Below are 144179 nucleotides of genomic sequence, written 5' to 3'. Positions count from 1 at the left end.
AGCCTGTCTCGGCTGCTTCTCCCCATCCCTGCCCTCTCAGGACTACAATATCTTCACTCTGGGCCTCAACAGAATGGAAGTGGAGAAAACAAGCAGGAGGGGCAGGGAGGTCCTATGACTTTGGGAGGATAAAACTACAAAGCCCTGTGAGTGACCTGGATCTTAAGGCCATCTTAAGGCATTTAACTCAGTTTTATCATCAATAAAACAGGGCCACAAATGCCCATCCCATAGAATATGGTGTTTCCTTTCTTTCATCCCACCCCAGGCAGTGTCTGGTATAGAGAAATAATTAGTTAAACATTTACTGAATAAATTTCACATTTTTCCCTGAGCCAGCTCTCAAGTCTACAGGTAAAACCTCGACATATTGTCCCCTAAAATATCTTGCACTAAAGCTGAAAGATGAATCTAGAGTCCATCAGTTGGAATGTTTCCTAGGTGTCTGGCTCCTGTCTCACCCTTTTGTCTTTTGTAGTTCTGGAACCTCCCAGCAGAACCCTGCTTTTCCAGAAAGACCCACAGGCAAACATGAGGACAGCGCTGCCCAGAGGAGAGAACTCGTCTCCCTCCTCTCCTCTCCTTCTACCTGGGACCCCACAGTCCCCGTGGTTACACAGTTGGGCAGGCATTTCCCATCTACAGTGAATATGCCACATCTCAGAACTCACAACCACATGATAAACCTGAGATCTCCAGAGCCAGCTATTATCTAAGGGGAGAAAACATGAGGGAGAAACCCCAGCCTCTCACAGTTCCCACCCAAAATCTCAGGAATCAAATACTATTGCCCATTTCCATTTGATTATAATTGATTTGAAGTCACCATTTAGCAGAGACAACAGAACACCATACACAAACCTTGAATTGTCTTGAGCCCTTCATCTGAATCAGAAATGAATTTTACTTCACCCTCCCACTGTAGTCTGCAGGGAGAAGCCAGGGCTCCATGTCAAGGGAGTGCAGGGAAGGCAGGGCAATTCACCATAAATCCCTGCAGTGGAACAATGGCGTGCAGGGCATGATTCGATAACATAATTGCAGGACAAGAGAACTCTGGTTCTCTGGCTGGACACACCATGAAGCTTTCCACCTTCCTCTGGTGATATGGTTGCTAACAATGGAAAAGCAATAGTTCCAGTAATTTCCTTTAATTTTAACTCACCTGCTTTCCTGGTCACTTAAACCATAGAGAATTCTTTCCTTTGTGTAGAAAACAATTGCCCCTTCAGCCCTTTAAAGATTTCCCTCACTCTGTGTTTCCACTACACTCCAGAACCCATATGGAGCACTGCCCAATAAAAATATAATGCTAGCTGACATGTAATTTTAAATTGTCTAGATACTGCACAAAAAAAAGTGAAAAGAATCAAGTGAACCTATTTTAATAATAGACTTTAGTTAACCCAATATATCCAAAATGGCATCAGTTCAACTTGTAATCAATATTTTTAAGATATTGAGGTATTTTATATTCTTTTTTTTTTTCCGTCTGTCTTCAGAATGCAGAGAGACTTAGAGCGCATCTCAAACCAGGCTACAGTTCAAGTGCTCAGTAGCCACGCAGATGGTGGACTGGACAGTGCAGACTAACATCTAGCACACCGCACTATGGTTATGTGTTTATGTGTTCATTTTCCCTTTAGAGTGTCAGACCTTAAGAACAGGATCATTAATGGTGACCAGATCATAGCAGCCATGTAATAACTCCTGAAGAATGATTGACTGGATTAATAAATCAATGTCACTACTGACTACTGGTAAAAATGGCTATGTTGAAGGAGAGGAAGCTAAGAGGATGTGTTTGGAGTTAGGTATTATGAGGTAGAAGCTGCTATGAGGCACTTGGATTATGATGCTCAGAAAGAAGCCATAAATAGAGAGTGGAGCTCAGGGAAAGGGTAAGAAGAAAAACAAAGGTTACAGAGGCATAGTATGCAAAGGTCTTCCTTCCACAGGAAGCAGAAACACACTCAACCATTTTAAATGAAAATGCTATGGACTGTTTCTAAGGAAAAATCACAACAGGCATTATAAGAAAAGAATTGTAGCATGCCTATGCACTGACTAGATGGGGAGCAGGTCTCAGACAAGATGAGCATGTGGATGGGATGCACATGCAAGGTCCTTCTATGCAGCAGGATTCTCCCCTCTGCTGACTCCTCTGTCTTCTCATCCCTCTCCTCCAAGTGATCAACACTCATATGGAAACAGAAGTCTCTGGCAACCTCCCTCATATTACAACAGTGCTTCTCAAACTTTAATGTGCATATATGTCACCTGGGAATCTTGTTAAAAATGTGGATTCCGGATATTGGCTTAAAGATGGTGATGTGAGAAGTAAGACAGAAACCACGTCCCAAAACCACATGTAATATGAAAATATAGCAAATACAATGAATCCTGAAAGAACAGCTAGAAAGAAGACTGTGACAGACTGCCTACATCTGCAGAAAAGAGAAGACCTCACAGAAAGGGATAAGTAGCAAAGTCATAATCTGATGGGACCCAACCCCTCCCCCCACCCCAGCTCAACAGTGGGAAGAAGAGAAATGGGAAGGTGGGGATAGAAGCCTAGAACTCCTGAACATCCAGTCCTGGAAATCTGCTCCAGGAACATGAACCCACATTACATAGTGCTCTGGAGATAAGTGGGGCTGGGAAGCAAAGAAGGTGAACACTCCAAAAGATGACATTCCAGCTACTTGTGGAGAACAGGTACCAATAACCGGTCACTCCAGGACAAAAGAAATGCAGGTACTTTGAAAGACATCCCAACAGCGAGAGAGCTGCTAAATGGGCAAGGATTACATAGAGCTTGCAGCTCAGGAGAAAGGACAGGTGGACAAAAATCTCAGCACATTCAGCCCAACAGGTTGGGAACTCTCAGGAGCTTCAGGCATTCCATCCCCCTGGCTGGAGATGCACGCTCAGGCTCCCCACTGCAGTAGGCAGCCTGCTGCTCCTTCCACTCAACCAGCACTGGTTCGCAAACCTGCTACACCTGCCATTACACCAGGTCAGCCAGAGGGCAGCTTTGACTATGGCAGCTACAAGGGTGTAACACAGAGGTTCCTCCCTGTGCACTTGGCCCACAGGCCCTGGGAATGGAGGCAGGCACTGCAGATAGGAAGCAGGAAAGAGCTCTTTCTTCCTGACAGGCACTAACACCACTCACCTGCAACCACCACCATCGCTCCAGAGCTGGGCAGCTCTAGAGAGTAGAGGTTCTTGGAACTAGAGGATGCCGCCTACACAAAGTTATTATTCCAGAGTAATCAATACAAATATGAAATGGTAAAAGAACCTAGTACAAACCAAAATCCCACAAATATCAGAAAGAGGGCTAAGTGAAACTGAAATCACCAATCTTCCTGATAAAGATTTCAAAATAAAAGTCATAAACATGCTCATGGAGCTACAGAAAAAGATTCAAGAACTCAGAGAAGACTTCAAGAAAGAGATAGAAACTGAAAAATACAGTATCTGAAATAAAACATACAATTGAGGATTTAAAATCACATTAGATGAGGTAGAGGAGACAGTAAATGAAATAGAAATCAGAGAACAGGAACACAAAGAAGCATGTATTCATTTTAGGAGACTTCAACATATCACTCACTCCAAAGGACAGATCAACCAGACAGAAAATAAGTAAGGAGACAGAGGCACTGGACAACACATTAAAACAGATGGACCTAACAGACATCTACAGAACTCTACACCCAAAAGCAGCAGGATACACACTCTTCTCAAGTGTACATGGAACATTTTCAGAAATATATCATATACTAGGCCACAAAAGGAACTTTAGTAAATTCAGAAAGATTGAAATATACCAACCAGCTTCTCAGACACAAAGGTATGAAGCTATAAATAAATTACACAAAGGAAAAAAAAAAGCCCACAAACACATGGAGGCTTAACAACATGCTCCTAAATATCTATGGATCAATAACCAAGTAAAAAGAGAGGTCAAGCAATACATGGAGACAAATGAAAACAACAACATCACACCGCAAAATCTGTGGGACACAGTAGAGGCTGTGCTAAGAGGGAAGTATATTGCAATATAGGCATACCTCAAGAAAGAAGAAAAATCCCATATGAACAGTCTAAACTCACAATGAAACTAGGAAAAAGAACAAATGAGGCCCAAAGTCAGTAGAAGGAAGGACATAATAAAGATGAGAGCAGAAATAAATAAAAATGAGAAGAATAAAAAAATAGAAAGAATCAATAAAACCAGGAGCTGGTTATTTGAAGAAATAAACAAAATAGATAAACCCCTAGCCAGACTTATCAAGAAAAAAGAGAATCTACACACATAAACAGGATCAGACATGAGAAAGGAAAAATCATTATGGACACCACAGAAATACAAAGAATTATTAGAAAATACTATGAAAAAGTGTATGCTAAAAAACTGGATAACCTAGAAGAAATGGACAACTTTCTAGAAAAATACAACCTTCCAAGGCTGACCCAGGAAGAAACAGAAAATCTGAACAGAACAATTACTAGCAATGAAATTGAATAGGTAATCAAAAAACTACCTAAGAACAAAATCCTTGTACCAGATGGCTTCACCACAGAATTTTATCAAACATTGAATTAAGACCTAAAACTCATCCTCCTTAAGGTTTTCCAAGTTTTCTAAAAAGTAGAAGAGGAAAGAATACTTCCAAACTTATTCTATGAGGCCAGCATCACTCTACTACTAAAGCCAGGCAAAGACACCACAAAAAAAGAAAATTATAGACCAATATCCCTGATGAACATAGATGCAAAAATACTCAACAAAATATTAGCAAACTGAATTCAAAATACATCAAAAATATCATCTATCATGATCAAGTGGGATTTATTGCAGGGATGCAAGGATGGTACAAAATTCAAAAATCCATCAACATCATCCACCACATCAACAAAAAGAAGGAAAAAAAACACATGATCATCTCCATAGATGCTGAAAAAGTGTTTGACAAAATTCAACATCCATTCATGATAAAACCTCTCAACAAAAGGTTATAGAAGGCAATTACATCAACATAATCAAGGCCATATATGACAAACCCACAGCCAACATCACACTTAACAGTGAAAAGCTGAAAGGTTTTCCTTTAAAGATCAGAAACAAGACAAGGATGCCCACTCTCCCCACTTTTATTTAACATAGTACTGGCAGTCCTAGCCAAGGCAATCAGACAACACAAAGAAATAAAAGGCATCCAGATTGGAAAGGATGAAGTTAAGCTGTCACTTTTTGCAGGTGACATGATATTGTACATAAGAAACTGTAAAGAATCCACCCCAAAACTACTAGAACTAATAACTGATTTCAACAAAGTTGCAGGATATAAAATTAATACAGAAAAACCTGTTGCATTCCTATATACTAACATGAACTAGCAGAAAGAGAAATCAGGAAAACAATTCCATTTACAATTGCATCAGAAAGAATAAAATACCTAGGAATAAACCTAACCAAGGAGGTGAAAGATTTATACCCTGAAAATTGCAAGACACTCATGCATGAAATTTAAGAAGACACCAATAAATGGCAATACATTCCATGCTCATGAATAGGAAGAATATTGTGAAAATTAATCTACAGATTCAGTGCAATCACTATCAAAATACCAACAGCATTATTCAATGAACTAGAAAAAATTTTTCTAAAATTCACATGGAACCACAAAAGACCCCACATAGACAAAACAATCTTGAGAAGGAAGAATAAAGCTGGGGGATTACACTCCCTGACTTCAAGCTCTACTACAAAGCCACAGTAATCAAGACAATTTGGTACTGGCACAAGAACAGACCCATAGATCAATGGACCAGAATAGAGAGCCCAGATATAAACCCAACCATATATGGTCAATAATATATGATAAAGCAGCCATGGACATACAATGGGGAAATGACAGCATCTTCAACAACTGGTGTTGGCAAAACTGGACAGGTACATGTATGAGAATGATACTGGATTATTGTCTAACTCCATATACAAAAGTAAACTTAAAATGAATCAAAGACCCTGAATGTAAGTCATGAAACCATAAAACTCTTAGAAGAAACCATAAGCAAAAGTCTCTTGAATATAAACATGAGCAACTGTTTTCTGAACACATCTCCTCGGGCAAGGGTAACAAAAGCAAAAATGAACAAATGGGACTACACCAAACTAAAAAGCTTCTGTACAGCATAGAACACCATCAGTAGAAAAAAAGGCATCCTACAGTACAGGAGAATATATTCATAAACAACATATCCAACAAGGGGTTAACATTCAAAAATATAAAGAACTCACATGCCTCAACACCGAAAAAGCAAAATAACCTGATTAAAAAATAGGCAGAGGATATGAACAGATGATTCTCCAAAGAAGAAATTCAGATGGCCAATAGGCACATGAAAATATGCTCCACATCACTAATTATGAGGGAAATGCAAATTAAAACACAATGAGATAACACCTTACACCAGTTAGGATGGCCAATATCCAAAAGACAGGGAACAGGTGAGTATGCAGAGAGAGGGGAAGCCTCCTACATTGTTAGTGGGAATGTAAATTAGTTCAATCATTGTGGAGAGCAATATGGAGGTTCCTCAAAAAACTAAAAATAGAAATACCATTTGACCCAGGAATTCCACTCCTAGGAATTTACCCAAAGAAAACAAGATCCCAGATTCAGAAAGACATATGCACCCCTATGTTTATTGCAGCAACTTTTACAATAGCCAAGATATCAAAGCAACCAAAGTGTCCATCAGTAGATGAATGGCTAAAGAAGATGTGGTACATATACACAATGGAATATTGTTCAGCCATAAAAAGAAAAGAAATCCTACCATTTGCAACAACATGGATGGAGCTAGAGGGTACTATGCTCAGTGAAATAAGCCAGGTGGAGAAAGACAAGTACCAAATGATTTCCCACATTTGTGTACTATAACAACAAAGCAAAACTGAAGAAACAAAACAGCAGCAGACTCACGGAACCCCTAGAAGGAACTAGCAGTTATGAAAGGGGAAGGGTGAGGGAGGGTGGGAGAAGGGGATTGAGGGGTATTATGATGGGTGCACATGGTATGGGTGGGGGGAGTCACAGGGAAGACAGTGTAGCACAGAGGACAAGTAGTGACTCTGTGGCAATGAGCAGTGACTGTAGTGGGGTATGGGGGGACTCAATAATGGGTGAATGTAGTGACCGCAATGTTGCTCATGTGAAACTTTCAGAAGATTGTGTATCGATGATACCCTAATAAAAATAAAATGTGGATTCTGGCCCACTAGGTCTTGAGTGAGGCATGAGGGTCTATATTTCTAACATGTTCCAGATGATGCTAAATGCTGCTGGCCCATGGACCACTCTTTGAGTTGCAAGGCATTAAGGGTTAGAGATGTATGTAAAGCTTTACCAAGTTTGGGGTTTTGATTCCTACAGAGAATTCCATAAAGAAACTTTGGCCTACAGGAATACAAGAAATGATGGGATTTCAGGGATCAGATGAAAGGAAAAAACCTCCCCTGAATCTTGCAAACAGCCCTATTTACAGGTAAGGCCATCTAATTAGTAGATGGTAGTTGTAATATAGGATAAATTATGATATTATTGAGGTTGAATTAGAAACCCATCTCTTATTAGTGATGTGATTTTATGATTTTCATGTCACTTCTTTGAACCTGCATTTCTTTACCAGTAAAATAGTTACAATATCACATAGATAGCTCATTGGGGTTCTTTGAATTCAAGTGAAATAGCATATGTAACATTACCTAGTATAGTGGCTGACATATGCTAAAGGCTCAGCAATTGCTTATTAAATCTCAGCTAAAATATTTTCCAGTTTTCGCTGTGAGGACAGCACTGGAATAAACCTGGTGTGATGAGAAAAGAATTTTTTACATGAGATATGTCTGCTTTTAGGTTAAGCTTTAGTGGTTAAGATATTTATCTTGAACTAAATGCATCCCCTGTATAAAAGCAGTGCAAATATGTTCCAAGCAAGTGCCTTACGGGAAAGGGCAAAATTTTATCTTTACCTATTTTTATATTTCTTTACAGTTGCCATGAGAGCATTTTAATAACCTCCACGGAGTTGAAAGTGATGCAGGTAATTGCCATAAGTAATTTAAGGACCATTAAAGCTAACAAACCTCTCCTGTGAACTACCTTGTTAAGCAGTGATCAGCAGAAAACATGTAAAAATCATGTGCAGTGTAAATTCAAGCTCTTTTTGCAGTTTAGCTGAAGTGAAAATGTAATTACATTACACATAAGAGGGGTACAGATATTAAAACTCTTCCTGTTCCTGCCTTGGGCTTGGACTGGCTCCAGCTGAAGATTCTCTGATATTATAATGAGATCCTCTTTCTTCCTGCAGAAGAGGTGGCCTCATCTCTGTGGTCATTTTGCATTATCTGAACTAGCAGCTAATTTTCCATGCATGCTTCAGATTATAAATCTGAGCATTTCTTAGTGCACAGTCTCCAGGGACCTGGTCTGGATAAAATGAAGGTTCCTATGGCCAGGATTCTCACCTGGCCCTGGTTGGCTAGCTCACTACATATGTGTGGGCAATGCATTGTTATTGACTCTATATAAAGAGCCCTTCCCAGTCCTCTGGGCATCACAGTGGCATGGCTGCAAGGTTGCAGGAGAGCAAAGGAGAGGCTGGAGTGGTGGCAGCACGAAGGATGTCTGTACGGGCAGAGAGGCCCAGAGGCAGAGACTGGCTTGCTGCATGCAGACTCGCTCTGAGTGAACAGGATTCTAGCGACTGACCTGCCACCGTGGGAATAAAGTTGGATATAACCCTTTCACCCCAGAACGTTCTACTGCCATTTCTTTGGTCACATTGAATCCATAGTGAACTTGTCTGGGGCTGAAACCCATTGGCAAGACACCTGGGTTCTAGCTCTGGATCAAACAGTCACTAACTGTGTGTGACCTTGGGCAATTCCTTTCACATCTTCAGGTATGAACTACTGCACTATAAAACAAAGAGATCTTATTGTGTATCCTCAAAGGTATCTTCCAGGTCTATAATTCTTTGATCCTAAACAATTTCTATACACAGAAACCCCTTTTTTGACTATTTTAACTGTCAAAAATTAACCATGAACCAAAAGTAGGGCCAAAAAGAAAAAAGAAAGAGAGGGAGGAGAGAAGGAAGGAAGGAAGAAAAGATCCATGAAAAGCATAAGTTAATGTTATGAAGTCCATATATTTTCTGCCTCCCCAAACCTGGCAGCCCATCCTCAGAATCACTGTATGTTTCTTCCACATGCTGGCCTAGTAACCTGACTGCCATGTTTGGTAGGCCCACAACACAACAGAAGGGGCAAATTAGAAGAAACAGGCAAGAACACTGAAGATGGTAAGAAGTAAAAGCCCCAAAACAGAAAACTTCAAGTAGGCAGGACTTAACCTGGGTCACTGTTACATACCCAGTGTTAGGCACTGTCTTGCCAATGGGTCTCAGCCCTGGGCAAGTTCGCTATGGATTCAATGTGACCAAAGAAAATTGACAGCTAAATGTTCTTGGGGTGAAAGGGTTATACCCAACTTTATTTCCAGGTGGCAGGTCATCACTAAAATTCTGTTCACTCAGAGCAAGTCTGTATGCAGCAAGCCGGTCTCTGCCTCTGGGCCCATCTGCCCACACAGCTGTCCTCCAGGCCCCTCTCTCAGCACAGCCATCCTCTGGGCCCCTCTGTCTGCATAGCCATCCTGCACAGCTGTCCCACATAGCCGTCGTCTGGGCCTCTGTCCTTAGTGCTGCCACCACTCCAGCCTCTGCTCTCCTGCAGCCTTGCAGCCCTGCCACTGTGTCATGCCCAGAGCACTGGGAAGGGCTCTTTATATAGAGTGAACAGCCATGTATTGCCCACAGGTGTGCAATGATCTAGTCAACAAGGGCCAGGTGAGAATCCTGGCCACAGGAACTGTCATTTTATCCACAGGCACATACTATATGCACAATAAATGTTGAATGAATGAGTGGATGGATGGATGAATCAATGGATGGATGGATGAATGAATGAATGAATGGAAGCAACACTGACACAAAGCAGACACAGTGTTTTCAAGGACAGTGTCAGAGAACACTTAGTAGAGGTACAAATGACCACCCACACTTTTCAAGGGCCTCATAGAGGTTTTCACACACTGCAGCTGATACCCATGTGGGTGGCTGAGAGAGCAAGGGAATTTTAAACTCTGCTCAGTAGGCTCTCATTAACGGCAAATGATTGCTTCTTGTTATACATGATAGGTTGAACACAGATGTTTATCTCTGCCCCCTCCCACTACCCTACTTAAAATAACAGTAAAGTGATGTGTGTGGGTATATGATCTCCATAAAGAAAAAGAGAAAAGATTCACAGAAGACAAGAGATGTCAGTCAACATCTGCAGGTTAGAGGGCATCAAGTGAAATAAATGATCAGAGCTGATGACGTGTAACAGCAAGGGCCTGTTTATGAAAGGTAGCCAATGAACAGCCAGCCGGGTCAGACCTCAGGTCCCTGGACAGACTCAGGAGTTAGAGGCACATAAGGAGCTGGACTACAAACAGGATTCACTGAAAGTCTTTTAAGAGAGTGATTACATTCTCAGGTTCTTTCTCCCACCTTGACAGGAAACTAGATGTTTTGTCCACAGAGAAAAAGACCCAGAGAATCACAGCAGAAAAAGATCACAGCAGATTGGAGGGAGAGGCACACATCTAACACAAAGACATAGATGAAAGTCTCCATGCAGAACTGTGAGACAAATGTCACTGGGAGTCAGCCTCCAATAAGAAAAACCAAGACCAAAACAAACTAACAAAAGGAACACAGAGGAACTCAAGAGAGCAAAGGGAGAAGGAAGCTGGGAACATTTGTAACTGACATCCTTAGAGAAATAGGAGAAATTACTCATCCATGGCAAAAGAACAGAATGCCGTATTCTTCAAGGGACAGAAAACAAATCAGAATTCTTAAATTTGAAAATTTTAAGAAATGATAGTTGAGCTAAACGATTCAACAGAAAAAAATATCAATAGAAAGCTTGGAATGTAAGGTCAAGAGAATTATTCAGAAAACAGAAAAAAAAAAAAAGATAATAAGGGATAAGAGGAAATGTGAGTCTCAGTCAGTCCAGGATGCCTAAGCCCTGTGTAATGGGGTTCTGAAAAACAAAACAGAGTAAAATAAAGAGAAAATTATCAACGTACTGATTTACAAAGTATTCTCATAACTGAGAGACGTAAGTGTTCAGATTAAAAGAGCCATTTGAATGGCTAGCATAATTAATAATGAAATCCACACATCAAGTTCACTGCTGTGAAATTTCAAGCATTGGGGATAAAGAGAAGATACTAAAGTCTGCAAGTAATAAATAACTAATTAGTTTACATAAAAAGATTAGAAATACAAATGTCACCTGACATCTCAGCAACATGGTCAAAGCTAGAAGTCAATGGAGCAACACCTTCAAATTTCTAATATTTGCCTCCCAGAATTCTACATTCAGTCAAGTTATCAGTTAAGTGTGAGGACATAATATTGCATATTAACACTTTGTTCTCAAAAAATATTTTTCTTGCATGCTTTCTCAAGAAGCTACTGAAGGATGTGCTTTCCTGAAACCAGGGTATATGCTAAGGATCAGAAAGAGGGATGTAGGAAATAAAAGGTATCTCTTGGCAAGAAGCACAGAGAAGAGCCAGATGCACATGTGTACAGCACTCTAGGGTACAGCTTAGCCAGACTGGAGCAAGAAGATACAGGATGCCCCAAGGAATATCTCCAAGAACAAAGAAAAGCTGATGCTTCTGGCTGGATGGAAAATAATAGTCATTGGGGTTGGAAAGTTTGCAAATAATTAGTGATGGGAACATAGACAACAAATAAGCAGGTGGGGGAAATGAGGGAATTACTAACTCCAGGGAGCAACATATTTTGAACAAGAAAAGGAATATAACCACAAAATACTAGACAAATAATTAGGCAAACATTTTACCTTGTTTGCACTAAAAATTTTGACCTCGTTATATTTGGCAAACAGGAGGGAAAGCAAGGATCTTGGATCACACAGGATGTGAAGTTGTCATTTTATACAGAAAGCCAATAAAATTTGGTAAATCAAGAACTAGCACACAACTCTTAAGAGTTTAAGGAAGAATGAAGGAGAGGACTGCTGGGTTTGTTGTGTTTTTTTGTTTTTTTCCTTTAACAGCCTTCTAATCATTTGATTTGGGTAAAAGTGTTAAGTATCCTCAAAAATGAAATCAGCTTGTCATATACAGCATGACCCAAGCCAGTGATTATGCTTGAAGCTGTCACCTGAAGTGCAGAGCATACTACGGTCAAGGTAGAATGGCCATAGCATGAGGGCTAAGGAAGCCCAAGGTGATCTGAGCCATCATCCAAGTCCAAGGGTCATGTCCAAAGGGGTGGGATCTGTGCCGTGCCTCTTGACAGCATGTAAGGGCAGAAGCCCTTAATTAAGAGGCTCAAAATACGAAGAATATTGAAGCAGTGCTATGTTTTAGGGAAAATGGCCATGGAAAGTACAGGCTAGGCCTCCAGTTCTGCTGGACAATTTCCAGCCTAGCACTTTAGGCTCCTCAGTCTGTAATGGATAACTGAGCAGCAGGTGCTCACACAGAAACTCAGTAACTTCTACCCAGGGACGTGATGGTGTGAGACTGGGTAGTGACAGCTTAGTGATCATGAAGGTACTCAGGCATTTACATCCACCCACATTTCAATAAGCAATTAGAGCCCCAAACACAGAAGCCAGTTTCCTCAGAGGCAGACACTACCATGCACACCCAGGCCCGTGGCTCTTTGGCCCCAAGCCTGGGCAGGATCAGCTCTGTGGGTGGCGGGTGACATTGGGGACAGAGAAATGGGGCTGGCACAGGAAGTGACCTACAGAACAAAATATCATAACACAAACCAGAAAGATTCCCTTCAAAATGGTTTAAGTTTTATGTTAGGCTTTGCTGCTTAAAGCTCCCATTATGTGAAATCCTCACTTATGTAGAACAGCTCATTCCCCAGTAATATGAGATTAATGAGGCATCACCATACAGAAAAACTACTGAAGTGGCTCAGATCAATGGTCTGTACTGTCCAGTCTTCTGCCTTTAAAAGGCATAAAAGAATAGGAAATTTGGAGACGAAAGCCTCTGGATTTAGGGCCTGGTTTCACCACTTTGAATAATGTGACTGTGGACAAGCTCCCAGCCTCAACTTACTCATCTGTCAAAAGTTATAATAACACCTTCTTCTTGGTGATGTGAAAATTTAGTGAGTTGCTATCCTTAAAAGTACCTTTCAGACTGTAATGCAGTCTAAGTATGTTCATTAATTTAGATGAATAATATGTGAACACTTAATAGCTGTTGTCTATCATGGTTTTCTTCTATATTCTGAAGACTGCTAACTTCTTTTAAGAAATCTGATTAATAAGGTTTCTATAAATATATTTCAAAAATTCCTGAATCTGTCTAGAATTTGGGATCTCTGATTTTCTGATGAAATATTGGTAAAATCAACTTCAAAATACTGATAGGTAAGCTCACAGAGTCTTTGGTTTTAAGCCTAGGAAATCACATACCCTAACACCTTCCCACACCTTCTCACCTAGTACCTGAGTCCCTCCGGACTCACCCCTCTGCTCAGTTGTGCTCTAAGGGAAGATCTCCTGGACTAGGGTATTGTAGGTGAGTCAGAAGCTTAATGGGACCTGGAAGGAAGAACTGGTCTATGCTAAATGATTAGGCTTTAATAGGCACTCGGTGAAAGATTCTTTGGAAGGCTGGGTGAAGTCAAGGCCTTCCCACATATCTCCAGGAGGTGGTCTTCCTCAAAGAGCGAAGCCAGTGGGCTTGACAGCTGGCAGAGCAGGCTCTGCCATTCGGGGCTCACCACAGGAGAAGGCATCTGGAGGGACAGCATAAAAAGGAGTGAACACTGAGCAAAAATTTGGCCAACAGTCCAATTCAAATTTTCATTTTTTTCCACCTCTGGTAGGAGACCATGGTTGAGTGGAAATGGCACCAGGAGGGAAGTCAGATGACGAGCTAGTGAATCCGGCATGGCTACCAGCCATGAGACTTGGCACAAGCTACTTTACCTCCATGGGCTTCATTTGTACAAATCAGGGCTCTGTAGTAGATCATGGGTTTTCAATATGCTTTGTGAATCCTGGGCTCTCCAGTTACACATTGCATCATATCCAGGGGGTGACAGAGAGGATGGTAAGGGCATAGAAGCAAAGGCACACCTTTGTCTCTCCCCTAGATCCCAGGTAATAAGAACAGCTCTAGCACCATCTCTTTTATCCACTGTATATCAAGGTTTCTGGAGGTAATGCTCCCTGAGAAAGCATCTGAGAGACAGTAGACCGTATGTCCCTAATGTCCCTTCCAATCCTATAATTCTCTGATAAACTAACACCCTACGGCACTGGACACATGAAATAGATCACACTATAAGGTGAGTTCTGTCTTGGGGGTATAAACTTGAGAGATGTGTCCAAAGCAGCACACCCAGGGTAGCAATCCCGGCTGCAACCAGTACCATACATCTCCAAGAAAATAAATCCGTACTCAATAAGCATTTATTTGTTACATAAACTATCACAATGTGCTCGCAAGAGCAGGAAGAGACACAGACCACCCGTGTAAGCAAGACCGAAACACACAGAACGATTACAGCTCATGCGGCCTCCCCCTACCCCACCCAACAAAACAGGACAAAATTAAGTGAAACACTTAAAGGTGCAAATTCTGAATGTGTCTGTGTGCAGCAATAGGGACAAGCACAGGAAGAGGGGGGTCCACGAGGTACAAAAAGGCATCATGAAGGAGGAAAGAGTTTTGAGCTAAGCCTTCAAGACAACTGAAGTCCAAGAACCAAACAATAAAATGCCTTTAAAGGTTTCAAAGGGCATAAGTGTTGGTTTAGAAATGAAGTCAATGTTAACTGATTTGCTGACCACACTTACATGTAGCAGAACAGAGTTTCCTTCCCCCTTATCTCCCTACTTCCTTTAAACTTTATTTCAGAAAGGTTTGAGAAGGGATCCAGAGTACAGAGACGTAAGCTTTGTGACCCTAATAATTCAATACTTCATGAAAAGTATGCTATAAAAGATATAAATATTTGCCAGAAAAAGGTGTGTCTCACTTATTTCTGTATACCATGGAATTTAAAGGGCCTGATTTGCAGGCAAATGGCACTACAGTTTCATACAGAACCTTCCCCTGGCCCTAAAACCATATATAAGTCTTAACCTTACTCACAAAAAAATATAAATAGGTCAGGGCTTACACTACTGAGGAGGTGGGATGGAAACACACAGAAAAGTTACAGCACGATGTGAAAAGAGCTGAAGAGCTGAAACTCCAGCTCTACTGGGCTTGGGAATGATAGTGGTTCCCTAGGATGCTAGGACACCAAAGCCAGGCTCCTGGAGTAAAGCTGGCACTGGGGCTGGCATCGCCTCCTGCCACCCAGAGGGGAGGCAGGAGGAGGAGGCAGAGGCAGCTGCCTTGGCCTCAGGAGTCAGATCTGTGACGTCCCTCAAGCAGGAGGGCTCTATGGCGTCAGTATGCTCTAGTTTTGAGCTGCGTGCCTTTGAGAAGAGTGGAGGGAAGTGTAAGGATGAATACAGTAAGAACAAGAAGAGATGCACAAACACCCCGCCTCTCAGCTCAGAAACTCAAATTTCAAAGCAGATAAGGAAAACTAATGTCAGAAAAGATAGCTACGTCTAAAAGTCAAGAGATAACAAGGGTTGGTGAGGATGTGAAGAAAAGGGGACACTTGCGCACTGCTGGTAGGGGTGTAAACTGATGCAGCCACTGTGGAAACCAGTATAGAGTTTCCTCAAAGATTTAAAAATAGAACTACCATATGATCCAGCAATCTCACTTCTGGGTACATATTCAAAGGCAAAGAAAATACCATCTGTAAAAGATCCATACACTCCCATTCACTTTGCAACATGGTTCGTAATAGACAAGATATGGGGACACCTTAAATGTCCACTGATGAATGAATGGGTGATATATACATCCAATGGAATATTGTTCATCCCTAGGAAAGAAGGAAATCCTGCATTTTGAGACAACATGGATGAACCTTGAAGGCACCGTGTTAAGTGAAATAGAGAAAAACAAACACTGTATGGTATCATTTATATGTGGCACCTACAACACCAAACTCACAGAAACAGAAATCAGAATGGTGGTTCTCAGGGGCTAGGAGTTGGGGATAGGGGGAGACATAGGTCAAGAGATACAAATTTCCAGTGATTAGATGAGTAAGTTCTAGGGATCTAATGTACAGCATGTTATTATAGTTACCATAATAATACCATAACATATACTTAAAAGTCGCTGTGAGAGTAGATCTGAAATGTTCTCACCACCAAAAAGAAATGGTAATACATGAGTGAGGCATTAGTTAATGCTGTCATGGTGATCACTTCAACATATTGTGTGCCTTAAACTTATACAATGTTTATTTCTCAATAAAACTGGAGAAACAGCCAATAAATTGAATGGGGAAGTTCTCTTTTGTAGGATTCTAAATAATAGTGCATTCTTCTATAAAAGAAGACTTTAAAATAGTACAATTTAAATCCTAAATGAGATAAAGAAATGAATAATATCCAGATGCCAAGAAAAACAAATTATGCTGCAAAAACAACCGATTATGAACCAAGAACCAATAAAGACTTTTAAAAGAACAAATTACAAATACTGAAAATTGAACTGGAATCATGGAAGTAAAATAATCTCAGTAGGAAAGCGTAATTCAGGAAATGAGAAGGAAATATTAAGAAACTGATTCAGAACACTGCAATGTAGGAAACAGATTATTAAAATATGAATTAGAAGTTGATATATAGAACAGAACAATGAGCCACCCACATATTCTAAAAGGTGTTGCAGAAGCAGAGAATAGAAGGAATTGGCGAAGAGGCAAGACTGAAAGAATTAATGATGGCTTCTACTTAAAGAAGCCCCTCTGCTCCTCTCAAAACTCTACTGAAAGGACCATGAGTGAGTTTTTAAAAGCATAACCCGATGGAATAATGGGACAAGCAACTGTATACATATAATACACAAGCATGTACATACATACATATAAAAGCTGAGAAGCAAATAGATATGTGGAAACTGATTTTAGCAAACCCAAGAATGCTGACACCTGGGGAAAGTAAGAGGCAAACTCAATAAGGCTAAAGAACTCCGAAAGGTTTAGGAATTGGTAATGCTGGGCAGCTCTGAAAGGGGAGGTAAAGGTGGTGCTGAGAGCAGTAAGTCTTGCTGAGTGTCCAGGGAATACGTAGTCCACAGCCCAGCCGAAAGGAGGCTAGAGACCAGTGCTCTGAGGGGGCCGGCCTTCCAGACCAGGTGTTCCCCCATTTCCTTAGAGCCACCCAGTGGAGGGAAGGGTCAGCAAAGGAGAGGCCCAACCTAAGTCACACACCAATTATGCCCTTTATATACTGGGGTGCCATGGAAGATATTGCTTGAAGAAAGATATTTGTATGGGGGAAAAAACTTTCCCTAAATCCTCATCTTACACCATCACAGATTGAGGGTATTGGCCTGACATTTGGCTAAAACATCTCACTGGGTAATTAGGAAAATATGTAAGGGTACTAGGCTTAATTTAAAACATCAGAAAAAAAAGGTAAAGTAGAAGCATGAGTCTCGGAATGGCAACAGAAGCCTGAAGATGAGAATTCCCCTTTTTATTTTAGAATCAAAAACAAGAGTTAATTTTGGAGACAAGCCTATCCGGAGCTATTCTTATAGCATCTGCTGCACTAGCTCACTCTATCACCTAATGATCCTGTTCTGGGTGCTTTGGGGACAGAAAGGGAAGTTGGAAAATTCCTAGAAGGAAAGAGAGGATTTCAAGTTTAATTGTAAGCCTAACATGGGTTTCTTGCATATTTTCACATGATTAACTGCATGGACTCAGATCAGCCAGAGTTTGAACCTCAGTGCTGCCATTTACTAGCCACGTAACACTGGGCAATGTATTAACCTCCCAGGACCTTGGTTTTCTTAACTACAAAAAATTGGGAATATCAATACCTATATCAAAGTGTTGAAGTTAGGATTTAATAAGTAATGAGTAATAAAAGGGTTTATTATAGTGTCTGGAATGTAGTAAAAACTGGTTATCTCTATTATTGCTCAAAGGGCCACAAACTTTAGAAGGAAAACAAGCTATCAGGCTAAAGAGCATCAATGGGTAGTGTTCATAAAGGAATGGCAAGGAAAGAGTTGGATATTTAAGATAGACAGACACACCTTGTTTTATTGCACTTCACAGATAATTGCTATAAATTATAGCAAATATATAAAACAGAAAATGCTATTTTACAGATTCAAGGTTTGGGGCAACCCTGTGTCAAGCAAGCCTGTGGGCACCATCTTTCCCCATGGCATTTGCTCACTTCATGTCTCTGTGTCACATTTTGGTAATTCTCATAATTTTTTTAACTTGTTCACTATTAATATATTTTTATGGTACTCTGTGACCAGTGATCTTTGATCTTACTATTGTAATTGTTTTGGGGTGCCAGGAACCATGCCCACAATAAATGGCAAACCTAATCAATAAATGCTGCATGTGTTCGGACAGCTCCACTGACCGGATGTTCCCGTCTCCCTCCCTATCCTCAGGCCTCCCTAGTCCCTGAGACACAATGCTGAAATTACACCAATTAACAATCCTACCATGGCCTGTGAGCGCTCAAGTGAAAGGAAGCTCCCTTTCAGTCTCTCCCTTTCAGTCAAAAGCTAGAAATGTCTGAGCTTCATGCATTGACAGTGGACATGGTTACAAAGAGTTCTGATGGAGACATATGAGATTCATGTTGTCTTCATGCCTGCTAACATAACATCCATTCTTCAGGCATGGATCAAGGAGTAATTTCAACTTTTAGAATTTATTACTAATGTAATCTTAACACATTTTGTAAGGCTATTGCCACCATAGATAATGACTCCTCTAGTGGATGTGGGCACAGTAAATTGAAAACCCTCTGGAAAGGATTCACTTTTATAGATGCCATTAAAAACATTTATGATTCATGGGAAGAGGTCAAAAAACCAATCCTAACAGGAGTTTGAAGGAGCTGATTCCAACCCTCATTGGTGACTTTGAGGGTTTTAAGACTTTAGTGGAGAAAGTAACTGCAAATGCAGTGGAAATAGAGAGAGAACTAGAATTAGAAGTGGAGCCTGAAGATATGACTGAATTTCTGCAGTCTCATTACAAAACTTGAAGAGCTTCTTATATATGAGCAAAGAAAGTGGTTTCTTGAGATGGAATCTCCTCCTGGTAAAGATACTGTGAAGACTGTTAAAAAGATAACAATGGATTTAGAATATTATATAAATGTAGTTGATAAAGCAGCAGCGGGGTTTGAAAGGATGGACTCCAATTTTGAAAGAAGTTCTACTGTGGGTAAAATGTTGTCAAACAGCATTGCCTGCTACAGAGAAATCATTCGTGGAAGGATGAGTCAATTGATGTAGCAAAACTTAGCTGTTGTCTTATTTTAAGAAATTGCCCCAGCCACCCCAACCTTCAGCAACTGCACCCTGATCAGTCAGCAGCCAGCACCATGCAGGCAGGACCCTCCACCAGCAAAAACATTATGACTCACTGAAAGCTCGGATGTTTACCATTTTTTAGCAATAAAGTATTTTTTTAATTAAGTTATATACATTTTTAGACATAATGCTATTGCACACTCAACAAACTATAGGATAGTGTAAACATAACTTTTATATGCACTGAGAAGCCAAAAAACTCATTTGAATCACTTTATTGCCAAATTTGCTTCAGTGTGGTCATCTGGAACCCAACTCACAATGTCTCTAAGATACGCATGTAGTTGATTCTTATCTGCACTTTAAATGAAAATTGTCCTGATATCTTCTGTTTTGTCTTAAGAAAATCTATGAACCTATATCTTATGGGTTAATCAATCTAGTCCACACTAGATATTTGATTTTTGTCTGAACCCAAGTCTGCGAGGATGGCTCCTTTCATGTGAGCAGACAGCTGGAGGTGGCAGATCAATGCTCTGGAGAGCGTTGAACCCCACTTTTTTCTGCTGGGATCAGCTCTTGACAGGATCGGTGTAGCCCCCTCACGAATCAATAAAAGTGGTGTTGAACTGCTCCATAGACTCAGAGTCCAGTTTGAAGGCTTAATTTGCCTTGCCCCTGGTTTTATCACAAAGCCCCCAGGAATCTAAATGTCACCACTCCTGCCCTTGTTTTCCTTCCCAAGGGGCCCACAATATTCTTTCCCTCCCTGGTATTAAGTAAACACTTCCCTTGAATATTGAAGCCAGACCTAACATTAACTGGTGAGTATATGAAGGCTAGCGTAAAAATGATGAGGTGCTCCCATATCCTTAAGAACCAGAACCAATAAAAAGTGGTTCTCAAAGTGTGGTCCCCAGAACAGCAGCCTCAGTACCACCCAGGAACCTGTTAGACATGCAAATCCTTGGGCCCCACCCAAGACCTACTGAATCAGAATTGCGGGGGATGGAGTCCAGCAACCTGTGGTTAGTAAGCCCTCTAGGTGTTTTTAATGCACACTTACATTTGAGAGCCTCTTAAGTAGAACAAAGGTTTTAAATGACAACTGAAAGGACTTAGATTAGGCCAAGGGGAAGCTTTTTATAGAAGTACTAATAGCATTTGACAATAAGAAAGGCTGAATCATGAAGATATAACAAAACAAGAGCTACCACTGTTTGAAAAGCAGTTTCCAGTGCCCAACCTCCCCACTCAGCTATAAGCTCCAAGAGGTTAGGAACATAACTTGTATATGCACTCTTCTTAAGGAGAGATATAACTGCCAGCATAGGCTTTGCTTACCACAGTAACAAAACAACCCTAAATTGAAGTGGCTTTATACAGCAAAGGCTTATTTCTTGTTAACATTACACATCCATCAAGGATTTCTCAGGCTCTACCCCCACGTTATTCTTACTTTAGAATGACAGAGAAGTCACCACTGGGACGCTGATGGTTGGGGTGGCAGAGGGAAAGGGACCACAGCTTCTGAAGATTCTGCTGAACAATGACACTTATCCCTTCTTCTCCCATTTCCTTGGCCATATGGCCAACCTGAGTTCAGTGGCGCACGGTAGTACAGCCCTCCCATCTACCTTGGAGGAGTAAACTAAATATTTATAAACAGCTAATAACTACACAAGGAATACCAGTCCTTCTGAGGTAGTTATCCTCTTTTTTCTGATAAGAAACACAGACATAGAGAGGTTACGCCATTTGCCCGAAGTCCCTCAACAGGTTAAGTGTCAGAACTGGATTTCTATTTGTCTGATCCCAAAGTTCATGCTGAGAAACACTGTGCCACACTGTCAGGAATGGAGACAATGAGAAGGAGTTTTGCAAGAGATGAATTCAGTTTTAAGTGGTTGGGAGACATCTGAAGTAGAAATCTACCACAACTCAGAGTGTGGAACAAGAGGAGAGAAGAGACAACTAATGCATGTTGATCGGGAACTTAAAATGGAGAATAAAGACTCAGGGAAATGTTCAGGTGATTTTTCCCTAAAGACAGAAGAGAAAGTGGGAAAAACTCCCCAGGATACCCACAGGTTGGGGAAGAAAGAAAAGCTAATAAGAAAGTAATTACAAAAGAAAGAAGAAAACCAACAAGGAAAGGCCTTCAGACAAAGCACAAGGTCAATACTATCTGTCACAACAAGAGGTAAGAAGCGAGTAATAAAAGTATTTTTTAAAGTCCATCAAATTTGAATATGAAGAAATCTGGGGTGTCCTCCAAGGAGCAGACTTAAGAAAGCAGTGAAATTGGAGACCCCAAATTTCTAGGGCCAGAAAGAAAAAGGTAACTGTGGGTGTGAGCCAACAAAAATTGAAGTTTTTAATAACATAATAATAGAAAAAATATACAGGTGGATTGAATGTTAGGCCTGAGGTTTCATATTTCACAAAGGGAAATGTACAAAAGTCTGAGTCCAAGAGGAGAGGAGAGACGGAGAGAGTGAGGCAGAGGCACACAGACAGACCAGGACGTAGCAGAGATGGAATGCAGGCTGCAAGGACGCCTCAATAGCCAGCAAGTCTTTGCTTCCTCTGAGACAGGGGAAGTGTAAAAAGATACAGGGAGGGAAATTGCTGATAGCTGATAAAGTCAAGGGCTCTGAGAGTGCGCAACTGATGACTATATGTGCCACAAGCCAACCCCAAATCACAGAAGAGACCTTCTTGCCTCTGACTGCTCTCTCTGCCTGGTCTGCACCTGGGCAAGTACCGCCAGGGGCTTCCCTCTGTGTGCCATTTTTCTTTTTGTTTCCCCAGTTGGAAGATTATAGCCAGTTGGGAAATTGATCACTCCTGTGACAGACACAGTAATTGGTCACCCAATAATCATTTTTCTTTTCTTCCTTATTAAATGGCCCAAGTGTTTTCAGAGCAACAATAACCCACATAAATTCTTGCTTTCCAAACTCCCTTGCATTTCTAGCCAGAGACATGAGTGGCAGCAGATTTGTCCCTAGCTGACAAATGGGGATGTTCCCTGGGAACTCATGTTGGGGGTAACTTTAGGGCATTGCAGTGTATGACCTCCATATACAAAGAGCCATAACCAGTAGAGGCAGGGATGGAGGGATGGGGAGGGAGAATCAGAGAATCCTGACCAAGTTGCCCTAGACTTTCACTCTTCCAGGGACAGCTGCGGTCACCCTTCCCCCTTTTTCTTCCCTGATCCTGGGGTACTATTTTGTAATCAGTAGGGAAAGGCCAAGAAAAACAAACATCACCTCCTCTAACCTAGTTATTTATGACCAAGACCAGCGAATCACAAGGTTTTCCGGGGATGGAGATGTTGGGCTGCTCTCAGAGAAGATCCTTTGCTCTGGGAACATCTCAAAAGCTAATGGATGGTTCTTCAACACCTTGCTTTTTGGTTCTATGCTATTGTCATCTCTGCTATGTTCAGAGACTCTTTGATATCTGAGAAAATTTTGTACATAAAGAGAAATATTCATTACTATGACATAAGGCCTAATTTGTTCATTGTGTAACATCATTAAAAAATTAACATTTTTCAAGAACTAAATAATCACTATTCTAAGTTTTCACATAGTACTTTCATGACCAATATCTGGACTTGGAATCAAACAAATTAGATTCCCCCAAGCTTATTAAATGGTTATGAACATACTAAATAAAATGTTCTAAACTGTTTTAATTAGAACTATGATTCTCATATTCCATATTTTTCTGAAAAATCAAGCAAAACACAAAAAATAAAACAATCCTTTAAATATTTTTTATAATGCTTTCACTTTAAGCTGGTAACAAAGGTGCTCAGACCAAGATGAACTTTAATTTTATCATACATTCTTATTCTTCTTCCTCTCTATGATTTTTGTTTTTATGTCTTACCAAGGTTTCCCGGGGCTGAAGTAGCTGTACCAGTCACAAGTCACAGAAGAAAAAGAATTCTATCTCAGACCAGCTGAAATTGCAGGTTTTGGAAATTTGTACTGGGTACCTTTTGATTGACCAAGCCTCTGGATCACGTAGACCACTGTGATTTAAACCCAACCCTTGGGGCATTAGGTGGACCGCCCTTGTATAATCTACTTGTTGCATCATAAGATTTTCAAGTCTCTTCCTTTCAGGTTAGTTTTAAACTTTTGAAACATGTTGCTCTCCCAGAAATGAAGTATTATTTAATCTTTGGATGGCTAACATTTCATAACATGTAGGTATTAAATGTTTCTGGGTATTAATTGGAAACATTTAATCAGTAAGAATTAAATATATTCTGTCATTTTTACCTTATTTTATTACAGCTACCTTTTGTATATCTTTGTTACCTTTTCATTTTGAGTATGGTAAGGACCCCATAGCCTTAACCATCATAATTTTCATTCTTTAGATGATGTTCAAATTGTCTCAACTCAGCAAGTCTGAGGCCTTTTCGGTTGGTCCCCGTAGTCTTTTAGCACATCCTTGAATATATTTGCTGGCTGTCAAGCTCTGAGAAGTAATCTCTAACACACATAGTCACAATCATAATGTAACTGGAGAAGAAACAATCTCTGAGTGGGTTTTTGCTTTCTGATCAGTGACATCCCCAACCTCACTTCATTCCTCCTGCCTTTTGAACAGAGATTGTTGAGATACCCAAGAGCCGAACTGCTCCTGGCTTCTTGGCATTATCCAATTCAGAGATGGTCCCAGCTTCCCCAGTCTCTCCATAAAATCATTCGGCATAAGCACAAATCTTATAATAAGCCCCTCCCAACTCCCTTTTACCTTCAGTGGCATTCAGTAAAATGCCACCTAAGGTCTGGCATTACATTAGACATGACAGAACATGACATTAGAACTTACCTAGGCACTTAATAAAAATATAGATATGGAGCCCTAAACCAGACTAATTGAAATCCAACTATTTAAGGCTAGGGTCCAGGCATTTTTTTTAACTCTCCAGATGATTACTAAATATAGTCAGAATTGATAATCACTGACTCTAGGGGAAAATCCCATCAAAGTAAGAGGCCAGGGGTGGCGACAGATGTGCCCAAGAAGACCTTGTGCCATTGCCTAAATCTACAGAGTCTTGGACTCTAAAACCTCAACTCAGAAAGAACATGGGCAAACCAAGTCCACCTCAGGTCAAATATCTCACAGTGCACAAATGGACCCGCACCTGAATTTTATGCCCAGAACTCGGTCCACTTTACGTGGACAGACAGAGCTGCCTGAGGCTGACGCAAACTCAGCCAGTCTGCCTTGCCCTAGATGTAATTACAAGTTCAGTGGGAAGGCTAATTTAGAACTTGGGTTGGGGGGACTAGTATTTTTTTCAACTTTATTGAGATGTAATCGACACACAGCACTGCCTAAGTTTAAGGTGTACAGCATGACCTGACATACATATATTGTGAAATGATTACCACAATAACTTTAGTTAACATCCATCACCTCACATAGTTACCAAAAAAAAAAAATTTTTTTCCCTGGTGATGAGAACTATAGCCATCATGTTGTATATCTCCAGTACATATTGATCTTATAGCTGGAAGTTTGTACCTTTTGGCCACCTTGTTAGAAGAGACTTATATGTTGATACTGAACTTAACTACCCTTCTTATCTAAAGTGTGAGTCAGGTTGATAGAGAGAGTCTGGCCACAAACTGTTGCCTGGAGGGGTCCACAGACAAATATAGATAGATGCAGGAGGCTCCCCATCGAAAGCCCCCAGTAGAGATTTCAAACTGTCTCTATGACATTGCTTGGTGCCAGGCATTCAGTGATGAATCATCTGGGTTTCTGCCCCTAGCTGGGGCAGCCACACAGGCCTCAGACATGACTGTAAAAGAAAATGGAGCTTGGCTTTGCGTTTGGCTTAGCCTTGCCAGAGACACATTATAGTGTTAAATATAAGCATCTGCAACGATTCCTAATGAAACCTGATGGAATTCAGAGAATTCCATATGTCTTGCCAATGGGTTTCAGCCCTGGGCAAGTTCACTATGGATTCAATGCGACCAAAGATATTGACAGCAAAACATTCTTGGGGTGAAAGGGTTATACCCAACTTTATTTCCAGGTGGCAGGTCAGTCACTAAAATCCTGTTCACTCATAGCAAGTCTGCGTGCTGCAAGCCAGTCTCTGCCTCTGGGCCCCTCTGTACACACAGCCATCCTCTGGGCCTCTCTGCACAGTTGTCCTGCACAGCCGTCCTCTGGGCCTCTGTCCTCAGTGCTACCACCACTCCAGCCTCTTCTCTGCTCTCCTGCAGCCTTGCAAGCCATGCCACTATGTTGTGCCCAGAGCACTAGGCAGAGCTCTTTATATAGAGTCGGCAGCCATGTATTACCCACAGGTGTGCAGTGAGCTGTCAACCAGGGCCAGGTGAGAATCCTGGCCACAGGAACTCTCATTTTATCCATACCATATAACACACAAAACATACTAGCTATGGCATACAAAGAGAATCCTGGCCACAGGAACTCTCATTTTATCCATACCATATAACACACAAAACATACTAGCTATGGCATACAAAGAGAAAAAATGCCATTGCAGTAAGTTTGAGGGGTCCTCCAGTTATCTGTGGATCAGTCCAGAGGGGGCTCACCGAAGGAAGGAGCTCCAGCTGACAGTTGCCAAGTGTAGGAGACTCCCAAGAGAGAGGGATTTATTTTAGGATTATGAGGTCCTTTACTGCAGGTGAGGAGACAGTGAAATATGACCATTGATGTGACCTAATTTTATACTCAAAATTAGTAAAGTCTGGTAAGCTTGGGTTTCGCATATTGAGGCAATAACTGAATCAAAGCTCCAAGCAAGAGCTCCTGTCCCCAGGTGTGATATTCTCGGTCCTGAGCCTTGTTCTCACTCCACCTGCAGAAGGTGCTGCTCTGATTTCACCCTCAGACAAGAATTAGTGATTTTCTCTCTGGGTTCTAAAAACCAAATAAAATGGCCCAGGTTAAAGCAGCTTGAAAGCCACAGAAACACTTCACACCAGAAAATTCCCCAGAATAAATTTCTTATTCACCATCAGAGATTCACCCTGAGGTGGGGGCGAAATATGGGCAAAAACACTGTGGAAGCACATATGTCTCTCCATACATTAAAGTAGGAATGGTAAAGGTATACCTATCTATCTCTACAGATACAGATAAACATACACATTACAGTTTATTTGCTAATATTATTCCAGGAAATATTTTTATATTTTACTTAAATAATTAAGTTTTATTAGTTTTCCAATTAAATTTTTAAATAAAATGAATTTTAAAAGATAGGGTTTTTATTAACTTGAATTTCCATTTACGATTTATTGTAATGAATTTACAGATGTCTTAATTTTTCTGTAGGGAATATAAGATGGATGATACAATGAATCAGACAACAATACCTCCATGACTATAATGACACCACGCTACCTATAATGTAGCACAATAGTGCAAACCCTGCCTAACCAGAATCCTAGTAGCTCAATGTATAGCTGAATGTTCAGTCTGTGTGGAACTCTTTTTCTGTGTAGTTCTCTGTAATGCCAAGTGTGCTGCTCTACTATTTCATTACAAGTGACTTTCAAAACCCACCTGGAAGACTTTCCATTTGGTTTGGGTGCTGTAATTTGATTTTGAGCTTGAAAGGAGTTGTGAATATTTTATTTAAAATTGACTTCTTGAAGGATTTTGTCACCCTAAAATCCTGTTAACAGAAACTAAAATAAACTACATTTGACTTTTTTTAATTACACTGTCCCGTTGAATTTTACAACTTAGTAGTGAAAAAAGAGAGAGTGTGTGTATTTCCACCTACACATGATGGAAATAATTGTGGGTTGCTGACTAGTATTTTGTAAAACAAAGATAAATCCTCATGTGTCATATGTTTTAAATCAGTTCATCGTGTATTATCTTCTGCAAACAGGCATTTTAAATCATAGGTCAATCAGTCAGAAAAATGTAAGTGAGCGTAAGAAATTATTTCCCAATATTTAAATTATATGAAACAAATAAATTATTAAAATTTGCACACTGTTCAAATTATGTAAAAGAGATCTGCTTCCTATCTTTATCTTTACCTAACCCAAAATAATCATGTGATGTCCATGAAGTCTGGGTCGTATTGGTTCTAATCACCTGTGTGAACTCAGTGTTTAACTGGTTCCCATCACCTATGTGGACTCAGTGTTTAACATAGTAAGTGTTGAATAAATGTTTTTTCGATTTCATGGATTAACCATTTTGAATGGTGAATTTATTTTTAAAGCCACAAGTATGTTGTTCTGTGTTTTCAAGTTTTTCTAGCTTTGAAAGACCAAAATAACTTTTATATGCATTTATGAATTTAAGCTAAGTTAAAATGCAAATAAAGACAAAGTTTTAAACTAACCTGAGATGTTTCCTATCAATTGCATAGTGACATCAGTACTTGCTGCACTATCTGCACACTGAGCTTGTAGTATCTGCATAGTCCAAGTACAACCTAATACTTTGTTGTGATTTTTCAAGAATATGACTTTTTATTTGAACATTTTTCCAATAACTAATTTTCTCTACTACAAATTGTATCCAGTCAGAAATAACTTTTGCTCCCAAAAGAAAACAGCTTTATATGGTAAAACAAATCTAAAATTACATCAATATTGATCAGACCTTTGTATTATTTTTATTAGAATCAGTGATGAAAATGTACTTCTATTAAATATTTCATAGTAAATCATATTGATTGATTACTTTTCCACCCATGGCATATGAAATTGCTAATGATGACTATTTTTTAGTTTGTCAGACAACATGAAATCATTTGCCATCGTTGACTGGAAATTAGTACAGGAAAAATCCTATGCATGTGATGGGCGCAGGGAGCTTTGCAAACCAACCCTCGGCACCACTCCTTTGACCTGCTTTACAGAGCTTTTCATACATCAGAAAATCCACCCCAAGGGAAAACTTTAAACCGGGGAGTGTGGGAACCCTTCCAGCCAGAAAAGCCAGTTTCTTCTGTATCCCTCAGCCTATTCAAAAGGTTTTTCGAACATCAAATCCAAAACTAAGCTTTGACTGGCCCGCACATCTGCTCCTTGCCTGCTGGGAAATGACACGGACATTGCCAAGGTGCGCAGGCTGATCTGGGGGTAACCCTTGAGTCCTCTCTTCCCAGACACCCGCGTCTCTTCTAACCACAAGTCTCACCTGCTCTACCCCCTAACCAGACCCACAATTACCCAAGTGCTGTCTCCCCAACAGCCCAAGTCCGCTCTCTCACTTCTCACCTGCCTGATTGAAATAGCCTCTTGACTCCAATTCATGTTAATAACTAAGATTCAATCTTTTATCCAGTTTAAAACTTCTCTCTCCCCAGTGTTGGCCGGATTCCATGTCGGTAAGAGAGGAGACTTCCCCACAGAGGCCCCCATTGCTTCTGAACTGTTTGTCTAGTCCTTATCCCACACTCTCTGTCTGCCCCCTGTCACCTCCACACAGTCTGTGTGTTCCATGGGTCACCCCCCACTTTCTGCGTTCCGTCACCCCCCCCAAAGTCTGTGTGTTCCCTCTGTCACCCACCCCACTCTCTGTGTTCCGTCTGTGACCCAGCACACTCTCTGTGTTCCCACTGTCCCCCCCACCCTCTCTGTGTTCCCGCAGTCACCCCCACACTCTCTGTGTTCCCTCTGTCAGTGCAAAACTCTCTGTTCCCTCTGTAACCCCCACACTCTCTTTGTTTCCTGTCACCCCCACACTGTGTTCCCTCTGTCACCCCCACACACACTCTCTGTGTAACCTGTGTCACCCCCACACTCTCTGTGTTCCCTCTGTCACCCCCACACTCTCTGTCTTCCCTGTCACACCCACACACACTCTGTGTTCCCGGTCAATCCCACACACACTCTCTGTGTTCCCTCTGTCAACCCCACACCATCTGTGTTCCCTCTGTCACTCCTGCACTCTCTGTGTTCCCTCTCTCACCCCCACACACTCTGTGTTCCCTCTGTCACCCCCACACACACTCTCTGTGTAACCTGTGTCACCCCCACACTCTCTGTGTTCCCTCTGTCACCCCCACACTCTCTGTCTTCCCTGTCACACCCACACACACTCTGTGTTCCCGGTCAATCCCACACACACTCTGTGTGTTCCCTCTGTCAACCCCACACCATCTGTGTTCCCTCTGTCACTCCTGCACTCTCTGTGTTCCCTCTCTCACCCCCACACACTCTGTGTTCCCTCTGTCACCCCCACACACACTCTCTGTGTTCCCCCTGTCAGTCCCACACCCTCTGTGTTCCCTCTGTCCCTCCTACACTCTCTGTGATCCCTCTGTCACCCCCACTCCCTGTATTCCCTGCCACCCCCACACACACTCTCTGCGTTCCCTATGTCACCACCACATTCTGTGTTACCTGTTTCACCCACAAACTCTGTGTACTCTCTATCACCCCCACACTGTGTTCACTCTGTCACCACCAGCCCACTCTCTGTGTTCTCTCTATCACGCCCACACTCTCTGTTTCCTCTGTCACCCCCATGCTGTCTGTGTTCCCTCTGTCACCCCCACACACACTCTCTGTGTTCCCCCTGTCAGTCCCACACCCTCTGTGTTCCCTCTGTCCCTCCTACACTCTCTGTCTTCCCTCTGTCACCCTCACACTCTCTGTGATCCCTCTGTCACCCCCACTCCCTGTATTCCCTGCCACCCCCACACACACTCTCTGCGTTCCCTATGTCACCACCACATTGTGTTACCTGTTTCACCCACAAACTCTGTGTACTCTCTATCACCCCCACACTGTGTTCACTCTGTCACCACCAGCCCACTCTCTGTGTTCTCTCCATCACGCCCACACTCTCTGTTTCCTCTGTCACCCCCATGCTGTCTGTGTTCCCTCTGTCACCCCCACACACACTCTCTGTGTACCCTGTGTCACCCCCACACCCTCGGAGTTCCTTCTGTCACTCCCACACACACTCTCTGTGTTCCCTCTGTCACCCCCACACTCTTTGTCTTCCCTCTGTCACCACCACACACACTCTCTGTGTTCCTTTTGTCACCGCAACACTCTCTGTGTTCCCTCTGTCACCCCCACACTCTCTGTGTTCCCTCTGTCATTCCCACTGTCCCTGTCTCCCCTCTGTCACCCCACACACACACTCTGTGTTCCCTCTGTCTCCCCCACACTCAGTCTTCCCTCCGTCAATCCCACACTCTATGTGTTCCTTCTGTCACCCCTCACCCTCAGTGTTCCCTCTGTCACTCCCACTCTGTCTCCCTTGTCACCCCCACACACAATCTGTTTTCCCTCTGTCAACCCCACACACTCTGTGTTCCCTCAGTCACACCCACACTCTCTGTGTTCCCTCTGTCACACACACACTCTCTGTGTTCCCTGTCACACACACACACACTCTCTGTGCAACCTCTGTCACCCCCACATTCTGTGTTCCATGTATCACTCACAAACTCTGTGTTTCCTCTGTCACTCCCACTGTCCCTGTCTTCCCTCTGTCTCCCCCCACACACACTCTGTGTTCCCTCTGTCATCCCCACAGTCTCTGTGTTTCCTGTGTCACCCCCACACTATGGGTGTTCCCTGTGTCATCAACCCACTCTCTGTGTTCTCTGTCAACCCCCACTCTCTGTGTTCCCTATGTCACCCCCACACTCTCTGTGTTCCCTCTGTCACCACAACACACACTCTGTGTTCCCTCTGTTACCCCCACACCCTCTGTGATTCCTGTCAGCCCCACACTCTGTGATCCCTCTGTCACCCTCACACTCTCTGTTCTCTGTCACCCCACACTCGTTGTGTTCCCACTGTCAACCCCACCCTCTCTGTGTTCCCTCTGTCACTCCCACTGTCCCTGTCTTCCCTCTGTCACCCCCCACACACACTCTGAGTTCCCTCTGTCAGCCCCACACTCTCTGTGTTTCCTGTGTCACCCCCACACTATGGGTGTTCCCTGTGTCATGCAACCCACTCTGTGTTCTCTGTCAACCCCCACTGTCTGTGTTCACTATGTCACCCCCACACTCTCGTCTTCCCTCTGTCACTCCCACACTCTCTGTCTTCCCTCTGTCCCCCCAACACACACTCTTTGTTCCCTCTGTCACCCTCACAGCCGCTGTGATTCCTGTGCCACCCCCACACTCTGTGATCCCTCTGTCACCCTCACACTCTGTTCTCTCTGTCACCCCACATTCATTGTGTTCCCTCTGTCAACCCCACCCTGTGTTCCCTCTGTCACCCCCAAACCCTCTGTGTTCCCTAATGTCTCTCCCACACTGTCTTCCTCTGTCACCCCATCACACACTCTCTGTATTCCCTCTTTCACACCAACACAGTCTGTGCTCCCTCTTTCACCACAACACACTACGTGTTCCCTGTCACCCTCATACACACTGTGTTCCCACTTTCATGCCCACACCCTGAGTTCCCTCTGTCACCACAACACTCCCTGTGTTCACTCTGTCACCACCACACCCTGTGTACCCTCTGTCACTCCCACATACTCTGACTTCCCTCTATCACCCCCACATACAGATTCTGTGTTTCCTCTGTCAACCCACACTCTCTGTGTTCCCTGTCACCCCAACACCCTGTATTCCCTCTGTCTCCCCAACACTCTCTTTGTTTCCTGTCACCCCCACACTGTCAGTGTTCCCTCTTTCAGCCGCACACACACTCTGTGTTACCTCTGTCACCCCCACACTGTCTGTGTTCATTTTGTCATGCCCACACACACTCTCTGTGTTACCTGTGTCACCCCCATACTCTGTGTTCTCTCTGTCACCCCCACACTCTCTGTCTTCCTTCTATCACTCCCCACTCTCTGTGTTCCCCCTGTCATTCTCCCATCCTGTGATCCCTCTATCACCGCAGCACTCTCTGTTCCCTCTGTCACTCCTACTCTGTCTTCTCTCTGTCACCCCCACACAAACTCTGTGTTCCCTCTGTCACCCCCACACCCTCTGTGATTCCTGTGTCAGCCCCACACTCTGTGATCCCTCTGTCACCCTCACACTCTCTCTGTTCTCTCTGTCACCCCACACTCGTTGTGTTCCCACTGTCAACCCCACCCTCTCTGTGTTGCCTCTGTCACCCCCTCACCCTCTGTGTTCCCTAATGTCTCTCCCACACTGTCTTCCTCGGTCACCCCCACACACATTCTGTGTTCCCTCTGTCACCGCCACACTCTCTGGATCCTATGTCACCCCACACTCTGTGTTCTCTCTTTGAAACCCACACTCTCTGTGTTCCTTCTGTCACCCCTACACCCTCCATGTTCCCTCTGTCACTCCCACTCTGTCACCCCTCTGTCACCCCCACACACAATCTCTGTGTTCCCTTTTACACCCCCACACCATCTGTTTTCCCTCTGTTGCCCCCACAAACTCTGTGCTCTCTCTCAACCACACTCTCTGTGTTCCCTCTGTCACCCCCACACTCTCTGTCTTCCCTCTGTCATCCCCACACACACACTCCGTGTTCCCTCTGACACACGTGCACACACTCTCTGTGTTCCCTCTGTCACCCCCACACTCTCCATTTTCCCTCAGACACCCCCACAATACCCCCACAATTCCCACAATCTCTGTCTTCCCTCTGTCATCCCCACACTCTCTGTGGTTCCTGTGTCACCCCCACACTCTCTGTGTTCCTTCTGACACCCCCACACTCTCTGTGTTCCCTCTGTTTCCCGCACACTCTGTGTTCCATCTGTCACCCCCACACACTCTGTGTTCCATCTGTCACCCCCACACTCTCTGTGTTCCCTCTGTCACCCCCACACTCTGTGTTCCATCTGTCACCCCCACACACTCTGTGTTCCCTCTGACACCCCCACACTCTCTGTGGTTCCTGTGTCAGCCCCACACTCTGTGTTCTCTCAGTCACCCCACACTCTCTGTGTTCCTTCTGACACCCCCACACCCTCTGTGTTCCCTCTGTCACCCCCACACCCTCTGTGTTCCCTGTGTCAACACCACACTCTCTGTGTTCCCTGTGTAACCCCCACATGCTGTGTTCTCTCTGTCACCCCCACACACTGTGTTCCCTCTGTTTATGCAGCACTATCTCTGTTCCCTCTGTGACCCGCACACCCTGTGTTCACTCTTTCATCCCCACACACACTCTCGGTGTTCCCTCTGACAACCCCACACTCTCTGTCTTCCCTCTGCATTCCCTACACGCACTCTCTATTTACCGTCTTTCACCCCCACACCCTCTGTATTTCCTCTGTCTCCACTACTCTCTCTCTTGTCCCTGTCACCCCCAATCTCTCAGTGTTCCCTCTGTGACACCCACACTGTCTCCCCTCTGCAACCCCCACGCGCACTCTCTGTGTTCTCTCTCTCACCCCTACACTCTCTGTGCCCTCTCTGACCCCCACACCCTGTGTTCCCTCTGTCAGTCCCATACTCTCTGTCTTCCGTCTGTCACCCCAACACACACTCTGTGTTCCCTCTATCATCCCCACACTCTGTGTGGTTCCTTAGTCACCCCCACACTCAGTGTTCTCTCTGTCAACCCTGCACTCTCTTTCTTTTTTCACCCCTACACTCTTTGTGTTCCCTCTGTCACCCCCACATTCTCTGTGTTCCCTCTGTGACCCCCACACTCTCTGTCTTCCCTCTGTCACCCCTACACTCTCTGTGGTTCCTGTATAACCCCCACACTCTGTGTTCCCTCTGTCACCCCCCCACACACACTCTCTGTGTTCTATGTGTCCACCCCACCCTCTCTGTGTTCCCTGTATCACCCCAAACACTCTGTTCTGTCACCCCTGCACAGTGTGTTACCTCTGTCACCGCAGCACTCTCAGTGTACCCTATGTCACCTCACATTCTCTGTGTTCCCTCTGTGACCCCCACACTCTATTCCCTCTGTCACCATGACACACTCTGTTTTTCCTCTGTCACCCCCACACTGTGTTCCCTCTGTCACCCCCACACTCTCTGTCTTCCCTCTGTCACCCCCCCACACACACACTCTGTGTTCCCTCTATCAACCCCACACTCTCTGTGGTTCCTGTATCACCCCCACAATCTGTGTTCTGTCACCCCACACACTCCGTGTTCCCTCTGACACACCCACACCCTGTGTTCCCTCTGTCACCCCCACACACTGTGTTCCCTCTGTCACACCAACACCCTCTGTCTTCCCTCTGCAACCTCCACACGCACTCTGTCTCTTCCCTCATTCACCCCCACACCCTCTGTATTTCCTCTGTCAGCACAACACTCTCTCTTTTCTCTCTGTCACTCCCTATCTCTCTGTATTCCCTCTTTCACTCCCACAATCTCTGTGTTCCCTGTGTCACCCCCACAGCCTCTGTGTTCCCTCGGTCACCGTAACACTCTCTGTGTTCCCTCTGTCGCCCCCACACCCTGTGTTCCTTCTGTCACTCCCATATTCTCTGTCTTCCCTCTGTCACCCCACATACACACTGTGTCCCCTCTGTTAACCCCACACTCTTGTGTTCCCTCTGTCACAGCACCACGCACTCTGTGTTCCCTCTGTCACCCGCACACTGTCTTTCCTGTGTCATCCCCACACTGTGTGTTTCCTCAGTCACCCACACACTCTCTGTGTTCCCTCTGTCACCCCTACACCTTCTGTGTTCCTTCTGTCACTGCCACACTCTCTGTCTTCCAACTGTCATGAAACACACACTCTGTGTTCCCTCTATCACTCCCACACTCTCTGTGGTTCCTGTGTCACCCCCACACTCTGTGTTCTCTCTATCACCCCCACACTCTGTGTTCTCTCTGTAAGCCCCATGTTCTCTGTGTTCCCTCTGTGACCCCCATACTCTCTGTCTTCTGTCACCCCGACACTGTGTTCTCTCTGTCATCCCACACTCTCTCCCCACTGTCACCCCCACACACACACTCTCTGTGTTCCCTCTATCACCCCCACACCCTCTCTTTTCCCTCTATTGCCCCACACACTCTGTGTTCCCTGTCACCCACACACACTCTCTGTGTTCCCTCTCTCATGCCCACACCCTCTGTGTTCCGACTGTCACTCCCACACTCTCTGTCTTCCCTCTGTTACCCCCACATTCTCTGTGTTCCCTCTGTCACCCTCACACACTCTCTGTTTCCTCTGTCACTGCCACACTCTGTGTTCCCTCTGTCAACCACACACTCTGTGTTCTGTCACCCCCACACTCTCTGTGTTCCCTCTGTCACCCCCACACCCTCTGTGTTCCCTCGGTTACCGTAACACTCTCTGTGTTCCCTCTGTCACACCGACACTCTGTATTCCCTGTCACCCCCACACTCTCTGTGTTCCCTCTGCCATCCCCACACCCTCTGTTCTCTCTGTCACTCCCACACTCTCTGTCTTCTCTCTGTCACCCACACATACACTCTGTGTTTCCTCTGTCAACCCCACACTGTGTCTTCCCTCTGTGACCCCCACACTGTGTGTTCCCTCTGTCATCCCCACACTGTGTGTTCTCTCTGTGTTCCCTCTGTCACCCCCACACTCTCTGTTTTCCTTCAGTCACACCCACACTCTCTGTGTACACTCTGACAAACCCACACTCTCTGTCTTCTCTCTGCAACCCACACATGCACTCTCTCTGTTCCCTCGTTCACCCCCACACCCTCTGTGTTTCCTCTATCACCACAACACTCTCTCTTTTCCGTCTGTCTCTCCCAATCTCTCTGTGTTCCCTCTTTCACTCCCGCACTCTGTGTTCCCTGTGTGACCTCCACACCCTCTGTGTTCCCTAGGTCACTGTAACACTCTCTGTGTTCCCCCTGTCACACCCACAGTCTCTGTGTTCCCTCTCTCACCCCCCACACTCATTGTGTTCCCTCTGTCACCCCCACACTCTGTTTTCCCTCTGTCACTCCCACACTCTCTGTGTTCCCTCTCTCACCCACACACACGGTGTTCCCTCTCTCACTCCCACACTCTGTCTTCCCTGTGTCACCTCCACATACACTGTGTTCCCTCTGTCAACCCCACACTCTGTCTTTCATTTGTCACCCCCACACCCTGTGTTAACTCTGTCAAACCCACAGTCTCTGTGTTCCCTCTGTCACCCAAACAAGCTCTGTCTTCCCTCTGTCATCCACACGCACACTCTGAGTTCCCTCTATCAACACCACACTCTCTGTGGTTACTGTATCACCCCACACTCTGTGTTCTCTCTGTCACCCCCACACTCTCTGTGTTACCTCTGTCACCCTGACACTCTCTGTGTTCCCTCCATCACCCCCAAACTCTCTGTGTTCTCTGTGTCACCCAAACAATCTCTGTCTTCCCTCTGTCACACCCACACACACTCTGAGTTCCCTCTATCAACACCACACTCTCTGTGGTTACTGTATCACCCCACACTCTGTGCTCTCTCTGTCACCCCCACACTCTCTGTGTTCCCCCTGTCAACCCCAAACCCTGTGTTCCCTCTGTCACTGCAACACACTCTGTGTTCCCTCTGTCATCCCCACATTCTCTGGGTTCCCTCTGTCAGCCCCACAACCTGTGTTACCTCTGCCACCATAACACTCTCTGAGTTCCATCTGTCACCCCCACATGCACTCTCTCTGTTCCCTCTGACACTCCCGTAGTCTCTGCATTCTCTCAGTCTCCCCCACACTCTCTGTGTTCCCTCTGCAACCCCCACACGCACACTCTGTGTTCCCTCAATCACCCCCACACCCTCTGTGTTTCCTCTGTCACAACAGTCTGTCTATTCCCTCTGTTACTCCCAATCTCTCTGTGTTCCCTCTTTCTCTCCCACACTCTTTGTGTTCCCTCTGTCACCCCCACAACCTTTGTGTTCCCTCGGTCAGCCAGCGTAAGACTCTCTGTGTTCCCTCTCTCACCCCCACACACTGTGTTCCCTCTCTCACTCCCACACTCTCTGTCTTCCCTCTGTCACCCCCGCATACACACTGTGTTCCCTCTGTTAACCCCACACTCTGTCTTTCCTCTGTGACCTCCACACCATGTATTAACTCTGTCAAACCCACAGTCTCTGTGTTCTCTCTTTTACCCCCACACTCTGTGTTCCCTCTGTCACCACAACACTCTCTGTGTTCCCTTTCTCACTCCACACTGTATTCCCTCTGTCAGCCCCACACAAACTGTGTTCCCTCTGTCACCCCAACACTCTCTGTTCCCTCTGTCACCCCCCACTCTGTCTTCCCTCTGTCACCCCCACACCCTCTGTTCCCTCTGTCACCGCAACACTCTCTGTGTTCCCTCTCTAACCCCCACACTCTCTGTGTTCCCTCTGTCACCGCCAAACCCTGTGTTCCCTGTATCACCGCAACACTCTCTGTGTTCCCTCTGTGAGCCCCACACCTTGTGTTCCCTCTATCACTTACACACTCTCAATCCTCCATCTGTCACCTCCAGGCACATTCTGTGTTCCCTCTATCAACCCCACACTCTCTGTGGTTCCTGTGTCACCCCCACATTCTGTGTTCTCTCTGTCATCCCCACACTTTCTCTGTCTTCCCTCTGTCACCCCCCACTCTCTGTCTTCCCTCTGTCACACCAACACTCTCTGGCTTACCTCTGTCAAACCCACACACTCTGTGTTCTCTGTCACCTTCAAACACACTCGCGGTGTTCCCTCTGTCACCTGCACACTCTCTCTGATCCCTGTCACTCCCGAACTGTCTGTTCTCTATGTCACCCCCACACTCTCTATGTTTCCTCTGTTTCCTTCATAATCTCTGTGTTACCTCTGTCACCCCCACACATACTCTGTGTTCCCTGTGTCACTCTCACACTCCCTGTGTTCCCTCTCTCAAACTCACACACTGTGTTCCCTCTCTCACTCCCACACTCTCTGTCTTCCCTCTGTCACCCCCACATACACACTGTGTTCCCTCTGTCAACCCCACACTCTGTCTTACCTCTGTGACCCCCACACCCTGTGTTAACTCTGTCAAACCCACTGTCTCGGTGTTCCCTCTGTCATCAACACATTCTCTGTGTTCCCTCTGTGTTCCCCACACTCTCTGTCTTCCCTCTGTCACCCCCACACTCTCTGTCTTCCCTCTGTCACCCCCACAATCTCTGTCTTAACTCTGTCACCCCCACATTCTCTGTATTCCCTCTGTCACCCCCACATTCTCTGTATTCCCTCTGTCAGTCCAACACTCTCTGTGTTCCCTCTGTCACCCCCATATTCTGTGTTCCTTTTGTCACCCCCACACATTGTTTGTTCTCTGTCACCCCCACACACACTCTCTGTGTTCCTCCTTTCACACCCACACTGTGTTCCTCAGTCCCCAAAACACTCTCTGTGTACCCTCTATCACACGCAAGCTCTCTGTATTCCAACTCTCAACCCCACACTCTGTGTTCCCTCTGTCACCGCAACACTCTCTGTGTTCCCTCACCCCCACACACTGTTTTCGCTCAGTCACTCCCACACTTCCAGTCTTCCCTCTGTCACCCCCACATACACACCGTGTTCCCTCTGTCAACCTCACACTTTGTCTTCCCTCTATGATCCCCACAGCCTATGTTCCCTATGTCACCCCCACACTCTCTCTGATCCCTGTGTCACCCCCGCACTCTGTGCTCTGTCACCCCCACACTCTCTCTGTTTCCTCTGTTTCTCCCATACTCTGTGTTCCCTGTCACCCGCACACACACTCTCTGTGTTCCCTGTGTCACCCCCACACTTGGTGTTCTCTCTGTCACCCAAACACACTGTGTTCATTCTGTCACTGCAGCACTCTCTCTGTTCCCTCTGTGACCACCACACCCCGTGTTCCCTCTGTCACTCCGACACTCTTTGTGTAGCCTCAGTCAGCCCCACACTCTCTTTGTTCCCTCTGTCACCACCAGAGTCTCTGTGCTCCCTCTGTCCCCCCCACAATTTCTGTCTTCCCTCTGTCACCCCCACACACACTCTCTGTGTTCTCTCTGTGACACCCACATTCTCAGTGTTCCCTCTGTCTACCCCACACGCTCTGTGTTCTCTGTCACCCCCCACTCACTCTCTGTGTTCACTCTGTCACCCCCGCACTCTGTGTTCCCTGTGTCACCCCTGCACTCTGTGTTCTCTCTGTCACCCCCCCACTCACTCTCTGTGTTCACTCTGTCATCCCCACACTCTCTGTGTTCCCTCTGTCACTCCCAGCTGTTTTCCCTCTGTCACCCCACACCCTGTCTTCCCTCTGTCACCACAACACTCTCTGTGTTACCTCTGTCACCCCCACACTCTCTCTGTTACCTCTGTCACCCCCACACACTCTGTGTTCCCTTTCACCCACAGAAACACGCTCTGTGTTCTTTCTGACAACCCCATACCCTGTGTTCACTCTGTCACCCCCATACTCTCTCTATTCCCTCTGTCACTCCCACACTCTCTGTCTTCCCTCTGTCACCCCTACACTCTGTGTTCCTATGTCAACCCCACACACTCTGCATTCCCTCTGTCACCCCCACTCTCTGTGTTCCCTGTCACCCATCCAATCCCTCTGTTCCCTTTGTCACTTCCACACTCTCTCTGTTCCCTCTGTCAGTCCAATACTCTCTGTCTTCCACCTGTCACCCCCACACACACACTCTGTGTTCCCTCTATCATCCCCACAGTCTGTGTGGTTCCTGTGTCACCCCCACACTCTGTGTTCTCTCTCTCACCCCCACACTCTCTGCATTCGTTCTGTCACTGCGACATTCTCTGTGTTCCCTCTGTGACCCCACACTCTCTGTCTTTCTTCTGTCACGCCAACACTGTGTTTCCTCTGTCACAACCACACTGTGTTCCCTCTGTCACCGAAACAATCTCTGTCTTCCCTCTGTCACCCACACACACACTCTGAGTTCCCTCTATCAACACCACACTCTCTGTGGTTACTGTATCACCCCCACACTCTGTGTTCTGTCACCCCCACACTCTCTCTGTTCCCTGTCACCCATACAATCCCTGTGTTCCCTTTGTCACTCCCACACTCTCTCTGTTCCCTCTGTCTGTCCAATACTCTCTGCCTTCCACCTTTCACACACACACACACACACTCTGTGTTCCCTCTGTCACCCCCACACTCTGTGTGGTTCCTGTGTCACCCCCACACTCTGTGTTCTCTCTGTCACCCCCAAACTCTTTGTGTTACTTCTCTCACCCCCACACTCTCTGTGTTCTCTCTGTCATCCTCACACTCTCTGTCTTCCCTTTGTCACCCCCACTCTCTCTGTCTTCCGTCAGTCACCCCTACACTCTGTGTTCCCTCTGTCACCACCAGAATCTCTGTGTTCCCTCTGTCACCCCCAGAATTTCTGTCTTCCCTCTGTCACCCCCACACACACTCTCTGTGTTTCCTCTGTCTCCCCCACACACTCTGTGTTCTCTGTCACCCCCCCACACACACACTGTGTTCCCTAAGTCACCCCCGCACTGTTTTCCCTGTGACACCCCTGCAATCTGTGTTTTCTCTGTCACCCCCACACTCTCTGTGATCCGACACCCCCATCCCACTCTCTGTGTTCTGTTTATCACCCACACACTCTCTATGTTTCCTCTATCACGCCCACACCCTCTGTGTTCCCTCGGTCACTGCGACTCCCTCTGTGACCCCCACACTCTCTCTATTCCCTCTGTCTCCCCGACACTCTCTCTCTGTTTCCTCTGTCACCCCCACACTCTGTGTTCCTTCTGTCACCCAAACAATCTCTGTGTTGACTCTGTCATCCCCACACTCTCTGTCTCCCGTCTGCCACCCCCACACACACTCTGTGTTCCCTCTTTCAACCCCACACTCTCTGTGGTTCCTGTATTACCCCCACACTCTGTGTTCTGTCACCCCCACACTCCCTGTGTTCCCTCTGTCACCCCCAAACACACTCTCTATGTTCCCTCTGACATCCCCACATTCTCTGTTCCCTCTGCCACACCCACACTCTGTTCCCTCTGCAATCCCCACACCCACTCTCTGTGTTCCCCCTTTCACGCCCACACTGTGTTTCCTCTGTCACCGCAACACTCTCTGTTTTCCCTCTGTCACTCCCACAGTCTCTGTATTCCCTGTGTCACTTCCACACTCTCTGTGTTCCCTCTGTCACCTCCATACCCTGTGTCTTCCCTGTCACCCCCCCACACACTCTGTGTTCCCTATCACCCCCACACTCTCTGTCTTCCCTCTGTCACCCCCACACACACTCTGTCTTCCCTCTCTCATCCCCACACTCTGTTCCCTCTGTCACCCCAACACCCTCTATGTTCCCTCTGTCACCTCCACACACAGTCTCTGTCTTCCCTCCGTCACCCCCACATCTCTGTGTTCCCTCTGTCATGTCCACACACTCTGTGTTCCCTCTGTCACCCCCAAACTCAGTGTTCCCTCTGTCACCCCACACTGTGTTCTGTCACCCCCACACTCTCTGTGTTACCTCTGTCAACCCCACACCCTCTGTGTTCCCTCTGTCTCTGCAACACGGTGTTCCCTCTGTCAGTCCCACACTCCCTGTGTTCCCTTGTCACCCCCACATTCTCTGTCTTCCCTCTGTCACCCCCACAGATGCTCTCTGTGTTCCCTCTTTCACTCCCACTCTCCGTGTTCCCTCTGTCACCCCCACACTCTGTGTTCCCTCTGTCACCCCACACACTCCCTGTTTTCCCTCTGTGACCCCCACACTCTCTGTGTTCCCTCTGTCACTTCCACACCCTCTGTGTTCCCTGTCACCGCAACGCTCTCTGTGTTCCCTCTGTTGCCCCCACACCCTCTCTGTGTTCCGTCTGTCACCCCCACACTCTCTGTGTGCCTCTGTCACCCACACACACTCCCTGTGTTTCCTGTCACTGCTACACACACTCTCTGTCTTGCCTCTGTCACCCCCTCACATTCTCTCTGTGTTCCCTTTCATCCCCCACACTGTGTTCTTCCCTCTGTCACCCCCAACACCCCTCTCAGTTAGAATGGCAGTACCCAAAGGAGCCCCTAAGGGACTCCTCAAAGACCAAAGCGATTTGATCACAGTGATATTCAATTTCTAGATAGATGCACAGGAACAGCTGCCTTGTTTTTCACTGGTCCCACCAGTCCCTGCCTCTTATAAAATCCTGGCCATGGCGATAGATGAGCCAAAGAAAGACACCTTATGTGTACAGCCACACTGGCTGGCTGGTTCGCAAAAGCACACCCTGTACCTCCCTGGTCTTCGTTATCCTGAGAATGCGTCATGCTCCTCCTCCTCCTGTATTCCCACCAAGCAAAAGAGGCAGCAGAGCATGTTTTGGCGTCCCAAGGTCAGAAATTCTGGCTTGGCCCACTGGGGGGATCTCTTTGGTAACAAAACCTGCTCAAGTAGATCTCTCTGGGGCACTGGTCAGGCCAGGAGGGGAGGAGCCCCAGATAGTTGCTAAGTTAGTTGCTATACAGTAAAAGCTTGCTGCACGTAGACCCCAATGGTGGGGACTTTGTCCGGTTGGCAGCTCCTGGACTCCCTGTCTGTACGTTCACCCAATAAACCTGCATCACCATCACTGTCTCTGGGTCATTTCTTTGGTCTCCCAGGACCATCCTGTGTCCCTGGCTTAGAATCAGCCAGGGTGCAGTGACACATGATGTCAGACAGAAGAGAAGATATTAATATATAATATGGTTTCAAGTAGTGACCATTTCTCAAAATAAAATAAAACAGAATGAGATAAAGAGTTAGTTGGGTGGGAAGGAAGGCAGTTGGATCAAACCAAAAAAGTACAAGTTAGAAAGAAAGAAAGAGCCCAAGACCATGTGATTTCAGCTGAGAATGACACGTGCCATCAGAAGTCTGATATAGGAGTAGAGAGGTAGGAGGGGAAGGTAGAACAGGTGGCTAATCTTGCAGAGAAGGAAATCTGGGAAGATTGACAAGATTTGCTTCTACCCTGTATTTGGACAGGAGAAATTAGAAACCAGATTGCTGGAGCTAAAAAGAAATGTTAATTGAGTCTGGTTATAGACTATGTTTTTAGTAGGATTTGACAGGAAAAGGAATAAGCACAAATACGAGGATGAAAGAGACAACAGTTCAAGCCCTTTTCCTATTTTTAATGGATGCCTACACATTTCTGAATGGGTAAGAAACTAAACCTAAAATTGTAGGAACCTGGGGATAAGAATGCAGGGAATTCAGGGCAGTGAGGGTGTTAATAAGATGCAGAGGGAAGGGCCCCAGAGCCTGGCGAAAAGAAACCTGTAAGTGAAGAAGAGAGAAATTACTCTCTCTGACATCAAAGGCAGTGTGAGAAAGTGGATTTGAGGTGAGTATTCTGTGGAGGGAGAAAATGATAAATGGTTTGCATCTTGGGCAGAGCAGGAATATTTTAAGATTAACAATGTCCCCAGGCCTCAGTTTCTTCCTCTCTCCAGTGGATTCTAAGCAGTAACTACCACACAGGGGAGCTGTGATAATTAAATGGGTTTCTGTGTGTAAAGAGGCTAAGAACTATAAATGATGTAGAGCAACCCTTCAGTACATATTAGATGTTATTACTCAATTTTGTAATCTTCCACCACTGCAAAATAATTCTTTTTGCCATAATAATTAATAGTTAGATAAAACCATACCATCACAGATTATTTCAGTGAAAATTATCCCACTGGTTTTTCTCTACCAAGTTAGATACCAAGCACCATTGTCTTCATATGTACAGACAGGGAAACTAAACCTCCAATGTGGCTTGTCCAATTTCACATGGCTCATCAATAGCAGAATCGTGGCCCAAACCCAAGTGTTTTGAATTCAAAGTCTATTATCCTGGCACTAAACTCCCTTTCTAAATAAAGGAGAACTTCTGAACAGATCTTCAAAATTCCCCAAAAAGCCTTGGCTGATTGTGGCCACCACCAAATCAAAGATTTAAAAACAACTTAACTGCAGTGACTCGGCCATTCTGTCTACTCTGGCCCCCTGCTGAAAGATGGATGCAAAGTGATGGTCTTCCATCCGATCACAAAATAGTAGTCAAAAACTCGACTTATGGTGCCCACTTTCAAGGCATGAACAAGGGGGGGATGTGATGCCAGCTCCATATTCTCTTTTCAACAGTAAGACAGAAGTTTTCCAAAAGTTCATAGCATCTTTCTTTACATCGGAACTCAGCCACATGACCTAGTCTAGAGCTGAAGTCAGCTGGGACTATGCAACAGGCTAACCAGGGCTGGACACACTGTTATCCCCAATAAAATCAGGGCCACAAGGGCAAGCGAGAATGGATATTGGGCAAGTAACTAACAGGGCCATCGCAAATACTGTGGGATTCCCCAGGGTGGCAGAAAGAGGAGAGCCAGGTTCAACAGTAGCAGCCTGCAAGGAAACAAAATATGAGGGTAATACAGTCTGAGAGCCAGGTCCCACTCCCCTTTTCCAGACCCCAAGGATGAAATTATCCTAAGACCTTAGAGAGGTGGCAGGATTTCCCGCATTAATAACAGATATCTTGCTAACACAGACACAGTGCTATAGTTAATTTTATTTGTAAAATAGAGTGACATGGGCTTTTTTTCTTGCACTGAAAGTGTGCAGAGCAATCTACCAACTGTTTGTCTTTTGAGTTCTCTCTGCTCTGCATCTTTTCAGAAACACTGGCATTTTTAAAGAGGTTTCAGTAGAACCCAGAGCGGTGAATCACGTGGAATTTTCAAGCCTTTTGGCAATACCATCCAGAGAGAAATTTTGAGTACAGATGGTCACTGAGAGCAAAGATAACAGAGAATTGAGCATCACTTAAAAATGTGACCCTTGGGCTATGTACGCAACCCTTTTTATGTCAACATCTGTGTGATTCTGGGATGCCACCTCAACTGCACATTGGGATGGGATTAAAAGGTTGCCTCCATCCGTCTGGTCTGCTCTTGCCTTCCAGACACTAGGGTGGGATGTTATAAGAGGCGCCTCATGCCAGTACCTTGTATTCCTACCTGGGACATGGAGATTGGTTCCTTCCATACAAGTCTCCCACCAGATCTGCCCTTTGTCCCTGCCCCCACTCACCACTGCCTGTCCCCAAACTAGATTACAAGTAGATAATATGGTAGAGACAATCTTTTACTTAAAATTGCTTAGCTCTTAACATCTCATAAAGGGAAGCATCCCAATTATTCAAAACAGATAGATACTTCCACATCTTCCAGAAACTAGGTAATTAAAAATATATATACAAACACGAAGACATGTAATATTTAGGTAAGCCTTTAGAGAATAATCACTATTGATCAAATAAAAAACAGACCCTTACTTATCAAATAATTTCAGAGTCCACTCTGCCTGGACCAGGTCCGTAAGTGCCAGGCCCGCTGCTTCCTCCTCGACCCACAGCCATCTCGTTCTTCAAGCCCCAGGCCAGTCCTTCCTTCCCACCCCACTATCTCCCATATCTCCCAGCTCACAGTTAAGCAAACACGGAGCAAGCACCCTGTCCTTGTCCTGGGATACTGGGCTCTGTGAACAGCCGTTTTTATTTATTCTGTGTACACACTACCTACTGTCACTCCAGTACTTTAAAATGTTCGCCCAAGTTGCCACCATCACTGTGGAGAATTAAGGGGAGAGTATTTGCCGACCTTTTGAAAAAACAATCGAGACAAAGCAAAAGACCTGGGAAAGGAGCCAGTCCAGAGACCATGAGACGCTGTGGGCAGTGAGTGAGGAGGGCCTTCGGGGGAGCAGAAAGGGGTGCTGCCAAGCTGGATAGTTCCCCAAAGAAGCATGCCATCACCAATATGTAAAGCCGACTAAGCTGGTCTTAGAGATTCCCCAAATTGCCCAGAGGAGAATATCGTGTAAAAAGTCTGGACTTCCTATAGTTAAGAAAGGACAAGGACATCCATCCATTGGACTTTTTTATGAGAAGCGAACATAGAAATCATGTTACTAAATTGCAGAGGAAAGGCATTTCTGTATTCTCAAAAATGACCTTTAACCACCACGTAGAAAAGAAACAGAGATAAAAACTCTTCAATGGCCTAGGTGATAACTCTAATCATTGACTGCTCTGTAATGAAAACAGCCAAATGACACCGCTGACCTAGAGGAGAAAAGTCAACCCTAAGTGACTCTAGGATGGAGGGAGGAGGAAACTAATGAGACACAGGTAATATGACCCCAAGGGACCCCAGAACCACTTAGGAATTGGAGAAAACAATCCAAAGCAGAAGGTGCAAATAAGTCAGGAGCTAAAAACACGTAGAATGAAATTTTTTGTAAGGTTGCCTATATGCAATTGCCTGTTGTTATGGATTGAACTACATTCCCCAAAATTCCTATCTTGAAGCCCTAAACCCCAGTATGTCAGAATGTGACCTTATTTGGAAATAAGGTCATTGCAGATGTAATTAGTAAAGATGAGGTCAAGGGTGGGCTCGAATGCAATATGACTGGATAGGATTTTGTCAGAATAGAAGAGGAAAATCTGACACAAAGACGTACACAGAGAGAGCACCACGTGAAGATGAAGGCACAGATTCAGGTGGTGCCTCTAAGAGCCAGGGACACCGAGGATTGCCAGCAGATCACCAGTAGCTGGGAGAGAGGCACAGAACACATTCACTCACCTCAGAAGCAACGAACACCGCTGACACCTTCATTTCGGACTTCTGGCCTCCAGGACTGTGAGACAATACATTCCTGTTGTTTAGGCCACCCAAATTTGTGGTACCTGGTAATGACCAATACATCTAATATTTGATATTTTTCAACCCACAAAAAAGGAGCAATTTCTTTTGATTTAACCTAAATAACAAGAGGTAGTTACATTACTGGGTTCTCCCTCTCCCCAACCTCAGCAGAGCCAGATTTTAGTCTCTGGACAAAGAGACGAGGTATTTCCAATCTCTTATATGTGGAGCAGATCAAAGATTAACGACTGCTCTCTTAGCAGACAGGAATCCATTTAATGACCAGGTGAATCTCGATAATGGCTGCGTGGCAGATTGAAGCTGGAGGGGGTGGAGGCCAAGTGAGGCTTCTGAGAAGATCGGTGTGGGGTCAGTTATACTAGCCCAGGACATTCAGTGACTGCAGGTGGGAGGATGCCTGAGGATGTCAGAGTCTCGGGGTCACAGTTCTGAACCTCCCTTCTCACAGTCCCACATGCTTAGACTGCACTGGGGTGGCTCTAATGCATTCTATGAAATAACAAGCCACAGACTGAGAAAATACTTTCAAATCACTTATATAATAAAGGACTTGTACCTAAGAATATATCAAGAACCCTCAAAACACAATAATAAGAAAACAACTCAGCTTTTTAAAAGATTGGCAAAAGATCTGAACAGCCATCTAGACACAAAAGATTTATGAAATGCAAATCAACATTTAAAAAGATGTTCAGCACCATTAGTCATCAGGGAAATACAAACCAAAACCATAATATCATTACACACTCATTAGAACGGCTAAAATTTTAAAAACTGATCATACCTGTTCATACTGTTGGAGAGGATGTAAAACAACTAGAACTCTCATACAGTGCTGTCAGGAATGTAAAATGGTACAACCATGTTGCAAAACATAACATTCAGCTGCTTGTTAAAAAAACTAAATGGGCATATACCACATAATCTAGCCATTCCACTTCTAGATATTTACTTCAGACAAATTAAAGCATATGTCCGTACAAAGACTTGTTCATGAATGTTAATTGCAGCTCTATTTAAAATAGTGAAAACTTGGAAGTAGCCCAAATGTTCAAAAACATTTGAATAGGAAAACAGTTGATTATATATCTATTCAATGGAATATTACTTAGCAATGAAAATAAATGATATGTGCAACAAGATGGATGAATCTCAAAATAATTAAACAGAGTGAAAGAAGTCAGTCATAAAGGGAATATACAGTATGAATCAACTGGTGTAAGACTCTAGAAAATGCAAACTAACCTATAGTAACAGGAAGTTGATCAACAGTTGCCTAAATGTTTGGGGAGTGGTGACAGAAAGAGATTACAAAGGAACATGAGGAAACTTTTAAGGGGGTGATGGAAATGCTCATTATCTAAATTGTGGTGATGTTTCATGGGTATATATTATACCCCTAAAGTTATCAAATGTTATACTTTAAATATGTACAATTTATTGTCTATATTATGCCATAATAAAGCTATTAAAAAAAACTAAGAAAAATAAGATTCTATTTAACGGAGACTTTCATGTTTTCTCTTTGTTTCTTTTAAAAAATATTTTAGAGTGGTTTAAAACAAAGGACACAAATAAAAATTTATTACCGCAAAGTCATAATAAGGATACACTGTTATCAACACCAGAAGTTACATTATCACAAGTAAGCATTGTATTTGGTTTTGAGATTCTCTGTGGTTGAGGAAAGGAGGGCAGGAAATGTAATGGGTTGCACAGTTATCCCATAAAAGGAAGCATACCAATTACTCAAGACAGATTCACTCTTGAATTCCGAAAGGAATTTATCACTCGGAGCCTTATGAGAGCCCTTGAATGATTTAATGAATAATTCCTTTAATAGCTCTGTTCCTTAGTAACAGCCAAAATCTTCTTATATAGATACTTCCTCAATTCAGACAAAGACCATATTATTTAAGCTCTTCAGGGAAGCTCAACTAGTGTGGTCAGACAGCTAGCATTCTGATTTTCTATAAACAGCAATACAGTTATATCCTTGCATCCTTCCTTACACAGATAAACTCTGCCCCAAGTCCCTAGGCCTCACCTGCTGGTAGATATGCACCTGGAGTCCAAGCGAACTGTACCTTACTACTTGACAATGTAATGATCTCTGCACTCTGACAGATCTGCTGTCCTCGTAACATTTCTGCCAGATGCAGCCCTGCTCCTGCAGAACCCCCAAGGCAGACCTCATCTGGTACCACTCCACTGTGGCCAGGCACAGTTGTACAGGATTCTGCCATCTGCCCTAGAGGCAGACCTACATTGCTGCCCTCCAGACTTTGGGAGGCCTGATTTGCTGCACAGCCTGTGACAAAGAGGAGCCCACCTCCCATTATGTCACTATGTCATGACCTGGTACCACTTCTGCAGGGACCCAGCACTTTGCAGAGCTTTCACTGAAGCATTTGCTGTTTCTGCTCACAGTTCTCTCTCCCCCAGGTCTGAGATTTGCAATCATGACACTAGACAGGGAACAACACAGTGAAGTGAATATACCCAAAGCAGGGCACCCAGCCTTCCTACATAGGTGTGCCCAGCCCCTACGCCCCTCAGGAGGAGTTCTCTCCTAAGAGGCCACTACTCAGCCCACCTCCCAGTGAACTTTGGCTGGGTCATCCCACTCACTCTCCATCAGTAGCTGGCTGTCTCCAAATCCATGTAGTTGACCCAATGAGCAACGGTGATTCTCAAGGTTTCCTGCATGTTAGAACCATCTGGCATCATTGGAAAATCACGATGTCCAGGAACACCCAGACCAAAAGAGCTTAGCCAGATCCCAGGCATCAGTAATGTTTAACCACCTCCAAGTGATTCCAGTACACAGCCTGGTCTGAGGACCTGCAATCTAGACAGAAGCTGAAGCCTCTGCTACAAATGCATCAACAATTCTCATCTCCCAAAACAAATGGAAATGAGAGTTAACTGACTTTGGATGGTCATCTATCTCCTCATCCTCACTTTTGTGCCTTTTACCATAAATTCACAATCTAGAAGTAAGGAGGCTGAGGAATATTTAGTAGAAAGAGGAATGCAAATTAAAAATTTTAAACCCGAGACTGCGAAAAATCTCAAGACAATCAGAAAAACAAATTTTATGCTCAAGTAAAACACATACCAGGAATCACCTACTCCCACCTTTGCTTCTGCTGTTTGTTTTGTGCTGAAATGATAAGTTTTGTAAAGAAAGCGTATTTCAGAGTCAGCCTTCCCAGGAAACCTTCTACACTTTCTATTTAAATGACGGCACTTAGAATGATGGATGAATTTCAAAGAGGCAACGTCCAAGCTCATTTCAGGTTTACTAGGGCATTATTATTCATGAAGCCCTTTCTGAGCTCTACTTGAGGATATCTATAAGCTCTTTCCAAAGACCAGGGACCCCTACTGTAATAAACAAGTCATTTACATGGGGGAAATGAAACACCTGCCATGTCTGCCAAATGAAGGCAGACATGCCTGAGCAGAGAAGGATTGATGAGGCGAGATTACAGAATGCTGAAAGCTGGGTTAAAATACATCAGATTTGCCAAGTGATGGAGAATATACCAACAACCATCAGGAATGGATGTCAGTTCCTAGAGCATGTGGAATTGACTTTTTAAAAAAAAGGCAATATACATATGAAAGCTCTAAAACCTAAGACTGGGCCAAATTATGGCCCCAGGATTTCAGACACCTGCCACATCTTGGTGAAGGATACCTGCATTTCTTATTGCCTCCTTCTCCAGCAATCAGAACAACACAAGTGTCTGTCCTGTTTAAAATAGGCAGATATCCTGTACTCCGCAGTCATGGGCAGCCAGCTGTCCCCTCAGCATCCAGGAGAACAGCTCTGGCATCATACATGGCAGTGGGCACCTGCAGGTGGCAGCAAAGGGCATTCAGCAAGGGGTGTGACTTGTTCCACCTGCCTGTTCTGTGTCCCTCTCATAGGGGACCATCCTGGATCACAAAACCTTTGGCTTCAAGTTCATTGATCTCATTTAAAAATTACTTACGGAGCACTCCTTCTGTGCCAGATGCTATTTCAAGCACTTATCAATACAAACTCTTTCATTGTTCACAACGGCCCTCCTCACATAAGATAGGTGCTACCTCAATCTCAATACTACACGTGAGAAATCAGCCACAGAGAGGCTGTGTAACATGTTCAAGGTCACACAAGGAGTAAATGGTGGAGGCAGGATGTGAGCACAGGTCGATTTCTGCTTCCAGAGCTCTCCTCCTCGCGACTGTCCTAACCCACCTCTCTGCCGACTGTGTGACCTAATCGTGTCTTGCTCTAACACTGTTGCATGACTACTTAAAAACAGGTTTGTGCTGCTTATGTGTCTTTAAGATCATCGTGATGGGGAAAATACAGGAGGGATGTATTTTTTCCTTGTAGACCTTTCGCCACAAGTTTAAAGCAGTGGTTCTCAGAATTTGGCATAGATCAGAATCCCCTGGAGAGCTTGCCAAAACAGAGAGGGCCACACCCCTGGAGTCTCTGAGTCAGTAGGTCTGAGCAGGGCCCAAGAATGTACATCTCTAACCAGTTCCTGGGGGACACTGGCGTTGACGCTCTGGAGAGCACACATCGAGAACCACCAGTCTAAAGTACTAATTTTAATTGTTGAGAGACAGGTTAATAAACTTTTGGCTATGAAGGGATTTCATCCTAAGTCTTCTTATGTCATTGAGAAGGACAGTATCTTCTGATGAGAAGATGAAAAACCACAGTAGTCCAAAAACTGTGCACAGATTGAGAATGAAGATGTGTTATTTCTTTAGCTTTTCTGTCCTAAGAAGGAAAAAATCAATTAAAATTAGTGAGTGAACCAGAAGGAAGTTTCAAGGACCCCCTGAGACTGGCAGACTGAGCATCTCCAGGAGCCTGAGTCGCTGGAGAAAGGCAGAACTGACTGGGGCACCTGGTGGCCGTGTGGCTGGTGTTGGCTCCCCTGAAGGGGAAATGAACTTGTCCCTTGGCATTTGAACCATTTTACATATGTCACCTTGTTCAAGTAACTAGTACATTATTGCAACTAACTGCCACACACTTCTTTTTTTTTTTTTTTTTATTTTTTTTTTTATTTTTTTTTGAGAGGGCATCTCTCATATTTATTGATCAAATGGTTGTTAACAACAATAAAATTCAGTATAGGGGGGTCAATGCTCAATGTACAATCATTAATCCATCTCAACCCTAATTCTCGTCAGTCTCCAATCTTCTGAAGCATAACGAACAAGTTCTTACATGGTGAACGAATTCTTACAGAGTGAATAAATTCTTACATGGTGAACAGTACAAGGGCATTCATCACAGAAACTTTCGGTTTTGATCATGCAATATGACCTATAAACCATCAGGTCAAATATGAATATTCATTTGATTTTTGTACTTGATTTATATGTTGATCCCACATTTCTCCTATTATTATTATTATTTTTATTTTTAATAAAATGCTGAAGTGGTAGGTAGATGCAAGATAAAGGTAGAAAACATAGTTTAGTGCTGTAAGAAGGCAAATGTAGATGATCAGATGATCAGGTGTGTGCCTATGGACTAAGTATTAATCCAGGCTAGACAAGGGCAGCAAGACATCCACGGATGCAGAAGATTTCTCTCAAAGCAGGGGGGGTGAGGTTCTGAGCCTCACCTCTGTTGATCCCCAAATTCTCACCTGATGGCCCCCCTGCGACTGTGCCTGTCTTAGGTTGTTCCTCCCTTGAGGAATCTTACCCGTCTCTGGCTAACCAGTCATCTTCCGGGGCCATACAGGGAAATGTAAAGTTGGTAAGTGAGAGAGAAGCCATATTGTTTGCAAAGGTTAGCTTTTTACTTCTTTGCAGATTTATGCCCTGTGGCTTCTATGCCCACCACTTGTCTCGAGGTATCTTTACCACCTGGAGGAATTATGATACTCGGTAAATTCGATATGAGGCACGAATTCTATTTAAGGTTTGTAATTAGGAAGGAAGAAGAAAAGCTATAGATGTAGCATATGAAGGAAACTTGGGAGGATTGATTATTTCTTTGACATATCTTCTTGTATAGTACCTTAAGTATGTATAGGTTTTAAACTACTAACTAATTTGCACACACATATTAACATAATAGGAATACGGTGACATAAACAAAGCAAATCTATAATTACCAGCCATCTCCAGTGAAGCCAAGAAAACCATTTAGGCACCCTAGGCATTTGTGAAAATTTATCTATGATATGATGGATATTTTCCAACTGTACTTGAACCATCAGACAAATTAAAGCAGCCCATTTCTGGGATCTGTTCACATCCCATATGTTCTTTTAACCATAGATAGTCTATAGTCATGAGATTTTGGGGTGCTACAACTTGCACCCCTCCCAACTCCTGGTTGAGTTCCAACAGTACAGATCCAGTCAAATTCGTTGTCTCACTGTATGCACATGCCAGCCTAGACATCTCCCTCCTCCTTCTTATGGCAAGTCCAGGAGACGGTGGGCTGGATGCAGCCACAACCACAGCATCGTCCGGATCCCTGTGGAGGCTTTTTGATGATCATCCCCCGGCACGAGTCCTCCAGAGAGTGCTGATGCCGGAAGCTCCTCCTCATATCGTATCTTAGTTCATTTTCTGGGTATCCAAGCTAGGCCTTGATCTTCTGCGTAGAAACAAACAGACCCTTTGCCCACACTTTGACATGCCCTCTATACCACTGTGCCACACACTTCTTTTAACAAAAATATATATTGTATAGGTAAAATATTAATGATCAGAATGTGCTACATTTAGTCTCTCGTCATTCAAATAATATTGTCTGGGATTTTGTTCTACATATAACATTGTGCTAAGGACCTAACTAGCCCCAACCAAGTGCAAAACATGGCCTCTGCCCACACAGAACTCCCAGTGCAGCTGGGAAGGCAAGTCGTTCTCACAGAAACAGAAAAAAAGCACACAAATATCAGAAGTGAGAGTGATCTTATCTGTGATTGATAAAACAAGTCCTTTTTCTTTATAGTCACATACATTATGATTTTATTTATTCAGCAAATATGAATTGGGCCAAATACTGTGCTAGACTCTGAGAAATGGAAATAAAGACATGCTGTTTGCCATTAAGAAGCTCACAGTCCAGAAAAGAAAGCCATGTAAACATGCATTTACCAAAGAAATGTGATCAGAACCATAACAAGTAACAGAGACAGCCACTGATGCTAGCAAAGCAGAGAAGATGCAGCTAACCTTCCTGGGCTCAGAGGGTCCTGAAAAGTTTCATAGAGAAGGTGATTGTGACCTGACGCATGAAGAGAGAGTGGGAAATTGTCACGTGTACAAGCTGTACACAGGAGAGGACTCGGCATACCATAGAGGAGTGGCATGTGTGGACAGATGTGCAGAGGACACACAAGGAGGATGGCTTCCAGATCACGTGGCCAGAGCAGGTGGCCAGACAAGGGAGTGGCAGGAGGGGCAGTTCTGTGAGCATGGTAGCCCTTGCACAGATGGGAAAGAAATTAGGATTTTATCCAAAACAAAACAGAAGCCACTGAAAGTTACTAGCAAATGCCATCTTGCAGAGAGCACTCTAAGAGAGAGTAGGCAGTGGAGCTGAAGAAGGAGAGAGGACACTGAAATACCTGATGAACAAGATGACGAGGGCTGGACCCAGAGACCGGGAGAGGGAGGAAGAGGGCAGAGGGGGAAGGAGGCAGATTACAGAGCTAACTAAGAACATGGACTCATTGGCACATGAGGCCTTTTAAATGTACCTCGTGAGGAAGAAGGAGAAAAGGGCAGGATTGCAACATTGAGAGAAAAACTTTGATACAAGTAAAGGAAAAAAATAATTGAATAAGGAGAAAATGCAATCTAAAAGAAAACAGAAAAGAGGAAAAAAGTGTGACAAAAAATAAAAACTAAGATTAGCAAAATGAATCCAAATATATCAATAATTATAATAAATATAACTGGACTAAATTCTGAAATGAAAAGATTAAAAACTTTCAGAATGGGTTTTAAAAATCCAGTTAAAAAGAAACACCTAAATGCATGAGAACTCAGAAAAGTTGAAAGTGCAGAAAGAGGAAAAACGATAGTGGGGAAAATCAAAACCAAAAACAGTGAATATACACTATTAATATCAGACAAAACAAACATTAAGGCAAATGCACTGTGAGAGATTCAAAAGGTCATTAAAGATTTCACTCATCAAAATGATACATAATTTTAAATAACTTCTCATCTCTGAGAACAGCCTCAAAATTTGTAAAGCAATACTTAAACACAAGGAAAAGATAACAAATCCTCTAGTGAAGTATCAATTTTAACATTCCTCTCTCAGTAGTTGAAAAATTAAAGCAAACCAAAAAATCAGTAAGAATATAAAAATGTGTAAGGCAGCAAAATGGTATGACTAGAACACGGTGTCCAACAATTGTTGCAAAAGTCGGTCCAGTGGAAAAATATATGTACAGACGGTTTGCAGAAAAATTTAGCATAAATAGCTAATAAACCTAAGAAAAGGTGTTCGACCTCACTAAAAATCAAGTGCAAATTAAAATCATCATGATACAGCGTGTCACCACTACTCAGTTGTCTGTGCGGATGTGACGTCAGAAGAAGAGGGGCCACGGTGAGTGTTCACTTTGCTGCAACCATTTCGGAGAGTCATGTGGCATCATCACATGAAGTTGGACCTGCAAATATCCTGCCCCCCAGCAGTTTCACTCCAATGCAGTATACTAGTCTGCTTGGGCTGCTGAGACACACCACCACAGACTGGGTGGCTGCAGCAATTTATTTTCTCACAGCTCTGGAAGCTGAAGTCCAAGATCAAAGAAGGTACAGCCGGGTCCTTCTGAGGCTTTCCTTGGCTTGCAGGCAGCCGCCCTCTTGTTTAGTCTACACATGGTCAATGCCTGGGTCCTAATCTCCTCTTATTATACAGGCACAAGTCAGACTGGATCAGTCCCCACCCTAACAGCCTCATTTTAACTTCATTACTTCTCTAAATAGTAATTAGAACCTATCCCCAAATAGACACATTCTGAATGCTGGGGGTTAGGACGTCAACTTCTGCCCACTTTTAGGCAGACACAGTTCCGTCCAAAGAGAGAATTTCTAGAGAATTCTCCCTCATGAGCACAAAGAAACACAGGTAATCATCTTTATTGCATTTACTGTAATAACGTGGAGAAAGGCAGAAATATTAGAAATGACCTAAATGCCCACACTGGGAGAATGATAATAACATTTGGAATAACATACTAATGTTAAAATGAACTGTTGTTACATATATCAACATGGATAAAAATCATAAATATAGGTTTTTAATAAAAAAAAGTTGCAAAATAATTCAGAAAGAATGATATCAATTATATAAATTTTTTAAGTATGCAGAACAATATATATTATTCAAGGCAACTTAAATATGTAAATTAAAGCAGAAAGAGATCCATGGGAATAATAAACAACAAATTCAGAATGATAATTCTGTGGGGTTAGACATATGAGGAATGCTCTTGAGGAAAGGCACCAGGAACTTCAATTGTGTTGATGATGTTTTAATTCTTAATCTGGGAATCAGGTATCCTGGTGTTCAGTATATTATCATGTATATCTTTCAAATGTCTGAATACTCATCATAAATTAAAACTAAAATTAAAACATTTATAAGAATTATGGCTTTCTATGTTTTTATTCTCTTACTCAGTTACTTATGCTTTTCTGAGCATTCTTTTACTTAATAAAGGATATGCATTTTTAAGAAGTCTTCTCAATGGGCACAGCTGTATTTAAGAATCCAAAGAAGAAATAGTAATATAACAATGGTGAGAAAGCAAAATAGACTACTCCAAAAGGAAATGCTACATTACCAAGACAGAAAATAATAAAGAGAAGAACATTTGAAATGAGAAAAAGAAAATGTTTTAAGACTGATAAAATTGTGGGATGTTGGAGGAGCCAAGATGGCAGCGTGAGTAGGGCAGCAGAAATCTCCTCCCAAAACCATACATATTTTTGAAAATACAGTAAACACAACTATTCCTAAGAGACCAGAAGATATAGTACAACAGCCAGGCTACATCTACATCTGCAAGAACTCAGCACCTCACAAAAGGGGTAAGATACAAGCTGTGGTCTGGTAGGACCCGAGCGTGCACCCCATACCAGCTCCCCAGTGGAAGGAGAAGAGTTGGAGCGGGGAGGGAGTGGGAGCCCAGGACTGCTAAATAACCAGCCCTAGTTATCCGCACTGGGAGCACAGACACACAGTGCATGGTGTGCTGGGTATTAGGGAAAGGGAACAGTAAAATCTGCGAGCAGGTCCCCGCATCTGGCACACTGGGACAAAAGAAAAGCTAGTGCTTTTTGAAACTCTTAAAGGGACAGGGGCCTCACAGCTGGATGGAAATGTCTTGGCACACTCAGCTCAGTACCTGGGAATCTGGGGGAACTCTGGGCGCCCTAACGCCCTGGCAACAGTGCAGCTCTGAAACCCCTCATGGCAATAAGCAGCCTCTCAGTCCATTCACCCTCCGGTGTGGCCCCACCACAGTGAGGGAGCAGCCTGAGACCAGCCACGTCCACAGCAGCCACACAGAGCCTCCTCTGCAGCCACCCGGGACAGACTCAGAGGCCCCAACAGCATGCAGCTGCCCAGCAAAACTGCTAGGGGTTGCCATTCTCACAGGAAAGGAAGGTGACAAGCAAGCAAGAAGGGACTTTGTTCTCCCAGCTGACACATGCACCAACTCCCTATGACTACCTCTATCTCTATGAAAAGGCAGAAGAATTTGATTCAGACCTGAATCACACAGACAACCCCTGAGAGGGGGCCTGAGGAGATGGATTTAACCAATCTTGCTGAAAAAGAATTCAAAAAAAGGGTCATAACCATGCTGATGGAGCTGCAGAGAAACATGCAAGAGCTAATAGATAAAGTTGGGAGGGAGAATACAGAAATAAAACAATCTGTGGAAGGACTTAAGAGCAGATTGGATGAGGTGCAAGAGGCTGTTAATGAAGTAGAAATCAGAGAACAGGAATGCAGAGAAGCTGATGCAGAGAGAGATAAAAGGATCTCCAGGAATGAAAGAATATTAAGAGAACTGAGTGACCAATCCAAATGGAACAATATCCACACTATAGGGGTACCAGAAGAAGAAGAAGAGAGAGAAAAAGGAATAGAAAGTATATTTGAAGAAATAACTGCTGAAAACTTCCCCAAACTGGGGGAGGAAATAGTCTCTCAGACCACGGAAGCCCACAGAACTCCCAACAGAAGGGACCCAAGGAGGATAACACCAAGACACATAATAATTAAAACGGCAAAGATCAAGGACAAGGACAGAGTATTAAAGGCAGCCAGAGAGAGGAAAAAAGTCACCTACAAAGGAAAACCCATCAGGCTATCATCAGACTTCTCAACAGAAACCTTACAGGCCAGAAGAGAATGGCATGATATACTTAATGCAATGAAACAGAAGGCCCTTGAAGCAAGGATACTGTATCCAGCATGATTATCATTTAAATATGAAGGAGGTATTAAACAATTCCCAGACAAGCAGAAGTTAAGGGAATTTGCCTCCCACAAACCACCTCTACAGGAAATTTTAGAAGGACCGCCCTAGATGGAAGCACTCCTAAGGCTAAATTGATGTCACCAGAGAAAATAAAATCACAGCAAAGAAAGCAGACCAACCAAATACTAACTAAAAGCAAAAACTAAAATCAACAACTCACAAAAACAAAGGAAACACAAAAGAGCACAGAATAAAACACCTAACAGAGAAAGAATGGAAGAGGAGGAATAAGAAGGGAGAGAAATAAAGAATCATCAGACTGTGTTTATAATAGCTCAATAAGCAAGTTAAGTTAGACAGTAAGATAGTAAAGAAGCTACCCTTGAACCTTTGGTAAACATGAATCTAAAGCCTGCAATGGAAATGAGTACATATCTTTGAATAATCACCCTAAATGTAGATGGACTGAATGCACCTATCAAAAGACACAGAGTAACAGAATGGATAAAAAAGCAAGACCCATCTATATGCTGCTTACAAGAGACTCATCTCAAACCCAAAGATATACACAGACTAAAAGTCAAGGGATGGAAAAAGATATTTCATGCAAACAACAGAGAGAAAAAAGCAGGTGTTGCAGGTCTAGTATCAGACAAAATAGACTTCAAAACAAAGAAAGTAACAAGAGACAAAGAAGGACATTACATAATGATAAAGGGGTCAGTCCAACAGGTGGAAATAATCATTATAAATATATATGCACCCAATACAGAAGCACCAACATATATGAAACAAATACTAACAGACTTAAAGGAGGAAATAGAATGCAATGCATTCATTTTAGGAGACTTCAACACACCACTCACTCCAAAGGACAGATCCACCAGACAGAAAATAAGTAAGGACACAGAGTCACTGAACAACACACTAGAACAGATGGACCTAATAGACATCTACAGAAGACTACACCCAAAAGCAGCAGAATACACATTCTTCTCAAGTGCACATGTAACATTTTCCAGAATAGACCACATACTAGGCCACAGAAACAGCCTCAGTAAATGCCAAAAGATTGAAATCCTACCAACCAACTTTTCAGACCACAAAGGTATAAAACTAGAAATAAATTGTACAAAGAAAGCAAAATGGCTCACAAACACATGGAGGCTTAACAATATGCTCCTAAATAATTAATGGACCAATGACCAAATTAAAATAGAGATCAAGCAATATATGGAGACAAATGACAACAACAATACAAAGCCCCAACTTCTGTGGGATGCAGTGAAAGCAGTTCTAAGAGGAAAGTACATAGCAATCCAGATATATGTAAACACAGAAGAACAACCCCAAATGAATAGTCTAAAGTCACAATTATCAAAATTGGAAAAAGAAGAATAAATGAGGCCTAAAATCAGCAGAAGGAGGGACATAATAAAGATCAGAGAAGAAATAAATAAAATTGAGAATAAAACAATAAAAAAAAATCAATGAAACCAAGAGGTGGTTCTTTGAGAAAATAAACAAAATAGATAAGCCCCTAGCCAGACTTATTAAGAGAAAAAGAGAATCAACACACATCAACAGAATCAGAAATGAGAAAGAAAAAATCATGACAGACCCCACAGAAATACAAAGAATTATTAGAGAATACTATGAAAACCTATATGTTAAAAAGCTGTAAAACCTAGAAGAAATGGACAACTTCCTAGAAAAATACAACCTTCCAAGACTGACCAAAGAAGAAACAGAAAATCTAAACAAACCAATTACCAGCAAAGAAATTGAAGCAGTAATCAGAAAACTACCCAAGAGCAAAACCCCCAGGCCAGATGGATTTACAGTGGAATTTTATCAGACATACAGAGAAGCCATAATTCCCATTCTCCTTAAAGTTTTCCAAAAAATAGAAGAGGAGGGAATACTCCCAAACTCATTCTATGAAGCCAACATCACCCTAATACTAAAACCAGGCAAAGACTCCAACAAAAAAGAAAATTACAGACCAATATCCTTGATGAATATAGATGCAAAAATACTCAACAAAATATTAGCAAACCAAATTCAAAAATACATCAAAAGGATCATACACCATGACCAAGTGAGATTCATCCCAGGGATGCAAGGATGGTACAACATTCAAAATCCATCAACATCATCCACCACATAAACAAAAAGAAGGACAAAAACCACATGATCATCTCCATAGATGCTGAAAAAGCATTAAACAAAATTCAACATCCATTCATGATAAAAACTCTCAACAAAATGGGTATAGAAGGCAAGTACCTCAACATAATAAAGGCCATATATGATAAACTCACAGCCAACATCATACTTAACAGCAAGAAGCTGAAAGCTTTTCCTCTAAGATCGGGATCAAGACAGGGATGCCCACTTTCCCCACTGTTATTCAACATAGTACTGGAGGTGGTAGCCATGGCAATTAGACAAAACAAAGAAATACAAGGAATCCAGATTGGTAAAGAAGAAAAATTGTCACTATTTGCAGATGACATGATATTGTACATAAAAAAAACCTAAAGACACCACTCCAAAACTACTAGAACTAATATCTGATTTCAGCAAAGTTGCAGGATACAAAATTAATACACAGAAACCTGTGGCTTTCCTATACATTAACAATAAACTAACAGAAAGAGAAATCAGGAAAACAATTCCATTCACAACTGCATCAAAAAGAATAAAATACCTGGGAATAAACCTAACCAAGGAAGTGAAAACCTATACCCTGAAAACTACAAGACACTCTTAACAGAAATTAAAGAGGACACTAACTAATGGAAACTCATCCCATGCTCTTGGGTAGAAAGAATTAATATAATCAAAATGGCCATCCTGCCCAAAGCAAGCTACCGATTCAATGCAACCCCTATCAAATTACCAACAGCATTCTTCAACAAACTGGAACAAATAGTTCAAAAATTCATATGGAACCACCAAAGACCCCAAATAACCGAAGCAATCCTGAGAAGGAAGAATAAAGTGGGGGGGCGCTCTCACTCCCCAACTTCAAGGTCTACTACACAGTAATGAAGACAATTTGGTACTGGCACAAGAACAGACCCACAGACCAGTGGAACAGAATAGAGACTCCAGACATTAACCCAAACATATATGGTCAATTAATATATGATAAAGGAGCAATGGACATACAATGGGGAATTGACAGCCTCTTCAACAGCTGATGTTGGCAAAACTGGACAGCTACATGTAAGAGAATGAAACTGGATCATTGTCTAACCCCATACACAAAAGCAAATTCAAAATGGATCAAAGACCTGAATGTAAGTCATGAAACCATAAAACTCTTAGAAAAAAACATAGGCAAAAATCTCGTGGACATAAGTATGAGCAGCTTCTTCATGAACATATCTCCCCGGGCAAGGGACACAAAAGCAAAAATGAACAAGCTGGACTATATCAAGCTGAAAAGCTTCTGTATGGCAAAGGACACCATCAATAGAACAAAAAGGTACCCTACAGTATGGGAGAATATATTCATAAATGACAGATCTGATAAAGGGTTGACATCCAAAATATATAAAGAGCCCGTGCACCTCAACAAACCAAAAGCAAATAATCCAATTAAAAAATGGGCAGAGGGGCTGAACAGACAGTTCTCCAAAGAAGAAATTCAGATGGCAAACAGACACATGGAAAGATGCTCCACATCGCTAGTCATCAGAGAATGCAAATTAAAACCACAATGAGATGTCACCTCACACCAGTAAGGATCACCATCATCCAAAAGACAAACAACAACAAATGTTGGTGAGGTTGTGGAGAAAAGGGAACCCTCCTACACTGCTGGTGGGAATGTAAATTAGTTCAACCATTGTGGAAAGCAGTATGGAGATTCCTCAAAATGCTCAAAAAAGAAATACCATTTGACCCAGGAATTTCACTTCACACAATGAGATATCACCTCATACCAGTAAGGATCACCACCATCCAAAAGATAAAGAACAACAAATGTTGGCGAGATTGTGGAGAAAGGGGAACCCTCTACACTGCTGGTGAGAATGTAAATTAGTTCAACCATTGTGGAAAGCAGTACTCAAAAAGCTCAAAATTCCACTTGTAGGAATTTACCCTAAGAATACAACAGCCCAGTTTGAAAAAGACAGATGCACCCCTATGTTTATCGCAGCACTATTTACAATAGCCAAGAAATGCAAGCAAACTAAGTGTCCATCAGTAGATGAATGGATAAAGAAGATGCATTACATCTACACAATGGAATATTATTCAGCCAAACAAATCCTACCATTTGCAACAACATGGATGGAGCTAGATGGTATTATGCTCAGTGAAATAAGCCAGGCAGAGAAAGACAAGTACCAAATGATTTCACTCATATGTGGAGTATAAGAACAAAGAAAAAAATGAAGGAACAAAACAGCAGCAGAATCACAGAACCCAAGAATGGACTAACAGTTTCTAAAGGGAAAGGGACTGGAGAGAAGGGGTGGGAAGGGATGGATGGGGGCTGGTAAAGAAAGGGGGCATTACGATTAGCATGTATAATGTGGAGGGGGGGCACGGGGAGGGCTGTGCAACACAGAGAAGTAGTGATTCTACAGCATCTTACTACGCTGATGGACAGTGACTGTAATGGGGGGGACTTGGTGAAGGGGGGAGTCTAGTAAACATAATGTTCCTCATGTAATTGTAAATTAATGATACCAAAATAAAACAAAATTTTAAAAATTGTGGGATGTCAACAATAAATATATATAAATCAAGGTAGAAGAGCATAACTTAGAAAACATGCTCACAACAGTAAACACTGCAATCTACTTTGATATTGTTCTCATCCTATTCATATCTTCAACTTCCCCTATGATAAAAAGCAAATGTGCCTTTTATATTCAAAAGAAAATAATTTCCATTTCGTTCAGCTTTTTCCATACCATCAACAAGTCATTGGCACAGATGTTAGAAAGGCAACATATATTTTCCTAGAATCTAATGTAGTCATAAATGTCTATTAATAGGTCTCTCACTAATTATGTCAGAGAATGAGATTATGAACTATCAAATATAAATAAATGAAATACATTAGCACTTTGTTAATGTGTTATTAAAGTTTTAGTCAAGTGTTAATATTTTATTAATGACAATTATGATCTGTAATGGTGTAGGTTATCATGAGCACAGCTGGTAAAACTATAATCTGTATTTCTCCACAGATTTCTTTGGCAGTGGTCAAAGCAGGATTTCTTAGCACAGGACAATTATGTGTAACTGGCTCAGTCCCTCAATTTTCTATAATGGAAACCTCAAGGTTCCGTTCCACTATAGTAATCCCCAACTATCTCTGACAGCCCATCAAAGTGTGTGCCCTTGTGTGATTAATGCAGCCCCGCTGACACCGTGTGCTTCACTGTTCACCTTCTTTGTGATCACCCTATTCTGGTTCCTTGAGATCTAAAGCCCAGTGATGTACCATAGTGCCTTGTCCAGCTGACACCCACCAGTGCTGCACCCCGTGGCACCCAAACCAGCCGCTGTGTCAAGGTCCCACAGAAAGGAAAGGCCAATGACCTGCTTGTGCTACATCACAGCAACCCTGGCGGTGGTTAGTCAGACCACCTGCAGGTATCCAGGCCAAACGCATGCATTCAGAGTTCCACATTTTTCAAACCAGAATTAGGAGAGTTGTGAGCTGAGAAGGTGGAACCTAGGTCTGTCTTTGACTTAGACCTTGGCCCATGGTAGGTTCTGTCACTGAATGGAAGGAGGAATGGAATCCAGACAATGTCGTCGGCACACCTTGCCCACCTAACTCCCTCTTCCCTGGACATGAGATTGCTCTGCAGGGGCTCTCCAGGGCATCATTCCACAGGGATGCCCACCCTACAAATCACCCAGACTTTCTCATACATGGTCAAGTCTAGGTATGCACAGTTAGGTTTACACTGGGCACCCACGACCTGATAAATCACACCCCAAAATGCAGCAAGATGCGGTGTGAGGGAGTTCCTCAATGTTTAAAATATTTGGACAGATTCCAGAAAACCATCTGTTAGAGAAAGGGACACAGTTTTTCCTTCCAGAGGAGGGATGCTGGGTTAAATGACTTCTAAGGACATTTCCAACTCTAATGTCTTATATCCTGAGTGACAGCAGAGTAGTCACTGTCATATTCCCAGGGCTTCTCGACCTAGTTCTGCTGAGAATCAAGGCCTCCTGAAGCATGCCAATGCCAGGTACATTTGCTCGTGGGAAGCCTAACATGTTCGTCAATTCTAAGACATACATTTTTGGCACATACCATCGTTGAAATAGTGATGTATCTTACAGTCAATGGCTTGTCATTTTTTAATTGTCAGTACTTCGCGCTTTCTTCTTTGTGGCTCATAAAATAATGGTGTGCCTTAAAATTGATGGCATCTTTGATCCAATTAAATATGCTTGATCTTTTGCAGGCTCCCCTGATACAAGAATGGTCCATCTGTTTCTTTATTTTTCTTGTCATTTTTCAAATGTATATAATCTACCCTCTTAGCTGTATACCCATGGGCTTTGCAGGTAAGCTGCTCTCCTATTTGACCAGGGACTAACATTTTGGTTACCCAGCTCTGTGGAAACCAGACATCAGAGGCTCTGTTACAGTTGCTACAGAAATATACTAAACATGTCCACAGCTGTATTTGCCTCATGATGCTCACTTCATCCTTCTAATTTTGCAAGGGGGTGTCTGTTTGGAGGAAGGTAGGTCATCTGTAAACCCCAAATGTAAGGTCCAGACCCAAGACTATTTCTTCCATCTCTCATGGATCTCTTGGGCCCTGTCTCTGTACCTCTTTTCTCCATTCTCCTGCTTCTTCTGTTTACTCACAGCCTTCCTTCTCCCACAGAACTTCAGTTTGACCAGTCTCTCTAGTTCCTATTCTCAGGAGAAGAAATATTTGATAAGCTTAACTACCCTTATGGATTAGTCTTATGTCACCATTGAAGTGGGGGGATATATGGGTAGAAGCTCATTCAACAGGGTCATTTTTCAAAAACAGGGTCCTAAAGCCCTCTCTGACTGAAACATTAAAGGTCATAAAATAACCAACCATTGAATATAAAGATTAAAGAATAGTTAAAGAGTGAAGGGTGAGGTTAGAGAAGAGTGATTTCATGCAATCAGGGGACATAAATTCTAATCTCAGTTCTGCTATGTCTCCTTATGAAGTTAGGCACTTCACCTGTCCTCTTGGTGACTGTATTTCCTTGGCCTTAAAATGAGAATATCATTGGCCTCACTTGGTATCCCCAACAGTTATATGAGATACTGGGTGAGAAATCTTTTTTAAATCTAATGAAATAAAGTTATAGGCCAAACTACACATCCAGCACTCGGTAGCTGCTCTGGGCTTGAGTTAAACAACCAGAGAAGGCTGGTCCCAGGAAGCAACTCTTGAGGTGGAAGAGAGGATGAAGAAGAGCAGAGTGAGACTGCAGTTCGTCCACCCTATCATTTGAGAAATACATTTAAATGATGCCTTATCTCAAAGGGATCAGTAGTTGGGAAGCCAAAGACAGATGATCAAGGATAATAAACCACAGGTTCCCCAAATACAATTCCCAGACCAGTAGAATCAACATCACCTGCAAACTGGCTGTTTCTCTTTCGAATGTCCTGACATCCGAAATAATCAAGTTTCAAATCACTTTGGCCCCACTGCAGACCTCATCCATCCTGCCCCACCAACGGGAGAGAGAGTGTAGGGAATTCAGTGAGAAACATCAGGTCCCAAAGCCTTATTCTTCTTCTGAAGTTTTCCAGGCCACAGGGACTCTTCAGGGTTATTCCTTCCATACTTGTGCAAGGAAAAAAATGGATCACAGCCTGGGAGCAAAGCTTCTCTGCTTGTTTGTTACAGAAAACAGACTGGTTCCAAGTGTTTGTCATTGCTACACTCAAGACTCTATGACCTCTTCAGAAAATGCCACAGCTGTGTTTATTCCTCCAGTCCAGTGATTCTCAATCCTGACAGCACAATAGAATCACCTGGGAGCTATTTTCCCCCATATTTATTGAATTATAATTGACAAACAAAATTGTATTTAAATTATATTTAAAGTGTACAATGTGATGATTTGATATACATCTACATTGTGACATCAATAATTCACAGCATCCATCACCTCACAGTCACGTATGTATACGTGTATGTTGATTTAAGATCAAATCTCTTAGCAAATTTCAGGTATACAATAGTTGTTAACTATAGTCTCCATGCTGTATATTACATCCCGTGAATTTACTCATCTTATAACTGAAAGTTAGGATCCTTTGACCAACATGCCCCCACTTCGCCCACCTCCCAGCTCCTGGCAACCACCATTCTACACTCTGTGTCTATGAGTACGACCTTGTCTTTAGTTTCCACATAGAAGCGGTAACCTGAAGTATTAGTCTTTCTCACTCACCTGGGATCCCTCGGCAGAGGTCCTGCTGTAATTGTTCTGATGTGGGGCCCAGGCATCAGTGCTCTTTCAAAGCTTCCCCAGCAATACTACTGTGCCCACTTTGAGGCCCACTGCTCCATTGTTTCAGATGCTCTTTAGAGCTACCAACAAAAGAAACATGATTTCGTGAACCCTACTTCTAAAACCCATCACCAACAAGGACAGCAGAAAGCAGGAGCAGTACAGGCTCAGAAATTCACTCCCAAGCTCAGCTACCCCAGTGAAAAATGAACCAAGTGCACCAGTGTAGGCTCCAGATACCTCAGAGCACACGGCGTACAAATCACAACATGTATGCTGCACTAGCAACTGGGAGAGCAAAGAGTATTTTTTAATTGTTATTATGTTTTTAACCACTGATCTATGGGCAAATGATCAGAACTCATGGTCTCTGTCCTGTAAGAGCAGGAATGTACAGTGAAAGAAATAGTTTAAAAATAAACAACAAAGTGAAGAAAAACTAAGCTATAACACAATGTAATCTTCACTCAGTGCCATGGAAGCACCTGTGCATTTGTTCATTAAATAGTCAATGTGTAAACACTATGTGCCAGGCACTGAGTCTAAAATGGCAAACATGAATGAACAAACTCTCTCTGCTTTCAACCTTGCAGTTGACACAGAAGGTGGATATAAAACAGAGAGGCATGCAAATAACTCTTAGCTAAATATGTGTGATGATTTTGAGGATGGAAGCCAGCAGGTGCCATTCTGAAAGGATGGAGTAGGGAGATTAAAGTATAGATTGATGGATGTGAGAAGATAGTCCTAAAGAATAGTTGGGTTCCTCAAAAAACTAAAAATAGAAATACCTATCATTTGACCCGGTAATTCCACTCCTAGGAATTTACCCAAAGAAAACAAAACCCCTGATTCAAAAAGATATATGCACCCCTATGTTTATTGCCACACTATTTGCAATAGCCAAGATATGGAAGTAACCTAAGTGTCCATCAGTAGATGAATGGATAAAGAAGATATGGTACATATACACAATGAAATATTATTCAGCCATAAAAAGAAAAGAAATCCTGCCATTTGCAACAACATGGATGGAGCTAGAGGGTATTATGCTTAGTGAAATAAGCCAGGCAAAGACAAATACCATATGACTTCACTTGTTGGTGGAATATAAAAAACAAAGCAAAACAGAAGGAACAAAACAGCATTAGACTCAAAACACTGAGAAAGGACTAGTGGTTACCAAGGGGGAGGGGTTAGGGCGGGGTGGGGGAGGGGGGACAAAGGGGCACGTATTTCACAATGATCGCATTGTGTTGATCACAGGGATTGGTGAACCACTGCCATGTATATTTGAAACCAACATAAGATTGTATATTAATTATACTTTAATTTTTTTAAGTCCTCTGATTTAAAAAAAAAAGAAAGAGAAATGGCTGGGAAGGACCTCATCCAGCTGATAAGAGTATATACGGGCCAGGATGGGCAGTGAGAATAAGATGTGAGGTACCTTGGAGGTGGGAAAGAGGTTGGGTGTTACAAAACCCACAGAAAGGGGAGCACAGCCGCTGGGAGTGAGCTGGGTAGAGGAGGGAAGGTGGAAAGATAGAATCCAGGAAATACTCACGGAAGTGGGGTCTTTTGAACTAAGGTTTGAAACTCGTGTTGGTCAAAACAGATGTCGTGGAAATTGAAGAGGAATTCACTGTGAATTTGCCCCCTGGACAAGTCTGAGTTGGTAACATCTGAGGTTTATGAAGCTGTAAAGAGAGAATCAAGATGGGGAATACAAAACTGCCAGGGCCGCTCACAGAGCCTTGGAAGGGCAGCAGCAAAAAGGTCTGAGGCTTCCGTTTGGGTGGCTTTGTGGTAAATCTGTCAGCAGTCCCCATTCCAACTGCTGGAGTCAGGTTAGAGCCTCCCTTGAGGGCTAATCAAGTCTCATGCCACCTTCTAACCACACTCATTCCCATTCAGGCCAGCATCCCAAAGTTGGCCATATGTGGGCAGGCAGGATTCATCTGATCCTTTAACAAATACACATATATTTAAGTCTGAAAGGTGCCATTTTTCATTGAAAATTATAAAGCACTTCATAGACTATGTGCATGACTCAAGGACATTTATGTATTTCACATCTTCCATGTACCAAGTGCTGTGCTAAACTCCAGGCATACAGGTGTGACTTAGGTATGTTGGTTAAGTCTCATGGACTGAGCATCTTGCACTTGCCTGAACAATTTTCAAGAGAAAGTTGTAGGTCTCCTTTGTAAATCTAGGCTAATGACATGGTCACTACAGTTAACGTCCTCCCAGAGAATATGAAGTCCTATTAAAGTAGGATATCTCCAGGACTCTCATAGAAAGATTGCCTTGTGGGAAAACTGGGAGGGAGTTACCGCCAGCATTCTGCTGCTCGCTGCATCTTTGCAGATTCTATATATATAACTGCTCCTCTGTGCAAGATATTTTAGGTGTACTTAGCAACTAGTAAGTTTGATTTTGTAGGTCAAGATAGAGGCTGGTGAGAAAAGAAGGGGCAGAATTTCTACATGTGAGTGTCTGGGAGTGTTTGTGTTTTCCATCAGAGAAGGCTGAGAGCAGGATTCAGCTGTGGTGAGGAAGGCTGGATTCTGGGGCACTGACTCTGTGTCACCAGCTGCCCTGAAGTAACTCAAAGAATAATGACTCCAAAAGAAGAGGGGAAATGTCAGGTCAGCCCTCATTTATGTAAAATGTTTTTACACAGAGACACATCCTCAACAATTATTAGCAACTGTGCAAAAGTAATGTGTAGGCTAATTTGAGTTCAGCTTGAAGGTTCAACAGATTGCCTTTGGATGTCCTTGCAGAGTTGGGGTAGAAAGTTTATAGATTTAATACCTTAGGACAGAATGCAGAACATTCAAAATCTGCTGTTTTCAGCATAGAGAATATAGTCATACTGCAGTATCTTTCTATGTTGACAAACAGTAACTACACTAGTTGAGGTGAGCACTTAATAATGTAGATAACTGGCGAATCACTATGTTGTATACTTGAAACCAATATGATATTGTATATCAACTATTCTTTAAGAAAAAAAAATCTGCTATTTTCTCTCTATCCTCCCTTCCCAGAGTACAACAGTATCTCACTCAAAATTCCTGTTGTTTCCTCCCAGTGTGAATTAACTGTATGGTACAGAATTATCTAGTACAAGGTAGAAAGCCTATTTAAAATGTCTGGTGTGTTCTGTTTTTGAGATTACTCTGACAAGTTTTTGTATATGACTGTAGGTGACCAGGCCCTACACACTTTCATGTCACCTCCTATCTATTAGATACAACAGAAATATAAGGTGATTTGGAGTATATTAGAGGCATAAAAAATCTATGAAACCACACCTTAGAGACATCATCAAAATGAAGAATGCAAAAGGAAGCAATTTTGCTGGGGTTTGGCTTTTTATTTCTGAACTTTGTGCATAAAATAAATCCTTTGAGCCTTGCAGAGTAGGGTCTAAAAAGTATCTTTTTTTTTCTTGAATATTTATTGAACACCAAGTAGGTATAAGGCATGACTCCAGGAGACATAAGGAGACATAAAATTCAAGCTCTGCCCTCCAAAAATCTACAGTCTGCTTGGGAGGCACAAGGTAGGCATAGAAAAGATAAATAGCAGGCCCCTCCGAACACCATAAAGAGCACAGGCAGTCTGGGCCACAGGAAGTCAAATGGCAGACATAACCCCTAACAGCTTTGGCAGGTGGGAGATTGAAGATTATTGATTGGAAAGGAGAGGAAAGCATGTAGGTTAAAGTATAGGACAGAATTATACTTGTAAGAAGATGGATTTTAGGCAAGCAGGGTGGTCAGAGTGAAAGAAAGAACATATATGGGTTATCTCAGGGTTTGGCAAAGTATGGCTGTCAGACCCAAATCTGCCTGCTGTGTTTTTGTAAGGTCTGCAAGCTAAGAATGGGTTTTACATTGTTTTAATGGTTGAAAATAATCAGAGAAATTGCTTCTGACATGTGAAAAATATATAAAACTCACATTTCTGAGCTGACAAAATTTGGCTGGAACATATCCATGCTCATCCATTCGGAATTGTCTCTGGCTGTCTTCTCACTACGGTAGCAAGGTTGGGTCATCACAACAGAAACCTTAAATGTTTACTATCTGGTGCTTTATGGAAAAAAAATAATTGCCTCCCCCTCATTTGTATGAATAATTGCTTGAACAGGGATCAAGGTGAAGAGGAACAATTGGGTCCAGATGGGCCTTCGTAGGCCCTGGAGTTTCAACTTTACTCTCCGTCTTGCCTGAGAGTTTCAGCCTTGGGCAAGTTCACTATGGATTCAGTGAGACTGAGAAACGACAATGGAAAGTTCTTGGGGTAAAAGGGTTTATTACCTGGCTTTATTCTCCTGGTGATAGGTCGAGCACTAGAATAATGTCTGCATCCAGCAGTCTGCAGGTCCATAACACGCCTCTGTCCCAGAGCTCTTTATATAGTGACTCTGTCAATAACAGCTTGTTGCCTACAGGTGTGGAAGCAGTAACCTAGCAGTAGGCCAATCACATCATCAAGTAGTTTAGGGTCAGCTGAGGATCCTGGCCATGGGAACTTCCATATTGTCCAGACTCTCTTAACAATGAGGATTCATTGAAGGCTTTTGATCAACTGGGAATGAGGAGAAGTGTGAAAATAAATAGGAAAGGTCTGAGGCAGGGAAACAATTTGGACAGCCCAGGGGAAGTGTGAGGTGATGAAGTCCTTAACAGGCTCCCTTTCCTAGTCTTCTAGGCCTGTTCCCTGTGTCCTTTGTCTTCAGACCTCCGACTACCCACGCTTCACTGTCAGCTGATGATCTTGTCTACATTTCAGTGAGAAATTTTTGCAGTGTCTTGCCAATGGGTTTCAGCTCCAGGCAAGTTCACTATGAATTCAATAAAACCAAAGAAATGATAGTGGAACATTCTTGGGGTGAAAGGGTTTATACCCAACTTTATTCCCACAGTGGCAGGTCAATCACTAGAATCCCACCCACTCAGAGCAAGTCTGCATGCAGCAAGTCGGTCTCTGCCTCAGAGCCTCTCTGCCCCGCAGCCGTCTCAGTCTCTCTGTCCTTGGCGCTGCCACCACTCCAGTCTCTGATCTCCTGCAGCCATGCATCCCTGCAGCCGTGCCACCATGTCACCCAGAGCACTGGGTGGAGCTCTTCATATAGAGCCAATAGCAACATATTGCCCACATGTGTGCAGTGAGCTAGCTGACCAGGGTCAGGTGAGAATCCTGGCCACAGGAACCTTCACTTCATCCACATGCAGAAAAAGAATGAACAGCAACTCCTTCATCTCCCACATGGAATCTGTAAGCCTAGTTGTGTCTCCCTCCCACTACACTGAAAAGAATATGCCTGATGCCAACCCTGCAGTGCCTCCCAGTAGCTTTCAGAATAAAATGCAAACTCAGACATTAGCATCAGGCCTGCCTCTCCATGCAGCCCCAAGCCCCACTGTACTGAGCAGGCATGACTTCCAGATGCAATCACAAAACAACTTTGGTGGGGTCATGGGTCACAGGGTGTCCCCTCCCCAAAAAACAATGTCTGTATCTTAATTCCAGGAACCTGTGAATGTTCCCTTACTTAGAGAAAGGGTCTTTGCAGATGTGATTAAGGTTCCAGAGATGAAGAGATCATCTCGGATTATCCTGGGAGCCCTAAATCCAGTGATAAGTCTCTTTACAGGAGAGTTAGGGACAACGAGAGAAGAGGAGACGCCCATGTGAAGACACCAGCAGAGGTTAGAGTGATATGGCTACAGGCCAAGGAACACCACCAGCAGCCAGCAGGTGGTGATTTTCCCCAGAGCCTCTGGAAGGAGTGCAGACCTGCCAATATTGATTTCACACTGGGGCCTCTAGGAACTCTGAGAGTGTAAACTTCTTTTCTTTTTTTATCGCTATTTTATCACCAGTTTGTGGTGATTTGTTTTGGCAGGCCTAGGAAACCAATGGGAGGCTATTTTTAATTCCTGCCACTGATAACTTTATTCCTACTTAAAAGATTTAAACTCCTAATACTAACTTAAAGTGCTTCACAACTTGGCATCTCCAACCCCAAGCAATAATCAACAATTTCCATTCAGAGGTAAGGTTTCTCACTCTTTTCCCTTAACCACCCCTCCCACTCCCCCCTCAGCACCCCACCGAGCCCGGGGCCTGCTGGGGGCAGGTGGTCAAACACCAGGAAGAGGGCAGAGTCAGCTTCCTTTCTTCCTTCTATCGGTTTTCCCCACTGGCCAGCTGCTGTTTCTCACCCTTCTGGGGTCAGAACAGAAAAGCAGAAAAGTTCCAACCTGACCAACACCATCATAAGCTGGCTTTGCACTCTCCAGTCTTGGATGGTGTTTGAAGGTGACTCTTCTCCATGGGTGCTCTGTTGGGTTCAAGGTGTCCTCATCCTCCCCGATCCCTGGACACCTGTCACTTGCAGGTGCCTTGTTGAAGGTGACACACGCTTCCCTGGATCACTGCTTGTTCCTTCCCAAGCTGCTAGGAATCACGGAAGACCAACCAGATCACATTGCAGAGGCCCCCCAACCCACCAGTCAAAATCAACGTTTTCAGATACTGAGACATCATTAATCCAGCAGCTAAGAAGATGCTTTCTTTCTGTATCAGAATACTAATCAGCTAAAAAGTTATTAAAAATGGAACTCCTTTATTTGAATGAAAGTCATCTGTGCTGACCTTCACAGTGTCGATTCAATTTGCCCTTGCACTACAGCATACCTGACCAGGCTTTTGATCTTGAGCAATTTCAAATATCGATTCCAAGACACCATTCACCTAGCCCCATAGAGCTTTGATGGCTTTCTTGATAAAGTGAAATTGATAAGAAATCACAACTTCTTTCCCAGTGGCTTTTCCTAAAGATGCAAGCCACCTTGAACAATCCACCTCAATTATCTACAGTCAGTTCATTAACAAGAAGGGTTGAGCTCTGTGGCACAGAAGCCAAAAAACATGGCCCTGACTCCTGCCCAGTCTTCCAGCTTCCCTCTATCTCATGCATGAGACCATACTCTGACCATGCCCCCTGCCAGGGTGAAACCCCACTGTTAAGATATGTAAAATTCAAGAAGGGTGGATCACTGTTGTAATTCGTAATTCACACTCTTTGAAGAACTGTTTTCTGTGCTTCGCCACCCCTTATCACACTGTCCATTCAACAGCCATCACCTCCCGGCTTTGTGGCGGCAGCTCAGAGGTCCTCCGCATGCCCCTCAAGGGGGGCCCAGGTTTGGGAGCCAGGAGAGGCAACTGGGTTCAGATTTCAGGTTTGCCACCAGCTCGGTTATGATGTCAGGCTTCGCCTCCAGGAATCAGCTCTCTCACCTGATGAATGAGGCCAGGTGAGTCTTTCCAGATCTCCTCGGTTACAGCAGTTCTGTGTCATCTAGTCAACAAGGACAAAGACAAACCATCTGGAAACTTCATAAGGAGAATTGTTTGCTCGGCCAGTTCTACCTGCCTAGGAGCCTCAGGTACAAGTCCTGTCCTGCCTGCTTTGCTCTGGGCAAATTGGTCCGGGACAGAGGACTTCAGAAAACCACTTTGAAAAACCACACAGACAGTAGTCTGGGCCCAAGCAATTCACAACTGTGTGGTTGCCCCCACGATTCAGGGACTAGAGAGTGTGAGTTTGTTGGGAATGAACTCTCATTTTGGTGAGGCAGAGAAGTCAAAGTGAAATCAAAGTCAAGAAAGCAGACAAGCAAGTTTATTACTATGCCATATAGTAGAGCGTGCCTCAACCTAGTGTAAGGACACAAATACCCAAGGAAAGTTCCTTCTTATTGGGTTTGCAAGGGTTTTTTAGGAAGGGTATTGTTAATGCAAACAAGTGTTGATTGACAGGCTGGCAATGATGTAACCTAACTACTGCACATGCTGTTTCCCAGAATTCTCTCTGTCCATCAAGGGGTACAAAACCCAAATGCAGATTTATTTTAATGACTTTATAGTGAGAAAAGGTTACTTTAGGGCACTCCAGGAGCGTGCCCTGTTGGACTCTAGCTATGGAATGTCTCTGTGGTTTTACTCCTCCTGCTAGGGATTTTCTCAGAATTGGAAGCTATTGGTAGTCTCAATTTACTAGTCTCAACTTCTCTGTGGCCACCCCAACCTCTCCTCCCACTTACCTCTGGCTTCCTGCCTAACAAGTTCAGGACTCTCTGAAGACACTGGGTCAGCCCAGCCTCCTGTCTCTCCCTGCCCAGGTCCCCTCTGCAGCTGCAGCCTTCACTCCTTTGAACAACTTAAGCTGTCTTTACTTGTCCCATTGGAGCTCATCTGCAAATGCCTTTTTTTATCTTTCAACACTTCAGACAGCACACCAACAGTTAACAATATTTTTTCCTGGGGAATACTACTGAGCATGCAGTATAATGCAAATTCTGCTAAGGACTTCCCTGGGGGCATCAAATATTGCCCCATGAGCACCTGTGCTGATCTACCACAGAACCTGCTATGAGTTTCTCTCCCCAACTTCCCCCAGAGGGACCTGCTGCTTCCCTGACCAGGATATTGACCAAGTGGAAGAGTCAGGGTAGGTGAAACTGTGGTCCTCCATATGCCCTCCTGATCCCCTCTGAACCTCTCTGCCCTGCTCTGCACCCCCACGAGGCTATGCCCAGCATCATCTGGGCTTGCCCACCATCTGTCTTCGTGGTGGATTCAGCCACCTCTGTTACTGGCAGGAGACCAGGGGATGGCAAGGGTGTGAGGTCAGGTGTGCATTTCCCTCCATCCCTCCATGTCAGCCCTTGACACGGGCAGTGGTTCTGCTCCTCTATCCAGACTGCAGCTCCTGCCAAGGCCCTTTCACACAGCTACTGGTCTCAGCTTCAGAAACAGCTCCTTTCTCTTGCTGATTCAGGCCTAGAACTTGTAATGGCTTCTCACTGTTCATGACCCCAGGGTGCTTTACCTTTGAGGGTGCCATCTGTCAGACACCTGTCAGGGACAACCCAGGGTGCAGAGCCAAAGGGACAGCCAAGCCAAAGGCCACTCAAGAGAACCAAAGTTCAAACAGATGAGAGAACAAGCTCTAATGCCCAGTCCAGGAGTCAAACCAGAATCAAGGTGTAAGATGCACAGCCAGAAGGTCAGACCCTGAAGATCGGACTAAATGAACCAAACCACTTAGGAATAAGCAAAAGGGCTTGCCAGTGGGGAATCATGCTCATCTTTCTAACCAGCAGGTACGAGTTCCTTGAACTGGGTAGACTGGCGTCAAGGATGAGGGACACAATGAACCCTGTAATTTCCATGTAAGGTGTTGGACTTTCTTTCTCCAAGAGCTTAATATTAAAACACAAATGCCTCAGTGAAGAATTTAAGTTAATGACTCTAACCCTGGTGCCCAAGGTATGTAAAGGTGTGTATTTCTGGGCAGAGTTCATAGCATTTGTTGGATTCAAAAATGGTCATAAATGGTTATATCCAGTTAACCTTACAATCCAGTTACCTCTCAGCCTTCTCTGTTCTTGGGGGTGCGGTGGGTGGGAAGGGGGAATTCCCAACTCCTTTCTCTTACATCATTACTGATTCTGCATCCCTTTCCAAATTCTCCACAAGGCCCTCCCTTACCTACCCTCTCCCCAGTTCATGCCTTGTAATTCATATATATAATATTTAAGATAAATAGGACTTTGAAAAAAGTGGCAAATCCTCATAGCTCTACAGAAAATGTTTCAGTTCCTCTCAAGTGCCATTCAGGATAACAACCCCCTCCTGGGTACCTCCTATGTGACATATTTGGCATTTGCCATCTATGGGTTGAAAAGGAAATTTAGTACCAAATTCTCATAAAGAATGTGTTAAATGATCACCGAGATCATCCCAGTGCTGGCATTGCAGGAGTAAGTCCAAGTCAAAGTGATAAGCTTTTAAACAAATTCTGAAACCCCTCTACCCACAAGTCTTGGCAACCTGAACTCTGCACATGAGAATTTACAATCAAAAGGAACCTCAAGTTTAAAATTACAAACCAATATCCCTGATGAACATAGATGCAAAAATCCTCAACAAAATGTTAGCAAACCAAATCCAAAAATACATCAAAAAGATCATCATGAACAAGTGGGATTTACTCTACGGATGCAAAGATGGTACAATATTCATAGATCCATCAATATCGTACACCAAATTAACAAAAAGAAGGATAAAAACCGCATAATCACCTCAATGATGCTGAAAAAACATTTGACAAAATTCAACATCCATTCATGATAAAAACTCTAAACAAAATGGGTGTACAGGGTACACACTTCAATATAATAAAGGCCATATAGGACAAACCCACAGCCAACATCATACTTAACAGCAAAAATCTGAAAGCTCTTCCTCTAAGTTCAAGAATAAGACAAGGATGCCCACTCTCACCACTGTTATTCAACAGAGTACTGGAGGTCCTAGCCAGAGCAACCAGACAACACAAAGAGATAAAAAGCATCCAAATTGTTAAGAAAGAAGTTAAACTGTCACTATTTGCAGATGACATGATATTATACATAGAAAACCCTAAAGAATCCACCAAAAAACTACTAGAACTAATAACTGAATTCAGCAAAGCTGCAGGATACAAAATTCATACAAAGAAATGTTGCATTGCTATATACTAAGAACAAACTAGCATAAAGAGAAATCAGCAAAACAACTCTATTTACAATTGCATCAAAAAGAATAAAATACCTAGGAATAAACCCAACCAAGGAGGTGAAAGACCTATACTCTGAAAAGTACAACACACTGACGAGAGAAATTAAAGAAGTCTCCAAAAAATGGAAATCCATCCCATGCTCATGGATAGGAAGAATTAATATTGTAAAAATGGCCATTCTTCCCAAAGCAATTTACAGATTCAATGCAATCCCTATCAAAATACCAACAGCATTTTTCAATGATCTAGAACAAATAGTTCTAAAATTCATAGGGAATCACAAAAGACCCCGAATAGCCAAAGCAATCCTGAGAAAAAACAACAAAGCTGGGGGGATTACGCTCCCTGACTTCAAGCTCTACTACAAAGCTACAGTAATCAAAACAATTTGGTACTGGCACAAGAACAGACCCATAGATCAATGCAACAGAATAGAGAGCCCAGATATAAACCCACACATATATGACCAATTAATATATGATGAAGTAGCAATGAATATAAAATGGGGAAAAGACAGCCTCTTCAACAACTAGTACTGGCAAAACTGGACAGTTACATGTAAAAGAATGATACTGGATTACTGTTTAACTCCATACACAAAAGTAGACTTGAAATGGATCAAAGATCTGAATGTAAGTCATGAAAGCATAAAACTCTTAGAAGAAAACATTGGCAAAAATCTTTTGAATGTAAGCATGAGCAATTTTTTCCTGGATATATCTCCTTGGGCAAGGGAAACAAAATAAAAAATGAACAAATGGGACTACACGAAACTAAAAAGCTTCTGTACAGCAAAGGACACCATCAGTAGAACAAAAAGGCATCCTATCATATGGGAGAACATATTTGTAAATGACTCATCTGATAAGGGGTTAACATCTAAAATATATAAAGAACTCATGTACCTTAATACCCGAAAAAACAAATAACCTAATTAAAAAAGGGGCAAAGGACTTGAACAGACACTTCTCAAAAGAAGAAATACAAATGGCCAACAGGTACATGAAAAGATGATCCATATCACTAATCATCAGAGAAATGCAAAGTAAAAGCACAATGAGGTATCACCTCACACCAGTTAGAACAGCCACTATCTAAAAGACAAGAAACAACAAATGCTGGCACAGGTGCAGAGAAATAGGAACCCTCCTACACTGTTGGTGGGGCTGAAAATTGGTGCAACTGTAGTGGAAAGCAGTATGAAGGTTCCTCAAAAAAATAAAAACAGAAATACAATTTGACCTAGCAATTCCACTCCTAGGATTTTATATGAAGAAAATGAAATCCCGGATTCAAAAAGACATATGTACCCTATGTTTATCGCCGCACTGTTTGCAATAGCCAAGATACGGAAGCAACCTAAGCGTCCATCAATAGATGAATGGATAAGGAAGATGTGGTACATATACACAATGGAATATTACTCAGCCATAAAAAGAAAAGAAATCCTGCATTTGCAACAACATGGATGGAGCTAAAGAGTATTATGTTCAGTGAAATAAGCCAGGCAGAGAAAGATAAATATATGATTTCACTCATTTATGGAATATAAAAGCAAAGCAAAACAGAAGGAACAAAACAGAATTAGACTCATAGACACTGATAAGTGACTAGTGGTTACCAAGGGGGAAAGAAGTGGGTTAGGGGGAGGGAGAGGGGGTACTGCTGAACCACTGTGATATACATTTGATAATAATTTTTTTAAAGTCATCAGCATAGGATGACAAGGAACAGGAAGGAAAAAAAATGAACCTCAAGTTTATTGCCATGTTGTCTAGAGGGCATGCTCTACCTTCTGTGCGCAGTTCAGTAGCTTCTAGCTCCTTCTGCCCTCTGACTCCTGGATGGTGTGGCAATGCTCAGGTGGGTGGACCCATTCTCTCTCCTTTGGTGATCTAATCACTCCTGTAGCTTCTATTACTTCTTACACAAAGGCAAACCAGAGAGCCCCAGGCTTGCATTTGCTGTGCTTGTTTGACACTGTCACCTCAAGGAAACCTCAAATTCAACTCTCCATCTTGATTCTTCCATTTCTATGAAGCCGAGGCCTCCGTTGTCTGGCTGTTCAAGCTAGAAACCTACTGTCTCACCTCCTCCATCCTACCTCCTAAATTCAATCATTTACCAAGTACTGTCCAGTTTATTCCTTACAGATCTCTTCAGAGTATTCTCTCTCTTCTCTCTCCTGCCAGCATTTTCACCCAAGAAACCATCATCTCTCAGCTGCCTAAGTGCAATAAACTGATGGTCTCTCCTTCACACGAGCCAGAAAACTCTCAGAAATGCACATGCTCTTCAATATCTTTCACTGCTCTTGGAATAAAGTACAAAATTCTTAACTTCTTGGCCTTCAAGATCTCTTCTCATTTTCATTCTCCAGCTTCATCTAATGACACACTTTTTCACCGTGATCCAGCCACCTTTGATTTTTTTCTTCCTCCTCAAATGTGTCGACATTACTAGGTCTTCGTATGTGGTGGGCACTTTGAATGGAGGACTCACTAGACCTTGCTTGCACTTAGCAAATATCCCACCTCTGTATTTAGCAAATGGGTCTCTAAGCTTAAACAACGTATCATACCCTCATGATGCCCCACTTCCCTTAACAGGTTGGAGCCTCCTAGTAGACACTACCGTGTGACTCTCACTCTCCTAACACTATTTGTCTAGCCTTGGACAAGAAGCTTTTCCTCTCTGTTCCTTAGGTTCCTCATTTGTAAATGGGGATCATAATTTTACCCTCCTCTTGAGATCATTGTGAAGAGTAATGAGTTAATATATGTAAAGCATTTAGAATAGTGACTAGTGTCTGGTGGGCACCACTTAAGTGACAGCTATCCTGATCACCATACTCATGATCACTTAGCTGGGGGGCCCATTTTTCTCACCTACTGATAAGCACATGTACTTGTCATAGCTTCCCATTGAACCCAGACATCTGTGCTTGCTACATAGCAGATATTCCACAAATAGTCATTGCACAAAGAATCAAGCAGATGGTATTTCCCTAGGTTAGTCTCCCCAAGTCCAATATTGTTCTTAATTTATATCCTTAGAGCTCAGAACCCCATGCTGATAAACATCACTACCTTATTCCAGCACCTCTGCCATAGGTTTCTTACTTCAATCCAAACAGTATTTGGTGAGCACTCATAATGTGTCAGAGGTTGTTCTAGGTGCTGGGGACATACAGTGAACAAAATAATTCCTACCCTCAGGGAGATAATTATAAAGCATCTACCAGGTAATGGTGGAGTGCTGGTTCATTCATGTATTTCCTACCTGAGGGAGACTGTACTAAGATAAAAACTGAAAGTTCAACATCAGGTATGCTCAAGCAATGAAATGCTGAAGAGGCACATTAGAGGAGGCATACACTGTGGATTGCAGTAAGAATTAGAATACAGAAAAAAAGGCCTCAGCAGTGCCTGCCAGAGTGTAAGTGATTTCAGGAGCTGAAGGGACATGGCTGTAGTATCACAGAATGAGCACAAGCATTATGACTTCCTCATGGAAACTAGTATTTTCTGAAATATTTTCAAAATTCCAGGAACAATGTATTTAGATATTATATGTGATTCAAAGCTAAAGAAACCCAGGAGGATGCATGAGAGGGCATTCTACCAAGAACCAAGAAGGGAAAGGACTGTGGTGAGGTCATGGGACCAGGAAGATCAGGCCACTCTGCAGAGGTCTATCTAGCTTCATGTGGCTGACTTAGAAGTATAGGGGGATAGAACTCCAGTTAAGACTGGAAAGGAGGCCGAGGTGGACCCTGGAGGGCTGTGGTGGGCTCAGATCCTCTGTGGGCAATGGAGTCCCTAGGAGGATTAGGGTAAGCATGGGGGTGAAATGGAGAGCTCTGTAGTGGAAAAGATCATTTAGTTCCAGGGTAGACATGTGTGATATAATGAATGTATGTGCGTCTTTGTCCCTGTTGCTGGCACAAAGCTCCAACACCCCTTATTTCCTAATAAGAGCATCTTTTGTTATTCATAATGACCCTTCTACATTACACCTAAGCTTATGCTTTCATAAGACGCCTGGTAAACTCTCAGAAGAGTTCAAGGGAGAAGCTGGCCAAACAGGAAAGACCAAGGAAGTAATTAGAGGGAATTTTCAGCCCCACCTTCTGACCTCCAGGGAGGGGAGGCAGCCTGGAGACTGAGTCCAATCATTTGGCCATTGATTGAATCAATCAAGCCTATGTAATGAAATATCAGTAAGAACTCTGGACTATGGTGCTCAGGGTGATTCCTGGTTGGGAACCATTATCAATATACCTATAAAGTGGTACACCCCCAACTTCACACTGATAAAAGCTGTATTCCTATTCTGCCCTATTCTTGTCTTCCATTGGCTGTTCCTGAGTTGTATGCTTTATAATAAAAATTTAAGTATAGTACTTTTACAGAGTTCTGTGAGTCATTGAAGCAAACTACTGAACCTGAGGAGGTTGTGGGAAGCCCCACTTCCCACAAAAGTGAGACTTTGTAGCCACATAGAACAGAAGTATGAGTGACCTGGGACACCCAGGACTCACAACTGGTGTCTAAAGTGGGATAATTTTGTGGGACTGAGTTCCTTAACCCATGAGGTCTGCATTAACTCTTGGCAGTTAAGGCCAGAATTGAACTGAACTGGAGGACACCCAGTTGTGGTCACAGAATTGATGTTGGAATGGAACATGGAAATGTTATCAGCCAGATGAGAGAATGGAGGTCTAGGAAAGCAGGGAAAAGGCAGAATCCCCTTTTGTACTGACTCCAGAATTCCTTGCAGGGGTCAGTTGTGATTGTGGTTGTCCAGAACACTGTTTAAAGGTTGCTAGTGTAGGTGGTTATGAAGACCAGGGGCTCCCTGAAGAGCTGGGGAAGTGCTGGGACTAAGGCACAGTAATGTTAGAGGTTCTGCAGAAGAAATAAAACAGTGGTTTTCAGAGCTAGCAACAGGCAGAGCTGGACCTTGGTGAGGAGATGCAGACCCACAGCAGGGGAAACTCACACCTCAGCCTGGCATGGGGAAGGGCTGGGGCAGGAACTGAAGGAGAAAAGTTCCCTGGGGAGGATTTCCCCACAGATTTGATGGGGCTCCAGAGAAGGTGTGACTGATACTCCTGGGCTGAGAACATCCGCTGCTTCTGTCAGCAAGAGTCTACCACACACCACAGTCTCCTGAAGAAACTGCAGAATTCAAGGAGCTGTTCTGTGTTTGGCGTGTACGGACCCAGGAAGATGAGAAATGTGTGCAACATTCAAAGCAGTAAGATGGCAGCAATAAAATTAAGTTGCCTTATTACATCCAGGGACTTTACATATTTACCTCTAATCCTCAAAACTACTCTGCAAGATGGGACCATGATATATACACATGAGAAAACTATGATTCAAAAGAGACTTGAAGTCACCTATGTCTAAGATAATTAAACAAATGTAAACAGAAACTTTTGCAGTCATTCTCAAGTTGGTTAGAATATTCTATTAAGCACACAAACACACACATATCCCTCCATTTCTCCCACTCTCCCCATCCCCCACATTAGGAAAATAAAAGTCTCCAAACCCATATTCAAATCAAAGGTAGATTTATTGGCTGTCTCTGTTACACGATGAGGTGACATCATCTCAATCTAGGACATTCTAAACCTTGCCTGACGTGGCGCTGCCTGGAAAGGCCAGAGACAGGCACACTGGCTGCCAATCAGTGGGTAACAGAAGCAAACTGCTGCTGCTCACATTTCTATGATTCATTCCACAGGTTCAGGGAACTTCTGTTTTCCTTCATAGCATCTTCCTCTTTTCAAACTCCTTCAGAAACAGAAGAGAGATGGGATAAAAAGACAAAAGATCCAAATTACATTCATGGTCAAAGTGATTCTGAAACCTCTTATCTTTAGGATCCTTTGAACAACCAAAAATTAGAAAAGTAAAATTGGGATGCCAATGTGTGAACACAATGTAACAGCTTTCAAATCGGCCTGTGTCAGCTTCAATCTCACTAAGCTAGATGCAGAGCTTCAACCCTGTGTTTCCTAAATGCACGCAGAGGCTGAGAGGCTTTGAATTACACGTTTTTTCTCACTGCAGTGGGATTATTAAGAGTTGACAAACCTGATCACACTCCTCCAAACCATTAATGCTGCAGCTGAACCACAGTGGCCCTTTAAATAAGGCAATGGGAACAGGTTTACTACGGTCTCAGAGTAGGACAGGAAACACAGATCCAGTTCAGATTTGACCAAAATGTCAAGAACTCCAGAAATATCTTAAAAAGAAACTACCAAAAATCACATTTCTCTAGACTATAATAATTTGAATACAACGAAATGTGTAGATGCCTGCTGCCACTTGCTGGAGTAAAATGGTAACACATCTCCAACGTGCATCTAAGCATTTTTCCCCCTTTTAGATAAAATTAGTTTTTACACACTCACTAACCACCCAGATTTCTTTGAAACACTATGGCATACAGTGTCTTATTTCAAGAGACAAGATTATGTAAAGAATCAATAAAACAAGGAGTCTATTTTATTATCCCTGAGACAAGGGCAAACAAGACCAAGCCAAAGCCCTGTTCCGTCCTGGGAATACAATCGATGTCTGTTTCCAACATGTTGAAAAGTTGTTTTTTGTTTGTTAGTTTTTGTCAAGGCTATAACCATCAAAAACAGAGAGTGCAAACCTTAAATTAACACTCAAAGAAACAGGCTAAAAATCATTGCAAAGAGACTCAGGAAGATACCAAATAATTCAGAGTATTTTAAACCACAATGTCCTACTAAAAAGGGAAAACCAAAGCAAATGGTTAAGAAGTCAATCCTCCAACCTGTAGACAATAATGGCATCACACAGCCAGGGCCAGAAACTAAAGGCTGTAGATCTCCCTCCACCCTCCAGCCCTCTTCATCCAGTTTTCATTTCTTATTATCAGCCTTCAATCCCTCTTCCTGGAAACAGAGACCTATGAGATCCAGGTAACTACATCCCAAAGGCCCTCAATAAAGAGAAAAAAACAGACCCCCAAGGCAATGCTCTGCTCTATCCCCAGAATGGAATTCATGGCACTAGGGACTCCAATATTTATCATACCTTGCCACTCACAAGAGCCAAATCCCATGTTTAAGGAAAAAGCTTTTTATCAGAACATTATTCCTGGTCATGCCCAATTAGGACATTAGGAAGTTAACGGAGTTGCTACAGACTGCGAAGAGACAGGTAAGACCCAGAAGAAAAACCCTTGGTTTCCAAGTACCCACGGGGGCCCCACACCATAAGGCCCATACTTCAGAGTGCTCCGACCATGTGACAGCTCACCTTGTAGATAGTGCTTCCCAGCTGCGCGGGAGACATGCTGACCACCACCCCTGCACTCTGAAGAGCAGAGATCTTCTCTTTAGCGCCGCCTTTTCCTCCAGCAATAATTGCTCCTGCATGACCCATTCTCCTGCCCGGAGGAGCCGTTAAACCAGCTATGAAGGACACCACTGGCTTGGCCTTGGGACCCTGGAAAGTGATATTTTAAACACCCTAATGAAGAAGCTGACCAAAACTGAGCCTCAAATATATGACTTTCTAGTAAATGGCAAAGAGCTTGGGCAGGACCCATCACTCATCCTAAGAAAACAGATGTTAAGCTATGACTGAAAGCATTACACTGCATTCTTCTTCGAGATGACTCAACTTGCTTACAAACTCAGGAAACAATCCTGAGCAAATTTTTTCCCTGTTTAGATATTAAACTTCAATTTCATCAGCACAAGTTGTTATACAAATACATAGGTGACTCTTTCATTTGAAAAACAAAAAGGCACACTTGAAAATAAATAATGTAAGTTATGTGAATTGTGATAATAATAAATTAAGATGCAAGATCAGGTTGTTTTGTTTCAACCTGATCTTATGTCTTAATTATTAGTTCACTTAATAAATCTGCTAAAAGAAAAAGAGGCAGTGGGAAGGTATATTGGAAGGATGTAGAAGTCACCAGACTCGATTCCTACTGACTAAAGCTGCATGACCTTGACAAGGCACATCGCAAGACCTCTGATTCTTCGTCTACGAAATGAAGCAGCTAAACTGTTTGACGGCCATGGGCCCTTTCTCCTCCAAAATTCCACGATGTGTAAGAAGGAAGATCAGGATCAGTTTTATTCATTAAAGTTCCAGTCTAAGGTTTAACCTCTATATAGAAATAGTACTGTACTAGATTCTGAGGTTAAAAATAAAAACCCACAACAGAGAAAATATAAGAATTCCTATGCTCTAGACTTACAATGTAGTTGAAGAAGTAATGTAAAATATGTTTGCACATCAATCAATTAAGAGATGTCATAAAACAATACATGAACATATGGTTAAGTTTCACACTGAATGGAAACCCATGTGCACAGTAGGAATCCTGAGGCAATACAGGATCCAGGCAAAGCAGACAGGCCTGCGGAAAGCCAGTACAAGTGGAATCTGAGTGCCTTCATTCAGGCACTATCATCTTCCTCTAGACCAGCAGTTCTCAAATTATTTGGTCTTCAGACCCCTTTTGCTACAAAAATGATTGAGGATCCCAAAGAACTCTGTAGATTTCTGTAGATTATATCTGACATTTGTAGGTTTCTGTAGATTATATCTGACATTTACTGTATTAGAAATTAAAACTGAAAAATTTTATAAATATTTATTAATTCAGTTAAAAATAATAACTTCTAAGAAATTCATTTAAAAATAATAACTTTGAAAAAAACATTCCAGTGGGAAAGTTGGCATTATTTTACATTTTTGCAACTCTTGAATGTTTAATTTAATACAAGGCAAATGGATTCTAATGTCTACTTTTGCATTCAATCTATTACAATGTTATTTTGGCTTAAGTACAAGAAGAAAATCTGGCCGCACACATATATGTAGTTGGAAAAGGGAGCACTTTAACAGCTAGTCAGATAATTATGGATATTGTTCTTTGATACTACATGAACCTCTGCAAGTGGTAATTTCTTAAAGGTTAGGTGCGATGTTGGAATCTGAAGCCGTGGCAATGAACTTTTTATCCTTTGGTACTTTAAAATCCAGTGATCAGTCTGGCACTTTGAATAAATGTTGCACCTACAATGATTTTGCAACATTCATTAGTCAGAGGGAAAATACAGGCTCACTGAGTTATGTATACCTTCCAAAGGCTGACACATTTCATCACTCAAAATCACCAAAATCACATTTGTCAATATCACCACCAATCTCATTACAAAAGTCTTTAGTAGGGGGAAGCCATCAAGTTCACAGTGGCAGAAACAAGTTTTACAAGATGTTAATATTCACTTGAAGGCTCAAATGTTATCATCATCAACAAACACCAGGAACTGTTTTCCTTTATGTGGCAAGTCTGCTTTATTCACTTTTGAGAAAAGGTCTGAACCAGTCTGTCTGCCAGTTGCTCTTGTGAGTAAAACTGGTATCCCATGAAAAAAGCAGCTAGTTCAGCTCACAATTCAATTGGAAAAGTGCTTCACTTCCTAAAATTACTAAAAATTAATAAAATTAGTAATTTTTACTGCTTATCAAGGACATTCTTAAATGAAATTGGCTTTTTTCTTTTTTAAACTGAGAATACATGGCAGTGAATGACTGCTAGGACAGTTTGTTTCCACTGCCCTGATTCATGCTAAGCTGCCGGCATGCCAGGTTCTGCATGGTTGGCCACTGTTTTCTCCAGCCTCAACTCCCACCATTCTTCCTTGCTCTTTATTGCCCAGTAATTCCAGGATGCTCTGTCTCTGTTCCTCTGCTGAGAATGTCCTCTATCCTCCTCAGATACCTTGCAAATTTCTAGTTATTTGAAAGTGCTCCTTCAAGCCTCCTCTTCCCAATAAGCCTTTCTGATTCACACAGTTGACCGTCACCTGTTCAGTGACTCTGCTTTGCTTCTGACTCATTTCTACTACTCTCAGTATAGTGGCTACGACTTATTTCCCATATGTTCCCACTCCTAAACTATGAATTCCCTGAACACAGGAACTACAATCTCACTTACTTCTGTATGCTCAGTACCTAGGGTAGCAGAGAATTAAAAAGACTCCACAGATCATCTGTTCATTCACCCTGGGGTCAACAGAGATATGAGTATCTCATATTTGAGCAGCACTCATTTCCACTTGATACCTCTGTCCCTATACTCAAATAGTGGGAATACTGCACAAGAAACGAACAAGATTATGATGAACCTAAAATGTCAAACAAATTTACAGTCTGTCTTATTAACAAAAAATCACTTGAGATTTTTTAAGCAGAGAAAAATGCAATTTAAAACAATGAGAAGTGTACCCAGAAAACAGGGTACAGAAATTATGAGAAATGCAAAAGCCTTAAAACAGAAAGACCAGTTAGGATGCTATCCATATAGTCCGAGAAAATACCCAGGACTGCTGCCTCTTGTCCTTCATCCCTGCAATCTGATTCTGGATCCCTCGATGGTGTACTGGAGAAGTCAGACAGACGTGGGGATGAGACCCATCCGTTCATCTGCTGTACCCCTACCATTGGCAAGAGGTAAATTCTCTGTGTCAGTTTCCTCACTCACAGAAGGACAAAAACATCTTACTCAGAGGATTGAGTAAAGATTAAACAACACTACTTTTGGAAATAATTACATCATTGGAATGATAATAGTAGTTGTTATAAGAGCAGATAACATCACTGGGTGTTCACTCTGTGCCAGGTCTCAAGCTAAGTGTTTTATATGGCATTTCAACTCTTCAACCTACAATCTTATACACAGTAGGTCCTCAATAAAAAATAGTTCCATAAGAACTAACCAGGAATAGGAAAACATGTGCTTAAATGAAACAAAATACTTAGTTTTTCCCACTAAATTCTAAGCCATTCAAGAATTCAGAGTTTGGCCTAAAAACATTTTAAAATTCATTTTAACACAATGTAATGTCATATTAACTAATTTTTTCCTATAGAGAAATCAGTTTTTAATTTTTAAACTTTCTAACTTTTCTGAATCCAAGAGACTCTAATTAATATTTTACTCCAATCTCCTAACAATTTCTTCTTTTACTTATTCACCAGGTATTGGTACCTAAGGTGTTGGGAGCTGGGGTGGGTACCAAGGAGACCAGCCCCTGCTGTACATAATACAGTCTAGAGTCAGAGTCAGACACTAAGCACACCTTGCGAAAGGAACAAGCAAAGGCAAGCGAGAATGAAAACTGGCAAGTTAGAAGCCACACGGGTCTGAAAAGGAGGATTAGGGTGGTGTGTGAGCAACAGGAATTCCATGCTGAGTCTGGCCTTCATCCTACATATAATGGGAAACTGTAATGGTTTAAAATTGGGGCACTTGAGGCCCCAATGTCTGTGTTTCAGGAGGACAGGTAATTTGGGTGTCATAGCAGGATGGCCTGGGAGAGAAGAGGGGAGCAACTGTGAGAAAGGAGTAGAGATTTCATGAAGAAACTACTGACATAGTCCAGGTGAGCTAAGGTGAAGGCCCAAACCAGAGCAGAGGGACTAACTACAGACGATGCTCTGAATCTCACCACACTACTGACATCTCAGAGACAGATCCTGGTACCTGAGAGGAAACAAGGGATGAGAAAGAAAGAAAATATGGTTCTGAGGTTTCTGCCTTGGCAACTTCATATAGTATGATGCTGTTTATATACAATAATCACTCATACTTAAGGAACAGACACAGAACCTAAATTTAGGGAAGGATAAAGAGAACCAGGAGAAAAACCAAGAGGATGGATGGGATAAAAATGAATCACAGCCACTGTGACCTCTGCAAAAGCAGTATCAGGAGAGTAGGATTCAATAGAAGCAGCAAACAGCTCAATAACTGTTTACTATGCGACTGGTGCAGTTCTGCTGTATTACTGTTAAAAAAAAAACCACAGGCTCAACATGGGGTCACTTCTAGACCAAGTCACCAAACTGGGGCTTAACACCTGACCTAAATGCAGTTTCAGCCTCTCCTGAAGTAGAATTTTAAACCAATTTGGATCTTCCTAGTTAATCTGCCTAAAATCCCCAGTGCCTCCTACTGGAGGGTGGCTTTATCCAAAATAATTCCTAATCTCTTCCCTTGCTAAAAACTTTTGCCCCACCCTCCTGTCTATAAAAACTTTCCAGTTTTTACAACTCCTCAGAGCATTTCTCTATTTTAAGATGATGCCCAATTCATGAATCACTTAATAAAACCAATCAGATCCTCAAATTTACTTCATCAAAATTTGTTTTTAAGATTACTAAGTCATGTAAATGCCACAGTCCTCACAACATTGTAGGTAGGCACTACTGTATCCCCGTTTCATCAAAGAGGAAACTGAGGCACAGTGAAGTTAAATAACATGCCCACAATCACACAGCTCTTATGTAACACACAGAGGTCAGATTAGGGAATGAATAAAAAGTAAGGAAAGAAATCCAGAGAGCCAGGAGAAAATAGAGTCACACCTTACATGGTGATTGGAGTTTAAAATCATGGAAGAAATTCAAGTGTACTCAAAATTGCCCTTGAAATATTCCTTAAATCACACATAAATACACATTGTTCTGTATATACTACCCTGTAGAAAATATTACCAGTTCCTTTCACTCTTGATATTATTCACTATTTTTCTGTAGCATTTATTTCATTCACTCCTTAATTTCTTTCACAAACAGAGAGAAAGTTACTCCTCCCTCTTGCCTGGCCTCCTGAAGACACCTCTTGACTCATTCGCCGGCATCAGGGAAACCCTGGAAATCATCTGCATGTTTGTCACCCAGGTCTCAGCCACCAGGTCCAGAGCACACAGTTACTGAGGGGGTGCTAGCGGGTGCCAAGCTGCTTGTGCACTCCCGGACCCGCTCTCTCCCTCACCCAGAACACGGCTTCATTCCCTTAGGCTAACCGAAATTACGATACAACTCCACACTACTCTTAACGTTTATTTCTAAGGAAGAAGCAACAAGGAAAGCCTTCAAAGGACACAGATAATTAAGCTTTCTACTTGGCCTCTGAAGGGAAGTATTGCTCCACGTGGAAAGACTGAAGCTAGAGGTAGGTAGATCCTAGAAAAGGGTAAAAAGGATAGGATCTTTAAAGATCAGCTTTGAAAAAGAAAAGAATGCTTCCACCCTTTGAAATCTGGAGAAAGAACACCAATGAAAGGTGAAAATGTGAATCTACAGGTTAAGTGGGGGTTTTCAGATTCACAGCCTGAATGTTCTCCATTCAAGCAGGAGGCCAATGGGCCTACCACCAAAGTGTGACGTGATGCCCGGGGAGGACGGTTCACAGCAGAGAAGTGGACAGCATGCACTGGGCGGGAGGGAAGGAGCATCAACCCAGAAAGAATCTAAATTTTCTGAGTGGCCAGTGTGGCAGGCTCAGCCAATAAGGCTTAATTTTATCTTTCATGTTTTTTTGTAAATGTAATCTTTGGGGGGGAAACAAGCCTGTGATATTATTTAAGAACAAAAAAAGAGCTGTATTTTTCCAAACCCAAACTTACTGAATTGTGTTGCTTCAAAAACTCTCCAGCATTTTCTTCTGCATTACCACCAATTTCACCAATCAATATGATGCCTTCTGTGGCTGGGTCATTCAAAAAGATTTCAAGGCAGTCAATAAAATCTGTTCCATTAAAAGGATCACCTCCAATGCCTGAAAAAGTCAAAGAATATTAACACCAGCTGAAAATTTAGGGATGAACCATGAAAATTAGGTAAAGAAATATTGTTTCAACTGATTTCTTATTTTGCCTACCCCTCCCACCAATATTTTTAAATGTTGATCACTCTTCCACTTAACACTAAAAAAGGCACAAAGTGCTACGTTTATTTCTATTTATAATATTACACTAATGCTAAATGGTGGCTGGTTGATTTCTGATAATCACAAAGACAACCCTGTTTTTGTTTTAGTTCCTTTATCAAGTCTCTTTCCTCCCACAAAATTATTCCTAGGAAAGTCTTTTAAAATGAACATTTTAAGAAAATATTTGTTTGTGTTATAAGATTAAACATTCATCAAATTCCTTTACATGAAATGATCATCAGATGAGGCACATTGCAGAGGAATCACTCCCAAGTTCTTAGACACAAGTCCCAATGAGGGGAACCCTGACCCCTCTTCCCTTAAATCCAGAGTGACTGATGACAGCCTTACACATGGGCCTAGCTCTACTACAAGCACATAACATTTAAGAACAAGTACTTGGATAGGATTAGTAAATGTTCCCAACAGACTGGCTGCCACCTTTACTTATTTTTAAGTTATAAACTTACTGAAGGCAGGACTGGTCTCCTACTTTTCAATGTATCTCTGAAGAATGGAATTGAGGGAGGGAAGTAGCATTTATTGAGTGCCACCCATGTGTCCAGTACTATGCCTTAGCACATGCTAGACCTGCCATTTCCTAATTCTTCCAACCCCTCCATGAGATAGATGGGCATTATCACTCCCAATTTATAAATTAAAAACAGAAGCTGGAGAAGATGGAATTTTCTAACTATTCCAAACTTCTCTTATTTCAACTATTTCAAAACTTTTTCTTATTCTCCATCACACTAAGTTACCTTGTGGCTAAGATTGCACTATGTACACAGACAAACTCAACTAACATTTCCAAATTATTTTATGGATTTGGGTTCTAATGAAAATACTCCAGGGCTGTACCTATAATTATTTTAAATAAAAAGCTATTTTTGAAAGGCTTTTAAAAGGTATTCTAAGAATTTAAGGAATTGTTGTAAAAATGAGAAATCTGCCTAGCTTTTAGCAATAAATACCAAGATTATTTTATAATGTAAAAAAATGTTACTTTTAAAAGTAGGAGACAGTATGATGTGGCAAAAAGTGTTTCTGGAGAGTTCAACTTTCCTCCACACAGATTTTCCCATGAATAAAGCTAAAAATGTACAATTTTTCAGCTCAAAGGTGTCTCAGCAGATTGCTTTAAAAATGAGATAATGAATGGCAAAGAATTCAGCAACTGTGAAGCACTGGATGATAGCTTATAACAATAAGAAAATGGTAATTATAGTAACAGAAGTCCTAATATGAAGAACTATTTCTCTAGAGCAAGCTAAATAAGTGATGTTTTCAGGCATCGTGGCTCTCCAGGAGCCACTTGTCCCAGGATGTTTGCTCCTCCACACGGAAGTCAAAGCTGGACCATGAATCTTAAAAATATACAGGAGTTTCACACTGATGCAAATTATACTTGAGATTATAACATGTTTTTAATAAAATGATATCAAAACCTCTTGCAAATAATCAAAACAATAATTATTATTGTACTTATTCAATGAAGATACTGCATTCAAATGAAATGATTTTGGCAGAAATCCCTCACCAACACATAAAGACTGCCCCAATCCAACTTGTGTCGTTTGGTGAACTGCTTCGTATGTCAGGGTGCCAGATCTGGACACAATACCTCAAAGAAAAAGAATTTTAAAATATTACATTGTATTCACATGCCAGATTGTTTTAGAGTACAAGTACAAATACATATATACACGTATAATGTACAACACAAAATATAAGCATTATGTATAATAAATAGAAAGTTATATAAAATTCATCCATGATTTGTCATCCAAATCAGCAGTATCTTCATATGATGAAATAAAAAGAAAAGGCTTAAAGGAAAGCAGGGACATTTAAAAAAAGTCGACATGGGGAAAAGTACATTATTGGTTAGGGTTATTTTCATGACTATCAAAGCAATACAACAAAGGCCTAAAGTGCCTCTTCTAAGAATCTTTATGAAAGGAATAATATCAATATGAACTTGGTAGCTACAATCTTGCTTAGGTGGCAAAACATAACAGACTAGACTTACAGATACCCAACTACTAAGCCACCAAAACCTTCAGCCTGCAAGACCAGCATTAGTCACAGTGAGCAATGCTATACCTTTCCCACAACTAGTTTTCTAATAATTTTCAAACAATATATAGGCTTTAAAATTAATACAAAGATAACTGGCATATAAGGCCAAGATCCCTCTGACTTCAAGTCTACCACCTGATTTCCTATACACAATAGGCCTATGTGAAAGCACCAAGGTCCACATCTGGACAAGGTGTGTACCTGGTGGGGAATGTCATCTCTTGCAGTTCATCTGCCAGATGTCATCTCTTGCAGTTCACTTTACTTGGCTGAGCTACAGGAAAGGGAATTTATTTCATGCCACAGTCTACATATAATGGGTGGATCCCTAATCTCAATAGGTTGTGAAGTATAAATGAATAACTTGCTGTCAGAACATATTATAAAAAAATATTTTTAAAAATAGAACACAAAATGTTACACAGGCTAAAATCAGAGCACAGATTTTGGGGTGGTGAATAACCCCAGCAAATGCTTTCTTTAAAATTCTGCCTTGGACTACTTCTTAACAACTGAAAGACTCCCTTCTAACAATATGATCCCACATTAGGGAAAATAGAATTCTTGTCAGACTGGGACAAAAACCATAACCATAAGCTACTTCAACTTTATTACAGCATACTTATACATTCTTAAGCCAAGTTTTATGTTACTGTCACTATAGGCTAATGGGTACTAAGCACATGATCTGTACATAAATACCCATCTTCTCACTATGAATTCAGGTGCACATAACTTCAGATTCTCTGCACCTATCAGTCAAATTGAAAGACAAGTGTGTACCTTGGTCACTGATAGTAACTTTCAGGATGTTAGATTGCTCGTCTAGATTAATTTCACCAGACAGCAATAGCTATGTCACCCCATGATGATTGCCCATTTTATATGGAACTCTGCACTAACTCCCAGGCAAAGCATGGTCCCAGCCTACCTCTCCAGACTTGTTTCCCATTATATACCTACTCTGGTGAAATTGATTCACTCCTCAATTATTCACATATGCTCAGCTTAAAATGATGCCCTTATCTCCACCATGTGACAAAAATTCTAAGCCTTCACAGTCTATATCAACAGCTTAATGCCACGTTCTCTTTGAAGTCTTTCTTCAAGTAAGAATTCTATTTTCCTACTACCTGGTTCAGTGAGAGACCACCTATGGTGTTCAAGATTCTGTGGCAACTGTTCCCCTTGCTAGACTGTGACCTCCAAAGACTGCAGAGAAACTCCATCACACATACACTGGTGACAGAAATGTGAAAGAAACAATAGAGCCACACTGGACAACAATTTGGCAGTTTCTTAAAAAGCTAATATGCAACTATCATACAAGCCAGCAACTGCACTTTCTGGCATTCATCCCAAAGAAATGAAGACATGTTCCTACAAAAACCAGTACACAAATGTTTAACAGCAGCTTTATCTGCAATAGTCCCAAACTGGAGACAACTCAGCTATCTTTCAGTATGTAAATGGTTAAACAAACTCTGGTACATTCATGTCATGAAATACTACCCAGCAATAAAAAGGAACTACTGATACACAGAACAACCTGGATGAATCTCCAGAGAATTATGCTGCTATAACACCTAATCCTAAAAGGCTACATACTGCATGATTCCATTTATACAGCAGTCCTGAAATGACAAAATTATATAAATGGAGAACAGATTAATACTTCAAAGATTAAGAAGAGAGTGAGTATAGGAGAAAAGAGGATGTAGCTATAAAAAGCAACATAAGGGATCCAATCCATCATGGAAAAACGAAGGAAAAATTCTGTCCTGACTGCATCAATGTCAATATCCTGGTTGTGACACTGGGATCCTGCAAGATGTTATCATTGGGGGAAACTGAATAAAAGGCACACCAAGCTCTGTCTATATCATTTCTTACAACTGTATATGAATTCATAATTACCTAAATATAAAAAGTTTAATTAAAATACAACTTTTTTAAAGGATAAAGGGATCAGTTATCTCACCTATGGTTGCTTTTTGGGTTTATAAGCACCTCAGAAAGCAGGGTAGTGATCAGAAAGGCAACTCAGCACAGAGTACTCCTCCCAGGCTCACCTCAAGTCAATAGCAGTAGCTGTTCAAAGCAGACTGAAAAGTATAAAGGGTACTCAAATATTTATAGAGCGTCAGTAACCATGTGGGCCATTAGGCTCCCACAGAACTCAAACGGTCTAGGAACTCTGTGCCATCTCCTCATAGAAGAACTTGGTATGTACCTACTGACAGTGGAGCTGACAGCTCTAAGAGACTGAAGTAATAAAGAAAATAAAGGTTACCTTTAACTCAGTCCAATAAAGTACACAACTGATGTTTACCCACTGTATTGAGTATCCTTATTTAATATCAATAGTCATGGTCCAGATAGAAAAAATACTGTAACCATTTATTATGGTGGAGAAATAGCATAGCTTAGGGAAAGTTAGGTATGAAGAATCTAAAAACAGGCATAATGGCCGAAAAAGAAAAGATGTTAAACTCCTCCCCTGAGCCAAAATACCTTTACTGATTCTGCAGAATTAGTACTGCTTCTCAAACTCATTCAATTCAGGATATAGAATCCATTCACTACAAAACTCCCCTGATAAGTAAGTTCCACTTAAGTTAATGAAAATGAATTAGATTTGCACAGTCACAAATTCTCTTTGTGCATTTTGAGCTTAAGGCAAAGAATTTTTTTTTTAATCTAGAAGAATCTGTACTCACCAACTCTTCCTTTCTTGTGAATATGGCCAGGCATGATGCCAATTTTGCATTCTCCAGGCTGAAGGGAAGTAAATCATAGTTTCAGAAAGTGAAAAGAAAACCCTGTACCTCACAGGTCAAAACACAAATACAAGTGGACCAATTCGTGAGTAGTCAGCCTTGTGAGAGGCTCAATCTGGGCCTGTTGTTTTTTACACTTACATTGATGACTCCAGGGCAGTTTGGCCCAATCAGCCTCGTCTTCCCCTGGCGCAGTAGTCTGTGCTTGACCCGCACCATGTCCTGCTGCGGGATGCCTTCAGTGATGCACACGACCAGGGGCACTTCTGCCTCGATGGCCTCAGTAATGGCGGCAGCGGCAAAAGGAGGAGGGACGTAAATGACGGAAGCCGTTGCTCCCGTCTGTTCTTTAGCCTGAAACAGGAACCATGAAGCACTTCACTGCTGGGCAAGTCATAAACAGTGTGAAATGAACTCAATAACTCAATACTATGATTTTAATAATGGTTTGGGGTCAGGAAAGACCACCACCAGGAGACACCGGATGTCTTCATTCTGCCCATTACCAAGGTCACTGTGCTGTCAGAAAAGAGCAGAACCAAGTGTGGCCTCCTCTCTGCCCACCGGGAATACCACTCTGAACCAGAAGCTTCTGTGACATCCCATTCTCTCAGGCAGCAGCTGGCCCTAAACCTGAAAACACTGCCTGATTGGCATTTGCGTCCCCCATTCCTGTGACCATGTTTACTTTTGTTCCGTTAGAAGACACTGTATCACCTCTTCAGTACCAAAGACCGTACACTTCCCTAGGAGAAGAAGGACTAGTAAGCCCCTGAGCCTCAGAACTGGCTCTCCAATTTCTGTTTAAAAACACATCATACTTGGTAAATACTACCAAGGGACAGTAAAAATGAGGTGGCTTTTATGCTGACAATTTGTATTCTAAATGCACGTTGATAAGAAATAAACTAAAATACACATGCATAAATAGCCATAGAATAAGAATGTGGGTCTTATTAGTCTTACTACTATCTGAAAAAAATAGGGTCTCCTCTACATCATCCCTCACAATGCAAAGCACTTAAAGACCATCAATTTGTCCTTTTCTCTGTGGTCTTTACATACTCACTATGTATTATCAATATAGATGTATCCTTCTACCCACCTCTACCTGTGGTCATGTCTCTTCTGCTGAAATGGAAGCTCTCTGAAGACAGAGACTGTCAGTGATCTCTGACTCTCCAAGAGTGACAGCACCCATTCCATGAGAGGCCCGTGAGAGTGCTCTATGCAGGTCTCAGTTAAGGCTTCACTGCAACCCTGCATGTTTAGTATCCCCACCCACAAATCAAGATACTGAGGTCAAGAGATATTAAATACCTTGCAGGAGGTTACACAACTAGGAAGTAAGTGGCAGAGCCAAGGTTGAAACCTACATATATCTGATTCCAAGTGTCTGTTCTTTTCAGTTATAGCAGACTGCCTCCTTTAAATATTAAAATGTAAATTTATCAAGATAGAAATCAAAACCTTTTGGAAGGCTGTGCATGGGATTCTATAATGGATATAATACTAAGCTACAGAAAGGTACAATTAGAAGGGGCAGAAATGAAAAACAGCATCTTCAAGAATGATTCCTGAATGATCCCCCCATCCCCAGAGACCAAGGCACTTTCTTTGCTGCATCCCTAATAAAAACAGTTGCAGAAGAACAAAGTCAAAGGATACTGAGATTATCCACATATGATGCCAGGGGTTAAAAATAATTTTTTAAAAACTCTGTTGAAGGTAGTAATCGAGAAGGGGAAATGAAAGAACTAAAAACTAGATTGGAACCAAAAAAAGTCAGGCCACAGGCATGTATGTACTTTATGGAAAATATGTCTCACAGTTTTCTACCTCTTAGGGCTACAAATACCATCAGAAACTGGATTGTGCCAACAGGGTCTATGTAATTAGCAAGTAATACTGGATGAAAGGTATTTATTCCTATACAGCTCTTTGTAGAAGCTGAACAAGAAATAAACAGTATCTGCCAAAGAGCTTAGAGAATATTCCAGATGTTGTATCTATGTGTATCACCATGAATAATAAATGAATTGCTTAGCAACAAAAATTTTCTTTAAAAGAAAGCAAAAAAGGCTCATGACAAAAGTCAAATTTACCTAGAAGAATTATGAAAACAGCTCCTCTACCTTTTGAGGTCACGAGGTTATCCATTAGATAATAAAGGGGTGTAGGGGAGGAGCAAAATATTTAAAACAAAGAAGAGTTTCAATGATTCTTCTATAAAACATATCATTTTTAACATTTTTTTTCTCTTAAAACACAATACACTTAAAACACACACATACACATATAACATTCTGTTTTCAAGTCTAAAATAAAATATAAATTCCAAACTTGAATATTTGGTTTATCCTATATTTTAGGGTTAAGAATACAAATTAACTTCCATTTGAAATTAGTACTCCAAAAAGAAATTAAGTCTATAAACTTGCACTTCAAAAAAATGCAATACTTTAAAACATTCCTTAAAATTATGTTTAAGAGCAGGGGAGGTATGCTTTTTATTAATACACCATTCTCAAGTACTAAGTTTATTTTATAAATTTTTTTTATTAAATAGCCAAGACTTTGTACTGTAGTTCTTTCACAATACTATTATTTGTGTATATATTCATGTAAGTGCAGAAAGGTAATGAAAGAATACACTGCTTAAATTAGCTCTCTATAAAGGCAAAAATCAAAGACAGGGAAACACTACACTACACTATTTAACTTTACATACTTTTATATCATCTCAATTTTCATAGTAAGGACATACTAGTTTCGTAACAGAATGAAAGTTTGGTTTAAAATAATTTTTTAAGTACTAAGAACTAAGCAGTTTGGGCAAGAGACTAGGACTCTGATTTGTCAATCTGACTCTACCGCTCAGTTTTTTCACAGCACACCACACTACCTGCTCTGAGCTGTGCTAAATCTGCAACTTATCAGCTGAGACTATGGCCAGGACCCTTAACCTCTCTGTACCTGCAGTATCCTTGCTTCAAAATGGGGATGCCAGCAGCACCTACCTCAGAAGGCTGTGGTGAGGCCTGAATGAGGGAATGTGTATGAGGCACCTAGCATTCTCAGTAAGGGTTAGGGGGTGGAGGCTGACATGGGCACTAGTAACATCCTGGAAGAAGAAAGGCTAAGGAAAGAAGAGGAAGCCAAATAAAAGCCAAGCCACAGCACCTCTCCCTTAATAGCTGACGTGTGCCTATAAACACAAGGATGCAGGCTATGAGAACATATCCTCAGCCCACATGACCAAAGTGAACCCACTGGTTTTCACTACAATTCCCATTTCTCTACATGACTGGATTTTAAAATAGCAAGTGATTCTTCCAGAAGGGACACAATCAAGATCTCTACTAAACTATGCTGTGCCTCTCCTGCTTTTCTTCTCATTTCTTAGAAACTCAGTACCATTAATTACCTCCTTCACAGTATTAAAGACTGGTAAGCCCAGATGCGTCTGGCCTCCTTTCCCGGGAGTGGTTCCTCCGACAAGTTTGGTGCCATATTCCAATGCCTGCTGGCTGTGAAAGGTGCCCTGAGGGGTACAAGCACAAGACTCATGAGAAAAGGCAGGCTGGGAAGGCTAGAGGCAACCTTCAGCAACCTGGAAAAGAACAAAGAGGTTAAACTATTTCCGAGTAGAAGAGTAACATACATCCAGCATTCTCACCAACTTACTAAACACAGCTTTGACCCTTGAAGCAAAACAGGCCTCCACAAAACCAAGAGCTGCTTTTTTAAAAAGGGGCTCTTTTACTCTATTTTCAAATTTGGCTGGTAATCAGAAACACCCTAGCATTTATTTCAAAGAACAACTCTTTTTACTGTTCCTCAACTCCCGATGTCCTCACACCCCTCTCCCACTCAGTTTGAAAGCCATGGCCAGTCACTATGGTCACCCAACAACCTCGGCTCCCCCCTCTCTCTCCCTTCAACTTCCACCTCTGGCAGAATCAGGATCCTGGTTAAGACTCACATGTGCAACCAAACAGTAGCTGGAGAAAAAACAAAATCATGCTAACTGGTCTCACTTTAAATTACTGCTAAACTTAAGTGAGCTTTTAATGCTGCCCAGCTAATGCCCCCTATCTCCCTATCCATTCACATTCACTCTCCCTCTTCAGCCTTGGCACTACAGACATTTTGGTGACACTGATTCATTGTCATGGGAGGTTGTCCTGTGCTCTGTACAGTGCTTCGCAGAACCCTGGCCTCTACTCGGTAGAGCCAATACCACACCCTCCTCCCCACCCCAGTCAGTTGTTGTGACAACCAAAAATGTTTCCAGGAATGGCGAGATTCTTTGTCACTAGGCTTCTGGAGCTCTACCTCTCCTGGTTTTCCTCTTCTCTTTTTCTTTCTCCTTAGACTTTTCTTTTTCATCTAAATGCATGCCTTTGGTCATCGCATCTCTTATCGTGCAATAAATATCATCTGTATGGCAACCCCTCCCCCACATACAAAGATACCCACCACACACACACACCATCAAGCCCAGACCATAGCCTTGAACACCATACTCACACTGTCCACCTGACATATCCACGTGTAGAACCAAACAGGAATCTCAAACTTAATGTGACTAGAAATGAGTTCCTGATCACTCCCCTCTCGAGTCTACCCCATCTCAGTTAATGACAACTCCATTCCTGACAGATATTCAGATCAGAAGTACTGAAGTCATTCTTGATTATTCTTTCTCTTACAGCTCATATCAGATAGATTAGTAAATCTTACTGCCCTACTTAGAAATATAATTAACAACGTCTCACCCCTTCTATTGACACCATCTTGATCTAAGTCACTGTCAGCTATTGACAGGATATTGACCTTGCTCCCTTTCAATCTATTCTCAACACAGCAGCCAGAGTAACTGTGTTAAAACATAAGGAAGATCGTGTCATGGCTGGATCAAACACTCCAATGGTTTTCCATCTCATTTGCAGTAAAAGCCAACCTCCTTCCATTGGCCTACAAATCAATATCCGACCTGCCTCCTCCCATCAGACCCCTGACCTCACTACTGTTCTCCCATTGCACATTTCATCCCAGTCACGCCAGCCCTGCAGCTTCCACACACAACAGGCACATTCCTGCCCCATGGCCTCACTGTCCCCTCTGCCTGGAATACATTTCCCCTAGATATCCACCTGTTTTGTTCCCACATCTCCTTTAGATCTTGACTCAGAGGTCAGGCTTCCCCAAACCACCTCATATAAACCCCTGCCTTCCCCCACCTGAGTCACCACAACTCCACATGCATACACACACTTCTCCTTTCTCTGTTTATTTGCCTGTAACATTCATACTTTCTTCACACCACATAATTTACCCACTGATTTTGCTGATGTGTCTCTTCCCCAACCCTCTGATTAAAATGTAAATTCTGTGAAGGCAGCAATTTCTGTCTTTGTTTACTGAAAGGTGGCACCTAAATCGACATACATACAGTAGGCATTCAGTAAGTAGTTGTTGAAAATTGAATGGATCTATGTGGTCACGACACAGGGGCCTAAAACTACTGACCCAACTATTTAAGTTCTATGAAAGGTATAAAAACTGGGACCTTAAAAGGGACTTCAGAAATTTCCTGATTCAATTTCCTCATTTTTCAAAAGAGGACACTTAGTCCCAAACATGTTACTGACTTGTCCAAAGTCGGACATGGAATTTTGGGAAGAGCCACCATCTAGTGCTTTCTTTTTAAGCAACGCTATTCAAAGTGTAGTCTGTAGCCTCTTACTGGTCTGCAGTGAGATAAATACAAAAAGAAAAAGAAAAAAGAAAAAAAAAGAATGAAAAAATAAGAAAAGAAAAACTTAATAAAAATAAATGAAAGTGGGAATGTTTGCAAACGTTTATAGCAATACATTGTTGTGACTTTTACTGTATTTTGCAAACAATACTGACAGGAAGTTAAAAACAAACACATAGCTAAACTGGTCTTTCACTCCAGATAGCCTGAGAAGCACTGCCTTAGATTACTACATTGTTAGATAAATTCAAATAGACCAATTTTTTTAGTCCTAAGATAGAGCTATGCAGGGATAACATTTCCTGTTTAATAAGCTTATTTTTCTTAGTTTTCCCATTATCACCATCCAGTGCACAGCTAAGAATAGGAATAGTATGAGCAGCCCATGAAAGCCAGTACAAGAAATTCCACCCATTAGTAATCTGCATTAATGGACTCCAGTCTGAAATACAAATATTCCTCATTCATATGTGGAACAATGTACACCCTGAAAAAAAAAAGAACTAATGAGAGAACATGCAAATTTCCTATGAAGATAAATTCTAAACTTCAGACCTCATTATTACATCTATAATAATAGAATCTTAAACAACAAATCTGAGACAATTAAGGCTACCAATTACTTAAAAAAGAAAAAAGTGAGTGAAAAACATAATTGCAGGGAACTGATAGACACTGAAACCAACCTTGGCTTTCAATTTTTAGGCAAACCATCACCTAATTTAGGAAACAGAGACAGTTCAAAATAGTGCTTACACCATAGACAATGATTCTTAAAATAAAAGCTCAGAGGTTAAAGTGTCATAGGATCATACAAAGTTCAATAAGCAGAAAACCAAAATCATACATAATAAACTAAGTGTAGAATTTGGGTTAGTCAAATATTTGATTATATGCTAACAAAATTAATATATAACGAAAAAGGAACTGAATATGATTTTAATTGGCAGAGGGTTGGTGATAAACCGTACTTCAAATCTTAGCATCAAGTTTCTTTAAAATGTATATATGTGGAAAAGATATTCATAAAATATATGACTATCAGAGAAAGCAGACCAATTTTACCTATGAACAATATCCACAGTTTGGGGTGCTTTTTTGTTGGTGGTGGATTTTTTTTCTTTTAAAGATAGTAAAGGGAGAAAGAGAAAGGTCCACTGCAACTCACATTTCTGTGCCCAGTTATTTGAGAAAAAAGTTAAAAAGCAAAAAGGGCATTTTACATGAAACAGCCTTCTAACCAAATTCATTAGGAAAAAGCAACTATAATTTTAAAGCAATATTAAGTATTTTAAAAACAAAAATTATAGAAATTTAGATATTTTGGTACCATCCTCCAGATCAGGGGCTACAAACTATGGCCTGAGGAATTTGGGCTGCCACTGGTTTTATAAATCAAGTTTTACTGGGATACACCACGCCCATGCACTGAGATGTTGTCTGTGGCGGCTTTTGCTGTTACAATGCCATTGAGCAGCTCTAACAGAGACTACACCACCCCCTAAACCTGAAATGTTTACAAGCAGATCCTTTATAGAATAAACTTGCAGACTTCTGCCCTAGATTACCAAAATACAGCAGAATGGATATGACAATTCTTTTACAGAAAAATCATTAACTTTTAAATTACAAAAAAAAAAATTCCTGAACTGCTTTTATCTCAACACAGGTCCTTGAATAATGACGAGAGGGATACTTTGGATTAAGACTCCTGAATACAACTGATTTGGTAGTACTCCTTTGTTTTAAAAAAACATCTGTGCCTCTACTATGGCAGAACTATAAATTTGTATGAATGTTTTAAGGGGCCACTTAGCATTAGCTGTTAAAATTTTAAATACACAGAACCTTTGACACTCAATTTCACTTTTATGAATTTATTTTACAGACACACAGATATACAATATATATTATATACTGCATTTTTATGTACCATTCTATGGAATAAACTGTAAAATGAACATTATATAAGGATACATTTGTTTGTATGGGCAAAGAAAGTATCTGGTAGGGTACATGTCAACCCAAGAGAAGAAATTCCAGGAAAGTAGAATGGTAGAAATGACGGAAAGAAGATTCTTAAGATGCTTTTTTATTTTATTTTTCTTATTTTGATATCATTAATATACAATTACATGAGCAACATTATGGTTACGAGACTCCCCTCATTATCAAGTCCCCATCACATACCCCATTACAGTCACTGTCCATCATTGTAGTAAGATGTTGTAGAATCACTATTGTCTTCTCTGTGTTATACTGCCTTCCCCATGCCCCACCCCTGGTACATTATGTGTGCTAATTGTAATGCCCCTTTTTCCCCTTATCCCTCCTTTCCCACCCATCCTCCCCAGTTCCTTTCCCTTTTCTGTTAGTCCATTCTTGGGTTCTGTGAGTCTGCTGCTGTTTTGTTCCTTCAGTTTTTTATTTGTTCTTATACTCCACAGATGAGTGAAATTATTGGATACTTGTCTTTCTCTGCCTGGCTTATTTCACTGAGCATAATACCCTCTAGCTCCATCCATGTTGTTGCAAATGGTAGGATTTGTTTTCATCCTATGGCTGAATAATATCCCATTGTATATGTACCACATCTTCTTTATCCACTCATCTAATGAAGGACACTTAGGTTCCTTCCATTTCATGGCAGTTGTAAATAGTACTGCGATAAACATAGGGGTGCATATGTCTTTTTCAAACTGGGCCTGCATTCTTAGGGTAAATTCCTAGGAGTGGAATTCCTGGGTCAAATGGTATTTCTATTTTGAGCTTTTTGAGGAACTTCCATACTGCTTTCCACAGTGGTTGAAATAATTTACATTCCCACCAGCAGTGTATGGGGGTTCCCCTTTCTCCACATCCTTGCCAACATTTGTTGTTAGTCTTTTGGATGTTGGCCATCCTAACTGGTGTGAGGTGATATCTCATTGTGGTTTTAATTTGCATTTCTCTGATATCAGCGATGTGGAGCATCTTTTCATGTGCCCATTAGCCATCTGAATTTCTTCTTTGAAGAAGTGTCTGTTCAGATCCTCTGGCCATTTTTTAATTGGATTATTTGCTTTTTGTTTGTTGAGGTGCATGAGCTCTTTATATATTTGAGATGTCAACCCGTTATCAGATATGTCATTTATGAATATATTCTCCCATACTGTATGATGCCTTTTTGTTATACTGATGGTGTCCTTTGCTGTACAGAAGCTTTTTACTTTGATATAGTCCCACTTGTTCATTTTTGCTTTTGTTTCCCTTGCCCGGGGAGATATGTTCATGAAGAAGTTGCTCATGTTTATGTCCAAGAGAGTTTTGCCTGTTTTCTTCTGAGAGTTTTATGGTTTCATGACTTACTTTCAGGTCTTTTATCCATTTCGAGTTTACTTTTGTGTGTGGAGATAGGCAGTAATCCAGTTTCATTCTCTTACATGTAGCTGTCCTGTTTTGTCAACACCAGCTGCTGAAGAGGCTGTCATTTCCCCATTGTATGTCCATGGCTCCTACATCATATATTAATTGACCATATATGCTTGGGTTAATATCTGGACTCTCTTCGCTATTCCTCTGGTCTATGGGCCTGTTCTTGTGCCAGTACCAAATTGTCTTCCTTACTGTGGCTTTGTCGTAGAGCTTGAAGTTGGGAACCGAGATCCCCCCTGCTTTATTCTTCCTTCTCAGGATTGCTTTGGCTATTCGGGGTCTTTCATGGTTCCATATGAATTTTAGAACAATTTGTTCCAGTTAATTGAAGAATGCTGTAGGTATTTTGATAGGGATTGCATTGAATCTGTATATTGCATTAGGCAGGATGGCCATTTTAACAATATTAATTTTTCCTACCCAAGAGGATGGGATGCATTTCCATTTATTAGTGTCCTCTAATTTCTCTTAAGAGTGTCCTGTAGTTTTCAGGGTATAGGTCTTTCACTTCCTTGGTTAGGTTTATTCCTAGGTATTTTATTCTTTTTGATGCAATTGTGAATGGAATTGTTTTCTTGATGTCTATTTCTGCTAGTTCATTGTTAGTGTATAGGAATGCAACAGATTTCTGTGTATTAATTTTGTATCCTGCAACTTTGTTGAATTCAGATATTAGTTCTAGTAGTTTGGGAGTAGGTTCTTTAGGGTTTCTTTATGTAAAATATCATGTCATCTGCAAACAGTGACAGTTTGGCTTCTTCCTTACCAATCTGGATGCCTTTTATTTTTTTCTGTTGTCTTATTGCCATGGCTAAACCTCCAGTACTATGCTGAATAAAAGCAGGGAAAGTGGGGATCCTTGTCTTGTTCCCAATCTTAGGGGAAAAACTTTCATCTTCTCCCTGTTAAGGAAAATGTTGACTGTGGGTTTGTCGTGTATGGCCTTTATTATGTTGAGGTACTTGCCCTGTATACCCATTTTGTTGAGAGTTTTTATCACGAATGGATGTTGAATTTTGTCAAAAGCTTTTTCAGCATCTGTGGAGATGATCATGTGGTTTTTGTCCTTCTTTTTGTTGACGTGGTGAATGATGTTGATGGATTTTTGAATGTTGTACCATCCTTGCATCCCTGGGATGAATCCCACTTGATCATGATGTATGATCCTCTTGATGTATTTTTGAATTCAGTTTGCTAATATTTTGTTGAGTATTTGCATCTATGTTCATCAGGGATATTGGTCTGTAGTTTTCTTTTTTTGTGGTGTCTTTGCCTGGTTTTGGTATTAGAGTGATGCTGGCTTCATAGAATGAGTTTGAAAGTATTTCCTCCTCTTCTATTTTTTGGAAAACTTTAAGGAGAATGGGTATTATGTCTTCTCTAAATGCCTGATAAAATTCAGTAATGAATCCATTTGGTCCAGAAGTTTTGTTCTTGGGTAGGTTTTTGATTAATGATTCAACTTCGTTGCTGGTAATTGGTCTGTTTAGATTTTCTGTTTTTTCCTTGATTAGTCTTGGAAGGTTGTATTTTTCTAGAAAGCTTCCATTTCTTCTAGGTTATCCAGTTTATTAGCATATAGATTTTCATAGTATTTTTTAATAATTCTTTGTATTTCTGTGGTGTCCATCGTGATTTTTTCCTTTCTCATTTCTGATTCTGTTTATGTGTATGGATTCTCTTTTTCTCTTAATAAGTCTGGCTAGGGGCTTATCTATTTTGTTTATCTTCTCAAAGAACCAGCTCTTGGTTTCATTGATTTTTTTCTATTGTTTTATTCTTCTCAATTTTACTTATTTCTTCTCTGATTTTTATTATGTCCCTCCTTCTGCTGACTTTGGGCCTCATTTGTTCTTCTTTTTCCAGTTTCAATAATTGTGAATTTAGACTATTCATTTGGGATTCTTCTTTCTTCTTTAAATAGGCCTGAATTGCTATATACTTTCCTCTTAGAACTGCCTTAGCTGTGTCCCGCAGAAGTTGGGACATAGTGATGTTGTTTTCATTTGTCTCTAGATATTGCTTGACCTCTGTTTTAATTTGGTCATTGATCCACTGATTATTTAGGAGCATGTTGTTAAGCCTCCATGTGTTTGTGTGCCTTTTCATTTTCTTTGTACAATTTATTTCTAGTTTTATACCTTCGTGATCTGAGAAGTTGGTTGGTAGAATTTCAATCTTTTTGAATTTACTGAGGCTCTTTTTGCAGCCTAGTATGTGGTCTGTTCTGTGCACTTGAGAAGAATGTGTATCCTGCTGTTGGGTGTAAAGTTCTGTAGATGTCAGTTAGATCCATCTGTTCTAATGTGTTGTTCAGTGCCTCTGTGTCCTTATTTTCTGTCTGGTTGATCTGTCCTTTGGAGTGAGTGGTGTGTTGAAGTCTAAAATGAATGCATTGCATTCTATTTCCTCCTTTAATTCTGTTAGTATTTGTTTCACATATGTAGGTGTTCCTGTGTTAGGGGCATAAGTATTTATAATGGTTATATCCTCTTGTTGGACTGACCCATTTATCATTATGTATGTCCTACTTTGTCTCTTATTACTTTCTTTATTTTGAAGTCTATTTTGTCTGATACAAGTACTGCAACACCTGCTTTTTTCTCCCTACTGTTTGCAAGAAATATCTTTTTCCATCCTTTCACTTTTAGTCTTTGGGTTGGAGGTGAGTCTCTTGTAGGCAGCATACAGATGGGTCTTGCTGTTTTATCCATTCTATTACTCTCTTTCTTTTGATTGGTGCATTCAGTCCATTTACATTTAGGGTGATTGTCGATAGATATGTTCTTATTGTCATTGCAGGCTTTGGATTTGTGGTTACCAAAGGTTCAAGGGTAGCTTTTTTACTATCTTACCATCTAACTTAACTCACTTATTTTGCTATTATTAACACAGTCTGATGATTCTTTTTTTCTCTCCCTTCTTTTTCTTCCTCCTCCATTCTTTATATGTTAGGTGTTTTATTCTGCACACTTTGTGTTTCCCTTGACTGATTTTGTGGATAGCTGATTTTATTTTGCGTTTAGTTAGTATTTGGTTGGTCTACTTTCTTTGCTATGGTTTTATTTTCTCTGGTGACAGCTATTTAGCCTTAGGAGCACTTCCATATAGAGCAGTCCCTTTAAAATACACTGTACAAGTCATTTGTGGGAGGTAAATTCCCTCAACTTTTGCTTATCTGGGAATTGTTAGTCCCTCCTTCAAATTTAAATGATAATCTTGCAGGATACAGTATTATTGGCTCGAGGCCCTTCTGTTTCATTGCATTGAATATATCATGCCATTCCCTTCTGGCTTGTAAGGTTTCTGCTGAGAAGTCTGATAACCTGTTGAATTTTCCTTTGTAGGTGATCTTTTTTCTCTCTCTGGCTGCTTTGAATACTCTATTCTTGTCTTTGATCTTTGCCATTTAAATTATTATATGTCTTGGTGTTGTCCTCCTTGGGTCCCTTGTGTTGGGAGGTCTGTGGATTTCCATTGTCTGAGAGACTTCTTCCTTCCCCAGATTGGGGAAGTTTTCAGCAATTATTTCTTCAAAGACACTTTCTATCCCTTTTTCTCTTTCTTCTTCTTCTGGTACCCCTATAGTGCAAATATTGTTCCATCTGGATTGGTCACACAGTTCTCTCAATATTCTTTCATTCCTAAAGATCCTTTTATCTCTCTCTGCCTCAGCTTCTGTGTGTTCCTGTTCTCTGATTTCTATTCCATTAACAGTCCTCTTCCACCTCATCCAGTCTGCTCTTAAATCCTTCCATTGTTTGTTTCATTTGTTTTCTCCCTCTGTAATTCATTCCCTAGCTCTTGCATATTTCTCTGTAGCTCCATCAGCATGCTTATGAGTTTTATTTTGAATTCTTTTTCAGGAAGATTGGTGTTTTTGGTCTCTCTCTGGTGTTTGAGGGATTTTGGACTGAACAAGGTTCTTCTGCCTTTTCAGAGCAATGGGAGTGGTCACCAGCGAGTGGTAACCAGTGTCAGCTGGTAAAACAAAGTCCCTTCCAGTCTGCTTGTCACCTTGACTGTCTCTGTTGCCTGTGCCAGTCAACCACACACAGGGAGCAGCCTCTGGATTAATCCCCTGAGCTGCCATGGGCGGGGCGACCCTTGGGATGGCCTAGAGCACTGGTGGGGGTCACAGGCAAGCAGCGTGTGTTCTCCCATGAGAATGGCGCCCCATCATGCTTCCCAAACTCAGTGCCAGTCTCTGCTGCCTGTACTGGGTAACAGCACAAGGGGAGCAGCCTCTGGGTTAATTCCCTGAGCTGCCATTGGCACGGCGGCCCTTGGGATGGCCTAGGGCACTGGCAGGGGTCACAGGTGAGCAGCGTGTGCCCACAGCAAGAATAGAGCCCCTTCGTGCTTCCTGGACTCTGCGCCAGTTTGCTCTGTGCCAATCAACCAGGCACAGGGGGAAGCCTCTGGATTAATCCATAGCTGCCATGGGTGGTGCAGCCCTCAGGATGGCCTAGGGCACTGATGGGAGTTAGAGGCGAACAGCATGTGTTAGCCGTGAGAACAAAGTCCCTTTGTGCCTTCCGGACTCTGTGCCGGTCTGTGCCAGTCAACTGCAGGCAGGGGGCAGCCTCTGGGTCTGGGCTGGTTAGCCGCATGCAGGGAGAAGCCTCTGTGTGGTTGCTGTGAGCAGGGTTGATCCCCAGCTGTTCCGCAGCAATGGCAGGTCAGCGGTTTGCTTGCAGTGCCAGCTTCGGGGGAATGAACGGCAGGCTCCTTATTGCCAATGACAGGCTTCAGTGCTGCATTGCCACCCCGGGGTTTAGGGTGCCTGAAGTTCCTTAAAATTCCCAGCCTGCTGGGCTGAGTTTGCCAGGACAATTTTGTCTACCTGTTAAACCCATGTCCCTTTAAGACTTTTAAAGCACCTGCTTTTCTTTTGTCCCAGGGCAGCCGACTATGGGAACCTATTCGCAGTCTTAGTCTCAAATTTTGCTTTTCCATTCCTCTAATATCCAGTACACCATGCAATGTGTGTCTGTGCTCCCAGTGCAGATTATGAGGGCTGGTTATTTAGCAGCCTGTGCTTCCACTCCTTCTCCACTCTGATTCTCCTCCCGCCAGTGAGCTGTGTTAGGGGGAGTGCTTGGGTCCCACCAGGTCACGGCTTTGAATCTTACCCTTTTCCGTGAGATGCTGAATGCTCGCAGATGTAGATGTAGCCTGGCTGATATACTATATCTTCTGGTCACTCTTTTAGGAATAGTTGTATTTGCTGTATTTACAAAATATATATTGTTTTAGGAGGAGATTTCTGCCACTCTACTCATGCCGCCATCTTGAGAATCTCTCCTTACGTTGCATTTTATTGTGGAATAACATCACAGACATATTTAAATTTAAGCAAACTCTACGAGGTAGGCAGGGAATAGGGAAAGAGAATGAATATAAATAAAAGAGACCAAACTAAAATATTTCAGGGAATCTTTTCTCCCAGGCCCCCATACAACCATTTGCCCACAGAGAACATAAGATGAGAAAAGCCAAGGTGCCACTTCCTTTGCCCATCTCAGTACCCACAAGTGTCTCTGGGCTTAGCATGACCCCCACTTAGCTGTATGATACAGTGCATTTTTTTTGTACAAGGCCTAAATACAAGCCAGCTACTTCAACTAGTGCTTAACTAAAGAAACAGTGATCTGTTCCAATACTGGAGGAACACCAGTGGAGGAATACCTGCTGAAAGAAAATATGTGGGTTTCCAACAAAACATACTCCTAGGAGGGATTTTCAAGGTAATTTTCATCTTATAGGCTGACTACAGCACCTAGCCTCTTCCTACAACACTACTCCATTCTGTGCTGTATCCTTTCCTTAAACCATGCATTATAACTTCTGTGATATTAAAAAAATAGTTAAATTTTTTGAATCTCTAGTATACAATTTTTAAAAACACCTTGATACACATACCTGCTTACCAGTGAATCCCTGGCAAATAATCTTTGTATTTTCGTCAACATAGAGGTGTTTCCGGGAAGCTGTATAGGAACAATGCCGAATTCCATTCTGCTGCACTGAAAATTAAAGAAAATATTATGACACATTATAACCAAACTTGTGGATTGTGAATTAGATTGAACTTGGTGACCCAAAAAAAAAAATCTTGTAATGTAGGAGCTGTCTTGTGATCAAAGCAACTTTAAATGGCACAGTTTCAAGTAAGCTAGAACTAATTACCTATCACCTTTGAGCCACCCTAAAATATATGGTCAAAGATACGAGGTTCCTGACCACATTTTGTCCTAATCAGAAACCTGTATGATGTCATACAACACATCACTAGTACTGAAATGAGATGATGCCAGAATAAGCATATGTCCCAGTTCCTGGAGTTGTCACGGTCATTCATTTATTTAATCAGCATTTGGGAAGCACCTATGCCAAGCCACAATACAGAATGCCAAGGAAAAAGTGTTGAATAAGAGAACCTTAGCTCTTAAAGAATTCACAATCTATCTGAATTGACACAAAGCAGGCCACAACTGCAGTGTGAAAAGTTTGTGGTAGGAATAGGCCTTGGACATTTGGGGTAGATAAACTCTATCCAGAGTGTCTGTTGGTGGGGGAGAGGGGTGGGGAGAAGAGGTGGGAGATGAAGTCTTGGGGGACTTGAGGTCAGAGAAGAGTTTGGTTAAGGGATGGATTCACTACTGGGGCTACCTCCAAACTGAGCCCTCGCCCACTAGGAGTTCATTCCTAAAATCCCTAACACTTGACCTCCAAATTCTAAAGAAAGTAAAAGGGTTTGTCTGGTTCCTGGCCATGACTGTCATCTCTCTGCAACTAAATGCTGTCTTTACCTCTGTCCAAGTCCCGGCCCTGCAACGAGCCTGGCCTTTTATCATCCATACTGATACCTTAACCTGCACAATAGGGATCAACTATCCACAGGAGGTCCACAGTAAGGAACCACCAACCATTATATCCCACCTTTTCTGGAATACTGTTCTAGGAAATGTAGGTCAAGTGAATGAGAAACGCTGGCAATCAAAATGGCCTTTGAAACCCAGAGGAAATCTTTGAGGTGTCCCAGCAAGCCTGATGGTATTCCATAATCACCACAAATGCCTTTTTAATCCCAGAAACTCATCCCACACCAGAAGATGAACCTGCCCCATCTCTGGCGCTTCATCCTAAGCACACTCTGAGCTGCCATGGCTGTGAGGAGACCCAAAGGCCCAGTGAGCATTGCAATTGCCCTCACCTTAATTTCTGCCTCCTCTACAGCTTCAGGTGACACACACTCCAGCCAGGACCAACCCTCAGACTCCTGCCACCCCACAGCACCATGACACATGTAACAGTTGATAGATATATTTAAGGTAATACTGTTATGAAATCCATAGTAAGTCTTAACATTGTTGACATTGTAGTCAAGAAAATTCTCTTTTGCTATTTGTTTGCATTCAGATGGAAGTAATGCAAAATATGATTATATTCCAAGTAAAACTCACCAAATTTTAAGTCACTTGTGTCATTTTCCTCATTCTTCCCCAGTTTATGTAATTCAAGGCCCAGAATCACCAGCTGGGGCTTCCCATTAAAGTAAGACTTTCCTTATTTCCACTTCTGCCCCTCTTCAACTTCTCTCCCACAATCCCACCACTCTCTAATTTAATTTGGTAAAGAGGGCAAACCACTAGCTGCCATAAACATTAAATCTGTTGAACTGCCTCTTCGCATTTTCTTGCCCTGCTAGATTTCTTCCCCACCCAAATTATCAATTGAATTACTTAACTAATGAAAAACAGATATTCTACTTCTGCAGAAGAATGCCAAGTGGTTTACAGTACAAATCTTCAACTGTCTATCAATTGCTTAAAGAGGCTCAATCATATTTTGGTTGTAAACACAAACCTGATCTCTATGACAAAACCACCAAATGACTGGAGTAAGCTATATCCTAAAGTTAAATCTGGGCACTGCATTACTGGCCAAACCATCTCGCAATTATCTTTCACCTTGTAATTAGTGAGTTAATATACTCAACTTCCTGTGAATTTCACTTGCATTAATTCATGTAAGTTCACATTTAAATAAAACACTGCACAGTAAGGAATCCTCAAACCTTCACATGACATTCATGACTTGAGACTCTAATGCGGGTTTTGCAGGGGATCTGAGATTAAGGAGAATGGAACCTGCAAACACTGTCATGCGGTACATAATGCTTATGCCACAGACTGTGCAGATGGGTGCTCACAGTTTGTTACTTTCTTTGCTCCATTACTTGTAAGTAAAATTATTTAAGGTGAAATTTATTTCAAGATTATTTCAAGTATCATCTAAATACTTTCAGAAATTGTAACTATAAATTCCATGAGTGTTAATGACCATGACTTGCACACCTTGGTGTCTCCCATGGTATATGGGCACAGTGCCTTACAGCATGTGTCCACAGGACATGTGTCACTGAATTTCAGGACAAGAGACAGGATATATAAAAGAAACACTTTTATCAAGGTAAATGTCACAAGTCCCATCTATCTTTGTGTGAATTGGAAAATGTCAATCTCAAATTCCCACTTATAGGAAAAGGAGAAAATAATTTACATATATTTTTGTACATGCAATGATCATTGGTTTCCCTACAATTCTTAAAAAGATTGCACAGAAATCCAGCCCTAAATGCTACCAGCAGTCCTCACAGCTATATCAATCTAGAACAAATTCCATGCTAATCATTTTTTTAAATAAATGAAATCCAAAGGCAGTAATGCAATGCAGATGGACTATTTCACTACAGAAGAAAATGAGCATTTTTAGTTACATATGAGGGCAGCAGGAAGGCCTCAGACTGCCCACCAGGAAGAATTTCCCAGTGGGAAAGCTGTAGCTCCCACACTTTGGCCATCTCCAGGGAATGTGGTAGAGTCACCTTTTCTTTTCAAGTTCTTAGAAACTGACCAACGTAACTTTGGGATTGTGTCCCAAGGAACAGTTGAGACTTCAGGAACCAGACAGGCCTGGGTTTGAGTTTTTGCTCTGTGGCTCACCAGTCAAGTGACCTGGGGCGGGACTTTTCATCTTCCTTAGCTTCAGTATTCCCACCTGTAATGGGAAGCTGCCTACAAGAATGCTGTGAGATTGCTATGCAGTGATGTCTCTAAATTGGGTAGCAAAGTGCCTGCTACACTTCCAAAATTGGGTTCACATCCACATGAGCACAAAAGTAAATCATTTCCTAAAAAAAGAAAACATATAATTCATATTTTAAAGTAAGTCCAACCAGGAATGTTATTCTATGTATGTCCTCATGCATAACCTCTACATTTTATGTGTAAATACACTAATCCATGTCTACATATAATATGTAGCATGCACACATACACTTGTAAATTGTTAGCATATGAAACATTACTAAAGGTGCATCATCATTGCAAAAATAGGGCTACTACTATAAACATCATAGGCAATATGAGAATTAAATGAGTTCAGAATATATAGAGCATATAAAATAATGCCTAGGGGAGAGCAAGTGCTAGTTGACTGTTCACTATTTGTTATCATTATTATTACTGATGCAGAATGAGAAGACTAAACTGCTTTAAGGTATTCATTGTGCCAGGCTATCTGCCAGGTAGTAGGAATGCAGGGGTGAGCGAGATGGACTTAGGCTTTAGACACATGAAGAGTCGTACCCCGTAGGACAGCTAAACATGAAGAAACACAAAGCTAAAAGTACAAACTGTAACAGAGGCTATTAAGGAAAGGAACTGAGTAACCTGAGAGAGATTTCACCAAGGGTGATAAAATTGTATCAGTTAGCCATATACTGGGTCCTGCTCTCCAAACAGCAACATCATTTATAAGATGGTTGTGGGATTAATGATGTAAGCAATGTCCAAAGAACACCTTCCCAGAGAGGATTCAAACCAAGGCCTGTGTGACTGGTACCATGCCAATGGACAGCCTGAGACTGTTCACAAACACACTCCTCCTCCCACTCACCTCTCAAACTGTGTCCTTGTTACTCGTTTATTCATACATGTACTCGTGAATTTAACAAATGGTTACTTACTAATCATATATATTATGTATATGTAATATACAAGCTAACCTGGTCCCTACCTATGAAACGTAAATATAGCAGAGTAGCTAAGTGGCCATGCCCAAACCCCAAATAATCACTACTCAAATGCAAAATTATATATTCACTTAGTATTTACTTACAAATGAAGTTTAGTTGAAGTACCATATTTCATCAACTCTAAAACACCAATGATTTTAAGAAGTACTATTAAATACTAGTAAGAAAGAAAAAATGTTGCCTATGGTAAGATACCATGAACCATAAGACACTTCCCTATTTTAGAAATATTCTAATGTATAATGTATAAAAAATATGGGCCTATAGCAACAAAATGTCTGTACTTTGGTGAAATGAAATTGTTCCCTGATACTTATAGAAATTATTTTGAACATCCCCAATTACATTTCTATGCAAAAACAAGTTTGACGTCAGAAAATCAAATCATTTGTTTCATGACTACATCAGCACATTTAGACAAGGCCATTTTGTATTTCTGAAATAAAGATTTGTTTCTTACATGCAATGGCAACAGGTACTATGTATCAGAAACATTACTATTGAGAATCCCTTTTTTCCAACTACACATCTAAAAGTTTTTCTGATTCTAAAAACAGGCCTAAACAACTTGGCAAACACATGGAAAAAGCAGGTGGCACATTTGAGCAGAGTAGTCATTAGTCACTTTCTCAACAAACCAGAGACTGTCTTCACCCCCAAAAAAGAAAGAAAAATCAGAGCTTTAAAAAAGGAGGCTCACAGTATCACACAGCATATGTCAGTGAGTGGAAAGAATGCTGCACACAGTCAGAAGACCCGAGTTCCAGTACCCATTCTATTACTGGCTCTGAAACTTTCCGGGTTTATTTTCCCATTTGCCAAAGGTATGAAACCAGCCAGATAGTAAGGTTCACTTTCTGGCATTAAAACACCATAATTCTGAGGTTCAACAACACTGGTTCTTGTTCTCTACTTATTCTAAAAGACCCAATTCATAGGAAATCCTGGATTACGTATAAAATGACCGTGCACTGCTTTATACTTCTTGAAAAACTTTACTATCTCAACTAAAAAGGGGTTTATAAAATACTTAACCTTTCTCATGGAAGAAATCTTCCTTATTTTTCATTGTATTTTCTCTCCCTAATTCTACTGGATTCTTTCCCTTTCTTCATAAACTATAAAACTCCTTTTTTCTTTGCTCAGGAATTTTTAAACATTCTAGGCTGCCCCTAACAGTACTCTGGAAAGCATCTAAAAGAGTTGGGATTTGTTTCTAATTCAAATCAATATTGTGACACTTATGACCTTCAGCATAATACATACCATCAATTGAGAGAAAACAAAATTCTCTTAGTATCTCTAGTTCTACTACTAACCTCAGAGCCTAAATAATTTTTGACCACTTTTTAATTAAGTGTGCAAGGTGACACTGTTGTGACTGCTGTTTTTCTAGTGGAAGAGGAAATGGGCATGGAAACATGGCATGAGAAAGAGAAGATTTGGGGATTTAAAAGTTTTTATACACTAAACACTGTAGTCTGTAACCCCTATACATAGGAGATAACTTGGTTTAGATATGAGGTTCTCCACCCTTAATAACAGGTCAATCACAGGACTAGGATAACTGAAGGCCACTCTAGCAACAGTAAGCTAAACTAGATGATCTCCTAAGGCCTAGTGGTCCTGAGAGTCTAGGAGAAAAGAACTTCCTGTTCTGTGAGGAGTGGATTGTTAAGTATTGCTAAAGGTGGATTAAAGGCCCTAATCTTTTAGACATTCTTCCTTTTTTCTCTAAAATCTCCTTCCACTAAAACAGCAGACCTATCTGAGACCAGGATTTTTCAGAAACTTAGATGAGCAAGACCCCAGGAGAGAAAGACATGGGTACAACTAATCCATTTGTTCCTTCTGACTACAACATCCTCAAATGTCCTTTAAATTATACAGTAAGAATCTCCAGAAAACCCAACTTTTTCCAGCTTGCTAAAGTTATCTAGCCAGGCATTTGTCCTCAGGTGATCTGATCACTAAGTGTAGCTACTGAATGCACATTCAGCATTCTATGCTTTTAGAATAAATCTTCTCAAGAAATGAAGTAAGTCTCATCCAGTATCAGTATAAGCAGCAGAATGAGGAGCAAAGTGGAAAACGGCAAAGAAGAAAGCTAACTTTGGTTGAGTGTCTATTACATTCCCAGTGTTTTGTGTAAATTGCTTCACTTATCTACACAGTGAACCCAGATTATCTGTTCTTCATCATTTCCAGGTGCCCATTTTTTTCACTTTTTAACATGTCTTAAATCGGGATGCATCTGACAACTAATGGCATGTCAGTTTTAGTCAGCAATCACTTTCCACTGTTAGTAGCATCAAAAAAAAAGGTGCATCTTACAAGTGATAGTGTCTCAGATTCTATTAAAATACAGTATTATTTTCACAGGATTAGAAACAGAAATTGAGAAATAAATTTTAGAAAGTGCTCAGGGTTATTAGACTGTAAGGGACTAGCCAGACTTCAAACCCTGATGTGGCTTATTCCAAAGTCTGTTCCTACACAACGTAGCTAACAAACACAGAGACTTTGAACACCGCAGTAATTCTCAACAGTCAGCGATACTCAAAGACTACCAACCTTGGGTATTGTTTTCAGGAATTGAAGATTCACACCGCCTGGTGGAGATGTAAATAATTGGTTAAGGTCCCTAAACTTCTGGGAGTCTTCTAGGCTATGCTAACTCTGGGTGACAACGCCACATTTTTGCTGAGCCTACAATCTACAGAGAAGACATTTACAAGTGTAGCACCCTTGTGTACAAGAGACGGCCTCACCTCACCTCCACCCCACCCCCTCCAATTTCCTACTGAAGCATACTTCCTCTACTTCTCACCCACACACCCTTATCCTGGGGTTCATCCTGGACCACCTCACCTCTCACTCCTAAATAAGGACAATCATAACATGCCGCCCCCATCCCGCCACTTACCACCACGAGGTCAAGAACGTGCGCCCAGGTCTGCAGGGCTCTCAGACCCGGATCCTGGCTCAGCCACCCTACGTTCCCACCCGCCAGCAGCCTAAGTCATGCCGCCGTCCCACATATCCTGCAAAACCCTCTCCATCCCGGAGGATCCTCGACTTGGTTCGGGACTCTTGCGGCTCTCAGGCCCCCGCCAGCTCCCCGCACTGGGGCGCCCGGCGCGGGCCGGAGCAGGACGCGGGGCCTGGTAGGCCAGGAACTCGCGGAAGCCTGGAAGAAAATAGCCCTGCCGGACTCACGGAGGAAGGAGCGAGACAGGAGGCGGGCTGCGGAGAGGCCACTGCTGCCAGGGGCCATGGTCGCAGTGACAGCGGCCTCAGCAAGGGCTGCGGTCATCCACCAATGACACTCCCAGGCCCCCGAGGACCTGGCAGGGGCCGAGGCACGAGCAGGAAGAGGTTGGCCAGAGCATTCGCCTGAATGAATTTCCCACCGCAGGGGGAGTCTTCACCGATCACTGAGGATCGTAGGTGGAAAAGAAAAGAAGTTTCCTAACGGAGAAGTAGACAATAACTCAGCTCTTTACCGGAAATATGGCTGTGATTCGACATTAATCGCAACGGCAGCTTAGGCACAACCCCAGGCAAGGCCTGTTGGCGCGTGGCCTTGTGGGAAATGTAGTTTGAGGGCCTCGGTTTGTTTGTGGTGTAAGTGAGGGTCGGCGGGACGGGAAGCGAGTGGGCAAGGGGAAGTCAGACCCAGAGGAGGTGGCAGGAGTGAGGAAACAGTGAGGCGAGGTGTAAAGGGCAGTGCAGAACTTTCCGTGCCCCTAGGCCAATCTGCACCTTAATTCTCCTCGCCTGCCATGTGGACAGGCCAATACTTCGCGCTGCCCACCCTTGTGAGGACCCGGAAGTATTACCGGTGGTGATAGTGAATCTGAACTCGTGCTAGGGTCCAGGGGAGGTAAGGATGTGACAAGAAGGACCAAAAGCTACCTTACTGACACCGAATTTCTTGGAATATGGATCTTTAGATTAAACAAGCTATTATACAGGCTTCCACTAGCAGAAAGTGTATGAGTGCCCCTTCCCTGGGGATCGTGGATGACTGAAGTTTTAGGACAAATGTGACTGCTCCCTGTAAGAGATTTGGAAGGAGCTCAGCCGCAGAGTCAAAGGTAAACAGGAAACAAAATAATCCACCTCCCTATCTCTAACCGCGCCCCTAAGATTACTTATTGTTATCATCAGTAACACTAAGTAGCCATTATAATTTACTCCAAGCTGTGTGATGTGTTAAGTAGGGTTACCCAAGGAGATTGCTCAGTATTTCTTCTATAACCAAGGTATTGCCAGTCCTTTGCACAAAATCCCTCCCTCAGGTAATGGCTTATGTCCTTGTGATGATTCAGTGGTTTCCAGTAGGTCCAGTATGAAGACTCATTTTAAAAAGCAAAGTTCTTCCTGAGCCTTCACGATAATGATAACATTTTTAGTTTCACTTAATTGGTAAAATGCATGATGACAAAAAATTTTATTCTGGTATGAGTTCAATGAGTTTTTACTTCCATGAGGACAGGCACTACTCACTTTTATATGCAGATTGATTTTCGAGTCAGATAAATACAGATTCAAATCCCAATGTGCCACTGGTGACGTGATCTCTGGGTCTCAGGTTTTCTCGCTGAGATGGGGATGAAATTCCCTTTCTCAATGTTGTGAGCAGTTAATGCATTAATATGTAAAGTCCTTAGTACCCCGTAAGCATTCAATAAATGTTAGTGATTATCATTAAAAACTAACTTTTTCTTCCCATGGCAGGGTGATGTTTTGAAGTTTCTACTGATGTTGAGTAACCAGATGTGGAAGAGGACACTTCCATTTGTCTCAAAACTTTGGATAAAGCCCCACAGCTGCAGACAATAGGCCATAAGTAACTCTACATTCTAAGGAGGGCAGCCTAAGAGCTACCTCTCTCCGATTTTGATACGAGGAGGTCAAACTTGACTTTGGATTCTCACCCTGGTACCCTAGCAGCTCAAATAACCAAAAGACTGGAATTCACTGAATGAGAGAATTCTGAGGTACAAGTTGTCAGCTGAAGGGTCCTCTTTCCTCCCACCCCCAGACAGTTGGTGGCAGAGAACTCCTTACAAAAAGGAGACTGGCATTAATTCTAGACTAAATACCTGCAGAAATTCATGAGCCAACCTCAGTGCCCAGAAAAGAGCTGGTCAAAGAATGCTCAGGAAAACTTGAGTTTAGGTGGAAGACATAAACGTAGAAACTTAATTCTGCTTCCTGCCTGGAAAACCCAAATTAGGATACTAGCTGGAGTGGCTCTCATTGGCAGGCAGGCCAGTATTTGATGTGGCAAGATGTGTAATATTTCCATGGGTGAAATGGAAGCCAGGAAAAAAGCTGAGCTCTCCTCTAAGGATCATCTGCTAGGGAAAGGAATCCTAGTATAAAAGGCCACAGAAGACACAAAAGGAGATGGACAGGAAGTTACATGAGGCCAGCCAAAAAGCCCACAACTCCCATCCAGATACTATGCAGATGGAGTTCCCTAGGCAGGGAAGGAGGAGAGGAGGTACTGAAAAACACACAAAAAGCTAACATTCCAAAGCGTGTGGTCCAGCAGGAAAGAACCACAAATAGCACCATCTACTATCCAAGCCTCACCCCACCCCTGCAGGAGCCCAGAGCACGGGTGTGAAGGGGAGGAGTGTAAGAACAAGGAGAAAGCATGCCTTGATTCCTTCCCACCTGCAGGTTGTGGAGGCCCAGATGATGAGATATTAGAGAGGGGAAGGAGCTTTGACTGAGTTGCGAGTTTTAAATTGGATTGAATGGGACTTTTTAGTTCAAACAGGTTATTTTTTTCCAGAAATCAACATTCCAAAGGTACAAAAAAATTATGTAATGAGAAATCTCCCTTCCACCTGTGTCCCCACCACCCAGTTCTCCCCGAGGAAATATGAGTATTATACAATTTCCTGTGTATCCTTCTAGATCTATTTTGTGTATGTATAAGCATACACATATATCTATCCCACCCCCCATCATCCTGCTCCGTTGCCAGTTAGGGCTCATGAAACAGGCTGGTGGAGGAGTCAGGAGACGAGCAGTCTTGGTGGAAGCCCCTGGGGCAGAGTCTTTTTGTGCTTGAGTTCACCTGAAGTGGTCTCTGCGCTTGACAACCAAGAATCTTGACAGATCTGAGCTAAGTAATGAGGTTCAGTCTGTTGGAGCAAAGCCTCTCATTTACATTGTTTTTATGGAAATACATCGACTATAGTCATGAATGTACCTAATCTAATCTGACCAGAAAGGAGAGTCCAACCAAGACTCTGGTGGATTCTCTACCTCATAAAGGAAATTAGGTCCTTTGTATATAAAAGGAACTATAATTCTGTATCTTACCGTGATTTTAATCTGAGTCCCTATTCTGTCAGAAGTTCGGATCTGTCTCCTTTCACCAGAGTTTTGTCTAACTTTCTAGAGTAATGATGAGATGAGGTGGATGTGGTGGGAGGAGCAGTTCTGTACCTGCTGGCACCTCTGATATGCACATCCTTCCGTGTGGTCCTCTGCTGCTGATCCAGGTAGTACTGTAGTGGCCCTTACTCTTACTGGCAAGGTTCCTCTGTGTCTGGCCCCATGAGCTGTCTCTGGGCTCTTCTCAGGTACATGAGAACCATTCAGACCCTCCATGATATGCTGGGCCAGGAAACATCTCTGATGGCCTAGAAACATTTAGCTGGATCTTGTAACCAGTGTCCTCCCACTTGTGCACTAGCTCACACTCCCATTCTCTCTTTCTCTCTCTCTCTGGCCACAAATCCCTGCGCTATGGACTGAATTGTTCCCCCCACCTCCAAATGCATGTTGAAGTTCTAAAGCCCTGTGTGACTATATTTGGAGTAAACAAATAATTGGGGTTAAATGAGGTGGTAAAGGTGGGGCCCTAGTCCAGTATTATTTGTATCCTTATCAGAGAGACACCAGAGAGCTCTCTCTCACTCAATCTCTCTTTCTACCATGTGAGGACACAGTAAGAAGGCAGCTGTTTGCAAGACAGACAGCTTTCACCAGGAACCAAACGGATAATGGACTTTTAAGCCTTCAGAACAGAAAATAAATTCCTGTTGTTTAAGCCACCCAGTTGGCAATTTTTTATGGCAGCGCATGCTGACTAACACACTCTGCCTCGTGTATCCCCCAAACCTTTCTGCTGGTTCTTTTGACTACTCACCTCCATCCACCTTCAAGCCGCAGAAGGTGGGAGGACAAATACCCAAGCTCTCCTGGCTTCCCTGCCCACTCCTAGCCTGGGGAACCATTTTCTGGTCTTGGAGATACTAACTCACATTTTCATCCTAAATTTAAGTTATTTCTGTTTGTTTCTTAGGGGCTTTGAGGTTTCCATTCCTTTCCTGAGACAGTGGACTGTGAATACCAGAAAGAAACTGGTGAGGGGAAGGAGTGTAAATATTGGTGAGGAGAGGGTCAAAGCATGGAAGGAGATAACAGAAGGAAAACCATCAGTTGACATTACAAAGTATCTTCTGGGTACAATCTGGATGTGCCAAAGCTTTGTGTGTATTCACCTAGGTAATCTAACTCTGCCATGCAGAAATGGAATAAAAAGAACCTTCTCTAGTGTTTTAGTCAACTCAGGATACCATAATACAGTACCATAGACTGGGTGGCTTGTAAGCAACAGAAATTTATTTCTCACAGTTCTGGAGACCGGAAGTCCAGGACTGAGCTGCCCCCTGAGGTGAGCCCTTTCCTGGGCTGTCTTCTTGTTACATGCTCACATGGCAGAAAGGGGGCAAGAAAGCTCTCCGGGGTTCCTTTCACGAGGGCACTACTCCCATTCATAAGGGTATCACCCTCATGATCTAATTACTTTCCCTGTAGTCCCCACCTCCTAAAACTATCTCACTGGGTATGAGAATTTCAGCCCTCCTTTGAGGAGGACGCATTCAATCCATTACATCTAGGCCTAGTTCTGACAACTTTCTGGGGAAAAAAAACAATCAAAAACTTCATTCTAAAGGAACGAACAGCTGCTTCATCCAATGATACCGGCACACTTGAAGAGAAATGCCTTGTAGTGAAGAAAGGCGGGGACCCCTGGGGTTGATGAGCCAGCCTGAGCCCTCAGGCCCCCCTAATCCCTTCATAAAGCAAATGCACAGAATACGGGGCTTGTATCCTTGGCCTTACTTATGGAAGCTGGCACAACACAAATGAGAGAAACTCAAGCTCAGATAACTTCAGTTTTTAGAAAACTGGAAAAAGAGATGCATCAGAAAGGCTGGGGATTATTTTCATCTGATGCAGCTTCAAAGACAGAACCACACAGCACAATTCTAGGAAAGAATTATCTGACACCACCGGCTGATTTGAACAGAAGCTGGCCCTTTCCATCTCTTCTTTTCAGGGACTGGCACTGTTAGCTCGGCTGCCTTTCTTAAAGAATCAGGACAAAGAACTTTCTGAAATGCATTTGTAGGGCTCTCCTTCCTTAAAGCTTATTACGGTTCTCTGAATGAGTGATCCACTCAGCATCTCAAAAAGGGAAGTTTCATCCTCATCAGACCCTTACAGGGATATCAAGAGCTTTGACCTCTCCTTTAGAAGAAATGGTTTCCACATATAATTTCTTTTCCTCATACTTGAACCCTGTTGCAAATCTGGTCCCCTAGGCAGGAGACTCTAAATACCTCATGCATGAGTTCCCCAGGAACCAGCTCCTCTTAAAGGGAAGGGAAGGAAGATTGGGCAGGGAGTGGGAGGCCCGGTTACAGGCAGTCCCAGTGACAGCCTTGGCCAGTGCCCTCAGGATTGTCCTGAATCTGGCAAGATGGTCAGGCTCCTGTAGCTGGGCGTGGATCTCACTGGGCGTGAGCCACCTTGGGAAGGGGCATGATCACAGTGGGCAAGGCAGCTCTGTATCCAGAGAATTCCCAAGGTGTGTGTGGGGGGAAGGGGGCACCGTGGCAGACAGCTGAAGACTCTGCCAACAGACTTCCAGGTAAGGAGGGCAGCATGCCCTTCATTGAAGGGGCATCTGGATGGCACATCACAGTATCTCCCTGCTAGGAGAAAGTCTGATGAGAAAACAGGAAACAGTCCTCAGCAAAACCATAAAGAAAACAGCTTGGTTTGAGTGGCCCTCCTTTCCCCACTCTAACCCTCTCCTGCTTCTGAAAGCTGACTCCTTTTCCCCTAGATATTCAGTACTCTCGGCTGTCCAGCACTGGGTCCAGCCGTTCTCTCACCACCTCTAAGAAATTCTGCAGCCCATTGGCCAGCTTCTAAGGACAATGCTGTCTCCTAGGGATTAGGTACCCTAGGAGTTTAGCCTACTTTAACAAAGGTCCCTTGCAAATAACATGTTTGCATTTTAACAGATTGCCAATATCTTCACACAAATTCATGACACATGTTGAGAATTTTTGGAATTACAGTCAGGAAAAATATTTTCCACCCCCCTCTAATCCTTCTAGGATAACTTTTCTTCTTCATCCAGTGCATCTCCTAGAGGTTCTCTCTCACTCTCAATCTGTGTGTGAGTATGTATGTGTGTGTGTGTCTGTTTGTCTGTGTATCTGCATCTGCATCTCTCTGTGTTTATTTTTATTTTATTTTTTTTGTAGCAAAAGAAAATCCAAGACACCAGGAGAGAGCAAGATTCCCTGGGACTCTGAAATGTAGCTGACAACATTATGACATTGTGTCCCACTGTGCAGCCTAGTGGAGGGGGCAAAGAAGACTCCCAAGAATTAGTACCTAAAGGAGAGGAAAGCAGAACCCTGAGGCCTATGAGAAGGAAAGAAGACAGTTCTTGGTAAGCTGGTTACGATATGAGAAAAGACTCCCATGTGAAGAATGACCCATGTTCCTGGAAGATAAAGGATTCCACAAAAGAACAACTCCACAAGCAGCCAAGTTGTGGAGCCTCTGGTTCAGGCGCCATCACTCATCTGTGTTCAGCATTTTCATGGCTCCAGGCTGTGAAAGTCACCCTTTTCATTGATGCTTTATATATTTGTGAAATAAGTGAGAGTGTTGGGCTTTGAAGAATGATTTCACCTGATGGAGTTGAAAGGCTCTGCATGGACCTGAAGGATACCTGCCCTTTCAACTCCATTCTGCAACATTGTCTACAATGCCTACCAAATCATTATTTCATTCTCTAGAAAGATGAACCTTTATTTAACTTTTTTCATGGTTAATACAAAAGTAATATACTTTTTCATTATAAATTTTACAGATAATTTTGACTTTCGGATTTCTTCTTTTCAGTGTCTTCCAAATGTTCTCCAAGGTTAAGATGTTACTTTTATAACCAGAAAGAACAATCCATAGTTTTGGTTTTTTTATGGGTGAAATGATTTGATTAGGACCCAGACTCTGTGAAGCTCTACATTAACCTGTACATTTCTGTCTGGTAGAGATGCTTATTGTTTCTCTTCAGCAGAAAATTAACCCCAAAGTTTATGGTTTGATTGCCTTGTTGGATATTTCCCAGTTTCATATGTCATTTGGGAATCTCTGTTCCTCAGTTTCCTCACAAGTAAGTAGGGATAATAGTAGTACCTACCTCAGAGTTGTTCTGTGTATTAAATGAGGTATTCCACTTGGGAAAGAAACTGGTAGATAGTAAACACTCAATAAATGTTGCCTGTTACCACCACAGGCTCATTTAACTGAAAAATCTAGGGTATATCCTTTGAGCATAGCTCAAATAAGTCATGAGGGCTTGTGTCCTCACAGCTCCAACAAAATCCTTCACAAAGAGAATGCTACTGTCTTGCTTTCTCTAGCAAGGACTCCAGGACTAACTGATTGGAAACGCTTTCCTGCCCTTGTAGGTGCAGGTGCCAGGTTGGGTGGCAGGTTTCCAGACAGAGGCAAAGACACAGAAGTGACCCCATACCCTGGAATCTGTCCTGCTGTCATGGGCTAAGACCCTAGTCATACACCAACACTTATATCCTTGCTTGTTCTACTTCATGATTTTAGGCTGAGATTTTCAAACGTTTAATAACTGCACATGGTATCTTTCCTTAAAAATTATTCTCTATGAACTTAGCCCAAAGAGAGGCTAGATGCAATGGTAAATAGGAAAGAAACAAGATTTAAATTGAAAAACAAATGAAAATAGCTTCTGTATGTCCATCCAGTGCAGGAAAGGGACACAGCTCACAAACTTATGGAACAAAATCCTCATGGACTTCACCATCAGACAGTCCAGAGCACCTGATGGGGAAAATCACGCACAGCAGCGTCACCTGGGGAAAATCACCTCATCTCGCAGAATCTCAGTTTCTCTACCTGTATTTAACGAGGCTCAAGGAGCGGGTCATGCTCTGCTTTGTCCCCCATATACAGGAAACAGCAAGGAGATCAGACCTTCCGGTCTGCCTCCCATTCCGTGCCTCTTGAGGCTTATGACAGTCTTAAAGTGCAGAAAGTGACCCATCTGGCTCTGTCACTCTGACCAAAAGAGGTGGCAGAGGTCCACACAGTGGAAGCCCATGTTCCCTGGCATAATTGCTAAGTCCTCCTCTCCTACCAAGCAGCGCCACAGTGACCTTGGACCGAGTACTGGTCCAAGACTAGTCCCAATGTCTGCCACCTTGCAGATCCCCCATCCTCCTCTGTTTCTAGTGACCCGCTCCTCTCTCCCAACATTGGGGCGCCTCCTCTACTCCTGCCTCTAAGAGAGGTAACATCCTGTGACCCCAGGTTGGTCCATCCTACTGGGCTAAGGGAAGCTGTTTTCAAAAGTTTCCAGATGATCGCCTGTCTCTGCCCATGCCGTGACATGGGTGGCGATTTCTCTTGCTAAATAAGAGCCCCCTCTTCACCCACCCCCCGACACACATATACCTTCACAAATTTAATTTCCAAAGAGTACCCCTCTTGTATGGCTTCCACCATCCATATGTTTTTTTACATTTATGTGTAAAATATGGATCATAACACCCACCTTTCAGAGTTCTAAGGAATAGAAGGAACAACAGACATGAAAAGTCCATGGCACCCTTCGTGGCACATGGGACATCCTTGGTGAATGTTAGTTCACCTTCCCTGTGAGCCAGTGAGTTTATTTTTATGGTCATTTTGGAGATGATGTTGAATAATGCTTCTGGGTAAAATAGATGACCAAAAGTTTTGGATCTTCATGACAATGAAATAAAACCAGACAGGCAATTAATATATCAAGTGACTGAATACCATCCCCTCATTTTTAAACAAGATAGACTGAAAGAGAGAGTGCAAACTGCTACCTCCTGAGGCTGCTGAGAACTGGTTGTGTTCCTGGAGCCTTAAGCCCGCCTCGGGGATCTGTCCAGCCCAATCGTTGTCTGACTGACAGGCAGCAACCCTGGATTCATAGCTCTATTTTCTCCAGCAACTACAGCTCAAGAGGCAGCTCCTCAGGGCCGTCTTAGAATGTCACTTATTGGGACCTGGCAGATGCGGCTCTGAATGGCAGTCTAGGTGTTGCAGTCAACTTATTCTCATTGTTGGAGGCAATCATAGTGTCCCCGGAGCACGACTTCAGCGTAGGGAGCCAGGGAGACCTCCCATGCATCCCTGGCTTTCTTCCCTACCAGCAGGATTCAGGTCCATGGGAACAAACAGTTAAAAATACAGCTGTCGGACAGGTGGGACGTGGGGAGCACAAAACGGTGAGGGCAACACAGTTCATTCACCTCCAGGTTTTTCCTGCATTCCATTATCTTGAAAATTTGTTAAAACTGGAGCAGCAAAACCTCTCTGTCATTAAAAACAATATACTAACCAGAGTAAAAAGAAATGGCATGCCCTAGATCATGTATTTAGAATGAAACATAAAGGATTATCACCCACAGCTCTTACCACTCGGGCTCAGCTCTGAGTCAGAGCTGCAATTGGACTGTGGGGTCCTTGACGCTTCTTCAGAAGTTCAGCCATCAGAATCTCCACAGTGAGGCAGCTCAGGAATTTGTATTTTTAAAAAGCTCCCCAGATGGTCCTCACATAGCCCCTGACATTTGGCAACTTTCTGCCTCTTCGGATTTCATAATTCACCCCTTATCCTCTTTATGCCGGTTACGTACATGCCAGCCTTCCCAGCCTTGCCAGCAGGTTTCGAGGCAAACAGAATGTTGCAAATGGAGACAGAGTTTCAACCTATTCACCAACTGGGAAACATTTAGAAATTAGCACAATCATGTGGGGTCGATCTCTCCGCCCCTCCTCCGCCCTCTCCCCATCCCCACTCCCCAGGTTTTACAGTCATTTAGCATAACCAGGAGAGGATGACAAGACAGCAGAGATTTTAGTTTTAAAAAATACTTTTATTTGGAAAGAACTATAGATTTATAGGAAGCACAGTGGTGATTTGGGAGGTGAGGGACGCTTTGCTACCACTGAATGGTGGTGAAAGTTCCAGCTTCTCACTTGGCCAACTCCAACACCGCCCAGCAAGGGAAGGGGAAGTGTGCCTCAGTGCCCCTGGGTGGGGTGAAGCATCCCCCGTGGCCTCCACTGACACCCCTGGGGCAGGGCTTTATTGTTACCAGTACAGATGACCGCACCAGCCCCCCCTCTAGGTCTTCTTCGGTGAAGAGGGGGCACCTTGAGCAAGGATGGAAGTTTAGGCCACCCACTTGGCCTTTGCTGACAGGACTGTGTTTTTTCCATGGTGTTTGGCTGGTGTTTTTCTTTTCAGAAAAGAGATTTGCGGGTGAAGTTATAGACTTCAGGGATAAGTGCTAGCAGTGAAGATAATCTGCCAGCACCTTGATGTCTTAGTCCATTCAGGCTGCTATAAAAGAATTCCATGGACTACAGGGCTTATAAACAAGACAAATTTATTTCTCACATTTCTGAAGGCTGGAAAGTCCGAAATCAAGGCACTGGCAGATTCCATGTTTAATGAGGGCCGACTTCCCGGCTTATAGATGGATGTGTCTATGTTCAAAAACCTTTCATCACTAAGATAAATGCTTGTGAAATACAAAGTTTTTAAAGAGGTTCAAACTGATTTTATACGATGGTATCAACTTGGTGAGATATGGTGGAAAATATTTTATCTTCACTGCTAGCACTTATCCCTGAAGTCTATGACTTCACCCCAAAATCTCTCTTCTGCCCCATTTCCCATCGCAGATATTAGCTTATCCTAAACACATAGTTATACTATTCAATCTTTCTCAAACATATCTTAACACTTTCACAATTCTGTACCTTTGCTTTATACCACGTAGGGTGCCTAATACCTTGAGAGGCTACCAGTGGGGAATAAGCCTTTAATGGTGCTGAAATAAATGTGGAGCTCCAGGAAAATATTAGAAGCCATTTAAGTCTCCTCCTACCCCTGATTCCTGAGGCCGCCCCCTTCCAGCTTCACTCACCCCTCAGCCTCCATACTTCCTGCCTGCCTGTGATTTCTCCCACCACAAGCTGCCTGCTGTTTATTGGATCCTGCCGCCTGGACACTGTGATTGCCCAAGGCTTTAATCTGCCTTACCACTTTGGGCTGGAAAAAAGTGGGGAAAAGGCCTTCCAAGGGTGGTGCTTAGTGCTTGATAAGTAGCAAAGTTATCTTGTCTGCTAGTTAATAGCTAACTAGCTTGCCTCCTTTATTGCCCATACAAACTTGATCTTCCACATTCACATGCTGTTTGCCTTTCCCATGGAAAGAAAGGAGGAGTTTGCTCTCACTGCAAATGCAATTGAAGAGCAAAACATTGAGCAGACTAGAGACAAAGATGCCAAGGGACACCTGTTCCACAATGCTATCTGCAATGTTCCCTGAGCTCTGTGGTTAAGAAGGAATTTAATGAGGGCAGAGCCAAGATGGCAGCGTGAGTAGAGCAGTGGAAATCTCCTCCCAAAAACACATAGAGCTATGAAAATATAACAAAGAAAAATCTTCCTAAAATAGACACCACAGGACACAGGACAACATCGAGACCACCTCGACACCTGCAAGAACCCAGCACCTTGCGAAGGGGAGTGCTTTTTGGAAGTCTTAAAGGGGCAGGACAGCTCACTTAGACCAGAGGCAGGGAATCTGGGGATCTCTGGGCACTCTAACCCCCTGGGCAGCAGGGAGCACAGAGGTCCCTTACGGAGATAAATAGCCTCCCAGCCGCTCCCCCTCCAACGGGGCTCCACCATTTTGGAGGAACAGCCCCAGCCAGGCCAAGCCCACAGCAACAGCGGAGATAAACCCCATAGCAACTGGGCAGGAAGCAGAAGCACTGTCTGCGCGCAGCTGCCCAGCACAAGCCACTAGAGGTAGCTATTCTCTCAGGTGAGGAAGACCACAAACCAACAAGAAGGGAAGCTCTTCCAGCGGTCACTTGTACCAGCTCTGCAAACTATCTCTATCACCATGAAAAGACAAAACTACAGGCAGACAAAGATCACAGAGACAACACCTGAGAAGGAGACAGACCTAACCAGTCCTCCTGAAAAAGAATTCAAAATAAAAATCATGAACATGCTAACAGAGATGCAGAGAAAAATGCAAGAGCAATGGGATCAGATGCAGAGAAAAATACAAGAGCAGTGGGATGAAGTCCGGAGGGAGATCACAGATGTCAGGAAGGAGATGACAGGAGTGAAACAATCCCTGGAAGGATTTATAAGCAGAATGGATAAGATGCAAGAGGCCATTGAAGGAATAGAAGCCAGAGAACAGGAACGTATAGAAGCTGACATAGAGAGAGATAAAAGGATCTCCAGGAATGAAACAACACTAAGAGAGCTATGTGACCAAGCCAAAAGGAATAATATTCGTATTATAGGGATACCAGAAGAAGAAGAAAGAGGAAAAGGGATAGAAAGTCTCTTTGAAGAAATAATTGCTGAAAACTTCCCCAAACTGGGGGAGGAAATAATCGAACAGACCATGGAATTACACAGAACCCCCAACAGAAAGGATCCAAGGAGGACAACACCAAGACACATAGTAATTAAAATGGCAAGGATCAAGGACAAGGAAAGAGTTTTAAGACAGCTAGAGAGAAAAAGGTCACCTATAAAGGAAAACCCATCAGGCTAACATCAGACTTCTCGACAGAAACCCTACAGGCCAGAAGAGAATGGCATGATATACTTAATGCAATGAAACAGAAGGGCCTTGAACCAAGGATACTGTATCCAGCACGACTATCATTTAAAAATGATGGCGGGATTAAACAATTCCCAGACAAGCAAAAGCTGAGGAAATTTGTTTCCCACAAACCACCTCTACAGGGCATCCTACAGGGACTGCTCTAAATGGGAGCACCCCTAAAAAGAACACAGAACAAAACACACAACATATGAAGAATGGAGGAGGAGGAATAAGAAGGGAGAGAAGAAAAGAATCTAGACAGTGTATATAACAGCGCAATAAGCAAGCTAAGTTAGGCAGTAAGATACTAAAGAAGCTAACCTTGAACCTTTGGTAACCACGAATCTAAAGCCTGCAATGGCAATAAGTACATATCTCTCAATAGTCACCCTAAATGTAAATGGACTTAATGCACCAATCAAAAGACATAGAGTAATAGAATGGATAAAAAAGCAAGACCCATCTATATGCTGCTTACAAGAAACTCACCTTAAACCCAAAGATAAGCATAGACTAAAAGTCAAGGGATGGAAAAACATATTTCAGGCAAACAACAGTGAGAAGAAAGCAGGGGTTGCAGTACTAATATCAGACAAAATAGACTTCAAAACAAAGAAAGTAACAAGAGATAAAGAAGGATACTACATAATGATAAAGGGCTCAGTCCAACAAGAGGATATAACCATTCTAAATATATATGCACCCAATACAGGAGCACCAGCATATGTGAAGCAAATACTAACAGAACTAAAGAGGGAAACAGACTGCAATGCATTCATTGTAGGAGACTTCAACACACCACTCACCCCAAAGGATAGATCCACCGGGCAGAAAATAAGTAAAGACACGCAGGCACTGAACAACACACTAGAACAGATGGACCTAATAGACATCTATAGAACTCTACATCCAAAAGCAACAGGATATACATTCTTCTCAAGTGCACATGGAACATTCTCCAGAATAGACCACATACTAGCTCACAAAAAGAGCCTCAGTAAATTCCAAAATATTGAAATTCTACCAACCAATTTTTCAGACCACAAAGGTATGAAAGTAGAAATAAATTCTACAAAGAAAACAAAAAGGCTCACAAACACATGGAGGCTTAACAACATGCTACTAAATAATCAATGGATCAATGAACAAATCAAAATAGAGATCAAGGAATATATAGAAACAAATGACAACAACAACACTAAGCCCCAACTTCTGTGGGATGCAGCAAAAGCAGTCTTAAGAGGAAAGTATATAGCAATCCAGGCACACTTGAAGAAGGAAAAACAATCCCAAATGAATAGTCTAACATCACAATTATTAAAACTGGAAAAAGAAGAACAAATGAGGCCTAAAGTCAGCAGAAGGAGGGACATAATAAAGATCAGAGAAGAAATAAACAAAATTGAGAAGAATAAAACAATAGCAAAAATCAACGAAACCAAGAGCTGGTTCTTCGAGAAAATAAACAAAATAGATAAGCCTCTAGCCCAACTTATTAAGAGAAAAAGAGAGTCAACACAAATCAACATAATCAGAAATGAGAATGGAAAAATCATGACAGACTCCACAGAAATACAAAGAATTATTAAAGACTACTATGAAAACCTATATGCCAACAAGCTGGAAAACCTAGAAGAAATGGACAACTTCCTAGAAAAATAAAACCTCCCAAGACTGACCAAGGAAGAAACACAAAAGTTAAACAAACCAATTATGAGCAAAGAAATTGAAACAGTAATCAAAAAACTACCCAAGAACAAAACCCCGGGGCCGGACGGATTTACCTCGGAATTTTATCAGACGCACAGAGAAGACATAATACCCATTCTCCTTAAAGTGTTCCACAAAATAGAAGAAGAGGGAATACTCCCAAACTCATTCTATGAGGCCAACATCACCCTAATACCAAAACCAGGCAAAGACCCCACCAAGAAAGAAAATTACAGACCAATATCCCTGATGAATGTAGATGCAAAAATACTCAATAAAATATTAGCAAACAGAATTCAACAGTATATCAAAAGGATCATACACCATGACCAAGTGGGGATCATCCCAGGGATGCAAGGATGGTACAACATTCGAAAATCCATCAACATCATCCACCACATCAACAAAAAGAAAGACAAAAAACACATGATCATCTCCATAGATGCTGAAAAAGCATTTGACAAAATTCAACATCCATTCATGATAAAAACTCTCATCAAAATGGGACTAGAGGGCAACTACCTCAACATAATAAAGGCCATATATGATAAACCCACAGCCAGCATTATACTGAACAGCAAGAAGCTGAAAGCATTTCCTCTGAGATCGGGAATCAGACAGGGATGCCCACTCTCCCCACTGTTATTTAACATAGTAGTGGAGGTCCTAGCCACGGCAATCAGACAAAACAAAGAAATACAAGGAATCCAGATTGGTAAAGAAGAAGTTAAACTGTCACTATTTGCAGATGATATGATACTGTACATAAAAAAACCCTAAAGACTCCACTCCAAAACTACTAGAACTGATATCGGAATACAGCAAAGTTGCAGGATACAAAATTAACACACAGAAATCTGTAGCTTTCCTATACACTAACAACGAATCAATAGAAAGAGAAATCAGGAAAACAATTCCATTCACCATTGCATCAAAAAGAATAAAATACCTAGGAATAAACCTAACCAAAGAAGTGAAAGACTTATACTCTGAAAACTACAAGTCACTCTTAAGAGAAATTAAAGGGGACACTAATAAATGGAAACTCATCCCATGCTCATGGCTAGGAAGAATTAATATCATCAAAATGACCATCCTGCCCAAAGCAATATACAGATTTGATGCAATCCCTCTCAAAATACCAGCAACATTCTTCAATGAATTGGAACAAATAATTCAAAAATTTATATGGAAACACCAAAGACCCCGAATAGCCAAAGCAATCCTGAAAAAGAAGAATAAAGTAGGGGGGATCTCACTCCCCAACTTCAAGCTCTACTACAAAGCCATAGTAATCAAGACAATTTGGTACTGGCACAAGAACAGAGTCACAGACCAGTGGAACAGATTAGAGACCCCAGACATTAACCCAAACATATATGGTCAATTAATATTTGATAAAGGAGCCATGGACATACAATGGCGAAATGACAGTCTCTTCAACAGATGGTGCTGGCAAAACTGGACAGCTACATGTAGGAGAATGAAACTGGACCATTGTCTAACCCCATATACAAAGGTAAACTCAAAATGGATCAAAGACCTGAATGTAAGTCATGAAACCATTAAACTCTTGGAAAAAAACATAGGCAAAAACCTCTTAGACATAAACATGAGTGACCTCTTCTTGAACATATCTCCCCGGGCAAGGAAAACAACAGCAAAAATGAGCAAGTGGGACTACATTAAGCTGAAAAGCTTCTGTACAGCGAAAGACACCATCAATAGAACAAAAAGGAACCCTACAGTATGGGAGAATATATTTGAAAATGACACATCCGATAAAGGCTTGACGTCCAGAATATATAAAGAGCTCACACGCCTCAACAAACAAAAAACAAATAATCCAATTAAAAAATGGGCAGAGGAACAGAACAGACAGTTCTCCAAAAAAGAAATACAGATGGCCAAGAGACACATGAAAAGATGCTCCACATCGCTAATTATCAGAGAAATGCAAATTAAAACTACAATGAGGTATCACCTCACACCAGTAAGGATAGCTGCCATCCAAAAGACAAACAACAACAAATGTTGCCGAGGCTGTGGAGAAACGGGAACCCTCCTACACTGCTGGTGGGAATGTAAATTAGTTCATCCATTGTGGAAAGCAGTATGGAGGTTCATCAAAATGCTCAAAACAGACCTACCATTTGACCCAGGAATTCCACTCCTAGGAATTTACCCTAAGAACACAGCAATCAAGTTTGAGAAAGACAGATGCACACCTATGTTTATCGCAGCACTATTTACAATAGCCAAGAATTGGAAGCAACCTAAATGTCCATCGGTAGATGAATGGATAAAGAAGATGTGGTACATATACACAATGGAATACTACTCAGCCATAAGAAGTGGAAAAATCCAACCATTTGCAGCAACATGGATGGAGCTGGAGAGTATTATGCTCAGTGAAATAAGCCAAGCGGAGAAAGAGAAATACCAAATGATTTCACTCATCTGAGGAGTATAGGAACAAAGGAAAAACTGAAGGAACAAAACAGCAGCGGAATTACAGAACCCAAAAATGGACTAACAGGTACCAAAGGGAAAGGAACTGGAGAGGATGGGTGGGCAGAGAGGGATAAGGGGGTGGAAGAATAAGGGGGGTATTAAGATTAGCATTCATGGGGGGAAGGAGAAAGGGGAGGGTGGGCTGCACAACACAGAGAGGACAAGTAGTGACTCTACAACATTTTGCTAAGCTGATGGACAGTAACCGTAATGTGGTTGTTAGGGGGGACCTGATATAGGGGAGAGCATAGTAAACATAGTATTCTTCATGTAAGTGTAGATTAAAAATTAAAAAAAAAAAAGAAAGAAAGAAAGAATGAAAAGGGGGATTACTCCTTGACAGGATAAAACTATTGGTAAATCAAAGATCAACGCATGCTTTAAATATCCTTAATGTTGATCACTTAAAGGGTGTCAGATGATCAGCTATGGAGGTGCTCTTTTCTGATAATATTCCTTTCTCTTAATAAAAAAAAAAAAAAAAAGCAGTTACTGTGTGCTGACCTCCAATGAGTTTTGCACAGTGGTATAGAGGGCATGTCAAAGTGTGGGCAAAGGGTCTGTTTGTTTCTATGCAGAAGATCAAGGCCTAGCTTGGCTACCCAGAAAATGAAGATACGATATGAGGAGGAGCTTCCAGCATCAGCACTCTCTGGAGGACTTGTGCCGGGGGATGATCATCAAAAAGCCTCCACAGGGATCCGGATGATGCTGCGGGTGTGGCTGCATCCAGCCCACCGTCTCCTGGACTTGCCATAGGAATGAGGAGGGAGATGTCTAGGCTGGCATGTGCATACAGTGAGACAACGAATTTGACTGGATCTGTACTGTTGGAACGCAGCCAGGAGTTGGGAGGGGTGCAAGTTGTAGCACTCCAAAATCTCATGACTATAGACTATCTACGGTTAAAAGAATATATGGGATGTGAACAGATCCCAGAAATGGGCTGCTTTAATTTGTCTAATTTTTCTCAGACTGTTCAAGTACAATTGGACAATATCCATCATATCATAGATAAATTTTCACAAATGCCTAGGGTGCCTAAATGGTTTTCTTGGCTTCACTGGAGATGGATGGTAATTATAGATTTGCTTTGTTTATGTCACCGTATTCCTATTATGTTAATATGTGTGTGCAAATTAGTTAGTAGTTTAAAACCTATACATACTTAAGGTACTCTACAAGAAGATATGTCAAAGAAATAATCAATCCTCCCATGTTTCCTTCCATATGCTACATCTATATCTTTTCTTCTTCCTTCCTAATTAGAACCCTTAAATAGAATTCGTGCCTCATATCGAATTTACCGAGTATCATAATTCCTCCAGGTGGTAAAGATACCTCGAGACAAGTGCTGGGCATAGAAGCCACAGGGCATAAATCTGCAAAGAAGTAAAAAGCTAACCTTTTCAAACAATATGGCTTCTCTCTCACTTACCAACTTTACATTTCCCTGTATGGCCCCGGAAGATGACTGGTTAGCCAGAGACGGGTAAGATTCCTCAAGGGAGGAACAACCTAAGACAGGCACAGTCGCAGGGGGGCCATCAGGTGAGAATTTGGGGATCAACAGAGGTGAGGCTCAGAACCTCACCCCCCCTGCTTTGAGAGAAATCTTCTGCATCCATGGATGTCTTGCTGCCCTTGTCTAGCCTGGATTAATACTTAGTCCATAGGCACACACCTGATCATCTGATCATCTACATTTGCCCTCTTACAGCACTAAACTATGTTTTCTACCTTTATCTTACATCTACCTACCACTTCAGCATTTTATTAAAAATAAAAATAATAATAATAATAAAGGGAGAAATGTGGGATCAACATTTAAATCAAGTTCAAAAATCAAACGAATATTCATATTTGACCTGATTGTTTATAGGTCATAATGCGTGATCAAAACCGAAAGTTTCTGTGATGACTGCCCTTGTACTGTTCACCATGTAAGAATTTATTCACTATGTAAGAATTCGTTCACCATGTAAGAACTTGTTCGTTATGCTTCAGAAGATTGGAGACTGACGAGAATTAGACTTAAGATGGATTAATGATTGTACATTGAGCATTGACCCCCCTATACTGAATTATATTGTTGTTAACAACCATTTGATCAATAAATATGAGAGATGCCCTCTCAAAAAAAAAAAAGAAGGAATTTAATGATTAGAACAAATCAATCATTTGTTCATTCAACAAACATTTATTCAGGATCAGTGGTGAGTTAAATGGTAAGCAAAGGAGGATTTCTGAACACCGGAGATTCCAGTTGGGGGTGCCAAAGGAGCCAATAGCAGCCAGCACACAGGTCAGACTTTTACTTAAGCTCCACACAGGTTTTATTTCTCCATGTTTTTATTCATTCACCATGGACAGATGTGGTGGATATGGTCTGGGAGTCGGGAGACCTGTGATCCTGGTACTGATTAAGACTTTCAAAGACACAATTTCTTTATGCATTAAATTTCCCCATCTGTCAAATGGCAACCTATATTTCTGCCCCTCCTGCTGTCCAGAACTATTTTGAGAATCAAATGTGGATAATAATAGGTGGTGCTGTATAAATGTACGATATTATCGTATTATCTGAATGCCTCGAATTCAGACATACTAGTTGCCGCCTGTGCGGTACCACGTAGGCTGGCTAATGAACAAGTGAGATCACTCAGTTCACCCAGACAGCGTGAGATGTTATCCATACCTAATGGACACATGGAGCCTGGCTCGTGATTGAAAATAATTCCTGCAAAGCCAATGGGCCATAGCCTCTGATCCCTGCCTAGAGAAGACAGAACCAAATTTATTTCCTGCTTTAAAGTCATAGACAAAATAGGAAAGATTTGTTGCGAAATCCCTCACACCTGTGGACGCTCAGCAAGTGATGTTAATGATGCAGGCTATGAATTAGGGGCCTGAAGTGGGCCCTCAAGGAAATCCCGCTAGACATTTACAAACATGATTTGGGCCCTCTGAATGGAGTGGACAGAGGGCAAGGACAGGCCCCTCTCCCACATCAGCATGAACAGCCTGCTGCTGAGTTGCTGACAACACTCTTTGGACCTGGTACCAAGTCTCTATCTATGACGAAAGCACGAAGAGAGGAAAGTACACCTCTGGGGACAAAACACACTACCCTAGGACATGATGACCCCGAGGGGTATCTGTGCAGGTAAAGCGGTCTTTTGAAAGGGGTTCTGCCTCTTGTCTTCTTTGTTAACTGACACACTCTAAAGACTCAAGCCCACTTTTATACTCAGTTTGGGGAATATAAATTGGGTACTTGGTTCTTAGACGTGAAAAAACAAAATTGCCCTTAGAAAATAATTCAGATGAATATCTTTAGTTATTTAAATATTTTGTAAAAGCTTAGTCTGCTTTCTGCAACTAGTCAGAGGACAGGAGCTACCTTTTTTATTTATAGTTCTTTTGGGTGTCTGCCCTACTACATCTTCCCTGAACCCCAACTCCTACCTCCATGCCATGTACACAGTAGGCAGATAATAAATGCTTGTTAATGACTAATTGAAAAGTCCTACTCTTCCACGTAAAAACTTGTACAGAAATGTTTCTAAGCACCATTATTTATAACGGACGAGAAGTGGAGACAATCCAAATGCCCATCAATTGATGAATACATAAAATATGGTATAGCTGTAAAATTCAGCAATAATATTCAGGGATATTATTCAATAATAAAAAGACATGAAGTACTGATACATACCGCATCATGGATGAGCCTTGAAAACATTATGCAAAGTGAAATAAGCTAGGCACTAAAGATCACATACTGTATGATTCCTTTATAGGAGATATCCAGTATCAGCCTATCTGTAGAGATAGAAAATAGATTCAAGGTTGCCTAAGGCTGGAGGGAATGGGAAGAATAGCAGATGACAGCTAATGGATGTAGGTTTCCTTTTTAGTGGTGATGAAAATGTTCTAGAATTGACTGTCGTGATTGTTGACAATTCTGCCTTATATACTAATCATTGAATTGTACACTTTAAATGAGTGCATTGTGTGGCATGTGAATTATAGTTCTACAGTGTTACTTTAAAAGAAGAAGAAAATGAAAATTCAGGCCTAATTACCAAGATATGCTGAGAAAAATAACTGATTTAATGCCCCAAAATAGGAATCCTAGGCAGGTGTATTAGTTTCTACGGTAGCAGTAACAGATTGCCACAAACTCAGTGGCTTAAAACAATACAGATTTATTCTCCTCCTTTCTGGAGGTCAGAAGTTTAAAATCAAGGTGTTGGCAGTGTTTTGTCTCTCCTAGAGGCTCTGGAAGAGAATCCTTTTCTTTTCTAACTTCTAGAGGCCACTCGCATTCCTTGACTTGCAGCCCCTTCCCTCATCCTCAGAGTGCATCACCCCAACCTCTGCTTCCTCCATCACTTCTTCTAGCTCTGATCCTCCTGCCTCTCTTATAAGGACCCTTGTGATTACATTGGGCCCACCCAGATAATGCAGGATAATCTCATCTCAAGATCCTTAATCACATCTGCAAAGTCCACTGAACCATGTAAAAAACTGCCAAATTGTTTTTCAAAATGATGCTAGCTTTTTAGATTTCTGCCAGCAATATGTGAGAGTTCCAGCTTTAGCTGTGCTTTTAACATTTTAATCTGCTTGCTTTGGTTCCTGTGGAAGACATACTTTCCCACACAGCATCTTTTGGCCTACTCTTCCTTGTCACTAGAACCCTAATTTTGTGTGGGGGTCGGGTGGAGGGGAGGGCAGTGACAATATATCTAGCCCTGGGTAATGGATCATGATAGTTCCAAGTCATTTGTAACAGTCCTACTTCCTACCTTCTCATCCTTCCTTTCAGCTAGATATAACTTTTGGACCCAGTTCTGGCCAATGAGACATAAGGAGAAATCTTATCTTAGAGGCTTCTGGGAGAGGTTTTGCTTTTCTGCTATCAAGAGACAAATACATCCATGGAGCCTATTCCCTATTTCTGTCTTGAATGTGATGTGAACATGAAGCCTTGGACCTCAGCACCTTATTGCCACCATAATGAAAAGGCCAAAAGAATCATCAAAATGCCTAATATCAATGACCCCCAATAACCCTGTTTAATGAGGCAGCTGTTAATTGGGTGTCCAGTTCTTGCTATTGAACACAATCCTAACTGATACAGCCTCTTTCTCTCACTTTTGTGTGGAAGGTTAACACTGTTAGTTAATGCACAGGATTTTCCTTTCTTTTCCTTCATCTTTGCTTTGTGGTCCAGATATTTGTCTTTAAGACATATTTCTCTAGATTCTATTTTGAGGAGGACCCCATTATAGGAGGTCATGAAAAGTTAGTGTGTTCTGGGTCCACTGAAAGCACCCATTGTTCAAAGAAGTCTCATCTACTTCTACCTTCATGAGTCCTTATTTTAAACAGGGAAAACAAGCTGACTTGGAAACTTTCTGGATGTAGAATATGAGGCATGCCAGGACAAGTTGGCTGCAAATAACAGAAAGTCTATTCAAACTTATGCTTTTAAAAACAAACTGTTGAAATGTGTTAACTTACATAACCAAACTCTGGAAAAAGCAAAGACAATCTTAGAGATACTGGATCTTGGCATGAAAAGCCATCAGAACTCTGAATTGAGTCCATGTCCCATCTCTGTGTGGTCACCTGAAGCCTTCCCTTTGCAGGGGGATTACGGTCTATAAGAGTTCCAAGCTCGTGTTCTAGTAGCACTATGGCTAGAGAGGAAAAAAGGATTCTCTCTCCCAGGTCCACTTTTGGAAACCCATGAGAAAGACTCTGATCATTCCAACTAGAATCATATGCTTACTTCTCAGGTTATTATTTCCTGTTTGAATGTGTGTCAGTTTCTGTCTTTTGTAAGGGACCTTCTCTGAATTGTCTAACAATCCTTAGTTGTCTGCATCTCTTTGAAGGGGAGTGTCTAAAAACACAATGGGAACTTCCATGTACTGCAGTAGAGCTTATTCACCATCAGCTTCCACTACAAGATAGATCTCGCTGGACCACTGAGTTAGTGGTAGAACCTCCCCTGTCCATACATTCAGATCTTTCCCCTTGGGCTAGATGCCCAGGGAAGATTCTTCCAGTCATTCTCTGGAAAGGTCTAACTGCCAATGTTTTGATACTAGAGTGATTAACTCATACTGGTTTGCTCAGTACTGTCCTAGTATTAAAACTGAATGTCCCCATCCTGGGAACACCCATAGTCTCAGGAAAACTGAGATGCTGGACAGCTTATGCCACTCCGTTGGGAGCGAAGTGGGGAAAGAGAGTTGGGTGATCTCATCATCTTGTACGCACACATTCAAGTAACCCCACTGTTTTTGGTATGGTACCCCACCCTCAAATATGCCTAGTGTCCCTCAGTCTAGAGGCTTTCCTTTTACACACTCCAAGAACAAATTTCCAGTCTTCTGCTGAGATTGGGGAAGGTGGAATAAATGTGCAAATCTGACCATTTCCTGAACAGACTGTCAACCAACCCCATATTTAAGTCCCTATATCCAGATATGTCTGATACCACCAATTCCAGAGTCTTTGGGGTTCTATAGTGCATAACAAGTTGGCTATTATCTTTTCCCACCATTATTTAGAATCTACCTTTTTGTGTCCGTTCATTACCTTACCACATTTTTCTGCTTTCCAGAATACAAATTTTTATAGCTATTGTCTCTTCTCCCATTTTCCTAATTTTTCTGAGTGTATAACTTAAAAAATCCTTTTAGTAGGGTTTGGTGGGGTAGATAAAAGTAGTTGGGTATATTCAAAATGCCACATTTGTACTAGAGTCTTCAAGAATAATCCTTTCAAATACTTATCCAAGTATCTCAGTGCCTTGGGGAATGTAAGTCTCAGAGCTTCCTGCTACCGTCCACTGTGTGTCACTATCTTCTTACCATTTGAAAGCACAATTTCTAGGCTTTCTAGTGATAACTTACTAATTTCCAACATGTCTTAGGACAATAAAAAATAATGATACAGACCAAAAAAATCACAACAGAGGCAAAAGTTGACAGCAATGAGAAATATCCTAAGACTTATTCTACTAAATTTGAATGGTACTTTATCTTAGTGACTACTTCCTTTATTTATATATGTATATATGTAAACACACACAAGAACCAGGAAGTTCTCTGAACCCTGTCTGTTCGGGTTTTTGAGGAAGCTTCATTGCATAGGTATGATTGATTAAATCACTGGCCATTGGCCATTAATTCCACTCCAGCCCTTCTCCCCTCCCCAGAGATCAAGGGGTGGAACTGCAGGGTCCAACCATCTAATCATGTATTTGGTTCTTCTGGCAACCTACCAACTTTAGGTGCATCCATAAGTCACCTCATCAATCTAACAAAAGACACGTTTATGGCTCTCATCAAAATTTCAAGTGTTCTAGGAGCTGTGTCAGAGATGATAAAGACAAAATATATATTTCTTATTATAAATCACAGTATCACAACTATATATAGACAATATATGTATACAGATTCTATCCTATATGTATGGACTATCTACCATATGTCTGTATTTTTAACAAAATTGGATAACACTTTTGATAAGGAAAAATTCTGAGATGTCCTAAAATTAAGTGACGTAAGGGCTGGAGAATGGGGGAGAGAAACAGGGAAGGCCATCAGTCAATAGCTGAGGGCTATAGCTAACCAGAAACTCCAGTTCCCAGGTGAAGTTATTTCAGCAATTATCAAGAAGGTTCCCAGAACCACTGCATCCCTCTTGCGCATGAACAGTGCCTGACCATTATCAACAACCAATCCATGAGCCTTCTCTATGGACTAACCACCTATCCCTTGACTTTCCCTGCTTCATGTTAACCCATCTTCTTTATCTATAGCCAGTGTAAATGTAAAGAACTTTTTTTCCTTTAGATTCCTTATAAGGGTTCCCTGTTTCTTGAGTCTGGCAAACAAGTTGTGTCTATTAGCTGGCCTTGCTGGTAAAGCAGAAACCTCCTTTCTTAAGACTGTCCTTTTCTGGCTAGCATCTATAAAGTCTCAATAAACTCTTTTATTTCAGAGATCTCTCCATTTCTAGAGTTTTTGATTTGTCACTATGCATAATATT

At 42.2% G+C, this 144179-nt stretch overlaps 1 protein-coding gene and 2 long non-coding RNA genes across 3 annotated transcripts; 1 reads left to right on the top strand and 2 right to left on the bottom strand.

The window, feature by feature from the left end:
* Positions 1–67160: 67160 nt before the first annotated feature.
* On the bottom strand, positions 67161–74598 carry LOC140850687 (uncharacterized). Its single transcript, XR_012133650.1, has 3 exons — positions 71192–74598; positions 68782–68914; positions 67161–67294 (listed from the first exon to the last, which is right to left on the bottom strand). It is a non-coding gene; the product is annotated as an uncharacterized lncRNA (long non-coding RNA).
* Positions 74599–83438: 8840 nt separating this feature from the next.
* On the bottom strand, positions 83439–119192 carry SUCLG1 (succinate-CoA ligase GDP/ADP-forming subunit alpha). Its single transcript, XM_017641247.3, has 9 exons — positions 119036–119192; positions 111637–111740; positions 99961–100077; positions 96675–96887; positions 96474–96531; positions 93212–93295; positions 91367–91518; positions 85185–85373; positions 83439–83678 (listed from the first exon to the last, which is right to left on the bottom strand). Exons 1-9 carry the CDS (start codon positions 119130–119132, stop codon positions 83652–83654), a joined length of 1041 nt encoding a protein of 346 aa, XP_017496736.1. The 5' UTR covers positions 119133–119192; the 3' UTR covers positions 83439–83651.
* Positions 119193–119431: 239 nt separating this feature from the next.
* LOC118971274 (uncharacterized) lies at positions 119432–126026 on the top strand. Its single transcript, XR_005059641.2, has 3 exons — positions 119432–119916; positions 120560–120822; positions 125413–126026. It is a non-coding gene; the product is annotated as an uncharacterized lncRNA (long non-coding RNA).
* Positions 126027–144179: the final 18153 nt, after the last annotated feature.

Source organism: Manis javanica, chromosome 1, assembly GCF_040802235.1.
Source record: "Manis javanica isolate MJ-LG chromosome 1, MJ_LKY, whole genome shotgun sequence".
Classification (NCBI taxonomy): Eukaryota; Metazoa; Chordata; class Mammalia; order Pholidota; family Manidae; genus Manis; species Manis javanica.
The sequence above is the reverse complement of the archived record's forward strand: the minus strand, read 5'-3'. Positions and strand labels throughout refer to the sequence as shown.

What these genes read in the sequence shown, in the direction of transcription:
- SUCLG1 (XM_017641247.3), bottom strand. Translation starts at nt 119,132, where the DNA reads ATGACCGCAGCCCTTGCTGAGGCCGCTGTCACTGCGACCATGGCCCCT. An exon ending in TCTTTAATACTGTGAAGGAG is followed by an intron (nt 96,888 to 99,960) that starts GTAATTAATGGT and finishes TTCCTGTTTCAG; the next exon opens with GCTAAAGAACAGACGGGAGC. An exon ending in GGGGCAGTCTTTATGTGTTG is followed by an intron (nt 91,519 to 93,211) that starts GTGAGGGATTTC and finishes TGACTTTTTCAG; the next exon opens with GCATTGGAGGTGATCCTTTT.